Genomic DNA, 144,179 nt, shown 5'->3' with positions numbered 1-144,179 from the left:
ATGGCACCACTGGGGATGCACTGCAGTGACTCCAGAGAGTGCACTGGCACCACTGGGGATGCAGTGCAGTGACTCCAGAGAGTGCAATGGCACCACTGGGGATGCACTGCAGTGACTCCAGAGAGTGCACTGGCACCACTGGGGATGCACTGCAGTGACTCCAGAGAGTGCACTTTCACCACTGGGGATGCAGTGCAGTGAGTCCAGAGAGTGCACTGGCACCACTGGGGATGCAGTGCAGTGAGTCCAGAGAGTGCACTGGCACCACTGGGGATGCAGTGCAGTGAGTCCAGAGAGTGCACTGGCACCACTGGGGATGCACTGCAGTGAGTCCAGAGAGTGCAGTGGCACCACAGGGGATGCAGTGCAGTGACTCCAGAGAGTGCACTGGCACCAGTGGGGATGCAGTGCAGTGAGTCCAGAGAGTGCACTGGCACCACTGGGGATGCAGTGCAGTGAGTCCAGAGAGTGCACTGGCACCAGTGGGGATGCAGTGCAGTGACTCCAGAGAGTGCACTGGCACCACTGGGAATGCACTGCAGTGACTCCAGAGAGTGCACTGGCACCACTGGGGATGCAGTGCAGTGACTCCAGAGAGTGCAATGGCACCACTGGGGATGCACTGCAGTGACTCCAGAGAGTGCACTGGCACCACTGGGGATGCACTGCAGTGACTCCTGAGAGTGCACTTTCACCACTGGGGATGCAGTGCAGTGACTCAAGAGAGTGCACTGGCACCACTGGGGATGCAGTGCAGTGAGTCCAGAGAGTGCACTGGCACCACTGGGGATGCAGTGCAGTGAGTCCAGAGAGTGCACTGGCACCACTGGGGATGCACTGCAGTGAGTCCAGAGAGTGCACTGGCACCACTGGGGATGTAGTGCCGTGAGTCCAGAGAGCGCACTGGCACCACTGGGGATGCAGTGCAGTGAGTCCAGAGATTTCACTGGCACAACTGGGGATGCCCTGCAGTGACTCCAAAGAGTGAACTGGCACCACTGGGGATGCAGTGCAGTGAGTCCAGAGAGTGCACTGGTACCACTGGGGATGCACTGCAGTGAGTCCAGAGAGTACACTGGCACAACTGGCGATGCAGCGCAATGACTACAGAGAGTGCACTGGCACCACTGGGGATGCAATGCAGTAACTTCAGAGAGTGCACTGGCACCACTGGGGATGCAGTGCAGTGAGTCCAGAGAGTGCACTGGAACCACTGGGGATGCACCCCGGTGACTCCAGAGAGTGCACTGGCACCACTGGGGATGCAGTGCAGTGAGTCTAGAGAATGCACTGGCACCACTGGGGATGCAGTGCAGTGAGTCCAGAGAGTGCATTGGCACCACTGGGGATGCAGTGCAGTGAGTCCAGAGAGTGCACTGGCACCACTGGGGATGCAGTGCAGTGAGTCCAGAGAGTGCACTGGCACCACTGGGGATGCAGTGCAATGAGTCCAGAGAGTGCACTGGCACCACTGGGGATGCAGTGCAGTGAGTCCAGAGAGTGCAATGGCACCACTGGGGATGCAGTGCAGTGAGTCCAGAGAGTGCACTGGCACCACTGGGGATGAAGTGCAGTGACTCCAGAGAGTGCAGTGGCACTACTGGGGATGCAGTGCAGTGACTCCAGAGAGTTCACTGGCACCACTGGGTATGCACTGCAGTGAGTCCAGAGAGTGCACTGGCGCCACTGGGGATGCACTGCAGTGACTCCAGAGAGTGCACTGGCGCCACTGGGGATGCAGTGCAGTGACTCCAGAGAGTGCACTGGCGCCACTGGGGATGCAGTGCAGTGACTCCAGAGAGTGCACTGGCACCACGGGGGATGCACTGCAGTGACTCCAGAGAGTGCACTGGCACCACTAAGGATGTACTGTAGTGACTCCAGAGAGTGCACTGGCACCACTGGGGATGCAGTGCAGTGAGTCCAGAGAGTGAACTGGCACCACTGGGGATGCAGTGCAGTGAGTCCAGAGAGTGCACTGGCACCACTGGGGATGTACTGTAGTGACTCCAGAGAGTGCAGTGGCACCACTGGGGATGCAGTGCAGTGAGTCCACAGAGTGCACTGGCACCACTAAGGATGCACTGTAGTGACTCCAGAGAGTGCACTCGCACCACTGGGGATGCAGTGCAGTTACTCCAGAGAGTGCACTGGCACCACTGGGGATGCAGTGCCGTGAGTCCAGAGAGTGCACTGGCACCACTGGGGATGCACTGCAGTGAGTCCAGAGAGTGCACTGGCGCCACTGGGGATGCAGTGCAGTGAGTCCAGAGAGTGCACTGGCACCACTGGGGATGCAGTGCAGTGAGTCCAGAGAGTGCACTGGCACCACTGGGGATGCAGTGCAGTGAGTCCAGAGAGTGAACTGGCAGCACTGGGGATGCAGTGCAGTGAGTCCAGAGAGTTCACTGGCACCACTGGGGATGCACTGCAGTGAGTCCAGAGAGTGCACTGGCACCACTGGGGATGCACTGCAGTGAGTCCAGAGAGTGCACTGGCACCACTGGGGATGCAGTGCAGTGTGTCCAGAGAGTGCACTGGCACCACTGGGGATGCAGTGCAGTGAGTCCAGAGAGTGCACTGGCACCACTGGGGATGCACTGCTCTGAGTCCAGAGAGTGCACTGGCACCACTGTGGATGCAGTGCAGTGAGTCCACAGAGTGCACTGGCACCACTAAGGATGCACTGTAGTGACTCCAGAGAGTGCACTGGCACCACTGGGGATGCAGTGCAGTTACTCCAGAGAGTGCACTGGCACCACTGGGGATGCAGTGCCGTGAGTCCAGAGAGTGCACTGTCACCACTGGGGATGCAGTGCAGTGAGTCCAGAGAGTGCACTGGCGCCACTGGGGATGCACTGCAGTGACTCCAGAGAGTGCACTGGCACCACTGGGGATGCAGTGCAGTGACTACAGAGAGTGAACTGGCAGCACTGGGGATGCAGTGCAGTGAGTCCAGAGAGTGCACTGGCACCACTGGGGATGCAGTGCAGTGAGTCCACAGAGTTCACTGGCAGCACTGGGTATGCCCTGCAGTAACACCAAAGAGTGAACTGGCACCACTGGGGATGCAGTGCAGTGAGTCCAGAGAGTGTACTGGCACCACTGGGGATGCAGTGCAGTGAGTCCAGAGAGTGCACTGGCACCTCTGGGGATGCAGTGCAGTGACTCCAGAGAGTGCACTGGCACCAGTGGGGATGCAGTGCAGTGAGTCCAGAGAGTGCCCTGGCACCACTGGGGATGCAGTGCCGTGAGTCCAGAGAGTGCACTGGCACCACTGGGGATGCAGTGCAGTAAGTCCAGAGAGTGCACTGGCACCACTGGGGATACAGTGCCGTGAGTCCAGAGAGTGCACTGGCACCACTGGGGATGCAGTGCAGTGAGTCCAGAGATTTTACTGGCACAACTGGGGATGCACTGCAGTGACTCCAAAGAGTGAACTGGCACCACTGGGGATGCAGTGCAGTGAGTCCAGAGAGTGCACTGGCACCACTGGGGATGCAGTGCAGTGAGTCCAGAGAGTGCACTGGCACCACTGGGGATGCAGTGCGGTGAGTCCAGAGAGTGCACTGGCACCACTGGGGATGCAATGCAGCAACTTCAGAGAGTGCACTGGCACCACTGGGGATGCAGTGCAGTGAGTCCAGAGAGTGCACTGGCACCACTGGGGATGCACTGCAGTGACTCCAGAGAGTACACTGGCACCACTGGGGATGCAGTGCAGTGAGTCCAGAGAGCGCACTGGTACTACTGGGGATGCAGTGCAGTGAGTCCAGAGAGTGCACTGGCACCACTGGGGATCCAGTGCAGTGAGTCCAGAGGGTGCACTGGCACCACTGGGGATGCAGTGCAGTGAGTCCAGAGAGTGTACTGGCACCACTGGGGATGCAGTGCAGTGAGTCCAGAGAGTGCACTGACACCACTGGGTATGAAGTGCAGTGACTCCTGAGAGTGCACTGGCACCACTGGGGATGCAGTGCAGTGAGTCCAGAGAGTGCACTGGCACCACTGGGGATGCAGTGCAGTGAGTCCAGAGAATGCACTGGCACCACTAGGGATGCACTGCAGTGACTCCAGAGAGTGCACTGGCACCACTGGGGATGCAGTGCAATGAGTCCAGAGAGTGCACTGACACCACTGGGGATGCAGTGCAGTGAGTCCAGAGAGTGCACTGGCACCACTAAGGATGTACTGCAGTGACTCCAGAGAGTGCACTGGCACCACTGGGGATGCAGTGCAGTGAGTCCAGAGAGTGCACTGGCACCACTGGGGATGCACTGCAGTGACTCCAGAGAGTACACTGGCACCACTGGGGATGCAGTGCAGTGAGTCCAGAGAGCGCACTGGTACTACTGGGGATGCAGTGCAGTGAGTCCAGAGAGTGCACTGGCACCACTGGGGATGCAGTGCAGTGAGTCCAGAGAGTGAACTGGCACCACTGGGGATGCAGTGCAGTGAGTCCCGAGAGTGCACAGGCACCAATGGGGATGCACTGCAGTGATTCCAGAGAGTGCACTGGCACCACTGGGGATGCAGTGCGGTGAGTCCAGAGAGTGCACTGGCACCACTGGGGATGCAATGCAGTGAGTCCAGAGAGTGCACTGGCACCACTGGGGATGCAGTGCAGTGAGTCCAGAGAGTGCACTGGCACCACTGGGGATGCACTGCAGTGAGTCCAGAGAGTGCACTGACACCACTGGGGATGAAGTGCAGTGACTCCAGAGAGTGCACTGGCACCACTGGGGATGCAGTGCAGTGAGTCCAGAGAGTGCACTGGCACCACTGGGGATGCACCCCGGTGAGTCCAGAAAGTGCACTGGCACCACTGGGGATGTAGTGCAGTGAGTCCAGAGAGTGCACTGGCACCACTGGGGATGCACCCCGGTGAATCCAGAGAGTGCACTGGCACCAGTGGGGATGCAGTGCAGTGAGTCCAGAGAGTGCACTGGCACCACTGGGGATGCAGTGCAGTGAGTCCAGAGAGTGCACTGGCACCACTGGGGATGCAGTGCAGTGAGTCCAGAGAGTGCACTGGCACCACTGGGGATGCACCCCGGTGAGTCCAGAGAGTGCACTGGCACCACTGGGGATGCAGTGCAGTGAGTCCAGAGAGTGCACTGGCACCACTGGGGATGAAGTGCAGTGACTCCAGAGAGTGCACTGGCACTACTGGGGATGCAGTGCAGTGACTCCAGAGACTGCAGTGGCACCACTGGGGATGCACTGCAGTGACTCCAGAGAGTGCATTGGCACCACTGGGGATGCAGTGCAGTGAGTCCAGAGAGTGCACTGGCACCACTGGGGATGCAGTGCAGTGAGTCCAGAGCGTGCACTGGCACCACTGGGGATGCAGTGCAGAGACACCAGAGAGTGCACTGGCACCACTGGTGATGCAGTGCAGTGAGTCCAGAGAGTGCACTGGCACCACTGGGGGTGAACTGCACTGAGTCCAGAGAGTGCACTGGCACCACTGGGGATGCAGTGCAGTGAGTCCACAGAGTGCACTGGCACCACTGGGGATGCACTGTAGTGACTCCAGAGAGTGCACTGGCACCACTGGGGATGCAGTGCAGTGACTCCAGAGAGTGCACTGGCACCACTGGGGATGCAGTGCAGTGAGTCCAGAGAGTGCACTGCCACCAGTAAGGATGCACTGCAGTGAGTCCAGAGAGTGCACTGGCACCACTGGGGATGCAGTGCAGTGTGTCCAGAGAGTGCACTGGCACCACTGGGGATGCAGTGCAGTGACTCCAGAGAGTGCACTGGCACCACTGGGGATGCAGTGCAGTGAGTCCAGAGAGTGCAGTGGCACCACTAGGGATGCAGTGCAGTGAGTCCAGAGAGTGCACTGGCACCACTGAGGATGCACTGCAGTGAGTCCAGAGAGTACACTGGCACCACTGGGGATGCAGTTCAGTGAGTCCAGAGAGTGCACTGGCACCACTGGGGATGCAGTGCAGTGAGTCCAGAGAGTGCACTGGCACCACTGGGGATGCAGTGCAGTGAGTCCAGAGAGTGCACTGGCACCAATGGGGATGCAGTGCAGTGAGTCCACAGAGTGCACTGGCACCACTGGGGATGCAGTGCAGTGAGTCCAGAGAGTGCACTGGCAACACTGGGGATACAGTGCAGTGAGTCCAGAGAGTGCACTGGCACCACTGGGGATGCAGTGCAGTGAGTCCAGAGAGTGCACTGGCACCACTGGGGATGCAGTGTGGTGAGTCCAGAGAGTGCACTGGCACCACTGGGGATGCAATGCAGTAACTTCAGAGAGTGCACTGGCACCACTGGGGATGCAGTGCTGTGAGTCCAGAGAGTGCACTGGCACCACTAAGGATGTAATGTAGCGACTCCAGAGAGTGCACTGGCACCACTGGGGATGCACTGCAGTGAGTCCAGAGACTGCACAGGCTCCACTGGGGATGCAGTGCAGTGAGTCCAGAGAGTGCACTGGCACCACTGGGGATGCAGTGCAGTGAGTCCAGAGAGTGCACTGGCACCACTGGGGATGCACTGCAGTGAGTCCAGAGAGTGCACTGGAACCACTGCGGATGCAGTGCAGTGAGTCCAGAGAGTGCACTGGCACCACTGGAGATGCAGTGCAGTGAGTCCAGAGAGTGAACTGGCAGCACTGGGAATGCAGTGCAGTGAGTCCCGAGAGTGCACTGGCACCACTGGGGATGCAGTGCAGTGAGTCCAGAGAGTGCACTGGCACCACGGGGGATGCAGTGCAGTGAGTCCAGAGAGTGCACTGGCACCACTGGGGATGCAGTGCAGTGTGTCCAGAGAGTGCACTGGCACCACTGGGGATGCAGTGCAGTGAGTCCAGAGAGTGCACTGGCTCCACTGGGGATGCACTGCACTGAGTCCAGAGAGTGCACTGGCACCACTGGGGATGCAGTGCAGTGAGTCCAGAGAGTGCACTGGCACCACTGGGAATGCAGTGCAGTGAGTCGAGAGAGTGCACTGGCACCACTGGGGATGCAGTGCAGTTACTCCAGAGAGTGCACTGGCACCACTGGGGATGCAGTGCCGTGAGTCCAGAGAGTGCACTGTCACCATTGGGGATGCAGTGCAGTGAGTCCAGAGAGTGCACTGGCACCACTGGGGATGCACTGCAGTGACTCCAGAGAGTGCACTGGCACCAGTGGGGATGCAGTGCAGTGAGTCCAGAGAGTGAACTGGCAGCACTGTTAATGCAGTGCAGTGAGTCCCGAGAGTGCACTGTCAGCACTGGGGATGCAGTGCAGTGAGTCCAGAGAGTGCACTGGCACCACTGAGGATGCAGTGCAGTAAGTCCAGAGAGTGCACTGGCACCACTGGGGATGAAGTACAGTGAGTCCAGAGAATGCACTGGCACCACTGGGGATGCAGTGCAGTGAGTCCAGAGAGTGCACTGGCACCACTGGGGATGCAGTGCCGTGAGTCCAGAGAGTGCACTGGCACCACTGGGGATGCACTGCAGTGACTCCAGAGAGTGCAATGGCACCACTGGGGATGCAGTGCATTGAGTCCAGAGAGTGCACTGGCACCGCTGGGGATGCACTGCAGTGACTCCAGAGAGTGCAGTGGCACCACTGGGGATGCAGTGCAGTGAGTCCAGAGAGTGCACTGGCACCACTGGGGATGCAGTGCAGTGAGTCCAGAGAGCGCACTGGTACCACTGGGGATGCAGTGCAGTGAGTCCAGAGAGTGCACTGGCAGCACTGGGGATGCAGTGCAGTGAGTCCAGAGAGTGCACTGGCAGCACTAAGGATGCACTGTAGTGACTCCATAGAGTGCACTGGCACCACTGGGGATGCAGTGCAGTGAGTCCAGAGAGTGCACTGGCACCACTGGGGATGCAGTGCAGTGACTCCAGAGAGTGCACTGGCACCACTGGGGATGCAGTGAAGTGACTCCAGAGAGTGCACTGGCACCACTAAGGATGTACTGTAGTGACTCAAGAGAGTGCAGTGGCACCACTGGTGATGCAGTGCAGTGAGTCCAGAGAGTGCACTGGCACCACTGGGGATGCAGTGCAGTGAGTCCAGAGAGTGCACTGGCACCACTGGGGATGCAGTGCAGTGAGTCCAGAGAGTGCACTGGCACCACTGGGGATGCAGTGCAGTGAGTCCAGAGAGTGAACTGGCACCACTGGGGATGCAGTGCAGTGAGTCCCGAGAGTGCACAGGCACCAATGGGGATGCACTGCAGTGATTCCAGAGAGTGCACTGGCACCACTGGGGATGCAGTGCAGTGAGTCCAGAGAGTGCACTGGCACCACTGGGGATGCAGTGCAGTGACTCCAGAGAGTGCACTGGCACCACTAAGGATGTACTGTAGTGACTCAAGAGAGTGCAGTGGCACCACTGGGGATGCAGTGCAGTGAGTCCAGAGAGTGCACTGGCACCACTGGGGATGCAGTGCAGTGACTCAAGAGAGTGCACTGGCACCACTGGGGATGCAGTGCAGTGAGTCCAGAGAGTGCACTGGCACCACTGGGGATGCAGTGCAGTGAGTCCAGAGAGTGCACTGGCACCACTGGGGATGCAGTGCAGTGAGTCCCGAGAGTGCACAGGCACCAATGGGGATGCACTGCAGTGATTCCAGAGAGTGCACTGGCACCACTGGGGATGCAGTGCGGTGAGTCCAGAGAGTGCACTGGCACCACTGGGGATGCAATGCAGTGAGTCCAGAGAGTGCACTGGCACCACTGGGGATGCAGTGCAGTGAGTCCAGAGAGTGCACTGGCACCACTGGGGATGCACTGCAGTGAGTCCAGAGAGTGCACTGACACCACTGGGGATGAAGTGCAGTGACTCCAGAGAGTGCACTGGCACCATTGGGGATGCAGTGCAGTGAGTCCAGAGAGTGCACTGGCACCACTGGGGATGCAGTGCAGTGAGTCCAGAGAATGCACTGGCACCACTAGGGATGTACTGCAGTGACTCCAGAGAGTGCACTGGCACCACTGGGGATGCAGTGCAATGAGTCCAGAGAGTGCACTGGCACCACTGGGGATGCAGTGCAGTGAGTCCAGAGAGTGAACTGGCACCACTGGGGATGCAGTGCAGTGAGTCGAGAGAGTGCACAGGCACCAATGGGGATGCACTGCAGTGATTCCAGAGAGTGCACTGGCACCACTGGGGATGCAGTGCAGTGAGTCCAGAGAGTGCACTGGCACCACTGGGGATGAAGTGCGGTGAGTCCAGAGAGTGCACTGGCACCACTGGGGATGCAGTGCGGTGAGTCCAGAGAGTGCACTGGCACCACTGGGGATGCAGTGCAGTGAGTCCAGAGAGTGCACTGGCACCACTGGGGATGCAGTGCAGTGAGTCCAGAGAGTGCACTGACACCACTGGGTATGAAGTGCAGTGACTCCAGAGAGTGCACTGGCACCACTGTGGATGCAGTGCAGTGAGTCCAGAGAGTGCACTGGCAACACTGGGGATGCAGTGCAGTGAGTCCAGAGAATGCACTGGCACCACTAGGGATGTACTGCAGTGACTCCAGAGAGTGCACTGGCACCACTGGGGATGCAGTGCAATGAGTCCAGAGAGTGCACAGACACCACTGGGGATGCAGTGCAGTGAGTCCAGAGAGTGCACTGGCACCACTGGGGATGCACTGCAGTGAGTCCAGAGAGTGCATTGGCACCTCTGGGGATGCACTGCAGTGAGTCCAGAGAGTGCACTGTCAGCACTGGGGATGCAGTGCAGTGAGTCCAGAGAGTGCACTGGCACCACTGGGGATGCAGTGCAGTGAGTCCAGAGAGTGCACTGGCAGCACTGGGTATGCAGTGCAGTGACTCCAGAGAGTTCACAGGCACCACTGGGGATGCACCCCGGTGAGTCCAGAGAGTGCACTGGCACCACTGGGGATGCAGTGCAGTGAGTCCAGAGAGTGCACTGGCACCACTGGGGATGCAGTGCATTTAGTCCACATAGTGCACTGGCACCACTAAGGATGCACTGTAGTGACTCCAGAGAGTGCACTGGCACCACTGGGGATGCAGTGCCGTGAGTCCAGAGAGTGCACTGGCACCACTGGGGATGCAGTGCCGTGAGTCCAGAGAGTGCACTGGCACCACTGGGGATGCAGTGCAGTGAGTCCAGAGAGTGCACTGGCGCCACTGGGGATGCACTGCAGTGAGTTCAGAGAGTGCACTGGCACCGCTGGGGATGCAGTGCAGTGAGTCCAGAGAGTGAACTGGCAGCACTGGGAATGCAGTGCAGTGAGTCCCGAGAGTGCTCTGGCACCAATGGGGATGCAGTGCAGTGAGTCCAGAGAGTGCACTGGCACCACTGGGGATGCAGTGCAGTGACTCCAGAGAGTGCACTGGCACCACTGGGAATGCAGTGCAGTGACTCCAGAGAGTGCACTGGCACCACTGGGGATGCAGTGCAGTGTGTCCAGAGAGTGCACTGGCACCACTGGGATGCAGTGCAGTGAGTGCAGAGAGTGCACTGGCACCACTGGGGATGCACTGCAGTAAGTCCAGAGAGTGCAGGGGCACCACTGGGGATGCAGTGCAGTGAGTCCAGAGAGTGCACTGGCACCACTGGGGATGCACTGCAGTGAGTCCAGAGAGTGCACTGGCACCACTGGGGATGCAGTGCAGTGAGTCCAGAGAGTGAACTGGCAGCACTGGGAATGCAGTGCAGTGAGTCCAGAGAGTGCACTGGTACCACTGGGGATGCACTGCAGTGAGTCCAGAGAGTGCACTGGCACAACTGGCGATGCAGCGCAATGACTACAGAGAGTGCACTGGCACCACTGGGGATGCAATGCAGTAACTTCAGAGAGTGCACTGGCACCACTGGGTATGCAGTGCAGTGAGTCCAGAGAGTGCACTGGAACAACTGCGGATGCACCCCGGTGACTCCAGAGAGTGCACTGGCACCACTGGGGATGCAGTGCAGTGAGTCCAGAGAATGCACTGGCACCACTGGGGATGCAGTGCAGTGAGTCCAGAGAGTGCATTGGCACCACTGGGGATGCAGTGCAGTGAGTCCAGAGAGTGCACTGGCACCACTGGGGATGCAGTACAGTGAGTCCAGAGAGTGCACTGGCACCACTGGGGATGCAGTGCAGTGAGTCCAGAGAGTGCACTGGCACCACTGGGGATGCAGTGCAGTGACTCCAGAGAGTTCACTGGCACCACTGGGGATGCACCCCGGTGAGTCCAGAGAGTGCACTGGCACCACTGGGGATGCAGTACAGTGAGTCCAGAGAGTGCACTGGCACCACAGGGGATGAAGTGCAGTGACTCCAGAGAGTGCAGTGGCACTACTGGGGATGCAGTGCAGTGACTCCAGAGAGTGCACTGGCACCACTGGGGATGCACTGCAGTGAGTCCAGACAGTACACTGGCGCCACTGGGGATGCACTGCAGTGACTCCAGAGAGTGCACTGGCGCCACTGGGGATGCAGTGCAGTGACTCCAGAGAGTGCACTGGCGCCACTGGGGATGCAGTGCAGTGACTCCAGAGATTGCACTGGCGCCACTGGGGATGCAGTGCAGTGACTCCAGAGAGTGCACTGGCACCACTGGAGATGCAGTGCCGTGAGTCCAGAGAGTGCACTGGCACCACTGGGGATGCACTGCAGTGAGTCCAGAGAGTGCACTGGCGCCACTGGGGATGCACTGCAGTGAGTCCAGAGAGTGCACTGGCACCACTGGGGATGCACTGCAGTGAGTCCAGAGAGTGCACTGGCACCACTGGGGATGCAGTGCAGTGACTCCAGAGAGTGAACTGGCAGCACTGGGGATGCACTGCAGTGAGTCCCGAGAGTGCACTGGCACCACTGGGGATGCAGTGCAGTGAGTCCAGAGAGTGCACTGGCACCACGGGGGATGCAGTGCAGTGAGTCCAGAGAGTTCACTGGCACCACTGGGTATGCCCTACAGTAACACCAAAGAGTGAACTGGCACCACTGGGGATGCAGTGCCGTGAGTCCAGAGAGTGCACTGGCACCACTGGGGATGCAGTGCAGTGAGTCCAGAGAGTGCACTGGCGCCACTGGGGATGCACTGCAGTGAGTCCAGAGAGTGCACTGGCACCACTGGGGATGCAGTGCAGTGAGTCCAGAGAGTGAACTGGCAGCACTGGGAATGCAGTGCAGTGAGTCCCGAGAGTGCACTGGCACCAATGGGGATGCAGTGCAGTGAGTCCAGAGAGTGCACTGGCACTACTGGGGATGCAGTGCAGTGACTCCAGAGAGTGCACTGGCACCACTGGGGATGCAGTGCAGTGACTCCAGAGAGTGCACTGGCACCACTGGGGATGCAGTGCAGTGTGTCCAGAGAGTGCACTGGTACCACTGGGGATGCAGTGCAGTGAGTGCAGAGAGTGCACTGGCACCACTGGGGATGCACTGCAGTAAGTCCAGAGAGTGCAGGGGTACCACTGGGGATGCAGTGCAGTGAGTCCACAGAGTGCACTGGCACCACTGGGGATGCAGTGCAGTGACTCCAAAGAGTGAACTGGCACCACCGGGGATGCAGTGCAGTGAGTCGAGAGAGTGCACTGGCACCACTGGGGATGAAGTGCGGTGAGTCCAGAGAGTGCACTGGCACCACTGGGGATGCAGTGCGGTGAGTCCAGAGAGTGCAGTGGCACCACTGGGGATGCAGTGCAGTGAGTCCAGAGAGTGCACTGGCACCACTGGGGATGCAGTGCAGTGAGTCCAGAGAGTGCACTGGCACCACTGGGGATGCAGTGCAGTGACTCCAGAGAGTGCAATGGCACCACTGGGGATGCACTGCAGTGACTCCAGAGAGTGCACTGGCACCACTGGGGATGCAGTGCAGTGACTCCAGAGAGTGCAATGGCACCACTGGGGATGCACTGCAGTGACTCCAGAGAGTGCACTGGCACCACTGGGGATGCACTGCAGTGACTCCAGAGAGTGCACTTTCACCACTGGGGATGCAGTGCAGTGAGTCAAGAGAGTGCACTGGCACCACTGGGGATGCAGTGCAGTGAGTCCAGAGAGTGCACTGGCACCACTGGGGATGCAGTGCAGTGAGTCCAGAGAGTGCACTGGCACCACTGGGGATGCACTGCAGTGAGTCCAGAGAGTGCAGTGGCACCACAGGGGATGCAGTGCAGTGACTCCAGAGAGTGCACTGGCACCACTGGGGATGCAGTGCAGTGAGTCCAGAGAGTGCACTGGCACCACTGGGGATGCAGTGCAGTGAGTCCAGAGAGTGCACTGGCACCAGTGGGGATGCAGTGCAGTGACTCCAGAGAGTGCACTGGCACCACTGGGAATGCACTGCAGTGACTCCAGAGAGTGCACTGGCACCACTGGGGATGCAGTGCAGTGACTCCAGAGAGTGCAATGGCACCACTGGGGATGCACTGCAGTGACTCCAGAGAGTGCACTGGCACCACTGGGGATGCACTGCAGTGACTCCTGAGAGTGCACTTTCACCACTGGGGATGCAGTGCAGTGACTCAAGAGAGTGCACTGGCACCACTGGGGATGCAGTGCAGTGAGTCCAGAGAGTGCACTGGCACCACTGGGGATGCAGTGCAGTCAGTCCAGAGAGTGCACTGGCACCACTGGGGATGCACTGCAGTGAGTCCAGAGAGTGCACTGGCACCACTGGGGATGTAGTGCCGTGAGTCCAGAGAGCGCACTGGCACCACTGGGGATGCAGTGCAGTGAGTCCAGAGATTTCACTGGCACAACTGGGGATGCCCTGCAGTGACTCCAAAGAGTGAACTGGCACCACTGGGGATGCAGTGCAGTGAGTCCAGAGAGTGCACTGGTACCACTGGGGATGCACTGCAGTGAGTCCAGAGAGTACACTGGCACAACTGGCGATGCAGCGCAATGACTACAGAGAGTGCACTGGCACCACTGGGGATGCAATGCAGTAACTTCAGAGAGTGCACTGGCACCACTGGGGATGCAGTGCAGTGAGTCCAGAGAGTGCACTGGAACCACTGGGGATGCACCCCGGTGACTCCAGAGAGTGCACTGGCACCACTGGGGATGCAGTGCAGTGAGTCTAGAGAATGCACTGGCACCACTGGGGATGCAGTGCAGTGAGTCCAGAGAGTGCATTGGCACCACTGGGGATGCAGTGCAGTGAGTCCAGAGAGTGCACTGTCACCACTGGGGATGCAGTGCAGTGAGTCCAGAGAGTGCACTGGCACCACTGGGGATGCAGTGCAATGAGTCCAGAGAGTGCACTGGCACCACTGGGGATGCAGTGCAGTGAGTCCAGAGAGTGCAATGGCACCACTGGGGATGCAGTGCAGTGAGTCCAGAGAGTGCACTGGCACCACTGGGGATGAAGTGCAGTGACTCCAGAGAGTGCAGTGGCACTACTGGGGATGCAGTGCAGTGACTCCAGAGAGTTCACTGGCACCACTGGGTATGCACTGCAGTGAGTCCAGAGAGTGCACTGGCGCCACTGGGGATGCAGTGCAGTGACTCCAGAGAGTGCACTGGCGCCACTGGGGATGCAGTGCAGTGACTCCAGAGAGTGCACTGGCGCCACTGGGGATGCAGTGCAGTGACTCCAGAGAGTGCACTGGCACCACGGGGGATGCACTGCAGTGACTCCAGAGAGTGCACTGGCACCACTAAGGATGTACTGTAGTGACTCCAGAGAGTGCACTGGCACCACTGGGGATGCAGTGCAGTGAGTCCAGAGAGTGAACTGGCACCACTGGGGATGCAGTGCAGTGAGTCCAGAGAGTGTACTGGCACCACTGGGGATGTACTGTAGTGACTCCAGAGAGTGCAGTGGCACCACTGGGGATGCAGTGCAGTGAGTCCACAGAGTGCACTGGCACCACTAAGGATGCACTGTAGTGACTCCAGAGAGTGCACTCGCACCACTGGGGATGCAGTGCAGTTACTCCAGAGAGTGCACTGGCACCACTGGGGATGCAGTGCCGTGAGTCCAGAGAGTGCACTGGCACCACAGGGGATGAAGTGCAGTGACTCCAGAGAGTGCACTGGCGCCACTGGGGATGCAGTGCAGTGAGTCCAGAGAGTGCACTGGCACCACTGGGGATGCAGTGCAGTGAGTCCAGAGAGTGCACTGGCACCACTGGGGATGCAGTGCAGTGAGTCCAGAGAGTGAACTGGCAGCACTGGGGATGCAGTGCAGTGAGTCCAGAGAGTTCACTGGCACCACTGGGGATGCACTGCAGTGAGTCCAGAGAGTGCACTGGCACCACTGGGGATGCACTGCAGTGAGTCCAGAGAGTGCACTGGCACCACTGGGGATGCAGTGCAGTGTGTCCAGAGAGTGCACTGGCACCACTGGGGATGCAGTGCAGTGAGTCCAGAGAGTGCACTGGCACCACTGGGGATGCACTGCTCTGAGTCCAGAGAGTGCACTGGCACCACTGTGGATGCAGTGCAGTGAGTCCACAGAGTGCACTGGCACCACTAAGGATGCACTGTAGTGACTCCAGAGAGTGCACTGGCACCACTGGGGATGCAGTGCAGTTACTCCAGAGAGTGCACTGGCACCACTGGGGATGCAGTGCCGTGAGTCCAGAGAGTGCACTGGCGCCACTGGGGATGCACTGCAGTGACTCCAGAGAGTGCACTGGCACCACTGGGGATGCAGTGCAGTGACTACAGAGAGTGAACTGGCAGCACTGGGGATGCACTGCAGTGACTCCAGAGAGTGCACTGGCACCACTGGGGATGCAGTGCAGTGACTACAGAGAGTGAACTGGCAGCACTGGGGATGCAGTGCAGTGAGTCTAGAGAGTGCACTGGCACCACTGTGGATGCAGTGCAGTGAGTCCACAGAGTTCACTGGCAGCACTGGGTATGCCCTGCAGTAACACCAAAGAGTGAACTGGCACCACTGGGGATGCAGTGCAGTGAGTCCAGAGAGTGTACTGGCACCACTGGGGATGCAGTGCAGTGAGTCCAGAGAGTGCACTGGCACCTCTGGGGATGCAGTGCAGTGACTCCAGAGAGTGCACTGGCACCAGTGGGGATGCAGTGCAGTGAGTCCAGAGAGTGCCCTGGCACCACTGGGGATGCAGTGCCGTGAGTCCAGAGAGTGCACTGGCACCACTGGGGATGCAGTGCAGTGAGTCCAGAGAGTGCACTGGCACCACTGGGGATACAGTGCCGTGAGTCCAGAGAGTGCACTGGCACCACTGGGGATGCAGTGCAGTGAGTCCAGAGATTTTACTGGCACAACAGGGGATGCACTGCAGTGACTCCAAAGAGTGAACTGGCACCACTGGGGATGCAGTGCAGTGAGTCCAGAGAGTGCACTGGCACCACTGGGGATGCAGTGCAGTGAGTCCAGAGAGTGCACTGGCACCACAGGGGATGCAGTGCGGTGAGTCCAGAGAGTGCACTGGCACCACTGGGGATGCAATGCAGCAACTTCAGAGAGTGCACTGGCACCACTGGGGATGCAGTGCAGTGAGTCCAGAGAGTGCACTGGCACCACTGGGGATGCACTGCAGTGACTCCAGAGAGTACACTGGCACCACTGGGGATGCAGTGCAGTGAGTCCAGAGAGCGCACTGGTACTACTGGGGATGCAGTGCAGTGAGTCCAGAGAGTGCACTGGCACCACTGGGGATCCAGTGCAGTGAGTCCAGAGGGTGCACTGGCACCACTGGGGATGCAGTGCAGTGAGTCCAGAGAGTGCACTGGCACCACTGGGGATGCAGTGCAGTGAGTCCAGAGAGTGCACTGACACCACTGGTATGAAGTGCAGTGACTCCTGAGAGTGCACTGGCACCACTGGGGATGCAGTGCAGTGAGTCCAGAGAGTGCACTGGCACCACTGGGGATGCAGTGCAGTGAGTCCAGAGAATGCACTGGCACCACTAGGGATGCACTGCAGTGACTCCAGAGAGTGCACTGGCACCACTGGGGATGCAGTGCAATGAGTCCAGAGAGTGCACTGACACCACTGGGGATGCAGTGCAGTGAGTCCAGAGAGTGCACTGGCACCACTAAGGATGTACTGCAGTGACTCCAGAGAGTGCACTGGCACCACTGGGGATGCAGTGCAGGGACTCCAGAGAGTGCACTGGCAACACTGGGGATGAAGTGCCGTGAGTCCAGAGAGTGCACTGGCACCACTGGGGATGCAGTGCAGTGAGTCCAGAGAGTGCACTGGCGCCACTGGGGATGCAGTGCAGTGAGTCCAGAGAGTGCACTGGCACCACTGGGGATGCACTGCAGTGAGTCCAGAGAGTGCACTGGCACCACTGGGGATGCACTGCAGTGAGTCCAGAGAGTGCACTGGCACCACTGGAGATGTAGTGCCGTGAGTCCAGAGAGCGCACTGGAACCACTGGGGATGCACTGCAGTGAGTCCAGAGAGTGCACTGGCGCCACTGGGGATGCAGTGCAGTGAGTCCAGAGAGTGCACTGGCACCACTGGGGATGCAGTGCAGTGAGTCCAGAGAGTGCACTGGCACCACTGGGGATGCAGTGCAGTGAGTCCAGAGAGTGAACTGGCAGCACTGGGGATGCAGTGCAGTGAGTCCAGAGAGTTCACTGGCACCACTGGGTATGCCCTACAGTAACACCAAAGAGTGAACTGGCACCACTGGGGATGCAGTGCAGTGAGTCCAGAGAGTGCACTGGCACCACTGGGGATGCAGTGCAGTGAGTCCAGAGAGTGCACTGGCACCACTGGGGATGCAGTGCAGTGAGTCCACAGAGTTCACTGGCAGCACTGGGTATGCCCTGCAGTAACACCAAAGAGTGAACTGGCACCACTGGGGATGCAGTGCAGTGAGTCCAGAGAGTGCACTGGCACCTCGGGGGATGCAGTGCAGTGACTCCAGAGAGTGCACTGGCACCAGTGGGGATGCAGTGCAGTGAGTCCAGAGAGTGCCCTGGCACCACTGGGGATGCAGTGCCGTGAGTCCAGAGAGTGCACTGGCACCACTGGGGATGCAGTGCAGTGAGTCCAGAGAGTGCACTGGCACCACTGGGGATACAGTGCCGTGAGTCCAGAGAGTGCACTGGCACCACTGGGGATGCAGTGCAGTGAGTCCAGAGATTTTACTGGCACAACTGGGGATGCACTGCAGTGACTCCAAAGAGTGAACTGGCACCACTGGGGATGCAGTGCAGTGAGTCCAGAGAGTGCACTGGCACCACTGGGGATGCACTGCAGTGAGTCCAGAGAGTGCACTGGCACCACAGGGGATGCAGTGCGGTGAGTCCAGAGAGTGCACTGGCACCACTGGGGATGCAATGCAGCAACTTCAGAGAGTGCACTGGCACCACTGGGGATGCAGTGCAGTGAGTCCAGAGAGTGCACTGGCACCACTGGGGATGCACTGCAGTGACTCCAGAGAGTACACTGGCACCACTGGGGATGCAGTGCAGTGAGTCCAGAGAGCGCACTGGTACTACTGGGGATGCAGTGCAGTGAGTCCAGAGAGTGCACTGGCACCACTGGGGATCCAGTGCAGTGAGTCCAGAGGGTGCACTGGCACCACTGGGGATGCAGTGCAGTGAGTCCAGAGAGTGCACTGACACCACTGGGTATGAAGTGCAGTGACTCCAGAGAGTGCACTGGCACCACTGGGGATGCAGTGCAGTGAGTCCAGAGAGTGCACTGGCACCACTGGGGATGCAGTGCAGTGAGTCCAGAGAATGCACTGGCACCACTAGGGATGCACTGCAGTGACTCCAGAGAGTGCACTGGCACCACTGGGGATGCAGTGCAATGAGTCCAGAGAGTGCACTGACACCACTGGGGATGCAGTGCAGTGAGTCCAGAGAGTGCACTGGCACCACTAAGGATGTACTGCAGTGACTCCAGAGAGTGCACTGGCACCACTGGGGATGCAGTGCAGGGACTCCAGAGAGTGCACTGGCAACACTGGGGATGAAGTGCCGTGAGTCCAGAGAGTGCACTGGCACCACTGGGGATGCAGTGCAGTGAGTCCAGAGAGTGCACTGGCGCCACTGGGGATGCAGTGCAGTGAGTCCAGAGAGTGCACTGGCACCACTGGGGATGCAGTGCAGTGAGTCCAGAGAGTGCACTGGCGCCACTGGGGATGCAGTGCAGTGAGTCCAGAGAGTGCACTGGCACCACTGGGGATGCACTGCAGTGAGTCCAGAGAGTGCACTGGCACCACTGGGGATGCACTGCAGTGAGTCCAGAGAGTTCACTGGCACCACTGGGTATGCCCTGCAGTAACACCAAAGAGTGAACTGGCACCACTGGGGATGCAGTGCAATGAGTCCAGAGAATGCACTGGCACCACTTGGGATGCACTGTAGTGACTCCAGAGAGTGCACTGGCACCACTGGGGATTCAGTGCGGTGAGTCCAGAGAGTGCACTGGCACCACTGGTGATGCAGTGCAGTGAGTCCAGAGAGTGCACTGGCACCACTGGGCATGCAGTGCAGTGAGTCCAGAGAGTGCACTGGCACCACTGGGGATGCAGTGCAGTGAGTCCAGAGAGTGGACTGGCACCACTGGGGATGCAGTGCAGTGAGTCCAGAGAGTGCACAGGTACCACTGGGGATGCAGTGCAGTGAGTCCAGAGAGTGCACTGGCACCACTGGGGATGCACTGCAGTCAGTCCAGAGAGTGCACTGGCACCACTGGGGATGCACTGCACTGAGTCCAGAGAGTGCACTGGCACCCAGGGGATGCAGTGCAGTGAGTCCCGAGAGTGCACTGGCAGCACTAAGGATGCACTGTAGTGCCTCCAGAGAGTGCACTGGCACCACTGGGGATGCAGTGCAGTGAGTCCAGAGAGTGCACTGGCACCACTGGGGATGCAGTGCAGTGAGTCCAGAGAGTGCACTGGCACCACAGGGAATGCAGTGCAGTGACTCCAGAGAGTGCACTGACACCCCTGGGGATGTACTGTAGTGACTCCCGAGAGTGCACTGGCACCACTGGGGATGCAGTGCAGTTAGTCCAGAGAGTGCACTGGCACCACTGGGGATGCAGTGCAGTGACTCAAGAGATTTTACTGGCACAACTGGGGATGCAGTGCAGTGAGTCCAGAGAGTGCACTGGCACCACTGGGGATGCAGTGCAGTGATTCCAGAGAGTGCACTGGCACCACTGGGGATGCACTGCAGTGAGTCCAGAGAGTGCACTGGCACCACTGGGGATGCAGTGCAGTGATTCCAGAGAGTGCACTGGCACCACAGGGGATGCAGTGCAGTGAGTCCAGAGAGTTCACTGGCACAACTGGGGATGCAGTCCAGTGAGTCCAGAGAGTGCACTGGAACCACTGGGGATGTACCCCGGTGACTCCAGAGAGTGCACTGGCACCACTAAGGATGTACTGTAGTGACTCCAGAGAGTGCACTGGCACCACTGGGGATGCAGTGCAGTGAGTCCAGAGAGTGCACTGGCACCACTGGGGATGCAGTCCAGTGAGTCCAGAGAGTGTACTGGCACCACTGGGGATGCACTGCAGTGATTCCAGAGAGTGCACTGGCACCACTGGGGATGCAGTGCAGTGACTCCAGAGAGTGCACTGGAACCACTGGGGATGCACCCCGGTGACTCCAGAGAGTTCACTGGCACCACTGGGTATGCCCTGCAGTAACACCAAAGAGTGAACTGGCACCACTGGGGATGCAGTGCAATGAGTCCAGAGAATGCACTGGCACCACTTGGGATGCACTGTAGTGACTCCAGAGAGTGCACTGGCACCACTGGGGATTCAGTGCGGTGAGTCCAGAGAGTGCACTGGCACCACTGGTGATGCAGTGCAGTGAGTCCAGAGAGTGCACTGGCACCACTGGGGATGCAGTGCAGTGAGTCCAGAGAGTGGACTGGCACCACTGGGGATGCAGTGCAGTGAGTCCAGAGAGTGCACTGGCACCACTGGGGATGCAGTGCAGTGAGTCCAGAGAGTGCACTGGCACCACTGGGGATGCACTGCAGTGAGTCCAGAGAGTGCACTGGCACCACTGGGGATGCAGTGCAATGAGTCCAGAGAGTGCACTGGCACCACTGGGGATGCACTGCAGTGAGTACAGACAGTGCACTGGCACCACTGGGGATGCAGTGCCGCGAGTCCAGAGAGTGCACTGGTACCACTGGGGATGCACTGCAGTGACTCCAGAGATTTCACTGGCACAACTTGGGATGCAGTGCAGTGACTCCAAAGAGTGAACTGGCACCACTGGGGATGCAGTGCAGTGAGTCCACAGAGTGCACTGGCACCACTGGGGATGCACTGCATTGAGTCCAGAGAGTGCACTGGCACCACTGGGGATGCAGTGCAGTGACTCCAGAGAGTGCACTGGCACCACTGGGGATGCGATGCAGTAACTTCAGAGAGTGCACTGGCACCACTGGGGATGCAGTGCAGTGAGTCCAGAGAGTGCACTGGCACCACTGGGGATGCACTGCACTGAGTCCAGAGAGTGCACTGGCACCCAGGGGATGCAGTGCAGTGAGTCCCGAGAGTGCACTGGCAGCACTAAGGATGCACTGTAGTGCCTCCAGAGAGTGCACTGGCACCACTGGGGATGCAGTGCAGTGAGTCCAGAGAGTGCAATGGCACCACTGGGGATGCAGTGCAGTGAGTCCAGACAGTGCACTGGCACCACAGGGAATGCAGTGCAGTGACTCCAGAGAGTGCACTGACACCACTGGGGATGTACTGTAGTGACTCCCGAGAGTGCACTGGCACCACTGGGGATGCAGTGCAGTTAGTCCAGAGAGTGCACTGTCACCACTGGGGATGCAGTGCAGTGACTCAAGAGATTTTACTGGCACAACTGGGGATGCAGTGCAGTGAGTCCAGAGAGTGCACTGGCACCACTGGGGATGCACAGCAGTGATTCCAGAGAGTGCACTGGCACCATTGTGGATGCAGTGCAGTGACTCCAGAGAGTGCACTGGCACCACTGGGGATGCACTGCAGTGTGTCCAGAGAGTGCACTGGCACCACTGGGGATGCAGTGCCGTGAGTCCAGAGAGTGCACTGGCACCACTGGGGATGCAGTGCAGTGAGTCCAGAGATTTCACTGGCACCACTTGGATGCCCTGCAGTGACTCCAAAGAGTGAACTGGCACCACTGGGGATGCAGTGCAGTGAGTCCAGAGAGTGCACTGGCACCACTGGGGATGCAGTGCAGTGCGTCCAGAGAGTGCACTGGCACCACTGTGGATGCAGTGCAGTGAGTCCAGAGAGTGCACTGGCACCACTGGGGATGCAGTGCAGTGACTCCAGAGAGTGCACTGGAAACAGTGGGGATGGAGTGCAGTGAGTCCAGAGAGTGCACTGGCACCACTGGGGATGCAGTGCAGTGAGTCCAAAGAGTGAACTGGCACCACTGGGGATGCAGTGCAGTGAGTCCAGAGAGTGCACTGGCACCACTGGGGATGCACTACAGTGAGTCCCGAGAGTGCACTGGCACCACTGGGGATGCAGTGCGGTGAGTCCAGAGAGTGCACTGGCACCACTGGGGATGCAATGCAGTAACTTCGGAGAATGCACTGGCACCACTGGGGATGCACTGCAGTGAGTCCAGAGAGTGCACTGGCACCACTGGGGATGCAGTGCAGTGAGTCCAGAGAGTGCACTGGAACCACTGGGGATGTACCCCGGTGACTCCAGAGAGTGCACTGGCACCACTAAGGATGTACTGTAGTGACTCCAGAGAGTGCACTGGCACCACTGGGGATGCAGTGCAGTGAGTCCAGAGAGTGCACTGGCACCACTGGGGATGCAGTCCAGTGAGTCCAGAGAGTGTACTGGCACCACTGGGGATGCACTGCAGTGATTCCAGAGAGTGCACTGGCACCACTGGGGATGCAGTGCAGTGACTCCAGAGAGTGCACTGGCACCACTGGGGATGCAGTGCAGTGAGTCCACAGAGTGCACTGGCACCACTGGGGATGCAGTGCAGTGAGTCCAGAGAGTGCACTGGCACCACTGGTGATGCAATGCAGTAACTTCAGAGAGTGCACTGGCACCACTGGGGATGCAGTGCAGTGAGTCCAGAGAGTGCACTGGCACCACTGGGGATGCACTGCATTGAGTCCTGAGAGTGCACTGGCACCACTGGGGATGCAGTGCAGTGAGTCCAGAGAGTGCACTGGCACCACTGGGGATGCAGTGCAGTGAGTCCAGAGAGTGAACTGGCACCACTGGGGATGCAGTACAGTGAGTCCCGAGAGTGCACAGGCACCAATGGGGATGCACTGCAGTGATTCCAGAGAGTGCACTGGCACCACTGGGGATGCAGTGCAGTGAGTCCAGAGACTGCACTGGCACCACTGGGGATGAAGTGCGGTGAGTCCAGAGAGTGCACTGGCACCACTGGGGATGCAGTGCTGTGAGTCCAGAGAGTGCACTGGCACCACTGGGGATGCAGTGCGGTGAGTCCAGAGAGTGCACTGGCACCACTGGGGATGCAGTGCAGTGAGTCCAGAGAGTGCACTGGCACCACTGGGTATGAAGTGCAGTGAGTCCAGAGAGTGCACTGGCACCAGTGGGGATGCAGTGCAGTGAGTCCAGAGAGTGCACTGGCACCACTGGGGATGCAGTTCAGTGAGTCCAGAGAATGCACTGGCAGCACTGGGGATGCAGTGCAGTGAGTCCAGAGAGTGCACTGGCACCACTGGGGATGCAGTGCCGTGAGTCCAGAGAGTGCACTGGCACCACTGGGGATGCAGTGCAGTGAGTCCAGAGATTTCACTGGCACCACTGGAGATGCCGTGCATGAGTCCAAAGAGTGAACTGGCACCACTGGGTATGCAGTGCAGTGAGTCCAGAGAGTGCACTGGCACCACTGGGGATGCACTGCAGTGAGTCCGGAGAGTGCACTGGCACCACTGGGGATGCAGTGCGGTGAGTCCAGAGAGTGTATTGGCACCACTGGGGATGCAGTGCAGTGAGTCCAGAGAGTGCACTGGCACCACTGGGGATGCATGCAGTGAGTCCAGAGAGTGCACTGGCACCACTGGGGATGCAGTGCCGTGAGTCCAGAGAGTGCACTGGCACCACTGGGGATGCAGTGCAGTGAGTCCAGAGAGTTCACTGGCACAACTGGGGATGCAGTGCAGTGACTCCAGAGAGTGTACTGGCACCACAGGGGATGCAGAGCAGTGAGTCCAGAGAGTGCACTGGCACCATTGTGGATGCAGTGCAGTGACTCCAGAGAGTGCACTGGCACCACTGGGGATGCAGTGCAGTGAGTCCAGAGATTTCACTGGCACCACTTGGATGCCCTGCAGTGACTCCAAAGAGTGCACTGGCACCACTGGAGATGCAGTGCAGTGAGTCCAGAGAGTGCACTGGCACCACTGGGGATGCAGTGCAGTGAGTCCAGAGAGTGCACTGGCACCACTGGGGATGCAGTGCAGTGAGTCCAGAGAGTGCACTGGCGCCACTGGGGATGCAGTGCAGTGAGTCCAGAGAGTGCACTGGCACCACTGGGGATGCAGTGCAGTGAGTCCAAAGAGTGAACTGGCACCACTGGGGATGCAGTGCAGTGAGTCCAGAGAGTGCACTGGCACCACTGGGGATGCACTACAGTGAGTCCAGAGAGTGCACTGGCACCACTGGGGATGCACTGCAGTGACTCCAGAGAGTACACTGGCACCACTGGGGATGCAGTGCAGTGAGTCCAGAGAGTGAACTGGCACCACTGGGGATGCAGTACAGTGAGTCCCGAGAGTGCACAGGCACCAATGGAGATGCACTGCAGTGATTCCAGAGAGTGCACTGGCACCACTGGGGATGCAGTGCAGTGAGTCCAGAGACTGCACTGGCACCACTGGGGATGAAGTGCGGTGAGTCCAGAGAGTGCACTGGCACCACTGGGGATGCAGTGCTGTGAGTCCAGAGAGTGCACTGGCACCACTGGGGATGCAGTGCGGTGAGTCCAGAGAGTGCACTGGCACCACTGGGGATGCAGTGCAGTGAGTCCAGAGAGTGCACTGGCACCACTGGGTATGAAGTGCAGTGAGTCCAGAGAGTGCACTGGCACCAGTGGGGATGCAGTGCAGTGAGTCCAGAGAGTGCACTGGCACCACTGGGGATGCAGTTCAGTGAGTCCAGAGAATGCACTGGCAGCACTGGGGATGCAGTGCAGTGAGTCCAGAGAGTGCACTGGCACCACTGGGGATGCAGTGCCGTGAGTCCAGAGAGTGCACTGGCACCACTGGGGATGCAGTGCAGTGAGTCCAGAGATTTCACTGGCACCACTGGAGATGCCGTGCATGAGTCCAAAGAGTGAACTGGCACCACTGGGTATGCAGTGCAGTGAGTCCAGAGAGTGCACTGGCACCACTGGGGATGCACTGCAGTGAGTCCGGAGAGTGCACTGGCACCACTGGGGATGCAGTGCGGTGAGTCCAGAGAGTGTATTGGCACCACTGGGGATGCAGTGCAGTGAGTCCAGAGAGTGCACTGGCACCACTGGGGATGCACTGCAGTGAGTCCAGAGAGTGCACTGGCACCACTGGGGATGCAGTGCCGTGAGTCCAGAGAGTGCACTGGCACCACTGGGGATGCAGTGCAGTGAGTCCAGAGAGTTCACTGGCACAACTGGGGATGCAGTGCAGTGACTCCAGAGAGTGAACTGGCACCAGTGGGGATGCAGAGCAGTGAGTCCAGAGAGTGCACTGGCACCATTGTGGATGCAGTGCAGTGACTCCAGAGAGTGCACTGGCACCACTGGGGATGCAGTGCAGTGAGTCCAGAGATTTCACTGGCACCACTTGGATGCCCTGCAGTGACTCCAAAGAGTGCACTGGCACCACTGGAGATGCAGTGCAGTGAGTCCAGAGAGTGCACTGGCACCACTGGGGATGCAGTGCAGTGAGTCCAGAGAGTGCACTGGCACCACTGGGGATGCAGTGCAGTGAGTCCAGAGAGTGCACTGGCGCCACTGGGGATGCAGTGCAGTGAGTCCAGAGAGTGCACTGGCACCACTGGGGATGCAGTGCAGTGAGTCCAAAGAGTGAACTGGCACCACTGGGGATGCAGTGCAGTGAGTCCAGAGAGTGCACTGGCACCACTGGGGATGCACTACAGTGAGTCCAGAGAGTGCACTGGCACCACTGGGGATGCACTGCAGTGACTCCAGAGAGTACACTGGCACCACTGGGGATGCAGTGCAGTGAGTCCAGAGAGCGCACTGGTACTACTGGGGATGCAGTGCAGTGAGTCCAGAGAGTGCACTGGCACCACTGGGGATCCAGTGCAGTGAGTCCAGAGGGTGCACTGGCACCACTGGGGATGCAGTGCAGTGAGTCCAGAGAGTGCACTGGCACCACTGGGGATGCAGTGCAGTGAGTCCAGAGAGTGCACTGACACCACTGGGTATGAAGTGCAGTGACTCCAGAGAGTGCACTGGCACCACTGGGGATGCAGTGCAGTGAGTCCAGAGAGTGCACTGGCACCACTGGGGATGCAGTGCAGTGAGTCCAGAGAATGCACTGGCACCACTAGGGATGCACTGCAGTGACTCCAGAGAGTGCACTGGCACCACTGGGGATGCAGTGCAATGAGTCCAGAGAGTGCACTGACACCACTGGGGATGCAGTGCAGTGAGTCCAGAGAGTGCACTGGCACCACTAAGGATGTACTGCAGTGAGTCCAGAGAGTGCACTGGCACCACTGGGGATGTAGTGCAGGGACTCCAGAGAGTGCACTGGCACCACTGGGGATGCAGTGCAGTGACTCGAAAGAGTGCACTGGCACCACTGGGGATGCAGTGCAGTGACTCCAGAGAGTGCACTGGCACCACTAAGGATGTACTGTAGTGACTCCAGAGAGTGCACTGGCACCACTGGGGATGCGCTGCAGTGAGTCCAGAGAGTGCACTGGCACCACTGGGGATGCAGTGCAGTGAGTCCAGAGAGTGCACTGGCACCACTAAGGATGTACTGCAGTGACTCCAGAGAGTGCACTGGCACCACTGGGGATCCAGTGCAGTGAGTCCAGAGGGTGCACTGGCAACACTGGGGATGAAGTGCCGTGAGTCCAGAGAGTGCACTGGCACCACTGGGGATGCAGTGCAGTGAGTCCAGAGAGTGCACTGGCGCCACTGGGGATGCAGTGCAGTGAGTCCAGAGAGTGCACTGGCACCACTGGGGATGCACTGCAGTGAGTCCAGAGAGTGCACTGGCACCACTGGGGATGCACTGCAGTGAGTCCAGAGAGTGCACTGGCACCACTGGAGATGTAGTGCCGTGAGTCCAGAGAGCGCACTGGAACCACTGGGGATGCACTGCAGTGAGTCCAGAGAGTGCACTGGCGCCACTGGGGATGCAGTGCAGTGAGTCCAGAGAGTGCACTGGCACCACTGGGGATGCAGTGCAGTGAGTCCAGAGAGTGCACTGGCACCACTGGGGATGCAGTGCAGTGAGTCCAGAGAGTGAACTGGCAGCACTGGGGATGCAGTGCAGTGAGTCCAGAGAGTTCACTGGCACCACTGGGTATGCCCTACAGTAACACCAAAGAGTGAACTGGCACCACTGGGGATGCAGTGCAGTGAGTCCAGAGAGTGCACTGGCACCACTGGGGATGCACTGCAGTGACTCCAAAGAGTGAACTGGCACCACAGGGGATGCAGTGCGGTGAGTCCAGAGAGTGCAATGGCACCACTGGGGATGCACTGCAGTGACTCCAGAGAGTACACTGGCACCACTGGGGATGCAGTGCAGTGAGTCCAGAGAGCGCACTGGTACTACTGGGGATGCAGTGCAGTGAGTCCAGAGAGTGCACTGGCACCACTGGGGATCCAGTGCAGTGAGTCCAGAGGGTGCACTGGCACCACTGGGGATGCAGTGCAGTGAGTCCAGAGAGTGCACTGGCACCACTGGGGATGCAGTGCAGTGAGTCCAGAGAGTGCACTGACACCACTGGGTATGAAGTGCAGTGACTCCAGAGAGTGCACTGGCACCACTGGGGATGCAGTGCAGTGAGTCCAGAGAGTGCACTGGCACCACTGGGGATGCAGTGCAGTGAGTCCAGAGAATGCACTGGCACCACTAGGGATGCACTGCAGTGACTCCAGAGAGTGCACTGGCACCACTGGGGATGCAGTGCAATGAGTCCAGAGAGTGCACTGACACCACTGGGGATGCAGTGCAGTGAGTCCAGAGAGTGCACTGGCACCACTAAGGATGTACTGCAGTGACTCCAGAGAGTGCACTGGCACCACTGGGGATGCAGTGCAGGGACTCCAGAGAGTGCACTGGCAACACTGGGGATGCAGTGCCGTGAGTCCAGAGAGTGCACTGGCACCACTGGGGATGCAGTGCAGTGAGTCCAGAGAGTGCACTGGCGCCAATGAGGATGCAGTGCAGTGAGTCCAGAGAGTGCACTGGCGCCACTGGGGATGCACTGCAGTGACTCCAGAGAGTGCACTGGCACCACTGGGAATGCAGTGCAGTGAGTCCAGAGAGTGAACTGGCAGCACTGGGGATGCAGTGCAGTGAGTCCAGAGAGTGCACTGGCACCACTGTGGATGCAGTGCAGTGAGTCCACAGAGTTCACTGGCAGCACTGGGTATGCCCTGCAGTAACACCAAAGAGTGAACTGGCACCACTGGGGATGCAGTGCAGTGAGTCCAGAGAGTGTACTGGCACCACTGGGGATGCAGTGCTGTGAGTCCAGAGAGTGCACTGGCACCTCTGGGGATGCAGTGCAGTGACTCCAGAGAGTGCACTGGCACCAGTGGGGATGCAGTGCAGTGAGTCCAGAGAGTGCCCTGGCACCACTGGGGATGCAGTGCCGTGAGTCCAGAGAGTGCACTGGCACCACTGGGGATGCAGTGCAGTGAGTCCAGAGAGTGCACTGGCACCACTGGGGATACAGTGCCGTGAGTCCAGAGAGTGCACTGGCACCACTGGGGATGCAGTGCAGTGAGTCCAGAGATTTTACTGGCACAACTGGGGATGCACTGCAGTGACTCCAAAGAGTGAACTGGCACCACTGGGGATGCAGTGCAGTGAGTCCAGAGAGTGCACTGGCACCACTGGGGATGCACTGCAGTGAGTCCAGAGAGTGCACTGGCACCACAGGGGATGCAGTGCGGTGAGTCCAGAGAGTGCACTGGCACCACTGGGGATGCAATGCAGCAACTTCAGAGAGTGCACTGGCACCACTGGGGATGCACTGCAGTGAGTCCAGAGAGTGCACTGGCACCACTGGGGATGCACTGCAGTGACTCCAGAGAGTACACTGGCACCACTGGGGATGCAGTGCAGTGAGTCCAGAGAGCGCACTGGTACTACTGGGGATGCAGTGCAGTGAGTCCAGAGAGTGCACTGGCACCACTGGGGATCCAGTGCAGTGAGTCCAGAGGGTGCACTGGCACCACTGGGGATGCAGTGCAGTGAGTCCAGAGAGTGCACTGGCACCACTGGGGATGCAGTGCAGTGAGTCCAGAGAGTGCACTGACACCACTGGGTATGAAGTGCAGTGACTCCAGAGAGTGCACTGGCACCACTGGGGATGCAGTGCAGTGAGTCCAGAGAGTGCACTGGCACCACTGGGGATGCAGTGCAGTGAGTCCAGAGAATGCACTGGCACCACTAGGGATGCACTGCAGTGACTCCAGAGAGTGCACTGGCACCACTGGGGATGCAGTGCAATGAGTCCAGAGAGTGCACTGACACCACTGGGGATGCAGTGCAGTGAGTCCAGAGAGTGCACTGGCAACACTGGGGATGAAGTGCCGTGAGTCCAGAGAGTGCACTGGCGCCACTGGGGATGCAGTGCAGTGAGTCCAGAGAGTGCACTGGCACCACTGGGGATGCACTGCAGTGAGTCCAGAGAGTGCACTGGCACAACTGGGGATGCACTGCAGTGAGTCCAGAGAGTGCACTGGCACCACTGGAGATGTAGTGCCGTGAGTAGAGAGAGCGCACTGGAACCACTGGGGATGCAGTACAGTGAGTCCAGAGATTTCACTGGCACAACTGGGGATGCCCTGCAGTGACTCCAAAGAGTGAACTGGCACCACTGGGGATGCAGTGCAGTGAGTCCAGAGAGTGCACTGGTACCACTGGGGATGCACTGCAGTGAGTCCAGAGAGTGCACTGGCACAACTGGCGATGCAGCGCAATGACTACAGAGAGTGCACTGGCACCACTGGGGATGCAATGCAGTAACTTCAGAGAGTGCACTACCACCACTGGGGATGCAGTGCAGTGAGTCCAGAGAGTGCACTGGCACCACTGGGGATGCAGTGCAGTGAGTCCAGAGAGTGCACTGGCACCACTGGGGATGCAGTGCAGTGACTACAGAGAGTGAACTGGCACCACTGGGGATGCAGTGCAGTGACTACAGAGAGTGAACTGGCACCACTGGGGATGCAGTGCAGTGAGTCCAGAGAGTGCACTGGCACCACTGGGTATGAAATGCAGTGAGTCCAGAGAGTGCACTGGCACCACTGGGGATGAAGTGCAGTGAGTCCAGAGAGTGCACTGGCACCACTGGGGATGCAGTGCAGTGAGTCCAGAGAGTGCACTGGCACCACTGGGGATGCAGTGCAGTGAGTCCAGAGAGTGCACTGGAACCACTAAGGATGTACTGTAGTGACTCGAGAGAGTGCACTGGCACCACTGGGGATGCACTGCAGTGACTCCAGAGAGTGCACTGGCACCAGTGGGGATGCAGTGCAATGAGTCCAGAGAGTGCACTGGCACCACTGGGGATGCAGTGCAGTGAGTCCAGAGAGTGCACTGGCACCACTGGAGATGCAGTGCAGTGAGTCCAGAGAGTGCACTGGCACCACTGGGGATGCACTGCAGTAAGTCCAGAGAGTGCACTGGCACCACTGGGGATGCAGTGCAGTGAGTCCAGAGAGTGCACTGGCACCACTGGGGATGCAGTGCGGTGAGTCCAGAGATTTCACTGGCACCACTGGGGATGCCCTGCAGTGACTCCAAAGAGTGAACTGGCACCACTGGGGATGCAGTGCAGTGAGTCCAGAGAGTGCACTGGCACCACTGGGGATGCAATGCAGTAACTTCAGAGAATGCAATGGCACCACTGGGGATGCAGTGCAGTGAGTCCAGAGAGTGCACTGGCACCACTGGGGATGCAGTGCTGTGAGTCCAGAGAGTGCACTGGAACCACTGGGGATGCACCCCGGTGACTCCAGAGAGTGCACTGGCATCACTGGGGATGCAGTGCAGTGAGTCCAGAGAGTTCACTGGCACCACTGGGTATGCCCTGCAGTAACACCAAAGAGTGAACTGGCACCACTGGGGATGCAGTGCAGTGAGTCCAGAGAATGCACTGGCACCACTTGGGATGCAGTGCAGTGAGTCCAGAGAGTGCACTGGCACCACTGGGGATTCAGTGCGGTGAGTCCAGAGAGTGCACTGGCGCCACTGGGAATGCAGTGCAGTGAGTCCAGAGAGTGCAATGGCACCACTGGGGATGCAGTGCAGTGACTCCAGAGAGTGCACTGGCACCAGTGGGGATGCAGTGCAGTGACTCCAGAGAGTGGACTGGCACCACTGGGGATGCAGTGCAGTGAGTCCAGAGAGTGCACTGGCACCACTGGGGATGCAGTGCAGTGAGTCCTGAGAGTGCACTGGCACCACTGGGGATGCAGTGCAGTGAGTACAGAGAGTGCACTGGCACCACTGGGGATGCAGTGCAGTGAGTACAGAGAGTGCACTGGCACCACTGGGGATGCAGTGCGGTGAGTCCAGAGAGTGCACTGGCACCACTGGGGATGCACTGCAGTGACTCCCGAGATTTCACTGGCACAACTTGGGATGCACTGCAGTGACTCCAAAGAGTGAACTGGCACCACTTGGGGTGCAGTGCAGTGAGTCCAGAGAGTGCACTGGCACCACTGGGGATGCACTGCATTGAGTCCAGAGAGTGCACTGGCACCACTGGGGATGCAGTGCAGTGACTCCAGAGAGTGCACTGGCAGCACTAAGGATGCACTGTAGTGACTCCAGAGAGTGCACTGGCACCACTGGGGATGCAGTGCAGTGACTCCAGAGAGTGCACTGGCACCACTGGGGATGCACTGCATTGAGTCCAGAGAGTGCACTGGCACCACTGGGGATGCAGTGCAGTGAGTCCAGAGAGTGCAATGGCAGCACTAAGGATGCACTGTAGTGACTCCAGAGAGTGCACTGGCACCACTGGGGATGCAGTGCAGTGAGTCCAGAGAGTGCACTGGCACCACTGGGGATGCAGTGCAATAACTTCAGAGAGTGCACTGGCACCACTGGGGATGCAGTGCAGTGAGTCCAGAGAGTGCACTGGCACCACTGGGGATGCAGTGCAGTGACTCCAGAGAGTGCACTAGCACCACTGGGGATGCAGTGCAGTGACTACAGAGAGTGAACTGGCACCACTGGGAATGCAGTGCAGTGAGTCCAGAGAGTGCACTGACACCACTGGGGATGTACTGTAGTGACTCCCGAGAGTGCACTGGCACCACTGGGGATGCAGTGCAGTTAGTCCAGAGAGTGCACTGGCACCACTGGGGATGCAGTGCAGTGACTCAAGAGATTTTACTGGCACCACTGGGGATGCAGTGCAGTGAGTCCAGAGAGTGCACTGGCACCACTGGGGATGCAGTGCAGTGATTCCAGAGAGTGCACTGGCACCCCTGGGGATGCAGTGCAGTGAGTCCAGAGAGTGCACTGGCACCACTGGGGATGCAGTGCAGTGAGTCCAGAGAGTTCACTGGCACAACTGGGGATGCAGTGCAGTGACTCCAGAGAGTGAACTGGCACCAGTGGGGATGCACAGCAGTGAGTCCAGAGAGTGCACTGGCACCACTGTGGATGCAGTGCAGTGAATCCAGAGAGTGCACAGCCACAACTGGAGATGCACTGCAGTGAGTCCAGAGAGTGCACTGGCACCACAGGGGATGCAGTGCCGTGAGTCCAGAGAGTGCACTGGCACCACTGGGGATGCAGTGCAGTGAGTCCAGAGATTTCACTGGCACCACTTGGATGCCCTGCAGTGAGTCCAGATAGTGCACTGGCACCACTGGGGATGCAGTGCAGTGAGTCCAGAGAGTGCACTGGCACCACTGGGGATGCACAGCAGTGAGTCCAGAGAGTGCACTGGCACCACTGTGGATGCAGTGCAGTGAGTCCAGAGAGTGCACTGGCACCACTGGGGATGCAGTGCAGTGAGTCCAGAGAGTGCACTGGCACCACTGGGGATGCAGTGCCGTGAGTCCAGAGAGTGCACTGGCACCACTGGGGATGCAGTGCAGTGAGTCCAAAGAGTGCACTGGCACCACTGGGGATGCAGTGCAGTGAGTCCAGAGAGTGCACTGGCACCACTGGGGATGCACTGCAGTGAGTCCAGAGAATGCACTGGCACCACTGGGGATGCAGTGCAGTGAGTCCAGAGAGTGTACTGGCACCACTGGGGATGCACTGCAGTGAGTCCAGAGAGTGCAGTGGCACCACTGGTGATGCACCCCGGTGACTCCAGAGAGTGCACTGGCACCAATGGGGATGCAGTGCAGTGAGTCCAGAGAGTGCACTGGAACCACTGGGGATGCACCCCGGTGACTCCAGAGAGTTCACTGGCACCACTGGGTATGCCCTGCAGTAACACCAAAGAGTGAACTGGCACCACTGGGGATGCAGTGCAATGAGTCCAGAGAATGCACTGGCACCACTTGGGATGCACTGTAGTGACTCCAGAGAGTGCACTGGCACCACTGGGGATTCAGTGCGGTGAGTCCAGAGAGTGCACTGGCACCACTGGTGATGCAGTGCAGTGAGTCCAGAGAGTGCACTGGCACCACTGGGCATGCAGTGCAGTGAGTCCAGAGAGTGCACTGGCACCACTGGGGATGCAGTGCAGTGAGTCCAGAGAGTGGACTGGCACCACTGGGGATGCAGTGCAGTGAGTCCAGAGAGTGCACTGGCACCACTGGGGATGCAGTGCAGTGAGTCCAGAGAGTGCACTGGCACCACTGGGGATGCACTGCAGTCAGTACAGAGAGTGCACTGGCACCACTGCGGATGCAGTGCCGTGAGTCCAGAGAGTGCACTGGCACCACTGGGGATGCACTGCAGTGAGTACAGACAGTGCACTGGCACCACTGGGGATGCAGTGCCGTGAGTCCAGAGAGTGCACTGGTACCACTGGGGATGCACTGCAGTGACTCCAGAGATTTCACTGGCACAACTTGGGATGCACTGCAGTGACTCCAAAGAGTGAACTGGCACCACTGGGGATGCAGTGCAGTGAGTCCACAGAGTGCACTGGCACCACTGGGGATGCACTGCATTGAGTCCAGAGAGTGCACTGGCACCACTGGGGATGCAGTGCAGTGACTCCAGAGAGTGCACTGGCACCACTGGGGATGCGATGCAGTAACTTCAGAGAGTGCACTGGCACCACTGGGGATGCAGTGCAGTGAGTCCAGAGAGTGCACTGGCACCACTGGGGATGCACTGCACTGAGTCCAGAGAGTGCACTGGCACCCAGGGGATGCAGTGCAGTGAGTCCCGAGAGTGCACTGGCAGCACTAAGGATGCACTGTAGTGCCTCCAGAGAGTGCACTGGCACCACTGGGGATGCAGTGCAGTGAGTCCAGAGAGTGCACTGGCACCAGTGGGGATGCAGTGCAGTGAGTCCAGACAGTACACTGGCACCACAGGGAATGCAGTGCAGTGACTCCAGAGAGTGCACTGACACCACTGGGGATGTACTGTAGTGACTCCCGAGAGTGCACTGGCACCACTGGGGATGCAGTGCAGTTAGTCCAGAGAGTGCACTGGCACCACTGGGGATGCAGTGCAATGACTCAAGAGATTTTACTGGCACAACTGGGGATGCAGTGCAGTGAGTCCAGAGAGTGCACTGGCACCACTGGGGATGCAGTGCAGTGATTCCAGAGAGTGCACTGGCACCACTGGGGATGCAGTGCAGTGAGTCCAGAGAGTGCACTGGCACCACTGGGGATGCAGTGCAGTGATTCCAGAGAGTGCACTGGCACCACTGGGGATGCAGTGCAGTGAGTCCAGAGAGTTCACTGGCACAACTGGGGATGCAGTGCAGTGACTCCAGAGAGTGAACTGGCACCAGTGGGGATGCACAGCAGTGAGTCCAGAGAGTGCACTGGCACCATTGTGGATGCAGTGCAGTGACTCCAGAGAGTGCACTGGCACCACTGGGGATGCACTGCAGTGTGTCCAGAGAGTGCACTGGCACCAGTGGGGATGCAGTGCCGTGAGTCCAGAGAGTGCACTGGCACCACTGGGGATGCAGTGCAGTGAGTCCAGAGATTTCACTGGCACCACTTGAATGCCCTGCAGTGACTCCAAAGAGTGAACTGGCACCACTGGGGATGCAGTGCAGTGAGTCCAGAGAGTGCACTGGCACCACTGGGGATGCAGTGCAGTGCGTCCAGAGAGTGCACTGGCACCACTGTGGATGCAGTGCAGTGAGTCCAGAGAGTGCACTGGCACCACTGGGGATGCAGTGCAGTGAGTCCAGAGAGTGGACTGGAAACAGTGGGGATGGAGTGCAGTGAGTCCAGAGAGTGCACTGGCACCACTGGGGATGCAGTGCAGTGAGTCCAAAGAGTGAACTGGCACCACTGGGGATGCAGTGCAGTGAGTCCAGAGAGTGCACTGGCACCACTGGGGATGCACTACAGTGAGTCCAGAGAGTGCACTGGCACAACTGGGGATGCAGTGCGGTGAGTCCAGAGAGTGCACTGGCACCACTGGGGATGCAATGCAGTAACTTCGGAGAATGCACTGGCACCACTGGGGATGCACTGCAGTGAGTCCAGAGAGTGCACTGGCACCACTGGGGATGCAGTGCAGTGAGTCCAGAGAGTGCACTGGAACCACTGGGGATGTACCCCGGTGACTCCAGAGAGTGCACTGGCACCACTAAGGATGTACTGTAGTGACTCCAGAGAGTGCACTGGCACCACTGGGGATGCAGTGCAGTGAGTCCAGAGAGTGCACTGGCACCACTGGGGATGCAGTCCAGTGAGTCCAGAGAGTGTACTGGCACCACTGGGGATGCACTGCAGTGATTCCAGAGAGTGCACTGGCACCACTGGGGATGCAGTGCAGTGACTCCAGAGAGTGCACTGGCACCACTGGGGATGCAGTGCAGTGAGTCCACAGAGTGCACTGGCACCACTGGGGATGCAGTGCAGTGAGTCCAGAGAGTGCACTGGCACCACTGGGTATGAAGTGCAGTGAGTCCAGAGAGTGCACTGGCACCACTGGGGATGCAGTGCAGTGAGTCCAGAGAGTGCACTGGCACCACTGGGGATGCAGTTCAGTGAGTCCAGAGAATGCACTGGCACCACTGGGGATGCAGTGCAGTGAGTCCAGAGAGTGCACTGGCACCACTGGGGATGCAGTGCCGTGAGTCCAGAGAGTGCACTGGCACCACTGGGGATGCAGTGCAGTGAGTCCAGAGATTTCACTGGCACCACTGGAGATGCCCTGCAGTGACTCCAAAGAGTGAACTGGCACCACTGGGTATGCAGTGCAGTGAGTCCAGAGAGTGCACTGGCACCACTGGGGATGCACTGCAGTGAGTCCGGAGAGTGCACTGGCACCACTGGGGATGCACTGCATTGAGTCCAGAGAGTGCACTGGCACCACTGGGGATGCACTGCATTGAGTCCAGAGAGTGCACTGGCACCACTGGGGATGCAGTGCAGTGACTCCAGAGAGTGCACTGGCAGCACTAAGGATGCACTGTAGTGACTCCAGAGAGTGCACTGGCACCACTGGGGATGCAGTGCAGTGACTCCAGAGAGTGCACTGGCACCACTGGGGATGCACTGCATTGAGTCCAGAGAGTGCACTGGCACCACTGGGGATGCAGTGCAGTGAGTCCAGAGAGTGCACTGGCAGCACTAAGGATGCACTGTAGTGACTCCAGAGAGTGCACTGGCACCACTGGGGATGCAGTGCAGTGAGTCCAGAGAGTGCACTGGCACCACTGGGGGTGCAGTGCAGTGAGTCCAGAGAGTGCACTGGCACCACTGGGGATGCAGTGCAGTGAGTCCAGAGAGTGCACTGGCACCACTGGGGATGCAGTGCAGTGACTCCAGAGAGTGCACTGGCACCACTGGGGATGCAGTGCAGTGACTACAGAGAGTGAACTGGCACCACTGGGAATGCAGTGCAGTGAGTCCAGAGAGTGCACTGACGCCACTGGGGATGTACTGTAGTGACTCCCGAGAGTGCACTGGCACCACTGGGGATGCAGTGCAGTTAGTCCAGAGAGTGCACTGGCACCACTGGGGATGCAGTGCAGTGACTCAAGAGATTTTACTGGCACCACTGGGGATGCAGTGCAGTGAGTCCAGAGAGTGCACTGGCACCACTGGGGATGCAGTGCAGTGATTCCAGAGAGTGCACTGGCACCCCTGGGGATGCAGTGCAGTGAGTCCAGAGAGTGCACTGGCACCACTGGGGATGCAGTGCAGTGAGTCCAGAGAGTTCACTGGCACAACTGAGGATGCAGTGCAGTGACTCCAGAGAGTGAACTGGCACCAGTGGGGATGCACAGCAGTGAGTCCAGAGAGTGCACTGGCACCACTGTGGATGCAGTGCAGTGAATCCAGAGAGTGCACAGCCACAACTGGTGATGCACTGCAGTGAGTCCAGAGAGTGCACTGGCACCACTGGGGATGCAGTGCCGTGAGTCCAGAGAGTGCACTGGCACCACTGGGGATGCAGTGCAGTGAGTCCAGAGATTTCACTGGCACCACTTGGATGCCCTGCAGTGAGTCCAGATAGTGCACTGGCACCACTGGGGATGCAGTGCAGTGAGTCCAGAGAGTGCACTGGCACCACTGGGGATGCACAGCAGTGAGTCCAGAGAGTGCACTGGCACCACTGTGGATGCAGTGCAGTGAGTCCAGAGAGTGCACTGGCACCACTGGGGATGCAGTGCAGTGAGTCCAGAGAGTGCACTGGCACCACTGGGGATGCAGTGCCGTGAGTCCAGAGAGTGCACTGGCACCACTGGGGATGCAGTGCAGTGAGTCCAAAGAGTGCACTGGCACCACTGGGGATGCAGTGCAGTGAGTCCAGAGAGTGCACTGGCACCACTGGGGATGCACTGCAGTGAGTCCAGAGAATGCACTGGCACCACTGGGGATGCAGTGCAGTGAGTACAGAGAGTGCACTGGCACCACTGGGGATGCACTGCAGTGAGTCCAGAGAGTGCAGTGGCACCACTGGTGATGCACCCCGGTGACTCCAGAGAGTGCACTGGCACCAATGGGGATGCAGTGCAGTGAGTCCAGAGAGTGCACTGGAACCACTGGGGATGCACCCCGGTGACTCCAGAGAGTTCACTGGCACCACTGGGTATGCCCTGCAGTAACACCAAAGAGTGAACTGGCACCACTGGGGATGCAGTGCAATGAGTCCAGAGAATGCACTGGCACCACTTGGGATGCACTGTAGTGACTCCAGAGAGTGCACTGGCACCACTGGGGATTCAGTGCGGTGAGTCCAGAGAGTGCACTGGCACCACTGGTGATGCAGTGCAGTGAGTCCAGAGAGTGCACTGGCACCACTGGGCATGCAGTGCAGTGAGTCCAGAGAGTGCACTGGCACCACTGGGGATGCAGTGCAGTGAGTCCAGAGAGTGCACTGGCAGCACTGGGGATGCAGTGCAGTGACTCCAGAGAGTGCACTGGAACCACTGGGGATGAAGTGCAGTGAGTCCAGAGAGTGCACTGGCACCACTGGGGATGCACTGCAGTGAGTCCAGAGAGTGCACTTGCGCCACTGGGGATGCAGTGCAGTGACTCCAGAGAGTGCACTGGCGCCACTGGGGATGCACTGCAGTGACTCCAGAGAGTGCACTGGCACCACTAAGGATGCAGTGCAGTGACTCCAGAGAGTGCACTGGCACCACTGGGGATGCAGTGCAGGGACTCCAGAGAGTGCACTGGCACCACTGGGGATGCAGTGCAGTGACTCGAAAGAGTGCACTGGCACCACTGGGGATGCAGTGCAGTGACTCCAGAGAGTGCACTGGCACCACTAAGGATGTACTGTAGTGACTCCAGAGAGTGCACTGGCACCACTGGGGATGCAGTGCAGTGAGTCCAGAGAGTGCACTGGCACCACTGGGGATGCAGTGCAGTGAGTCCAGAGAGTGCACTGGCACCACTGGGGATGCACTGCAGTCAGTACAGAGAGTGCACTGTCACCACTGCGGATGCAGTGCCGTGAGTCCAGAGAGTGCACTGGCACCACTGGGGATGCACTGCAGTGAGTCCAGAGAGTGCACTGGTACCACTGGGGATGCACTGCAGTGACTCCAGAGATTTCACTGGCACAACTTGGGATGCACTGCAGTGACTCCAAAGAGTGAACTGGCACCACTGGGGATGCAGTGCAGTGAGTCCACAGAGTGCACTGGCACCACTGGGGATGCACTGCATTGAGTCCAGAGAGTGCACTGGCACCACTGGGGATGCAGTGCAGTGAGTCCAGAGAGTGCACTGGCACCACTGGGGATGCGATGCAGTAACTTCAGAGAGTGCACTGGCACCACTGGGGATGCAGTGCAGTGAGTCCAGAGAGTGCACTGGCACTACTGGGGATGCACTGCACAGAGTCCAGAGAGTGCACTGGCACCCAGGGGATGCAGTGCAGTGAGTCCCGAGAGTGCACTGGCAGCACTAAGGATGCACTGTAGTGCCTCCAGAGAGTGCACTGGCACCACTGGGGATGCAGTGCAGTGAGTCCAGAGAGTGCACTGGCACCACTGGGGATGCAGTGCAGTGAGTCCAGACAGTACACTGGCACCACAGGGAATGCAGTGCAGTGACTCCAGAGAGTGCACTGACACCACTGGGGATGTACTGTAGTGACTCCCGAGAGTGCACTGGCACCACTGGGGATGCAGTGCAGTTAGTCCAGAGAGTGCACTGGCACCACTGGGGATGCAGTGCAGTGACTCAAGAGATTTTACTGGCACAACTGGGGATGCAGTGCAGTGAGTCCAGAGAGTGCACTGGCACCACTGGGGATGCAGTGCAGTGATTCCAGAGAGTGCACTGGCACCACTGGGGATGCAGTGCAGTGAGTCCAGAGAGTGCACTGGCACCACTGGGGATGCACTGCAGTGAGTCCAGAGAGTGCACTGGCACCACTGGGGATGCACTGCAGTGAGTCCAGAGAGTGCACTGGCACCACTGGAGATGTAGTGCCGTGAGTAGAGAGAGCGCACTGGAACCACTGGGGATGCAGTACAGTGAGTCCAGAGATTTCACTGGCACAACTGGGGATGCCCTGCAGTGACTCCAAAGAGTGAACTGGCACCACTGGGGATGCAGTGCAGTGAGTCCAGAGAGTGCACTGGTACCACTGGGGATGCACTGCAGTGAGTCCAGAGAGTGCACTGGCACAACTGGCGATGCAGCGCAATGACTACAGAGAGTGCACTGGCACCACTGGGGATGCAATGCAGTAACTTCAGAGAGTGCACTACAACCACTGGGGATGCAGTGCAGTGAGTCCAGAGAGTGCACTGGCACCACTGGGGATGCAGTGCAGTGAGTCCAGAGAGTGCACTGGCACCACTGGGGATGCAGTGCAGTGACTACAGAGAGTGAACTGGCACCACTGGGGATGCAGTGCAGTGACTACAGAGAGTGAACTGGCACCACTGGGGATGCAGTGCAGTGAGTCCAGAGAGTGCACTGGCACCACTGGGTATGAAATGCAGTGAGTCCAGAGAGTGCACTGGCACCACTGGGGATGAAGTGCAGTGAGTCCAGAGAGTGCACTGGCACCACTGGGGATGCAGTGCAGTGAGTCCAGAGAGTGCACTGGCACCACTGGGGATGCAGTGCAGTGAGTCCAGAGAGTGCACTGGAACCACTAAGGATGTACTGTAGTGACTCGAGAGAGTGCACTGGCACCACTGGGGATGCACTGCAGTGACTCCAGAGAGTGCACTGGCACCAGTGGGGATGCAGTGCAATGAGTCCAGAGAGTGCACTGGCACCACTGGGGATGCAGTGCAGTGAGTCCAGAGAGTGCACTGGCACCACTGGAGATGCAGTGCAGTGAGTCCAGAGAGTGCACTGGCACCACTGGGGATGCACTGCAGTAAGTCCAGAGAGTGCACTGGCACCACTGGGGATGCAGTGCAGTGAGTCCAGAGAGTGCACTGGCACCACTGGGGATGCAGTGCGGTGAGTCCAGAGATTTCACTGGCACCACTGGGGATGCCCTGCAGTGACTCCAAAGAGTGAACTGGCACCACTGGGGATGCAGTGCAGTGAGTCCAGAGAGTGCACTGGCACCACTGGGGATGCAATGCAGTAACTTCAGAGAATGCACTGGCACCACTGGGGATGCAGTGCAGTGAGTCCAGAGAGTGCACTGGCACCACTGGGGATGCAGTGCTGTGAGTCCAGAGAGTGCACTGGAACCACTGGGGATGCACCCCGGTGACTCCAGAGAGTGCACTGGCATCACTGGGGATGCAGTGCAGTGAGTCCAGAGAGTTCACTGGCACCACTGGGTATGCCCTGCAGTAACACCAAAGAGTGAACTGGCACCACTGGGGATGCAGTGCAGTGAGTCCAGAGAATGCACTGGCACCACTGGGGATTCAGTGCGGTGAGTCCAGAGAGTGCACTGGCGCCACTGGGAATGCAGTGCAGTGAGTCCAGAGAGTGCAATGGCACCACTGGGGATGCAGTGCAGTGACTCCAGAGAGTGCACTGGCACCAGTGGGGATGCAGTGCAGTGACTCCAGAGAGTGGACTGGCACCACTGGGGATGCAGTGCAGTGAGTCCAGAGAGTGCACTGGCACCACTGGGGATGCAGTGCAGTGAGTCCTGAGAGTGCACTGGCACCACTGGGGATGCAGTGCAGTGAGTACAGAGAGTGCACTGGCACCACTGGGGATGCAGTGCAGTGAGTACAGAGAGTGCACTGGCACCACTGGGGATGCAGTGCGGTGAGTCCAGAGAGTGCACTGGCACCACTGGGGATGCACTGCAGTGACTCCCGAGATTTCACTGGCACAACTTGGGATGCACTGCAGTGACTCCAAAGAGTGAACTGGCACCACTTGTGGTGCAGTGCAGTGAGTCCAGAGAGTGCACTGGCACCACTGGGGATGCACTGCATTGAGTCCAGAGAGTGCACTGGCACCACTGGGGATGCAGTGCAGTGACTCCAGAGAGTGCACTGGCAGCACTAAGGATGCACTGTAGTGACTCCAGAGAGTGCACTGGCACCACTGGGGATGCAGTGCAGTGACTCCAGAGAGTGCACTGGCACCACTGGGGATGCACTGCATTGAGTCCAGAGAGTGCACTGGCACCACTGGGGATGCAGTGCAGTGAGTCCAGAGAGTGCAATGGCAGCACTAAGGATGCACTGTAGTGACTCCAGAGAGTGCACTGGCACCACTGGGGATGCAGTGCAGTGAGTCCAGAGAGTGCACTGGCACCACTGGGGATGCAGTGCAATAACTTCAGAGAGTGCACTGGCACCACTGGGGATGCAGTGCAGTGAGTCCAGAGAGTGCACTGGCACCACTGGGGATGCAGTGCAGTGACTCCAGAGAGTGCACTGGCACCACTGGGGATGCAGTGCAGTGACTACAGAGAGTGAACTGGCACCACTGGGAATGCAGTGCAGTGAGTCCAGAGAGTGCACTGACACCACTGGGGATGTACTGTAGTGACTCCCGAGAGTGCACTGGCACCACTGGGGATGCAGTGCAGTTAGTCCAGAGAGTGCACTGGCACCACTGGGGATGCAGTGCAGTGACTCAAGAGATTTTACTGGCACCACTGGGGATGCAGTGCAGTGAGTCCAGAGAGTGCACTGGCACCACTGGGGATGCAGTGCAGTGATTCCAGAGAGTGCACTGGCACCCCTGGGGATGCAGTGCAGTGAGTCCAGAGAGTGCACTGGCACCACTGGGGATGCAGTGCAGTGAGTCCAGAGAGTTCACTGGCACAACTGGGGATGCAGTGCAGTGACTCCAGAGAGTGAACTGGCACCAGTGGGGATGCACAGCAGTGAGTCCAGAGAGTGCACTGGCACCACTGTGGATGCAGTGCAGTGAATCCAGAGAGTGCACAGCCACAACTGGAGATGCACTGCAGTGAGTCCAGAGAGTGCACTGGCACCACAGGGGATGCAGTGCCGTGAGTCCAGAGAGTGCACTGGCACCACTGGGGATGCAGTGCAGTGAGTCCAGAGATTTCACTGGCACCACTTGGATGCCCTGCAGTGAGTCCAGATAGTGCACTGGCACCACTGGGGATGCAGTGCAGTGAGTCCAGAGAGTGCACTGGCACCACTGGGGATGCACAGCAGTGAGTCCAGAGAGTGCACTGGCACCACTGTGGATGCAGTGCAGTGAGTCCAGAGAGTGCACTGGCACCACTGGGGATGCAGTGCAGTGAGTCCAGAGAGTGCACTGGCACCACTGGGGATGCAGTGCCGTGAGTCCAGAGAGTGCACTGGCACCACTGGGGATGCAGTGCAGTGAGTCCAAAGAGTGCACTGGCACCACTGGGGATGCAGTGCAGTGAGTCCAGAGAGTGCACTGGCACCACTGGGGATGCACTGCAGTGAGTCCAGAGAATGCACTGGCACCACTGGGGATGCAGTGCAGTGAGTCCAGAGAGTGCACTGGCACCACTGGGGATGCACTGCAGTGAGTCCAGAGAGTGCAGTGGCACCACTGGTGATGCACCCCGGTGACTCCAGAGAGTGAACTGGCACCAATGGGGATGCAGTGCAGTGAGTCCAGAGAGTGCACTGGAACCACTGGGGATGCACCCCGGTGACTCCAGAGAGTTCACTGGCACCACTGGGTATGCCCTGCAGTAACACCAAAGAGTGAACTGGCACCACTGGGGATGCAGTGCAATGAGTCCAGAGAATGCACTGGCACCACTTGGGATGCACTGTAGTGACTCCAGAGAGTGCACTGGCACCACTGGGGATTCAGTGCGGTGAGTCCAGAGAGTGCACTGGCACCACTGGTGATGCAGTGCAGTGAGTCCAGAGAGTGCACTGGCACCACTGGGCATGCAGTGCAGTGAGTCCAGAGAGTGCACTGGCACCACTGGGGATGCAGTGCAGTGAGTCCAGAGAGTGGACTGGCACCACTGGGGATGCAGTGCAGTGAGTCCAGAGAGTGCACTGGCACCACTGGGGATGCAGTGCAGTGAGTCCAGAGAGTGCACTGGCACCACTGGGGATGCACTGCAGTCAGTACAGAGAGTGCACTGGCACCACTGCGGATGCAGTGCCGTGAGTCCAGAGAGTGCACTGGCACCACTGGGGATGCACTGCAGTGAGTACAGACAGTGCACTGGCACCACTGGGGATGCAGTGCCGTGAGTCCAGAGAGTGCACTGGTACCACTGGGGATGCACTGCAGTGACTCCAGAGATTTCACTGGCACAACTTGGGATGCACTGCAGTGACTCCAAAGAGTGAACTGGCACCACTGGGGATGCAGTGCAGTGAGTCCACAGAGTGCACTGGCACCACTGGGGATGCACTGCATTGAGTCCAGAGAGTGCACTGGCACCACTGGGGATGCAGTGCAGTGACTCCAGAGAGTGCACTGGCACCACTGGGGATGCGATGCAGTAACTTCAGAGAGTGCACTGGCACCACTGGGGATGCAGTGCAGTGAGTCCAGAGAGTGCACTGGCACCACTGGGGATGCACTGCACTGAGTCCAGAGAGTGCACTGGCACCCAGGGGATGCAGTGCAGTGAGTCCCGAGAGTGCACTGGCAGCACTAAGGATGCACTGTAGTGCCTCCAGAGAGTGCACTGGCACCACTGGGGATGCAGTGCAGTGAGTCCAGAGAGTGCACTGGCACCAGTGGGGATGCAGTGCAGTGAGTCCAGACAGTACACTGGCACCACAGGGAATGCAGTGCAGTGACTCCAGAGAGTGCACTGACACCACTGGGGATGTACTGTAGTGACTCCCGAGAGTGCACTGGCACCACTGGGGATGCAGTGCAGTTAGTCCAGAGAGTGCACTGGCACCACTGGGGATGCAGTGCAATGACTCAAGAGATTTTACTGGCACAACTGGGGATGCAGTGCAGTGAGTCCAGAGAGTGCACTGGCACCACTGGGGATGCAGTGCAGTGATTCCAGAGAGTGCACTGGCACCACTGGGGATGCAGTGCAGTGAGTCCAGAGAGTGCACTGGCACCACTGGGGATGCAGTGCAGTGATTCCAGAGAGTGCACTGGCACCACTGGGGATGCAGTGCAGTGAGTCCAGAGAGTTCACTGGCACAACTGGGGATGCAGTGCAGTGACTCCAGAGAGTGAACTGGCACCAGTGGGGATGCACAGCAGTGAGTCCAGAGAGTGCACTGGCACCATTGTGGATGCAGTGCAGTGACTCCAGAGAGTGCACTGGCACCACTGGGGATGCACTGCAGTGTGTCCAGAGAGTGCACTGGCACCAGTGGGGATGCAGTGCCTTGAGTCCAGAGAGTGCACTGGCACCACTGGGGATGCAGTGCAGTGAGTCCAGAGATTTCACTGGCACCACTTGAATGCCCTGCAGTGACTCCAAAGAGTGAACTGGCACCACTGGGGATGCAGTGCAGTGAGTCCAGAGAGTGCACTGGCACCACTGGGGATGCAGTGCAGTGCGTCCAGAGAGTGCACTGGCACCACTGTGGATGCAGTGCAGTGAGTCCAGAGAGTGCACTGGCACCACTGGGGATGCAGTGCAGTGAGTCCAGAGAGTGGACTGGAAACAGTGGGGATGGAGTGCAGTGAGTCCAGAGAGTGCACTGGCACCACTGGGGATGCAGTGCAGTGAGTCCAAAGAGTGAACTGGCACCACTGGGGATGCAGTGCAGTGAGTCCAGAGAGTGCACTGGCACCACTGGGGATGCACTACAGTGAGTCCAGAGAGTGCACTGGCACAACTGGGGATGCAGTGCGGTGAGTCCAGAGAGTGCACTGGCACCACTGGGGATGCAATGCAGTAACTTCGGAGAATGCACTGGCACCACTGGGGATGCACTGCAGTGAGTCCAGAGAGTGCACTGGCACCACTGGGGATGCAGTGCAGTGAGTCCAGAGAGTGCACTGGAACCACTGGGGATGTACCCCGGTGACTCCAGAGAGTGCACTGGCACCACTAAGGATGTACTGTAGTGACTCCAGAGAGTGCACTGGCACCACTGGGGATGCAGTGCAGTGAGTCCAGAGAGTGCACTGGCACCACTGGGGATGCAGTCCAGTGAGTCCAGAGAGTGTACTGGCACCACTGGGGATGCACTGCAGTGATTCGAGAGAGTGCACTGGCACCACTGGGGATGCAGTGCAGTGACTCCAGAGAGTGCACTGGCACCACTGGGGATGCAGTGCAGTGAGTCCACAGAGTGCACTGGCACCACTGGGGATGCAGTGCAGTGAGTCCAGAGAGTGCACTGGCACCACTGGGTATGAAGTGCAGTGAGTCCAGAGAGTGCACTGGCACCACTGGGGATGCAGTGCAGTGAGTCCAGAGAGTGCACTGGCACCACTGGGGATGCAGTTCAGTGAGTCCAGAGAATGCACTGGCACCACTGGGGATGCAGTGCAGTGAGTCCAGAGAGTGCACTGGCACCACTGGGGATGCAGTGCCGTGAGTCCAGAGAGTGCACTGGCACCACTGGGGATGCAGTGCAGTGAGTCCAGAGATTTCACTGGCACCACTGGAGATGCCCTGCAGTGACTCCAAAGAGTGAACTGGCACCACTGGGTATGCAGTGCAGTGAGTCCAGAGAGTGCACTGGCACCACTGGGGATGCACTGCAGTGAGTCCGGAGAGTGCACTGGCACCACTGGGGATGCACTGCATTGAGTCCAGAGAGTGCACTGGCACCACTGGGGATGCACTGCATTGAGTCCAGAGAGTGCACTGGCACCACTGGGGATGCAGTGCAGTGACTCCAGAGAGTGCACTGGCAGCACTAAGGATGCACTGTAGTGACTCCAGAGAGTGCACTGGCACCACTGGGGATGCAGTGCAGTGACTCCAGAGAGTGCACTGGCACCACTGGGGATGCACTGCATTGAGTCCAGAGAGTGCACTGGCACCACTGGGGATGCAGTGCAGTGACTCCAGAGAGTGCACTGGCACCACTGGGGATGCAGTGCAGTGACTACAGAGAGTGAACTGGCACCACTGGGAATGCAGTGCAGTGAGTCCAGAGAGTGCACTGACACCACTGGGGATGTACTGTAGTGACTCCCGAGAGTGCACTGGCACCACTGGGGATGCAGTGCAGTTAGTCCAGAGAGTGCACTGGCACCACTGGGGATGCAGTGCAGTGACTCAAGAGATTTTACTGGCACCACTGGGGATGCAGTGCAGTGAGTCCAGAGAGTGCACTGGCACCACTGGGGATGCAGTGCAGTGATTCCAGAGAGTGCACTGGCACCCCTGGGGATGCAGTGCAGTGAGTCCAGAGAGTGCACTGGCACCACTGGGGATGCAGTGCAGTGAGTCCAGAGAGTTCACTGGCACAACTGGGGATGCAGTGCAGTGACTCCAGAGAGTGAACTGGCACCAGTGGGGATGCACAGCAGTGAGTCCAGAGAGTGCACTGGCACCACTGTGGATGCAGTGCAGTGAATCCAGAGAGTGCACAGCCACAACTGGAGATGCACTGCAGTGAGTCCAGAGAGTGCACTGGCACCACAGGGGATGCAGTGCCGTGAGTCCAGAGAGTGCACTGGCACCACTGGGGATGTACTGTAGTGACTCCCGAGAGTGCACTGGCACCACTGGGGATGCAGTGCAGTTAGTCCAGAGAGTGCACTGGCACCACTGGGGATGCAGTGCAGTGACTCAAGAGATTTTACTGGCACCACTGGGGATGCAGTGCAGTGAGTCCAGAGAGTGCACTGGCACCACTGGGGATGCAGTGCAGTGATTCCAGAGAGTGCACTGGCACCCCTGGGGATGCAGTGCAGTGAGTCCAGAGAGTGCACTGGCACCACTGGGGATGCAGTGCAGTGAGTCCAGAGAGTTCACTGGCACAACTGGGGATGCAGTGCAGTGACTCCAGAGAGTGAACTGGCACCAGTGGGGATGCACAGCAGTGAGTCCAGAGAGTGCACTGGCACCACTGTGGATGCAGTGCAGTGAATCCAGAGAGTGCACAGCCACAACTGGAGATGCACTGCAGTGAGTCCAGAGAGTGCACTGGCACCACAGGGGATGCAGTGCCGTGAGTCCAGAGAGTGCACTGGCACCACTGGGGATGCAGTGCAGTTAGTCCAGAGAGTGCACTGTCACCACTGGGGATGCAGTGCAGTGACTCAAGAGATTTTACTGGCACCACTGGGGATGCAGTGCAGTGAGTCCAGAGAGTGCACTGGCACCACTGGGGATGCAGTGCAGTGATTCCAGAGAGTGCACTGGCACCCCTGGGGATGCAGTGCAGTGAGTCCAGAGAGTGCACTGGCACCACTGGGGATGCAGTGCAGTGAGTCCAGAGAGTTCACTGGCACCACTGGGGATGCAGTGCAGTGACTCCAGAGAGTGCACTGGCAGCACTAAGGATGCACTGTAGTGACTCCAGAGAGTGCACTGGCACCACTGGGGATGCAGTGCAGTGACTCCAGAGAGTGCACTGGCACCACTGGGGATGCAGTGCAGTGAGTCCAGAGAGTGCACTGGCAGCACTAAGGATGCACTGTAGTGACTCCAGAGAGTGCACTGGCACCACTGGGGATGCAGTGCAGTGAGTCCAGAGAGTGCACTGGCACCACTGGGGATGCAGTGCAATAACTTCAGAGAGTGCACTGGCACCACTGGGGATGCAGTGCAGTGAGTCCAGAGAGTGCACTGGCACCACTGGGGATGCAGTGCAGTGACTCCAGAGAGTGCACTGGCACCACTGGGGATGCAGTGCAGTGACTACAGAGAGTGAACTGGCACCACTGGGAATGCAGTGCAGTGAGTCCAGAGAGTGCACTGACACCACTGGGGATGTACTGTAGTGACTCCCGAGAGTGCACTGGCACCACTGGGGATGCAGTGCAGTTAGTCCAGAGAGTGCACTGGCACCACTGGGGATGCAGTGCAGTGACTCAAGAGATTTTACTGGCACCACTGGGGATGCAGTGCAGTGAGTCCAGAGAGTGCACTGGCACCACTGGGGATGCAGTGCAGTGATTCCAGAGAGTGCACTGGCACCCCTGGGGATGCAGTGCAGTGAGTCCAGAGAGTGCACTGGCACCACTGGGGATGCAGTGCAGTGAGTCCAGAGAGTTCACTGGCACAACTGGGGATGCAGTGCAGTGACTCCAGAGAGTGAACTGGCACCAGTGGGGATGCACAGCAGTGAGTCCAGAGAGTGCACTGGCACCACTGTGGATGCAGTGCAGTGAATCCAGAGAGTGCACAGCCACAACTGGAGATGCACTGCAGTGAGTCCAGAGAGTGCACTGGCACCACTGGGAATGCAGTGCAGTGAGTCCAGAGAGTGCACTGGCACCACTGGGGATGCAGTGCAGTGAGTCCAGAGATTTCACTGGCACCACTTGGATGCCCTGCAGTGAGTCCAGATAGTGCACTGGCACCACTGGGGATGCAGTGCAGTGAGTCCAGAGAGTGCACTGGCACCACTGGGGATGCACAGCAGTGAGTCCAGAGAGTGCACTGGCACCACTGTGGATGCAGTGCAGTGAGTCCAGAGAGTGCACTGGCACCACTGGGGATGCAGTGCAGTGAGTCCAGAGAGTGCACTGGCACCACTGGGGATGCAGTGCCGTGAGTCCAGAGAGTGCACTGGCACCACTGGGGATGCAGTGCAGTGAGTCCAAAGAGTGCACTGGCACCACTGGGGATGCAGTGCAGTGAGTCCAGAGAGTGCACTGGCACCACTGGGGATGCACTGCAGTGAGTCCAGAGAATGCACTGGCACCACTGGGGATGCAGTGCAGTGAGTCCAGAGAGTGCACTGGCACCACTGGGGATGCACTGCAGTGAGTCCAGAGAGTGCAGTGGCACCACTGGTGATGCACCCCGGTGACTCCAGAGAGTGCACTGGCACCAATGGGGATGCAGTGCAGTGAGTCCAGAGAGTGCACTGGAACCACTGGGGATGCACCCCGGTGACTCCAGAGAGTTCACTGGCACCACTGGGTATGCCCTGCAGTAACACCAAAGAGTGAACTGGCACCACTGGGGATGCAGTGCAATGAGTCCAGAGAATGCACTGGCACCACTTGGGATGCACTGTAGTGACTCCAGAGAGTGCACTGGCACCACTGGGGATTCAGTGCGGTGAGTCCAGAGAGTGCACTGGCACCACTGGTGATGCAGTGCAGTGAGTCCAGAGAGTGCACTGGCACCACTGGGCATGCAGTGCAGTGAGTCCAGAGAGTGCACTGGCACCACTGGGGATGCAGTGCAGTGAGTCCAGAGAGTGGACTGGCACCACTGGGGATGCAGTGCAGTGAGTCCAGAGAGTGCACTGGCACCACTGGGGATGCAGTGCAGTGAGTCCAGAGAGTGCACTGGCACCACTGGGGATGCACTGCAGTCAGTACAGAGAGTGCACTGGCACCACTGCGGATGCAGTGCCGTGAGTCCAGAGAGTGCACTGGCACCACTGGGGATGCACTGCAGTGAGTACAGACAGTGCACTGGCACCACTGGGGATGCAGTGCCGTGAGTCCAGAGAGTGCACTGGTACCACTGGGGATGCACTGCAGTGACTCCAGAGATTTCACTGGCACAACTTGGGATGCACTGCAGTGACTCCAAAGAGTGAACTGGCACCACTGGGGATGCAGTGCAGTGAGTCCACAGAGTGCACTGGCACCACTGGGGATGCACTGCATTGAGTCCAGAGAGTGCACTGGCACCACTGGGGATGCAGTGCAGTGACTCCAGAGAGTGCACTGGCACCACTGGGGATGCGATGCAGTAACTTCAGAGAGTGCACTGGCACCACTGGGGATGCAGTGCAGTGAGTCCAGAGAGTGCACTGGCACCACTGGGGATGCACTGCACTGAGTCCAGAGAGTGCACTGGCACCCAGGGGATGCAGTGCAGTGAGTCCCGAGAGTGCACTGGCAGCACTAAGGATGCACTGTAGTGCCTCCAGAGAGTGCACTGGCACCACTGGGGATGCAGTGCAGTGAGTCCAGAGAGTGCACTGGCACCAGTGGGGATGCAGTGCAGTGAGTCCAGACAGTACACTGGCACCACAGGGAATGCAGTGCAGTGACTCCAGAGAGTGCACTGACACCACTGGGGATGTACTGTAGTGACTCCCGAGAGTGCACTGGCACCACTGGGGATGCAGTGCAGTTAGTCCAGAGAGTGCACTGGCACCACTGGGGATGCAGTGCAATGACTCAAGAGATTTTACTGGCACAACTGGGGATGCAGTGCAGTGAGTCCAGAGAGTGCACTGGCACCACTGGGGATGCAGTGCAGTGATTCCAGAGAGTGCACTGGCACCACTGGGGATGCAGTGCAGTGAGTCCAGAGAGTGCACTGGCACCACTGGGGATGCAGTGCAGTGATTCCAGAGAGTGCACTGGCACCACTGGGGATGCAGTGCAGTGAGTCCAGAGAGTTCACTGGCACAACTGGGGATGCAGTGCAGTGACTCCAGAGAGTGAACTGGCACCAGTGGGGATGCACAGCAGTGAGTCCAGAGAGTGCACTGGCACCATTGTGGATGCAGTGCAGTGACTCCAGAGAGTGCACTGGCACCACTGGGGATGCACTGCAGTGTGTCCAGAGAGTGCACTGGCACCAGTGGGGATGCAGTGCCGTGAGTCCAGAGAGTGCACTGGCACCACTGGGGATGCAGTGCAGTGAGTCCAGAGATTTCACTGGCACCACTTGAATGCCCTGCAGTGACTCCAAAGAGTGAACTGGCACCACTGGGGATGCAGTGCAGTGAGTCCAGAGAGTGCACTGGCACCACTGGGGATGCAGTGCAGTGCGTCCAGAGAGTGCACTGGCACCACTGTGGATGCAGTGCAGTGAGTCCAGAGAGTGCACTGGCACCACTGGGGATGCAGTGCAGTGAGTCCAGAGAGTGGACTGGAAACAGTGGGGATGGAGTGCAGTGAGTCCAGAGAGTGCACTGGCACCACTGGGGATGCAGTGCAGTGAGTCCAAAGAGTGAACTGGCACCACTGGGGATGCAGTGCAGTGAGTCCAGAGAGTGCACTGGCACCACTGGGGATGCACTACAGTGAGTCCAGAGAGTGCACTGGCACAACTGGGGATGCAGTGCGGTGAGTCCAGAGAGTGCACTGGCACCACTGGGGATGCAATGCAGTAACTTCGGAGAATGCACTGGCACCACTGGGGATGCACTGCAGTGAGTCCAGAGAGTGCACTGGCACCACTGGGGATGCAGTGCAGTGAGTCCAGAGAGTGCACTGGAACCACTGGGGATGTACCCCGGTGACTCCAGAGAGTGCACTGGCACCACTAAGGATGTACTGTAGTGACTCCAGAGAGTGCACTGGCACCACTGGGGATGCAGTGCAGTGAGTCCAGAGAGTGCACTGGCACCACTGGGGATGCAGTCCAGTGAGTCCAGAGAGTGTACTGGCACCACTGGGGATGCACTGCAGTGATTCGAGAGAGTGCACTGGCACCACTGGGGATGCAGTGCAGTGACTCCAGAGAGTGCACTGGCACCACTGGGGATGCAGTGCAGTGAGTCCACAGAGTGCACTGGCACCACTGGGGATGCAGTGCAGTGAGTCCAGAGAGTGCACTGGCACCACTGGGTATGAAGTGCAGTGAGTCCAGAGAGTGCACTGGCACCACTGGGGATGCAGTGCAGTGAGTCCAGAGAGTGCACTGGCACCACTGGGGATGCAGTTCAGTGAGTCCAGAGAATGCACTGGCACCACTGGGGATGCAGTGCAGTGAGTCCAGAGAGTGCACTGGCACCACTGGGGATGCAGTGCCGTGAGTCCAGAGAGTGCACTGGCACCACTGGGGATGCAGTGCAGTGAGTCCAGAGATTTCACTGGCACCACTGGAGATGCCCTGCAGTGACTCCAAAGAGTGAACTGGCACCACTGGGTATGCAGTGCAGTGAGTCCAGAGAGTGCACTGGCACCACTGGGGATGCACTGCAGTGAGTCCGGAGAGTGCACTGGCACCACTGGGGATGCACTGCATTGAGTCCAGAGAGTGCACTGGCACCACTGGGGATGCACTGCATTGAGTCCAGAGAGTGCACTGGCACCACTGGGGATGCAGTGCAGTGACTCCAGAGAGTGCACTGGCAGCACTAAGGATGCACTGTAGTGACTCCAGAGAGTGCACTGGCACCACTGGGGATGCAGTGCAGTGACTCCAGAGAGTGCACCTGCACCACTGGGGATGCACTGCATTGAGTCCAGAGAGTGCACTGGCACCACTGGGGATGCAGTGCAGTGAGTCCAGAGAGTGCACTGGCAGCACTAAGGATGCACTGTAGTGACTCCAGAGAGTGCACTGGCACCACTGGGGATGCAGTGCAGTGAGTCCAGAGAGTGCACTGGCACCACTGGGGATGCAGTGCAATAACTTCAGAGAGTGCACTGGCACCACTGGGGATGCAGTGCAGTGAGTCCAGAGAGTGCACTGGCACCACTGGGGATGCAGTGCAGTGACTCCAGAGAGTGCACTGGCACCACTGGGGATGCAGTGCAGTGACTACAGAGAGTGAACTGGCACCACTGGGAATGCAGTGCAGTGAGTCCAGAGAGTGCACTGACACCACTGGGGATGTACTGTAGTGACTCCCGAGAGTGCACTGGCACCACTGGGGATGCAGTGCAGTTAGTCCAGAGAGTGCACTGGCACCACTGGGGATGCAGTGCAGTGACTCAAGAGATTTTACTGGCACCACTGGGGATGCAGTGCAGTGAGTCCAGAGAGTGCACTGGCACCACTGGGGATGCAGTGCAGTGAGTCCAGAGAGTGCACTGGCACCACTGGGGATGCAGTGCAGTGATTCCAGAGAGTGCACTGGCACCCCTGGGGATGCAGTGCAGTGAGTCCAGAGAGTGCACTGGCACCACTGGGGATGCAGTGCAGTGAGTCCAGAGAGTTCACTGGCACAACTGAGGATGCAGTGCAGTGACTCCAGAGAGTGAACTGGCACCAGTGGGGATGCACAGCAGTGAGTCCAGAGAGTGCACTGGCACCACTGTGGATGCAGTGCAGTGAATCCAGAGAGTGCACAGCCACAACTGGTGATGCACTGCAGTGAGTCCAGAGAGTGCACTGGCACCACTGGGGATGCAGTGCCGTGAGTCCAGAGAGTGCACTGGCACCACTGGGGATGCAGTGCAGTGAGTCCAGAGATTTCACTGGCACCACTTGGATGCCCTGCAGTGAGTCCAGATAGTGCACTGGCACCACTGGGGATGCAGTGCAGTGAGTCCAGAGAGTGCACTGGCACCACTGGGGATGCACAGCAGTGAGTCCAGAGAGTGCACTGGCACCACTGTGGATGCAGTGCAGTGAGTCCAGAGAGTGCACTGGCACCACTGGGGATGCAGTGCAGTGAGTCCAGAGAGTGCACTGGCACCACTGGGGATGCAGTGCCGTGAGTCCAGAGAGTGCACTGGCACCACTGGGGATGCAGTGCAGTGAGTCCAAAGAGTGCACTGGCACCACTGGGGATGCAGTGCAGTGAGTCCAGAGAGTGCACTGGCACCACTGGGGATGCACTGCAGTGAGTCCAGAGAATGCACTGGCACCACTGGGGATGCAGTGCAGTGAGTACAGAGAGTGCACTGGCACCACTGGGGATGCACTGCAGTGAGTCCAGAGAGTGCAGTGGCACCACTGGTGATGCACCCCGGTGACTCCAGAGAGTGCACTGGCACCAATGGGGATGCAGTGCAGTGAGTCCAGAGAGTGCACTGGAACCACTGGGGATGCACCCCGGTGACTCCAGAGAGTTCACTGGCACCACTGGGTATGCCCTGCAGTAACACCAAAGAGTGAACTGGCACCACTGGGGATGCAGTGCAATGAGTCCAGAGAATGCACTGGCACCACTTGGGATGCACTGTAGTGACTCCAGAGAGTGCACTGGCACCACTGGGGATTCAGTGCGGTGAGTCCAGAGAGTGCACTGGCACCACTGGTGATGCAGTGCAGTGAGTCCAGAGAGTGCACTGGCACCACTGGGCATGCAGTGCAGTGAGTCCAGAGAGTGCACTGGCACCACTGGGGATGCAGTGCAGTGAGTCCAGAGAGTGGACTGGCACCACTGGGGATGCAGTGCAGTGAGTCCAGAGAGTGCACTGGCACCACTGGGGATGCAGTGCAGTGAGTCCAGAGAGTGCACTGGCACCACTGGGGATGCACTGCAGTCAGTACAGAGAGTGCACTGGCACCACTGCGGATGCAGTGCCGTGAGTCCAGAGAGTGCACTGGCACCACTGGGGATGCACTGCAGTGAGTACAGACAGTGCACTGGCACCACTGGGGATGCAGTGCCGTGAGTCCAGAGAGTGCACTGGTACCACTGGGGATGCACTGCAGTGACTCCAGAGATTTCACTGGCACAACTTGGGATGCACTGCAGTGACTCCAAAGAGTGAACTGGCACCACTGGGGATGCAGTGCAGTGAGTCCACAGAGTGCACTGGCACCACTGGGGATGCACTGCATTGAGTCCAGAGAGTGCACTGGCACCACTGGGGATGCAGTGCAGTGACTCCAGAGAGTGCACTGGCACCACTGGGGATGCGATGCAGTAACTTCAGAGAGTGCACTGGCACCACTGGGGATGCAGTGCAGTGAGTCCAGAGAGTGCACTGGCACCACTGGGGATGCACTGCACTGAGTCCAGAGAGTGCACTGGCACCCAGGGGATGCAGTGCAGTGAGTCCCGAGAGTGCACTGGCAGCACTAAGGATGCACTGTAGTGCCTCCAGAGAGTGCACTGGCACCACTGGGGATGCAGTGCAGTGAGTCCAGAGAGTGCACTGGCACCAGTGGGGATGCAGTGCAGTGAGTCCAGACAGTACACTGGCACCACAGGGAATGCAGTGCAGTGACTCCAGAGAGTGCACTGACACCACTGGGGATGTACTGTAGTGACTCCCGAGAGTGCACTGGCACCACTGGGGATGCAGTGCAGTTAGTCCAGAGAGTGCACTGGCACCACTGGGGATGCAGTGCAATGACTCAAGAGATTTTACTGGCACAACTGGGGATGCAGTGCAGTGAGTCCAGAGAGTGCACTGGCACCACTGGGGATGCAGTGCAGTGATTCCAGAGAGTGCACTGGCACCACTGGGGATGCAGTGCAGTGAGTCCAGAGAGTGCACTGGCACCACTGGGGATGCAGTGCAGTGATTCCAGAGAGTGCACTGGCACCACTGGGGATGCAGTGCAGTGAGTCCAGAGAGTTCACTGGCACAACTGGGGATGCAGTGCAGTGACTCCAGAGAGTGAACTGGCACCAGTGGGGATGCACAGCAGTGAGTCCAGAGAGTGCACTGGCACCATTGTGGATGCAGTGCAGTGACTCCAGAGAGTGCACTGGCACCACTGGGGATGCACTGCAGTGTGTCCAGAGAGTGCACTGGCACCAGTGGGGATGCAGTGCCGTGAGTCCAGAGAGTGCACTGGCACCACTGGGGATGCAGTGCAGTGAGTCCAGAGATTTCACTGGCACCACTTGAATGCCCTGCAGTGACTCCAAAGAGTGAACTGGCACCACTGGGGATGCAGTGCAGTGAGTCCAGAGAGTGCACTGGCACCACTGGGGATGCAGTGCAGTGCGTCCAGAGAGTGCACTGGCACCACTGTGGATGCAGTGCAGTGAGTCCAGAGAGTGCACTGGCACCACTGGGGATGCAGTGCAGTGAGTCCAGAGAGTGGACTGGAAACAGTGGGGATGGAGTGCAGTGAGTCCAGAGAGTGCACTGGCACCACTGGGGATGCAGTGCAGTGAGTCCAAAGAGTGAACTGGCACCACTGGGGATGCAGTGCAGTGAGTCCAGAGAGTGCACTGGCACCACTGGGGATGCACTACAGTGAGTCCAGAGAGTGCACTGGCACAACTGGGGATGCAGTGCGGTGAGTCCAGAGAGTGCACTGGCACCACTGGGGATGCAATGCAGTAACTTCGGAGAATGCACTGGCACCACTGGGGATGCACTGCAGTGAGTCCAGAGAGTGCACTGGCACCACTGGGGATGCAGTGCAGTGAGTCCAGAGAGTGCACTGGAACCACTGGGGATGTACCCCGGTGACTCCAGAGAGTGCACTGGCACCACTAAGGATGTACTGTAGTGACTCCAGAGAGTGCACTGGCACCACTGGGGATGCAGTGCAGTGAGTCCAGAGAGTGCACTGGCACCACTGGGGATGCAGTCCAGTGAGTCCAGAGAGTGTACTGGCACCACTGGGGATGCACTGCAGTGATTCGAGAGAGTGCACTGGCACCACTGGGGATGCAGTGCAGTGACTCCAGAGAGTGCACTGGCACCACTGGGGATGCAGTGCAGTGAGTCCACAGAGTGCACTGGCACCACTGGGGATGCAGTGCAGTGAGTCCAGAGAGTGCACTGGCACCACTGGGTATGAAGTGCAGTGAGTCCAGAGAGTGCACTGGCACCACTGGGGATGCAGTGCAGTGAGTCCAGAGAGTGCACTGGCACCACTGGGGATGCAGTTCAGTGAGTCCAGAGAATGCACTGGCACCACTGGGGATGCAGTGCAGTGAGTCCAGAGAGTGCACTGGCACCACTGGGGATGCAGTGCCGTGAGTCCAGAGAGTGCACTGGCACCACTGGGGATGCAGTGCAGTGAGTCCAGAGATTTCACTGGCACCACTGGAGATGCCCTGCAGTGACTCCAAAGAGTGAACTGGCACCACTGGGTATGCAGTGCAGTGAGTCCAGAGAGTGCACTGGCACCACTGGGGATGCACTGCAGTGAGTCCGGAGAGTGCACTGGCACCACTGGGGATGCACTGCATTGAGTCCAGAGAGTGCACTGGCACCACTGGGGATGCACTGCATTGAGTCCAGAGAGTGCACTGGCACCACTGGGGATGCAGTGCAGTGACTCCAGAGAGTGCACTGGCAGCACTAAGGATGCACTGTAGTGACTCCAGAGAGTGCACTGGCACCACTGGGGATGCAGTGCAGTGACTCCAGAGAGTGCACTGGCACCACTGGGGATGCACTGCATTGAGTCCAGAGAGTGCACTGGCACCACTGGGGATGCAGTGCAGTGACTCCAGAGAGTGCACTGGCACCACTGGGGATGCAGTGCAGTGACTACAGAGAGTGAACTGGCACCACTGGGAATGCAGTGCAGTGAGTCCAGAGAGTGCACTGACACCACTGGGGATGTACTGTAGTGACTCCCGAGAGTGCACTGGCACCACTGGGGATGCAGTGCAGTGACTCAAGAGATTTTACTGGCACCACTGGGGATGCAGTGCAGTGAGTCCAGAGAGTGCACTGGCACCACTGGGGATGCAGTGCAGTGATTCCAGAGAGTGCACTGGCACCCCTGGGGATGCAGTGCAGTGAGTCCAGAGAGTGCACTGGCACCACTGGGGATGCAGTGCAGTGAGTCCAGAGAGTTCACTGGCACAACTGGGGATGCAGTGCAGTGACTCCAGAGAGTGAACTGGCACCAGTGGGGATGCACAGCAGTGAGTCCAGAGAGTGCACTGGCACCACTGTGGATGCAGTGCAGTGAATCCAGAGAGTGCACAGCCACAACTGGAGATGCACTGCAGTGAGTCCAGAGAGTGCACTGGCACCACAGGGGATGCAGTGCCGTGAGTCCAGAGAGTGCACTGGCACCACTGGGGATGTACTGTAGTGACTCCCGAGAGTGCACTGGCACCACTGGGGATGCAGTGCAGTTAGTCCAGAGAGTGCACTGGCACCACTGGGGATGCAGTGCAGTGACTCAAGAGATTTTACTGGCACCACTGGGGATGCAGTGCAGTGAGTCCAGAGAGTGCACTGGCACCACTGGGGATGCAGTGCAGTGATTCCAGAGAGTGCACTGGCACCCCTGGGGATGCAGTGCAGTGAGTCCAGAGAGTGCACTGGCACCACTGGGGATGCAGTGCAGTGAGTCCAGAGAGTTCACTGGCACAACTGGGGATGCAGTGCAGTGACTCCAGAGAGTGAACTGGCACCAGTGGGGATGCACAGCAGTGAGTCCAGAGAGTGCACTGGCACCACTGTGGATGCAGTGCAGTGAATCCAGAGAGTGCACAGCCACAACTGGAGATGCACTGCAGTGAGTCCAGAGAGTGCACTGGCACCACAGGGGATGCAGTGCCGTGAGTCCAGAGAGTGCACTGGCACCACTGGGGATGCAGTGCAGTTAGTCCAGAGAGTGCACTGTCACCACTGGGGATGCAGTGCAGTGACTCAAGAGATTTTACTGGCACCACTGGGGATGCAGTGCAGTGAGTCCAGAGAGTGCACTGGCACCACTGGGGATGCAGTGCAGTGATTCCAGAGAGTGCACTGGCACCCCTGGGGATGCAGTGCAGTGAGTCCAGAGAGTGCACTGGCACCACTGGGGATGCAGTGCAGTGAGTCCAGAGAGTTCACTGGCACCACTGGGGATGCAGTGCAGTGACTCCAGAGAGTGCACTGGCAGCACTAAGGATGCACTGTAGTGACTCCAGAGAGTGCACTGGCACCACTGGGGATGCAGTGCAGTGACTCCAGAGAGTGCACTGGCACCACTGGGGATGCAGTGCAGTGAGTCCAGAGAGTGCACTGGCAGCACTAAGGATGCACTGTAGTGACTCCAGAGAGTGCACTGGCACCACTGGGGATGCAGTGCAGTGAGTCCAGAGAGTGCACTGGCACCACTGGGGATGCAGTGCAATAACTTCAGAGAGTGCACTGGCACCACTGGGGATGCAGTGCAGTGAGTCCAGAGAGTGCACTGGCACCACTGGGGATGCAGTGCAGTGACTCCAGAGAGTGCACTGGCACCACTGGGGATGCAGTGCAGTGACTACAGAGAGTGAACTGGCACCACTGGGAATGCAGTGCAGTGAGTCCAGAGAGTGCACTGACACCACTGGGGATGTACTGTAGTGACTCCCGAGAGTGCACTGGCACCACTGGGGATGCAGTGCAGTTAGTCCAGAGAGTGCACTGGCACCACTGGGGATGCAGTGCAGTGACTCAAGAGATTTTACTGGCACCACTGGGGATGCAGTGCAGTGAGTCCAGAGAGTGCACTGGCACCACTGGGGATGCAGTGCAGTGATTCCAGAGAGTGCACTGGCACCCCTGGGGATGCAGTGCAGTGAGTCCAGAGAGTGCACTGGCACCACTGGGGATGCAGTGCAGTGAGTCCAGAGAGTTCACTGGCACAACTGGGGATGCAGTGCAGTGACTCCAGAGAGTGAACTGGCACCAGTGGGGATGCACAGCAGTGAGTCCAGAGAGTGCACTGGCACCACTGTGGATGCAGTGCAGTGAATCCAGAGAGTGCACAGCCACAACTGGAGATGCACTGCAGTGAGTCCAGAGAGTGCACTGGCACCACTGGGAATGCAGTGCAGTGAGTCCAGAGAGTGCACTGGCACCACTGGGGATGCAGTGCAGTGAGTCCAGAGATTTCACTGGCACCACTTGGATGCCCTGCAGTGAGTCCAGATAGTGCACTGGCACCACTGGGGATGCAGTGCAGTGAGTCCAGAGAGTGCACTGGCACCACTGGGGATGCACAGCAGTGAGTCCAGAGAGTGCACTGGCACCACTGTGGATGCAGTGCAGTGAGTCCAGAGAGTGCACTGGCACCACTGGGGATGCAGTGCAGTGAGTCCAGAGAGTGCACTGGCACCACTGGGGATGCAGTGCCGTGAGTCCAGAGAGTGCACTGGCACCACTGGGGATGCAGTGCAGTGAGTCCAAAGAGTGCACTGGCACCACTGGGGATGCAGTGCAGTGAGTCCAGAGAGTGCACTGGCACCACTGGGGATGCACTGCAGTGAGTCCAGAGAATGCACTGGCACCACTGGGGATGCAGTGCAGTGAGTCCAGAGAGTGCACTGGCACCACTGGGGATGCACTGCAGTGAGTCCAGAGAGTGCAGTGGCACCACTGGTGATGCACCCCGGTGACTCCAGAGAGTGCACTGGCACCAATGGGGATGCAGTGCAGTGAGTCCAGAGAGTGCACTGGAACCACTGGGGATGCACCCCGGTGACTCCAGAGAGTTCACTGGCACCACTGGGTATGCCCTGCAGTAACACCAAAGAGTGAACTGGCACCACTGGGGATGCAGTGCAATGAGTCCAGAGAATGCACTGGCACCACTTGGGATGCACTGTAGTGACTCCAGAGAGTGCACTGGCACCACTGGGGATTCAGTGCGGTGAGTCCAGAGAGTGCACTGGCACCACTGGTGATGCAGTGCAGTGAGTCCAGAGAGTGCACTGGCACCACTGGCCATGCAGTGCAGTGAGTCCAGAGAGTGCACTGGCACCACTGGGGATGCAGTGCAGTGAGTCCAGAGAGTGGACTGGCACCACTGGGGATGCAGTGCAGTGAGTCCAGAGAGTGCACTGGCACCACTGGGGATGCAGTGCAGTGAGTCCAGAGAGTGCACTGGCACCACTGGGGATGCACTGCAGTCAGTACAGAGAGTGCACTGGCACCACTGCGGATGCAGTGCCGTGAGTCCAGAGAGTGCACTGGCACCACTGGGGATGCACTGCAGTGAGTACAGACAGTGCACTGGCACCACTGGGGATGCAGTGCCGTGAGTCCAGAGAGTGCACTGGTACCACTGGGGATGCACTGCAGTGACTCCAGAGATTTCACTGGCACAACTTGGGATGCACTGCAGTGACTCCAAAGAGTGAACTGGCACCACTGGGGATGCAGTGCAGTGAGTCCACAGAGTGCACTGGCACCACTGGGGATGCACTGCATTGAGTCCAGAGAGTGCACTGGCACCACTGGGGATGCAGTGCAGTGACTCCAGAGAGTGCACTGGCACCACTGGGGATGCGATGCAGTAACTTCAGAGAGTGCACTGGCACCACTGGGGATGCAGTGCAGTGAGTCCAGAGAGTGCACTGGCACCACTGGGGATGCACTGCACTGAGTCCAGAGAGTGCACTGGCACCCAGGGGATGCAGTGCAGTGAGTCCCGAGAGTGCACTGGCAGCACTAAGGATGCACTGTAGTGCCTCCAGAGAGTGCACTGGCACCACTGGGGATGCAGTGCAGTGAGTCCAGAGAGTGCACTGGCACCAGTGGGGATGCAGTGCAGTGAGTCCAGACAGTACACTGGCACCACAGGGAATGCAGTGCAGTGACTCCAGAGAGTGCACTGACACCACTGGGGATGTACTGTAGTGACTCCCGAGAGTGCACTGGCACCACTGGGGATGCAGTGCAGTTAGTCCAGAGAGTGCACTGGCACCACTGGGGATGCAGTGCAATGACTCAAGAGATTTTACTGGCACAACTGGGGATGCAGTGCAGTGAGTCCAGAGAGTGCACTGGCACCACTGGGGATGCAGTGCAGTGATTCCAGAGAGTGCACTGGCACCACTGGGGATGCAGTGCAGTGAGTCCAGAGAGTGCACTGGCACCACTGGGGATGCAGTGCAGTGATTCCAGAGAGTGCACTGGCACCACTGGGGATGCAGTGCAGTGAGTCCAGAGAGTTCACTGGCACAACTGGGGATGCAGTGCAGTGACTCCAGAGAGTGAACTGGCACCAGTGGGGATGCACAGCAGTGAGTCCAGAGAGTGCACTGGCACCATTGTGGATGCAGTGCAGTGACTCCAGAGAGTGCACTGGCACCACTGGGGATGCACTGCAGTGTGTCCAGAGAGTGCACTGGCACCAGTGGGGATGCAGTGCCGTGAGTCCAGAGAGTGCACTGGCACCACTGGGGATGCAGTGCAGTGAGTCCAGAGATTTCACTGGCACCACTTGAATGCCCTGCAGTGACTCCAAAGAGTGAACTGGCACCACTGGGGATGCAGTGCAGTGAGTCCAGAGAGTGCACTGGCACCACTGGGGATGCAGTGCAGTGCGTCCAGAGAGTGCACTGGCACCACTGTGGATGCAGTGCAGTGAGTCCAGAGAGTGCACTGGCACCACTGGGGATGCAGTGCAGTGAGTCCAGAGAGTGGACTGGAAACAGTGGGGATGGAGTGCAGTGAGTCCAGAGAGTGCACTGGCACCACTGGGGATGCAGTGCAGTGAGTCCAAAGAGTGAACTGGCACCACTGGGGATGCAGTGCAGTGAGTCCAGAGAGTGCACTGGCACCACTGGGGATGCACTACAGTGAGTCCAGAGAGTGCACTGGCACAACTGGGGATGCAGTGCGGTGAGTCCAGAGAGTGCACTGGCACCACTGGGGATGCAATGCAGTAACTTCGGAGAATGCACTGGCACCACTGGGGATGCACTGCAGTGAGTCCAGAGAGTGCACTGGCACCACTGGGGATGCAGTGCAGTGAGTCCAGAGAGTGCACTGGAACCACTGGGGATGTACCCCGGTGACTCCAGAGAGTGCACTGGCACCACTAAGGATGTACTGTAGTGACTCCAGAGAGTGCACTGGCACCACTGGGGATGCAGTGCAGTGAGTCCAGAGAGTGCACTGGCACCACTGGGGATGCAGTCCAGTGAGTCCAGAGAGTGTACTGGCACCACTGGGGATGCACTGCAGTGATTCGAGAGAGTGCACTGGCACCACTGGGGATGCAGTGCAGTGACTCCAGAGAGTGCACTGGCACCACTGGGGATGCAGTGCAGTGAGTCCACAGAGTGCACTGGCACCACTGGGGATGCAGTGCAGTGAGTCCAGAGAGTGCACTGGCACCACTGGGTATGAAGTGCAGTGAGTCCAGAGAGTGCACTGGCACCACTGGGGATGCAGTGCAGTGAGTCCAGAGAGTGCACTGGCACCACTGGGGATGCAGTTCAGTGAGTCCAGAGAATGCACTGGCACCACTGGGGATGCAGTGCAGTGAGTCCAGAGAGTGCACTGGCACCACTGGGGATGCAGTGCCGTGAGTCCAGAGAGTGCACTGGCACCACTGGGGATGCAGTGCAGTGAGTCCAGAGATTTCACTGGCACCACTGGAGATGCCCTGCAGTGACTCCAAAGAGTGAACTGGCACCACTGGGTATGCAGTGCAGTGAGTCCAGAGAGTGCACTGGCACCACTGGGGATGCACTGCAGTGAGTCCGGAGAGTGCACTGGCACCACTGGGGATGCACTGCATTGAGTCCAGAGAGTGCACTGGCACCACTGGGGATGCACTGCATTGAGTCCAGAGAGTGCACTGGCACCACTGGGGATGCAGTGCAGTGACTCCAGAGAGTGCACTGGCAGCACTAAGGATGCACTGTAGTGACTCCAGAGAGTGCACTGGCACCACTGGGGATGCAGTGCAGTGACTCCAGAGAGTGCACCTGCACCACTGGGGATGCACTGCATTGAGTCCAGAGAGTGCACTGGCACCACTGGGGATGCAGTGCAGTGAGTCCAGAGAGTGCACTGGCAGCACTAAGGATGCACTGTAGTGACTCCAGAGAGTGCACTGGCACCACTGGGGATGCAGTGCAGTGAGTCCAGAGAGTGCACTGGCACCACTGGGGATGCAGTGCAATAACTTCAGAGAGTGCACTGGCACCACTGGGGATGCAGTGCAGTGAGTCCAGAGAGTGCACTGGCACCACTGGGGATGCAGTGCAGTGACTCCAGAGAGTGCACTGGCACCACTGGGGATGCAGTGCAGTGACTACAGAGAGTGAACTGGCACCACTGGGAATGCAGTGCAGTGAGTCCAGAGAGTGCACTGACACCACTGGGGATGTACTGTAGTGACTCCCGAGAGTGCACTGGCACCACTGGGGATGCAGTGCAGTTAGTCCAGAGAGTGCACTGGCACCACTGGGGATGCAGTGCAGTGACTCAAGAGATTTTACTGGCACCACTGGGGATGCAGTGCAGTGAGTCCAGAGAGTGCACTGGCACCACTGGGGATGCAGTGCAGTGAGTCCAGAGAGTGCACTGGCACCACTGGGGATGCAGTGCAGTGATTCCAGAGAGTGCACTGGCACCCCTGGGGATGCAGTGCAGTGAGTCCAGAGAGTGCACTGGCACCACTGGGGATGCAGTGCAGTGAGTCCAGAGAGTTCACTGGCACAACTGAGGATGCAGTGCAGTGACTCCAGAGAGTGAACTGGCACCAGTGGGGATGCACAGCAGTGAGTCCAGAGAGTGCACTGGCACCACTGTGGATGCAGTGCAGTGAATCCAGAGAGTGCACAGCCACAACTGGTGATGCACTGCAGTGAGTCCAGAGAGTGCACTGGCACCACTGGGGATGCAGTGCCGTGAGTCCAGAGAGTGCACTGGCACCACTGGGGATGCAGTGCAGTGAGTCCAGAGATTTCACTGGCACCACTTGGATGCCCTGCAGTGAGTCCAGATAGTGCACTGGCACCACTGGGGATGCAGTGCAGTGAGTCCAGAGAGTGCACTGGCACCACTGGGGATGCACAGCAGTGAGTCCAGAGAGTGCACTGGCACCACTGTGGATGCAGTGCAGTGAGTCCAGAGAGTGCACTGGCACCACTGGGGATGCAGTGCAGTGAGTCCAGAGAGTGCACTGGCACCACTGGGGATGCAGTGCCGTGAGTCCAGAGAGTGCACTGGCACCACTGGGGATGCAGTGCAGTGAGTCCAAAGAGTGCACTGGCACCACTGGGGATGCAGTGCAGTGAGTCCAGAGAGTGCACTGGCACCACTGGGGATGCACTGCAGTGAGTCCAGAGAATGCACTGGCACCACTGGGGATGCAGTGCAGTGAGTACAGAGAGTGCACTGGCACCACTGGGGATGCACTGCAGTGAGTCCAGAGAGTGCAGTGGCACCACTGGTGATGCACCCCGGTGACTCCAGAGAGTGCACTGGCACCAATGGGGATGCAGTGCAGTGAGTCCAGAGAGTGCACTGGAACCACTGGGGATGCACCCCGGTGACTCCAGAGAGTTCACTGGCACCACTGGGTATGCCCTGCAGTAACACCAAAGAGTGAACTGGCACCACTGGGGATGCAGTGCAATGAGTCCAGAGAATGCACTGGCACCACTTGGGATGCACTGTAGTGACTCCAGAGAGTGCACTGGCACCACTGGGGATTCAGTGCGGTGAGTCCAGAGAGTGCACTGGCACCACTGGTGATGCAGTGCAGTGAGTCCAGAGAGTGCACTGGCACCACTGGGCATGCAGTGCAGTGAGTCCAGAGAGTGCACTGGCACCACTGGGGATGCAGTGCAGTGAGTCCAGAGAGTGGACTGGCACCACTGGGGATGCAGTGCAGTGAGTCCAGAGAGTGCACTGGCACCACTGGGGATGCAGTGCAGTGAGTCCAGAGAGTGCACTGGCACCACTGGGGATGCACTGCAGTCAGTACAGAGAGTGCACTGGCACCACTGCGGATGCAGTGCCGTGAGTCCAGAGAGTGCACTGGCACCACTGGGGAAGCACTGCAGTGAGTCCAGAGAGTGCACTGGTACCACTGGGGATGCACTGCAGTGACTCCAGAGATTTCACTGGCACAACTTGGGATGCACTGCAGTGACTCCAAAGAGTGAACTGGCACCACTGGGGATGCAGTGCAGTGAGTCCACAGAGTGCACTGGCACCACTGGGGATGCACTGCATTGAGTCCAGAGAGTGCACTGGCACCACTGGGGATGCAGTGCAGTGAGTCCAGAGAGTGCACTGGCACCACTGGGGATGCGATGCAGTAACTTCAGAGAGTGCACTGGCACCACTGGGGATGCAGTGCAGTGAGTCCAGAGAGTGCACTGGCACCACTGGGGATGCACTGCACAGAGTCCAGAGAGTGCACTGGCACCCAGGGGATGCAGTGCAGTGAGTCCCGAGAGTGCACTGGCAGCACTAAGGATGCACTGTAGTGCCTCCAGAGAGTGCACTGGCACCACTGGGGATGCAGTGCAGTGAGTCCAGAGAGTGCACTGGCACCACTGGGGATGCAGTGCAGTGAGTCCAGACAGTACACTGGCACCACAGGGAATGCAGTGCAGTGACTCCAGAGAGTGCACTGACACCACTGGGGATGTACTGTAGTGACTCCCGAGAGTGCACTGGCACCACTGGGGATGCAGTGCAGTTAGTCCAGAGAGTGCACTGGCACCACTGGGGATGCAGTGCAGTGACTCAAGAGATTTTACTGGCACAACTGGGGATGCAGTGCAGTGAGTCCAGAGAGTGCACTGGCACCACTGGGGATGCAGTGCAGTGATTCCAGAGAGTGCACTGGCACCACTGGGGATGCAGTGCAGTGAGTCCAGAGAGTGCACTGGCACCACTGGGGATGCAGTGCAGTGATTCCAGAGAGTGCACTGGCACCACTGGGGATGCAGTGCAGTGAGTCCAGAGAGTTCACTGGCACAACTGGGGATGCAGTGCAGTGACTCCAGAGAGTGAACTGGCACCAGTGGGGATGCACAGCAGTGAGTCCAGAGAGTGCACTGGCACCATTGTGGATGCAGTGCAGTGACTCCAGAGAGTGCACTGGCACCACTGGGGATGCACTGCAGTGTGTCCAGAGAGTGCACTGGCACCACTGGGGATGCAGTGCCGTGAGTCCAGAGAGTGCACTGGCACCACTGGGGATGCAGTGCAGTGAGTCCAGAGATTTCACTGGCACCACTTGGATGCCCTGCAGTGACTCCAAAGAGTGAACTGGCACCACTGGGGATGCAGTGCAGTGAGTCCAGAGAGTGCACTGGCACCACTGGGGATGCAGTGCAGTGCGTCCAGAGAGTGCACTGGCACCACTGTGGATGCAGTGCAGTGAGTCCAGAGAGTGCACTGGCACCACTGGGGATGCAGTGCAGTGAGTCCAGAGAGTGGACTGGAAACAGTGGGGATGGAGTGCAGTGAGTCCAGAGAGTGCACTGGCACCACTGGGGATGCAGTGCAGTGAGTCCAAAGAGTGAACTGGCACCACTGGGGATGCAGTGCAGTGAGTCCAGAGAGTGCACTGGCACCACTGGGGATGCACTACAGTGAGTCCAGAGAGTGCACTGGCACCACTGGGGATGCAGTGCGGTGAGTCCAGAGAGTGCACTGGCACCACTGGGGATGCAATGCAGTAACTTCGGAGAATGCACTGGCACCACTGGGGATGCACTGCAGTGAGTCCAGAGAGTGCACTGGCACCACTGGGGATGCAGTGCAGTGAGTCCAGAGAGTGCACTGGAACCACTGGGGATGTACCCCGGTGACTCCAGAGAGTGCACTGGCACCACTAAGGATGTACTGTAGTGACTCCAGAGAGTGCACTGGCACCACTGGGGATGCAGTGCAGTGAGTCCAGAGAGTGCACTGGCACCACTGGGGATGCAGTCCAGTGAGTCCAGAGAGTGTACTGGCACCACTGGGGATGCACTGCAGTGATTCCAGAGAGTGCACTGGCACCACTGGGGATGCAGTGCAGTGACTCCAGAGAGTGCACTGGCACCACTGGGGATGCAGTGCAGTGAGTCCACAGAGTGCACTGGCACCACTGGGGATGCAGTGCAGTGAGTCCAGAGAGTGCACTGGCACCACTGGGTATGAAGTGCAGTGAGTCCAGAGAGTGCACTGGCACCACTGGGGATGCAGTGCAGTGAGTCCAGAGAGTGCACTGGCACCACTGGGGATGCAGTTCAGTGAGTCCAGAGAATGCACTGGCACCACTGGGGATGCAGTGCAGTGAGTCCAGAGAGTGCACTGGCACCACTGGGGATGCAGTGCCGTGAGTCCAGAGAGTGCACTGGCACCACTGGGGATGCAGTGCAGTGAGTCCAGAGATTTCACTGGCACCACTGGAGATGCCCTGCAGTGACTCCAAAGAGTGAACTGGCACCACTGAGTATGCAGTGCAGTGAGTCCAGAGAGTGCACTGGCACCACTGGGGATGCACTGCAGTGAGTCCGGAGAGTGCACTGGCACCACTGGGGATGCAGTGCGGTGAGTCCAGAGAGTGTATTGGCACCACTGGGGATGCAGTGCAGTGAGTCCAGAGAGTGCACTGGCACCACTGGGGATGCACTGCAGTGACTCCAGAGAGTGCACTGGCACCACTGGGTATGCAGTGCCGTGAGTCCAGAGAGTGCACTGGCACCACTGGGGATGCAGTGCAGTGAGTCCAGAGAGTTCACTGGCACAACTGGGGATGCAGTGCAGTGAGTCCAGAGAGTGCACTGGCACCACTGGGGATGCAGTGCAGTGAGTCCAGAGAGTGCACTGGCACCACTGGGGATGCAGTGCAGTGAGTCCAGAGAGTGCACTGGCACCACTGGGGATGCAGTGCAGTGAGTCCAGAGAGTGAACTGGCAGCACTGGGGATGCAGTGCAGTGAGTCCAGAGAGTTCACTGGCACCACTGGGTATGCCCTACAGTAACACCAAAGAGTGAACTGGCACCACTGGGGATGCAGTGCAGTGAGTCCAGAGAGTGCACTGGCACCACTGGGGATGCAGTGCAGTGAGTCCAGAGAGTGCACTGGCACCACTGGGGATGCACTGCAGTGAGTCCAGAGAGTGCACTGGCACCACTGGGGATGCAGTGCAGTGTGTCCAGAGAGTGCACTGGCACCACTGGGGATGCAGTGCAGTGAGTCCAGAGAGTGCACTGGCACCACTTGGGATGCACTGCTCTGAGTCCAGAGAGTGCACTGGCACCACTGTGGATGCAGTGCAGTGAGTCCACAGAGTGCACTGGCACCACTAAGGATGCACTGTAGTGACTCCAGAGAGTGCACTGGCACCACTGGGGATGCAGTGCAGTTACTCCAGAGAGTGCACTGGCACCACTGGGGATGCAGTGCCGTGAGTCCAGAGAGTGCACTGTCACCACTGGGGATGCAGTGCAGTGAGTCCAGAGAGTGCACTGGCGCCACTGGGGATGCACTGCAGTGACTCCAGAGAGTGCACTGGCACCACTGGGGATGCAGTGCAGTGAGTCCAGAGAGTGAACTGGCAGCACTGGGGATGCAGTGCAGTGAGTCCAGAGAGTGCACTGGCACCACTGTGGATGCAGTGCAGTGAGTCCACAGAGTTCACTGGCAGCACTGGGTATGCCCTGCAGTAACACCAAAGAGTGAACTGGCACCACTGGGGATGCAGTGCAGTGAGTCCAGAGAGTGTACTGGCACCACTGGGGATGCAGTGCAGTGAGTCTAGAGAGTGCACTGGCACCTCTGGGGATGCAGTGCAGTGACTCCAGAGAGTGCACTGGCACCACTGGGGATGCAGTGCAGTGAGTCCAGAGAGTGCCCTGGCACCACTGGGGATGCAGTGCCGTGAGTCCAGAGAGTGCACTGGCACCACTGGGGATGCAGTGCAGTGAGTCCAGAGAGTGCACTGGCACCACTGGGGATACAGTGCCGTGAGTCCAGAGAGTGCACTGGCACCACTGGGGATGCAGTGCAGTGAGTCCAGAGATTTTACTGGCACCTCTGGGATGCACTGCAGTGACTCCAAAGAGTGAACTGGCACCACTGGGGATGCAGTGCAGTGAGTCCAGAGAGTGCACTGGCACCACTGGGGATGCACTGCAGTGAGTCCAGAGAGTGCACTGGCACCACAGGGGATGCAGTGCGGTGAGTCCAGAGAGTGCACTGGCACCACTGGGGATGCAATGCAGCAACTTCAGAGAGTGCACTGGCACCACTGGGGATGCAGTGCAGTGAGTCCAGAGAGTGCACTGGCACCACTGGGGATGCACTGCAGTGACTCCAGAGAGTACACTGGCACCACTGGGGATGCAGTGCAGTGAGTCCAGAGAGCGCACTGGTACTACTGGGGATGCAGTGCAGTGAGTCCAGAGAGTGCACTGGCACCACTGGGGATCCAGTGCAGTGAGTCCAGAGGGTGCACTGGCACCACTGGGGATGCAGTGCAGTGAGTCCAGAGAGTGCACTGGCACCACTGGGGATGCAGTGCAGTGAGTCCAGAGAGTGCACTGACACCACTGGGTATGAAGTGCAGTGACTCCAGAGAGTGCACTGGCACCACTGGGGATGCAGTGCAGTGAGTCCAGAGAGTGCACTGGCACCACTGGGGATGCAGTGCAGTGAGTCCAGAGAATGCACTGGCACCACTAGGGATGCACTGCAGTGACTCCAGAGAGTGCAGTGGCACCACTGGGGATGCAGTGCAATGAGTCCAGAGAGTGCACTGACACCACTGGGGATGCAGTGCAGTGAGTCCAGAGAGTGCACTGGCACCACTAAGGATGTACTGCAGTGACTCCAGAGAGTGCACTGGCACCACTGGGGATGCAGTGCAGGGACTCCAGTGAGTGCACTGGCAACACTGGGGATGAAGTGCCGTGAGTCCAGAGAGTGCACTGGCACCACTGGGGATGCAGTGCAGTGAGTCCAGAGAGTGCACTGGCGCCACTGGGGATGCAGTGCAGTGAGTCCAGAGAGTGCACTGGCGCCACTGGGGATGCACTGCAGTGACTCCAGAGAGTGCACTGGCACCACTGGGGATGCAGTGCAGTGAGTCCAGAGAGTGAACTGGCAGCACTGGGGATGCAGTGCGGTGAGTCCAGAGAGTGCACTGGCACCACTGTGGATGCAGTGCAGTGAGTCCACAGAGTTCACTGGCAGCACTGGGTATGCCCTGCAGTAACACCAAAGAGTGAACTGGCACCACTGGGGATGCAGTGCAGTGAGTCCAGAGAGTGTACTGGCACCACTGCGGATGCAGTGCAGTGAGTCCAGAGAGTGCACTGGCACCTCTGGGGATGCAGTGCAGTGACTCCAGAGAGTGCACTGGCACCAGTGGGGATGCAGTGCAGTGAGTCCAGAGAGTGCCCTGGCACCACTGGGGATGCAGTGCCGTGAGTCCAGAGAGTGCACTGGCACCACTGGGGATGCAGTGCAGTGAGTCCAGAGAGTGCACTGGCACCACTGGGGATACAGTGCCGTGAGTCCAGAGAGTGCACTGGCACCACTGGGGATGCAGTGCAGTGAGTCCAGAGATTTTACTGGCACAACTGGGGATGCACTGCAGTGACTCCAAAGAGTGAACTGGCACCACTGGGGATGCAGTGCAGTGAGTCCAGAGAGTGCACTGGCACCACTGGGGATGCACTGCAGTGAGTCCAGAGAGTGCACTGGCACCACAGGGGATGCAGTGCGGTGAGTCCAGAGAGTGCACTGGCACCACTGGGGATGCAATGCAGCAACTTCAGAGAGTGCACTGGCACCACTGGGGATGCAGTGCAGTGAGTCCAGAGAGTGCACTGGCACCACTGGGGATGCACTGCAGTGACTCCAGAGAGTACACTGGCACCACTGGGGATGCAGTGCAGTGAGTCCAGAGAGCGCACTGGTACTACTGGGGATGCAGTGCAGTGAGTCCAGAGAGTGCACTGGCACCACTGGGGATCCAGTGCAGTGAGTCCAGAGGGTGCACTGGCACCACTGGGGATGCAGTGCAGTGAGTCCAGAGAGTGCACTGGCACCACTGGGGATGCAGTGCAGTGAGTCCAGAGAGTGCACTGACACCACTGGGTATGAAGTGCAGTGACTCCAGAGAGTGCACTGGCACCACTGGGGATGCAGTGCAGTGAGTCCAGAGAGTGCACTGGCACCACTGGGGATGCAGTGCAATGAGTCCAGAGAGCGCACTGACACCACTGGGGATGCAGTGCAGTGAGTCCAGAGAGTGCACTGGCAACACTGGGGATGAAGTGCCGTGAGTCCAGAGAGTGCACTGGCGCCACTGGGGATGCAGTGCAGTGAGTTCAGAGAGTGCACTGGCACCACTGGGGATGCACTGCAGTGAGTCCAGAGAGTGCACTGGCACCACTGGGGATGCACTGCAGTGAGTCCAGAGAGTGCACTGGCACCACTGGAGATGTAGTGCCGTGAGTCCAGAGAGCGCACTGGAACCACTGGGGATGCAGTACAGTGAGTCCAGAGATTTCACTGGCACAACTGGGGATGCCCTGCAGTGACTCCAAAGAGTGAACTGGCACCACTGGGGATGCAGTGCAGTGAGTCCAGAGAGTGCACTGGTACCACTGGGGATGCACTGCAGTGAGTCCAGAGAGTGCACTGGCACAACTGGCGGTGCAGCGCAATGACTACAGAGAGTGCACTGGCACCACTGGGGGTGCAATGCAGTAACTTCAGAGAGTGCACTACCACCACTGGGGATGCAGTGCAGTGAGTCCAGAGAGTGCACTGGCACCACTGGGGATGCAGTGCAGTGAGTCCAGAGAGTGCACTGGCACCACTGGGGATGCAGTGCAGTGACTACAGAGAGTGAACTGGCACCACTGGGGATGCAGTGCAGTGACTACAGAGAGTGAACTGGCACCACTGGGGATGCAGTGCAGTGAGTCCAGAGAGTGCACTGGCACCACTGGGTATGAAATGCAGTGAGTCCAGAGAGTGCACTGGCACCACTGGGGATGAAGTGCAGTGAGTCCAGAGAGTGCACTGGCACCACTGGGGATGCAGTGCAGTGAGTCCAGAGAGTGCACTGGCACCACTGGGTATGCAGTGCAGTGAGTCCAGAGAGTGCACTGGAACCACTAAGGATGTACTGTAGTGACTCGAGAGAGTGCACTGGCACCACTGGGGATGCACTGCAGTGACTCCAGAGAGTGCACTGGCACCAGTGGGGATGCAGTGCAATGAGTCCAGAGAGTGCACTGGCACCACTGGGGATGCAGTGCAGTGAGTCCAGAGAGTGCACTGGCACCACTGGAGATGCAGTGCAGTGAGTCCAGAGAGTGCACTGGCACCACTGGGGATGCACTGCAGTAAGTCCAGAGAGTGCACTGGCACCACTGGGGATGCAGTGCAGTGAGTCCAGAGAGTGCACTGGCACCACTGGGGATGCAGTGCGGTGAGTCCAGAGATTTCACTGGCACCACTGGGGATGCCCTGCAGTGACTCCAAAGAGTGAACTGGCACCACTGGGGATGCAGTGCAGTGAGTCCAGAGAGTGCACTGGCACCACTGGGGATGCAATGCAGTAACTTCAGAGAATGCACTGGCACCACTGGGGATGCAGTGCAGTGAGTCCAGAGAGTGCACTGGCACCACTGGGGATGCAGTGCTGTGAGTCCAGAGAGTGCACTGGAACCACTGGGGATGCACCCCGGTGACTCCAGAGAGTGCACTGGCATCACTGGGGATGCAGTGCAGTGAGTCCAGAGAGTTCACTGGCACCACTGGGTATGCCCTGCAGTAACACCAAAGAGTGAACTGGCACCACTGGGGATGCAGTGCAGTGAGTCCAGAGAATGCACTGGCACCACTTGGGATGCAGTGCAGTGAGTCCAGAGAGTGCACTGGCACCACTGGGGATTCAGTGCAGTGAGTCCAGAGAGTGCACTGGCGCCACTGGGAATGCAGTGCAGTGAGTCCAGAGAGTGCAATGGCACCACTGGGGATGCAGTGCAGTGACTCCAGAGAGTGCACTGGCACCAGTGGGGATGCAGTGCAGTGACTCCAGAGAGTGGACTGGCACCACTGGGGATGCAGTGCAGTGAGTCCAGAGAGTGCACTGGCACCACTGGGGATGCAGTGCAGTGAGTCCTGAGAGTGCACTGGCACCACTGGGGATGCAGTGCAGTGAGTCCAGAGAGTGCACTGGCACCACTGGGGATGCAGTGCAGTGAGTACAGAGAGTGCACTGGCACCACTGGGGATGCAGTGCGGTGAGTCCAGAGAATGCACTGGCACCACTGGGGATGCACTGCAGTGACTCCCGAGATTTCACTGGCACAACTTGGGATGCACTGCAGTGACTCCAAAGAGTGAACTGGCACCACTTGGGGTGCAGTGCAGTGAGTCCAGAGAGTGCACTGGCACCACTGGGGATGCACTGCATTGAGTCCAGAGAGTGCACTGGCACCACTGGGGATGCAGTGCAGTGACTCCAGAGAGTGCACTGGCAGCACTAAGGATGCACTGTAGTGACTCCAGAGAGTGCACTGGCACCACTGGGGATGCAGTGCAGTGACTCCAGAGAGTGCACTGGCACCACTGGGGATGCACTGCATTGAGTCCAGAGAGTGCACTGGCACCACTGGGGATGCAGTGCAGTGAGTCCAGAGAGTGCACTGGCAGCACTAAGGATGCACTGTAGTGACTCCAGAGAGTGCACTGGCACCACTGGGGATGCAGTGCAGTGAGTCCAGAGAGTGCACTGGCACCACTGGGGATGCAGTGCAGTGAGTCCAGAGAGTGCACTGGCACCACTGGGGATGCAGTGCAGTGAGTCCAGAGAGTGCACTGGCACCACTGGGGATGCAGTGCAGTGACTCCAGAGAGTGCACTGGCACCACTGGGGATGCAGTGCAGTGACTACAGAGAGTGAACTGGCACCAGTGGGGATGCACAGCAGTGAGTCCAGAGAGTGCACTGGCACCACTGTGGATGCAGTGCAGTGAATCCAGAGAGTGCACAGCCACAACTGGAGATGCACTGCAGTGAGTCCAGAGAGTGCACTGGCACCACTGGGGATGCAGTGCCGTGAGTCCAGAGAGTGCACTGGCACCACTGGGGATGCAGTGCAGTGAGTCCAGAGATTTCACTGGCACCACTTGGATGCCCTGCAGTGAGTCCAGATAGTGCACTGGCACCACTGGGGATGCAGTGCAGTGAGTCCAGAGAGTGCACTGGCACCACTGGGGATGCACAGCAGTGAGTCCAGAGAGTGCACTGGCACCACTGTGGATGCAGTGCAGTGAGTCCAGAGAGTGCACTGGCACCACTGGGGATGCAGTGCAGTGAGTCCAGAGAGTGCACTGGCACCACTGGGGATGCAGTGCCGTGAGTCCAGAGAGTGCACTGGCACCACTGGGGATGCAGTGCAGTGAGTCCAAAGAGTGCACTGGCACCACTGGGGATGCAGTGCAGTGAGTCCAGAGAGTGCACTGGCACCACTGGGGATGCACTGCAGTGAGTCCAGAGAATGCACTGGCACCACTGGGGATGCAGTGCAGTGAGTCCAGAGAGTGCACTGGCACCACTGGGGATGCAGTGCAGTGAGTCCAGAGAGTGCACTGGCACCACTGGGGATGCAGTACAGTGAGTCCAGAGAGTGCACTGGCACCACTGGGGATGCACTGCATTGAGTCCAGAGAGTGCACTGGCACCACTGCGGATGCAGTGCCGTGAGTCCAGAGAGTGCACTGGCACCACTGGGGATGCACTGCAGTGAGTACAGACAGTGCACTGGCACCACTGGGGATGCAGTGCAGTGAGTCCAGAGAGTGCACTGGTACCACTGGGGATGCACTGCAGTGACTCCAGAGATTTCACTGGCACAACTTGGGATGCACTGCAGTGACTCCAAAGAGTGAACTGGCACCACTGGGGATGCAGTGCAGTGAGTCCACAGAGTGCACTGGCACCACTGGGGATGCACTGCATTGAGTCCAGAGAGTGCACTGGCACCACTGGGGATGCAGTGCAGTGACTCCAGAGAGTGCACTGGCACCACTGGGGATGCGATGCAGTAACTTCAGAGAGTGCACTGGCACCACTGGGGATGCAGTGCAGTGAGTCCAGAGAGTGCACTGGCACCACTGGGGATGCACTGTAGTGCCTCCAGAGAGTGCACTGGCACCACTGGGGATGCAGTGCAGTGAGTCCAGAGAGTGCACTGGCACCACTGGGGATGCAGTGCAGTGAGTCCAGACAGTACACTGGCACCACAGGGAATGCAGTGCAGTGACTCCAGAGAGTGCACTGACACCACTGGGGATGTACTGTAGTGACTCCCGAGAGTGCACTGGCACCACTGGGGATGCAGTGCAGTTAGTCCAGAGAGTGCACTGGCACCACTGGGGATGCAGTGCTGTGACTCAAGAGATTTTACTGGCACAACTGGGGATGCAGTGCAGTGAGTCCAGAGAGTGCACTGGCACCACTGGGGATGCACTGCAGTGATTCCAGAGAGTGCACTGGCACCACTGGGGATGCAATGCAGCAACTTCAGAGAGTGCACTGGCACCACTGGGGATGCAGTGCAGTGAGTCCAGAGAGTGCACTGGCACCACTGGGGATGCACTGCAGTGAGTCCAGAGAGTTCACTGGCACAACTGGGGATGCAGTGCAGTGACTCCAGAGAGTGAACTGGCACCAGTGGGGATGCACAGCAGTGAGTCCAGAGAGTGCACTGGCACCATTGTGGATGCAGTGCAGTGACTCCAGAGAGTGCACTGGCACCACTGGGGATGCACTGCAGTGTGTCCAGAGAGTGCACTGGCACCACTGGGGATGCAGTGCCGTGAGTCCAGAGAGTGCACTGGCACCACTGGGGATGCAGTGCAGTGAGTCCAGAGATTTCACTGGCACCACTTGAATGCCCTGCAGTGACTCCAAAGAGTGAACTGGCACCACTGGGGATGCAGTGCAGTGAGTCCAGAGAGTGCACTGGCACCACTGGGGATGCAGTGCAGTGCGTCCAGAGAGTGCACTGGCACCACTGTGGATGCAGTGCAGTGAGTCCAGAGAGTGCACTGGCACCACTGGGGATGCAGTGCAGTGAGTCCAGAGAGTGGACTGGAAACAGTGGGGATGGAGTGCAGTGAGTCCAGAGAGTGCACTGGCACCACTGGGGATGCAGTGCAGTGAGTCCAAAGAGTGAACTGGCACCACTGGGGATGCAGTGCAGTGAGTCCAGAGAGTGCACTGGCACCACTGGGGATGCACTACAGTGAGTCCAGAGAGTGCACTGGCACAACTGGGGATGCAGTGCGGTGAGTCCAGAGAGTGCACTGGCACCACTGGGGATGCAATGCAGTAACTTCGGAGAATGCACTGGCACCACTGGGGATGCACTGCAGTGAGTCCAGAGAGTGCACTGGCACCACTGGGGATGCAGTGCAGTGAGTCCAGAGAGTGCACTGGAACCACTGGGGATGTACCCCGGTGACTCCAGAGAGTGCACTGGCACCACTAAGGATGTACTGTAGTGACTCCAGAGAGTGCACTGGCACCACTGGGGATGCAGTGCAGTGAGTCCAGAGAGTGCACTGGCACCACTGGGGATGCAGTCCAGTGAGTCCAGAGAGTGTACTGGCACCACTGGGGATGCACTGCAGTGATTCCAGAGAGTGCACTGGCACCACTGGGGATGCAGTGCAGTGACTCCAGAGAGTGCACTGGCACCACTGGGGATGCAGTGCAGTGAGTCCACAGAGTGCACTGGCACCACTGGGGATGCAGTGCAGTGAGTCCAGAGAGTGCACTGGCACCACTGGGGATGCAGTGCAGTGAGTCCACAGAGTGCACTGGCACCAGTGGGGATGCAGTGCAGTGAGTCCAGAGAGTGCACTGGCACCACTGGGGATGCAGTTCAGTGAGTCCAGAGAATGCACTGGCACCACTGGGGATGCAGTGCAGTGAGTCCAGAGAGTGCACTGGCACCACTGGGGATGCATGGCGTGAGTCCAGAGAGTGCACTGGCACCACTGGGGATGCAGTGCAGTGAGTCCAGAGATTTCACTGGCACCACTGGAGATGCCCTGCAGTGACTCCAAAGAGTGAACTGGCACCACTGGGTATGCAGTGCAGTGAGTCCAGAGAGTGCACTGGCACCACTGGGGATGCACTGCAGTGAGTCCGGAGAGTGCACTGGTACCACTGGTGATGCACTGCATTGAGTCCAGAGAGTGCACTGGCACCACTGGGGATGCAGTGCAGTGAGTACAGAGAGTGCACTGGCACCACTGGGGATGCAGTGCGGTGAGTCCAGAGAGTGCACTGGCACCACTGGGGATGCACTGCAGTGACTCCCGAGATTTCACTGGCACAACTTGGGATGCACTGCAGTGACTCCAAAGAGTGAACTGGCACCACTTGGGGTGCAGTGCAGTGAGTCCAGAGAGTGCACTGGCACCACTGGGGATGCACTGCATTGAGTCCAGAGAGTGCACTGGCACCACTGGGGATGCAGTGCAGTGACTCCAGAGAGTGCACTGGCAGCACTAAGGATGCACTGTAGTGACTCCAGAGAGTGCACTGGCACCACTGGGGATGCAGTGCAGTGACTCCAGAGAGTGCACTGGCACCACTGGGGATGCACTGCATTGAGTCCAGAGAGTGCACTGGCACCACTGGGGATGCAGTGCAGTGAGTCCAGAGAGTGCACTGGCAGCACTAAGGATGCACTGTAGTGACTCCAGAGAGTGCACTGGCACCACTGGGGATGCAGTGCAGTGAGTCCAGAGAGTGCACTGGCACCACTGGGGATGCAGTGCAATAACTTCAGAGAGTGCACTGGCACCACTGGGGATGCAGTGCAGTGAGTCCAGAGAGTGCACTGGCACCACTGGGGATGCAGTGCAGTGACTCCAGAGAGTGCACTGGCACCACTGGGGATGCAGTGCAGTGACTACAGAGAGTGAACTGGCACCACTGGGAATGCAGTGCAGTGAGTCCAGAGAGTGCACTGACACCACTGGGGATGTACTGTAGTGACTCCCGAGAGTGCACTGGCACCACTGGGGATGCAGTGCAGTTAGTCCAGAGAGTGCACTGGCACCACTGGGGATGCACTGCAATGAGTCCAGAGATTTTACTGGCACCACTGGGGATGCAGTGCAGTGAGTCCAGAGAGTGCACTGGCACCACTGGGGATGCAGTGCAGTGATTCCAGAGAGTGCACTGGCACCCCTGGGGATGCAGTGCAGTGAGTCCAGAGAGTGCACTGGCACCACTGGGGATGCAGTGCAGTGAGTCCAGAGAGTTCACTGGCACAACTGGGGATGCAGTGCAGTGACTCCAGAGAGTGAACTGGCACCAGTGGGGATGCACAGCAGTGAGTCCAGAGAGTGCACTGGCACCACTGTGGATGCAGTGCAGTGAATCCAGAGAGTGCACAGCCACAACTGGAGATGCACTGCAGTGAGTCCAGAGAGTGCACTGGCACCACTGGGGATGCAGTGCCGTGAGTCCAGAGAGTGCACTGGCACCACTGGGGATGCAGTGCAGTGAGTCCAGAGATTTCACTGGCACCACTTGGATGCCCTGCAGTGAGTCCAGATAGTGCACTGGCACCACTGGGGATGCAGTGCAGTGAGTCCAGAGAGTGCACTGGCACCACTGTGGATGCAGTGCAGTGAGTCCAGAGAGTGCACTGGCACCACTGGGGATGCAGTGCAGTGAGTCCAGAGAGTGCACTGGCACCACTGGGGATGCAGTGCCGTGAGTCCAGAGAGTGCACTGGCACCACTGGGGATGCAGTGCAGTGAGTCCAAAGAGTGCACTGGCACCACTGGGGATGCAGTGCAGTGAGTCCAGAGAGTGCACTGGCACCACTGGGGATGCACTGCAGTGAGTCCAGAGAATGCACTGGCACCACTGGGGATGCAGTGCAGTGAGTCCAGAGAGTGCACTGGCACCACTGGGGATGCAGTGCAGTGAGTCCAGAGAGTGCACTGGCACCACTGGGGATGCAGTGCAGTGAGTCCAGAGAGTGCACTGGCACCACTGGGGATGCACTGCATTGAGTCCAGAGAGTGCACTGGCACCACTGCGGATGCAGTGCCGTGAGTCCAGAGAGTGCACTGGCACCACTGGGGATGCACTGCAGTGAGTACAGACAGTGCACTGGCACCACTGGGGATGCAGTGCAGTGAGTCCAGAGAGTGCACTGGTACCACTGGGGATGCACTGCAGTGACTCCAGAGATTTCACTGGCACAACTTGGGATGCACTGCAGTGACTCCAAAGAGTGAACTGGCACCACTGGGGATGCAGTGCAGTGAGTCCACAGAGTGCACTGGCACCACTGGGGATGCACTGCATTGAGTCCAGAGAGTGCACTGGCACCACTGGGGATGCAGTGCAGTGACTCCAGAGAGTGCACTGGCACCACTGGGGATGCGATGCAGTAACTTCAGAGAGTGCACTGGCACCACTGGGGATGCAGTGCAGTGAGTCCAGAGAGTGCACTGGCACCACTGGGGATGCACTGTAGTGCCTCCAGAGAGTGCACTGGCACCACTGGGGATGCAGTGCAGTGAGTCCAGAGAGTGCACTGGCACCACTGGGGATGCAGTGCAGTGAGTCCAGACAGTACACTGGCACCACAGGGAATGCAGTGCAGTGACTCCAGAGAGTGCACTGACACCACTGGGGATGTACTGTAGTGACTCCCGAGAGTGCACTGGCACCACTGGGGATGCAGTGCAGTTAGTCCAGAGAGTGCACTGGCACCACTGGGGATGCAGTGCAGTGACTCAAGAGATTTTACTGGCACAACTGGGGATGCAGTGCAGTGAGTCCAGAGAGTGCACTGGCACCACTGGGGATGCACTGCAGTGATTCCAGAGAGTGCACTGGCACCACTGGGGATGCAGTGCAGTGAGTCCAGAGAGTGCACTGGCACCACTGGGGATGCAGTGCAGTGATTCCAGAGAGTGCACTGGCACCACTGGGGATGCAGTGCAGTGAGTCCAGAGAGTTCACTGGCACAACTGGGGATGCAGTGCAGTGACTCCAGAGAGTGAACTGGCACCAGTGGGGATGCACAGCAGTGAGTCCAGAGAGTGCACTGGCACCATTGTGGATGCAGTGCAGTGACTCCAGAGAGTGCACTGGCACCACTGGGGATGCACTGCAGTGTGTCCAGAGAGTGCACTGGCACCAGTGGGGATGCAGTGCCGTGAGTCCAGAGAGTGCACTGGCACCACTGGGGATGCAGTGCAGTGAGTCCAGAGATTTCACTGGCACCACTTGAATGCCCTGCAGTGACTCCAAAGAGTGAACTGGCACCACTGGGGATGCAGTGCAGTGAGTCCAGAGAGTGCACTGGCACCACTGGGGATGCAGTGCAGTGCGTCCAGAGAGTGCACTGGCACCACTGTGGATGCAGTGCAGTGAGTCCAGAGAGTGCACTGGCACCACTGGGGATGCAGTGCAGTGAGTCCAGAGAGTGGACTGGAAACAGTGGGGATGGAGTGCAGTGAGTCCAGAGAGTGCACTGGCACCACTGGGGATGCAGTGCAGTGAGTCCAAAGAGTGAACTGGCACCACTGGGGATGCAGTGCAGTGAGTCCAGAGAGTGCACTGGCACCACTGGGGATGCACTACAGTGAGTCCAGAGAGTGCACTGGCACAACTGGGGATGCAGTGCGGTGAGTCCAGAGAGTGCACTGGCACCACTGGGGATGCAATGCAGTAACTTCGGAGAATGCACTGGCACCACTGGGGATGCACTGCAGTGAGTCCAGAGAGTGCACTGGCACCACTGGGGATGCAGTGCAGTGAGTCCAGAGAGTGCACTGGAACCACTGGGGATGTACCCCGGTGACTCCAGAGAGTGCACTGGCACCACTAAGGATGTACTGTAGTGACTCCAGAGAGTGCACTGGCACCACTGGGGATGCAGTGCAGTGAGTCCAGAGAGTGCACTGGCACCACTGGGGATGCAGTCCAGTGAGTCCAGAGAGTGTACTGGCACCACTGGGGATGCACTGCAGTGATTCCAGAGAGTGCACTGGCACCACTGGGGATGCAGTGCAGTGACTCCAGAGAGTGCACTGGCACCACTGGGGATGCAGTGCAGTGAGTCCACAGAGTGCACTGGCACCACTGGGGATGCAGTGCAGTGAGTCCAGAGAGTGCACTGGCACCACTGGGTATGAAGTGCAGTGAGTCCAGAGAGTGCACTGGCACCAGTGGGGATGCAGTGCAGTGAGTCCAGAGAGTGCACTGGCACCACTGGGGATGCAGTTCAGTGAGTCCAGAGAATGCACTGGCACCACTGGGGATGCAGTGCAGTGAGTCCAGAGAGTGCACTGGCACCACTGGGGATGCATGGCGTGAGTCCAGAGAGTGCACTGGCACCACTGGGGATGCAGTGCAGTGAGTCCAGAGATTTCACTGGCACCACTGGAGATGCCCTGCAGTGACTCCAAAGAGTGAACTGGCACCACTGGGTATGCAGTGCAGTGAGTCCAGAGAGTGCACTGGCACCACTGGGGATGCACTGCAGTGAGTCCGGAGAGTGCACTGGCACCACTGGGGATGCACTGCATTGAGTCCAGAGAGTGCACTGGCACCACTGGGGATGCACTGCATTGAGTCCAGAGAGTGCACTGGCACCACTGGGGATGCAGTGCAGTGAGTCCAGAGAGTGCACTGGCAGCACTAAGGATGCACTGTAGTGACTCCAGAGAGTGCACTGGCACCACTGGGGATGCAGTGCAGTGACTCCAGAGAGTGCACTGGCACCACTGGGGATGCACTGCATTGAGTCCAGAGAGTGCACTGGCACCACTGGGGATGCAGTGCAGTGAGTCCAGAGAGTGCACTGGCAGCACTAAGGATGCACTGTAGTGACTCCAGAGAGTGCACTGGCACCACTGGGGATGCAGTGCAGTGAGTCCAGAGAGTGCACTGGCACCACTGGGGATGCAGTGCAATAACTTCAGAGAGTGCACTGGCACCACTGGGGATGCAGTGCAGTGAGTCCAGAGAGTGCACTGGCACCACTGGGGATGCAGTGCAGTGACTCCAGAGAGTGCACTGGCACCACTGGGGATGCAGTGCAGTGACTACAGAGAGTGAACTGGCACCACTGGGAATGCAGTGCAGTGAGTCCAGAGAGTGCACTGACACCACTGGGGATGTACTGTAGTGACTCCCGAGAGTGCACTGGCACCACTGGGGATGCAGTGCAGTTAGTCCAGAGAGTGCACTGGCACCACTGGGGATGCAGTGCAGTGACTCAAGAGATTTTACTGGCACCACTGGGGATGCAGTGCAGTGAGTCCAGAGAGTGCACTGGCACCACTGGGGATGCAGTGCAGTGAGTCCAGAGAGTGCACTGGCACCACTGGGGATGCAGTGCAGTGATTCCAGAGAGTGCACTGGCACCCCTGGGGATGCAGTGCAGTGAGTCCAGAGAGTGCACTGGCACCACTGGGGATGCAGTGCAGTGAGTCCAGAGAGTTCACTGGCACAACTGAGGATGCAGTGCAGTGACTCCAGAGAGTGAACTGGCACCAGTGGGGATGCACAGCAGTGAGTCCAGAGAGTGCACTGGCACCACTGTGGATGCAGTGCAGTGAATCCAGAGAGTGCACAGCCACAACTGGAGATGCACTGCAGTGAGTCCAGAGAGTGCACTGGCACCACTGGGGATGCAGTGCCGTGAGTCCAGAGAGTGCACTGGCACCACTGGGGATGCAGTGCAGTGAGTCCAGAGATTTCACTGGCACCACTTGGATGCCCTGCAGTGAGTCCAGATAGTGCACTGGCACCACTGGGGATGCAGTGCAGTGAGTCCAGAGAGTGCACTGGCACCACTGGGGATGCACAGCAGTGAGTCCAGAGAGTGCACTGGAACCACTGGGGATGCAGTGCAGTGAGTCCAGAGAGTGCACTGGCACCACTGGGGATGCAGTGCAGTGAGTCCAGAGAGTGCACTGGCACCACTGGGGATGCAGTGCCGTGAGTCCAGAGAGTGCACTGGCACCACTGGGGATGCAGTGCAGTGAGTCCAAAGAGTGCACTGGCACCACTGGGGATGCAGTGCAGTGAGTCCAGAGAGTGCACTGGCACCACTGGGGATGCACTGCAGTGAGTCCAGAGAATGCACTGGCACCACTGGGGATGCAGTGCAGTGAGTCCAGAGAGTGCACTGGCACCACTGGGGATGCACTGCAGTGAGTCCAGAGAGTGCAGTGGCACCACTGGTGATGCACCCCGGTGACTCCAGAGAGTGCACTGGCACCAATGGGGATGCAGTGCAGTGAGTCCAGAGAGTGCACTGGAACCACTGGGGATGCACCCCGGTGACTCCAGAGAGTTCACTGGCACCACTGGGTATGCCCTGCAGTAACACCAAAGAGTGAACTGGCACCACTGGGGATGCAGTGCAATGAGTCTAGAGAATGCACTGGCACCACTTATGATGCACTGTAGTGACTCCAGAGAGTGCACTGGCACCACTGGGGATTCAGTGCGGTGAGTCCAGAGAGTGCACTGGCACCACTGGTGATGCAGTGCAGTGAGTCCAGAGAGTGCACTGGCACCACTGGGCATGCAGTGCAGTGAGTCCAGAGAGTGCACTGGCACCACTGGGGATGCAGTGCAGTGAGTCCAGAGAGTGCACTGGCACCACTGGGGATGCGATGCAGTAACTTCAGAGAGTGCACTGGCACCACTGGGGATGCAGTGCAGTGAGTCCAGAGAGTGCACTGGCACCACTGGGGATGCACTGCACTGAGTCCAGAGAGTGCACTGGCACCCACGGGATGCAGTGCAGTGAGTCCCGAGAGTGCACTGGCAGCACTAAGGATGCACTGTAGTGCCTCCAGAGAGTGCACTGGCACCACTGGGGATGCAGTGCAGTGAGTCCAGAGAGTGCACTGGCACCACTGGGGATGCAGTGCAGTGAGTCCAGACAGTACACTGGCACCACAGGGAATGCAGTGCAGTGACTCCAGAGAGTGCACTGACACCACTGGGGATGTACTGTAGTGACTCCCGAGAGTGCACTGGCACCACTGGGGATGCAGTGCAGTGAGTCCAGAGAGTGCACTGGCACCACTGGGGATGCAGTGCAGTGCGTCCAGAGAGTGCACTGGCACCACTGTGGATGCAGTGCAGTGAGTCCAGAGAGTGCACTGGCACCACTGGGGATGCAGTGCAGTGAGTCCAGAGAGTGGACTGGAAACAGTGGGGATGGAGTGCAGTGAGTCCAGAGAGTGCACTGGCACCACTGGGGATGCAGTGCAGTGAGTCCAAAGAGTGAACTGGCACCACTGGGGATGCAGTGCAGTGAGTCCAGAGAGTGCACTGGCACCACTGGGGATGCACTACAGTGAGTCCAGAGAGTGCACTGGCACCACTGGGGATGCAGTGCGGTGAGTCCAGAGAGTGCACTGGCACCACTGGGGATGCAATGCAGTAACTTCGGAGAATGCACTGGCACCACTGGGGATGCACTGCAGTTCGTCCAGAGAGTGCACTGGCACCACTAAGGATGTACTGTAGTGACTCCAGAGAGTGCACTGGCACCACTGGGGATGCAGTGCAGTGAGTCCAGAGAGTGCACTGGCACCACTGGGGATGCAGTCCAGTGAGTCCAGAGAGTGTACTGGCACCACTGGTGATGCAGTGCAGTGACTCCAGAGAGTGCACTGGCACCACTGGGGATGCAGTGCAGTGAGTCCACAGAGTGCACTGGCACCACTGGGGATGCAGTGCAGTGAGTCCAGAGAGTGCACTGGCACCACTGGGTATGAAGTGCAGTGAGTCCAGAGAGTGCACTGGCACCAGTGGGGATGCAGTGCAGTGAGTCCAGAGAGTGCACTGGCAGCACTGGGGATGCAGTTCAGTGAGTCCAGAGAATGCACTGGCACCACTGGGGATGCAGTGCAGTGAGTCCAGAGAGTGCACTGGCACCACTGGGGATGCAGTGCCGTGAGTCCAGAGAGTGCACTGGCACCACTGGGGATGCAGTGCAGTGAGTCCAGAGATTTCACTGGCACCACTGGAGATGCCCTGCAGTGACTCCAAAGAGTGAACTGGCACCACTGGGTATGCAGTGCAGTGAGTCCAGAGAGTGCACTGGCACCACTGGGGATGCACTGCAGTGAGTCCGGAGAGTGCACTGGCACCACTGGGGATGCAGTGCGGTGAGTCCAGAGAGTGTATTGGCACCACTGGGGATGCAGTGCAGTGAGTCCAGAGAGTGCACTGGCACCACTGGGGATGCACTGCAGTGACTCCAGAGAGTGCACTGGCACCACTGGGTATGCAGTGCCGTGAGTCCAGAGAGTGCACTGGCACCACTGGGGATGCAGTGCAGTGAGTCCAGAGAGTTCACTGGCACAACTGGGGATGCAGTGCAGTGACTCCAGAGAGTGAACTGGCACCAGTGGGGATGCACAGCAGTGAGTCCAGAGAGTGCACTGGCACCATTGTGGATGCAGTGCAGTGACTCCAGAGAGTGCACTGGCACCACTGGGGATGCAGTGCAGTGAGTCCAGAGATTTCACTGGCACCACTTGGATGCCCTGCAGTGACTCCAAAGAGTGCACTGGCACCACTGGGGATGCAGTGCAGTGAGTCCAGAGAGTGCACTGGCACCACTGGGGATGCAGTGCAGTGAGTCCAGAGAGTGCACTGGCACCACTGTGGATGCAGTGCAGTGAGTCCAGAGAGTGCACTGGCACCACTGGGGATGCAGTGCAGTGAGTCCAGAGAGTGGACTGGAAACAGTAGGGATGGAGTGCAGTGAGTCCTGAGAGTGCACTGGCACCACTGGGGATGCAGTGCAGTGAGTCCAAAGAGTGAACTGGCACCACTGGGGATGCAGTGCAGTGAGTCCAGAGAGTGCACTGGCACCACTGGGGATGCACTGCAGTGACTCCAGAGAGTACACTGGCACCACTGGGGATGCAGTGCAGTGAGTCCAGAGAGCGCACTGGTACTACTGGGGATGCAGTGCAGTGAGTCCAGAGAGTGCACTGGCACCACTGGGGATCCAGTGCAGTGAGTCCAGAGGGTGCACTGGCACCACTGGGGATGCAGTGCAGTGAGTCCAGAGAGTGCACTGGCACCACTGGGGATGCAGTGCAGTGAGTCCAGAGAGTGCACTGACACCACTGGGTATGAAGTGCAGTGACTCCAGAGAGTGCACTGGCACCACTGGGGATGCAGTGCAGTGAGTCCAGAGAGTGCACTGGCACCACTGGGGATGCAGTGCAGTGAGTCCAGAGAATGCACTGGCACCACTAGGGATGCACTGCAGTGACTCCAGAGAGTGCACTGGCACCACTGGGGATGCAGTGCAATGAGTCCAGAGAGTGCACTGACACCACTGGGGATGCAGTGCAGTGAGTCCAGAGAGTGCACTGGCACCACTAAGGATGTACTGCAGTGACTCCAGAGAGTGCACTGGCACCACTGGGGATGCAGTGCAGGGACTCCAGAGAGTGCACAGGCACCACTGGGGATGCAGTGCAGTGACTCGAAAGAGTGCACTGGCACCACTGGGGATGCAGTGCAGTGACTCCAGAGAGTGCACTGGCACCACTAAGGATGTACTGTAGTGACTCCAGAGAGTGCACTGGCACCACTGGGGATGCACTGCAGTGAGTCCAGAGAGTGCACTGGCACCACTGGGGATGCAGTGCCGTGAGTCCAGAGAGTGCACTGGCACCACTGGGGATGCAGTGCAGTGAGTCCACAGAGTGCACTGGCACCACTAAGGATGCACTGTAGTGACTCCAGAGAGTGCACTGGCACCACTGGGGATGCAGTGCAGTTACTCCAGAGAGTGCACTGGCACCAGTGGGGATGCAGTGCAGTGAGTCCAGAGAGTGCACTGGCACCACTGGGGATGCAGTCCAGTGAGTCCAGAGAGTGTACTGGCACCACTGGGGATGCACTGCAGTGATTCCAGAGAGTGCACTGGCACCACTGGGGATGCAGTGCAGTGACTCCACAGAGTGCACTGGCACCACTGGGGATGCAGTGCAGTGAGTCCACAGAGTGCACTGGCACCACTGGGGATGCAGTGCAGTGAGTCCAGAGAGTGCACTGGCACCACTGGGTATGAAGTGCAGTGAGTCCAGAGAGTGCACTGGCACCATTGTGGATGCAGTGCAGTGAGTCCACAGAGTGCACTGGCACCACTGGGGATGCAGTTCAGTGAGTCCAGAGAATGCACTGGCACCACTGGGGATGCAGTGCAGTGAGTCCAGAGAGTGCACTGGCACCACTGGGGATGCAGTGCCGTGAGTCCAGAGAGTGCACTGGCACCACTGGGGATGCAGTGCAGTGAGTCCAGAGATTTCACTGGCACCACTGGAGATGCCCTGCAGTGACTCCAAAGAGTGAACTGGTACCACTGGGTATGCAGTGCAGTGAGTCCAGAGAGTGCACTGGCACCACTGGGGATGCACTGCAGTGAGTCCGGAGAGTGCACTGGCACCACTGGGGATGCAGTGCGGTGAGTCCAGAGAGTGTATTGGCACCACTGGGGATGCAGTGCAGTGAGTCCAGAGAGTGCACTGGCACCACTGGGGATGCACTGCAGTGACTCCAGAGAGTGCACTGGCACCACTGGGGATGCAGTGCCGTGAGTCCAGAGAGTGCACTGGCACCACTGGGGATGCAGTGCAGTGAGTCCAGAGAGTTCACTGGCACAACTGGGGATGCAGTGCAGTGACTCCAGAGAGTGAACTGGCACCAGTGGGGATGCACAGCAGTGAGTCCAGAGAGTGCACTGGCACCATTGTGGATGCAGTGCAGTGACTCCAGAGAGTGCACTGACACCACTGGGGATGCAGTGCAGTGAGTCCAGAGATTTCACTGGCACCACTTGGATGCCCTGCAGTGACTCCAAAGAGTGCACTGGCACCACTGGGGATGCAGTGCAGTGAGTCCAGAGAGTGCACTGGCACCACTGGGGATGGAGTGCAGTGACTCCAGAGAGTGCACTGGCACCACTGGGGATGCAGTGCAGTGAGTCCAGAGAGTGCACTGGCACCACTGGGGATGCAGTGCAGTGAGTCCAGAGAATGCACTGGCACCACTAGGGATGCACTGCAGTGACTCCAGAGAGTGCACTGGCACCACTGGGGATGCAGTGCAATGAGTCCAGAGAGTGCACTGACACCACTGGGGATGCAGTGCACTGAGTCCAGAGAGTGCACTGGCACCACTAAGGATGTACTGCAGTGACTCCAGAGAGTGCACTGGCACCACTGGGGATGCAGTGCAGGGACTCCAGAGAGTGCACTGGCACCACTGGGGATGCAGTGCAGTGACTCGAAAGAGTGCACTGGCACCACTGGGGATGCAGTGCAGTGACTCCAGAGAGTGCACTGGCACCACTAAGGATGTACTGTAGTGACTCCAGAGAGTGCACTGGCACCACTGGGGATGCACTGCAGTGAGTCCAGAGAGTGCACTGGCACCACTGGGGATGCAGTGCAGTGAGTCCAGAGAGTGCACTGGCACCACTGGGGATGCAGTGCCGTGAGTCCAGAGAGTGCACTGGCACCACTGGGGATGCAGTGCAGTGAGTCCAGAGATTTCACTGGCACAACTGGGGATGCCCTGCAGTGACTCCAAAGAGTGAACTGGCACCACTGGGGATGCAGTGCAGTGAGTCCAGAGAGTGCACTGGTACCACTGGGGATGCACTGCAGTGAGTCCAGAGAGTGCACTGGCACAACTGGCGATGCAGCGCAATGACTCCAGAGAGTGCACTGGCACCACTGGGGATGCAATGCAGTAACTTCAGAGAGTGCACTGCCACCACTGGGGATGCAGTGCAGTGAGTCCAGAGAGTGCACTGGCACCACTGGGGATGCAGTTCAGTGAGTCCAGAGAGTGCACTGGCACCACTGGGGATGCAGTGCAGTGACTACAGAGAGTGAACTGGCACCACTGGGGATGCAGTGCAGTGACTACAGAGAGTGAACTGGCACCACTGGGGATGCAGTGCAGTGAGTCCAGAGAGTGCACTGGCACCACTGGGTATGAAATGCAGTAAGTCCAGAGAGTGCACTGGCACCACTGGGTATGAAGTGCAGTGAGTCCAGAGAGTGCACTGGCACCACTGGGGATGCAGTGCAGTGAGTCCAGAGAGTGCACTGGCACCACTGGGGATGCAGTGCAGTGAGTCCAGAGAGTGCACTGGAACCACTAAGGATGTACTGTAGTGACTCGAGAGAGTGCACTGGCACCACTGGGGATGCACTGCAGTGACTCCAGAGAGTGCACTGGCACCAGTGGGGATGCAGTGCAATGAGTCCAGAGAGTGCACTGGCACCACTGGGGATGCAGTGCAGTGAGTCCAGAGAGTGCACTGGCACCACTGGAGATGCAGTGCAGTGAGTCCAGAGAGTGCACTGGCACCACTGGGGATGCACTGCAGTAAGTCCAGAGAGTGCACTGGCACCACTGGGGATGCAGTGCAGTGAGTCCAGAGAGTGCACTGGCACCACTGGGGATGCAGTGCGGTGAGTCCAGAGATTTCACTGGCACCACTGGGGATGCCCTGCAGTGACTCCAAAGAGTGCACTGGCACCACTGGGGATGCAGTGCAGTGAGTCCAGAGAGTGCACTGGCACCACTGGGGATGCAGTGCAGTGAGTCCAGAGAGTGCACTGGCACCACTGGGGATGCAATGCAGTAACTTCAGAGAATGCACTGGCACAACTGGGGATGCAGTGCAGTGAGTCCAGAGAGTGCACTGGCACCACTGGGGATGCAGTGCTGTGAGTCCAGAGAGTGCACTGGAACCACTGGGGATGCACCCCGGTGACTCCAGAGAGTGCACTGGCATCACTGGGGATGCAGTGCAGTGAGTCCAGAGAGTTCACTGGCACCACTGGGTATGCCCTGCAGTAACACCAAAGAGTGAACTGGCACCACTGGGGATGCAGTGCAGTGAGTCCAGAGAATGCACTGGCACCACTTGGGATGCAGTGCAGTGAGTCCAGAGAGTGCACTGGCACCACTGGGGATTCAGTGCGGTGAGTCCAGAGAGTGCACTGGCACCACTGGGAATGCAGTGCAGTGAGTCCAGAGTGTGCAATGGCACCACTGGGGATGCACTGCAGTGAGTCCGGAGAGTGCACTGGCACCACTGGGGATGCAGTGCGGTGAGTCCAGAGAGTGTATTGGCACCACTGGGGATGCAGTGCAGTGAGTCCAGAGAGTGCACTGGCACCACTGGGGATGCACTGCAGTGACTCCAGAGAGTGCACTGGCACCACTGGGGATGCAGTGCCGTGAGTCCAGAGAGTGCACTGGCACCACTGGGGATGCAGTGCAGTGAGTCCAGAGAGTTCACTGGCACAACTGGGGATGCAGTGCAGTGACTCCAGAGAGTGAACTGGCACCAGTGGGGATGCACAGCAGTGAGTCCAGAGAGTGCACTGGCACCATTGTGGATGCAGTGCAGTGACTCCAGAGAGTGCACTGACACCACTGGGGATGCAGTGCAGTGAGTCCAGAGATTTCACTGGCACCACTTGGATGCCCTGCAGTGACTCCAAAGAGTGCACTGGCACCACTGGGGATGCAGTGCAGTGAGTCCAGAGAGTGCACTGGCACCACTGGGGATGGAGTGCAGTGACTCAAGAGAGTGCACTGGCACCACTGGGGATGCAGTGCAGTGAGTCCAGAGAGTGCACTGGCACCACTGGGGATGCAGTGCAGTGAGTCCAGAGAATGCACTGGCACCACTAGGGATGCACTGCAGTGACTCCAGAGAGTGCACTGGCACCACTGGGGATGCAGTGCAATGAGTCCAGAGAGTGCACTGACACCACTGGGGATGCAGTGCACTGAGTCCAGAGAGTGCACTGGCACCACTAAGGATGTACTGTAGTGACTCCAGAGAGTGCACTGGCACCACTGGGGATGCAGTGCAGGGACTCCAGAGAGTGCACTGGCACCACTGGGGATGCAGTGCAGTGACTCGAAAGAGTGCACTGGCACCACTGGGGATGCAGTGCAGTGACTCCAGAGAGTGCACTGGCACCACTAAGGATGTACTGTAGTGACTCCAGAGAGTGCACTGGCACCACTGGGGATGCACTGCAGTGAGTCCAGAGAGTGCACTGGCACCACTGGGGATGCAGTGCAGTGAGTCCAGAGAGTGCACTGGCACCACTGGGGATGCAGTGCCGTGAGTCCAGAGAGTGCACTGGCACCACTGGGGATGCAGTGCAGTGAGTCCAGAGATTTCACTGGCACAACTGGGGATGCCCTGCAGTGACTCCAAAGAGTGAACTGGCACCACTGGGGATGCAGTGCAGTGAGTCCAGAGAGTGCACTGGTACCACTGGGGATGCACTGCAGTGAGTCCAGAGAGTGCACTGGCACAACTGGCGATGCAGCGCAATGACTCCAGAGAGTGCACTGGCACCACTGGGGATGCAATGCAGTAACTTCAGAGAGTGCACTGCCACCACTGGGGATGCAGTGCAGTGAGTCCAGAGAGTGCACTGGCACCACTGGGGATGCAGTTCAGTGAGTCCAGAGAGTGCACTGGCACCACTGGGGATGCAGTGCAGTGACTACAGAGAGTGAACTGGCACCACTGGGGATGCAGTGCAGTGACTACAGAGAGTGAACTGGCACCACTGGGGATGCAGTGCAGTGAGTCCAGAGAGTGCACTGGCACCACTGGGTATGAAATGCAGTAAGTCCAGAGAGTGCACTGGCACCACTGGGTATGAAGTGCAGTGAGTCCAGAGAGTGCACTGGCACCACTGGGGATGCAGTGCAGTGAGTCCAGAGAGTGCACTGGCACCACTGGGGATGCAGTGCAGTGAGTCCAGAGAGTGCACTGGAACCACTAAGGATGTACTGTAGTGACTCGAGAGAGTGCACTGGCACCACTGGGGATGCACTGCAGTGACTCCAGAGAGTGCACTGGCACCAGTGGGGATGCAGTGCAATGAGTCCAGAGAGTGCACTGGCACCACTGGGGATGCAGTGCAGTGAGTCCAGAGAGTGCACTGGCACCACTGGAGATGCAGTGCAGTGAGTCCAGAGAGTGCACTGGCACCACTGGGGATGCACTGCAGTAAGTCCAGAGAGTGCACTGGCACCACTGGGGATGCAGTGCAGTGAGTCCAGAGAGTGCACTGGCACCACTGGGGATGCAGTGCGGTGAGTCCAGAGATTTCACTGGCACCACTGGGGATGCCCTGCAGTGACTCCAAAGAGTGCACTGGCACCACTGGGGATGCAGTGCAGTGAGTCCAGAGAGTGCACTGGCACCACTGGGGATGCAGTGCAGTGAGTCCAGAGAGTGCACTGGCACCACTGGGGATGCAATGCAGTAACTTCAGAGAATGCACTGGCACAACTGGGGATGCAGTGCAGTGAGTCCAGAGAGTGCACTGGCACCACTGGGGATGCAGTGCTGTGAGTCCAGAGAGTGCACTGGAACCACTGGGGATGCACCCCGGTGACTCCAGAGAGTGCACTGGCATCACTGGGGATGCAGTGCAGTGAGTCCAGAGAGTTCACTGGCACCACTGGGTATGCCCTGCAGTAACACCAAAGAGTGAACTGGCACCACTGGGGATGCAGTGCAGTGAGTCCAGAGAATGCACTGGCACCACTTGGGATGCAGTGCAGTGAGTCCAGAGAGTGCACTGGCACCACTGGGGATTCAGTGCGGTGAGTCCAGAGAGTGCACTGGCACCACTGGGAATGCAGTGCAGTGAGTCCAGAGTGTGCAATGGCACCACTGGGCATGCAGTGCAGTGAGTCCAGAGAGTGCACTGGCACCACTGGGGATGCAGTGCAGTGACTCCAGAGAGTGCACTGGCACCAGTGGGGATGCAGTGCAGTGACTCCAGAGAGTGGACTGGCACCACTTGGGATGCAGTGCAGTGAGTCCAGAGAGTGCACTGGCACCACTGGGGATGCACTGCAGTGAGTCCTGAGAGTGCACTGGCACCACTGGGGATGCAGTGCAGTGAGTACAGAGAGTGCACTGGCACCACTGGGGATGCAGTGCAGTGAGTACAGAGAGTGCACTGGCACCACTGGGGATGCAGTGCCGTGAGTCCAGAGAGTGAACTGGTACCACTGGGGATGCACTGCAGTGACTCCCGAGATTTCACTGGCACAACTTGGGATGCACTGCAGTGACTCCAAAGAGTGAACTGGCACCACTGGGGATGCAGTGCAGTGAGTCCAGAGAGTGCACTGGCACCACTGGGGATGCACTGCATTGAGTCCAGAGAGTGCACTGGCACCACTGGGGATGCAGTGCAGTGAGTCCAGAGAGTGCACTGGCAGCACTAAGGATGCACTGTAGTGACTCCAGAGAGTGCACTGGCACCACTGGGGATGCAGTGCAGTGACTCCAGAGAGTGCACTGGCACCACTGCGGATGCACTGTAGTGACTCCAGAGAGTGCACTGGCACCACTGGGGATGCAGTGCAGTGAGTCCAGAGAGTGCACTGGCACCACTGGGGATGCAGTGCAATAACTTCAGAGAGTGCACTGGCACCACTGGGGATGCAGTGCAGTGACTCCAGAGAGTGCACTGGCACCACTGGGGATGCAGTGCAGTGACTACAGAGAGTGAACTGGCACCACTGGGAATGCAGTGCAGTGAGTCCAGAGAGTGCACTGACACCACTGGGGATGTACTGTAGTGACTCCCGAGAGTGCACTGGCACCACTGGGGATGCAGTGCCGTGAGTCCAGAGAGTGCACTGGCACCACTGGGGATGCAGTGCAGTGACTCAAGAGATTTTACTGGCACCACTGGGGATGCAGTGCAGTGAGTCCAGAGAGTGCACTGGCACCACTGGGGATGCAGTGCAGTGAGTCCAGAGAGTGCACTGGCACCACTGGGGATGCAGTGCAGTGAGTCCAGAGAGTTCACTGGCACAACTGGGGATGCAGTGCAGTGACTCCAGAGAGTGAACTGGCACCAGTGGGGATGCACAGCAGTGAGTCCAGAGAGTGCTCTGGCACCACTGTGGATGCAGTGCAGTGAATCCAGAGAGTGCACAGCCACAACTGGAGATGTACTGCAGTGAGTCCAGAGAGTGCACTGGCACCCCTGGGGATGCAGTGCCGTGAGTCCGGAGAGTGCACTGGTACCACTGGGGATGCAGTGCAGTGAGTCCAGAGATTTCACTGGCACCACTTGGATGCCCTGCAGTGAGTCCAGATAGTGCACTGGCACCACTGGGGATGCAGTGCAGTGAGTCCAGAGAGTGCACTGGCACCACTGGGGATGCACAGCAGTGAGTCCAGAGAGTGCACTGGCACCACTGTGGATGCAGTGCAGTGAGCCCAGAGAGTGCACTGGCACCACTGGGGATGCAGTGCAGTGAGTCCAGAGAGTGCACTGGCACCACTGGGGATGCAGTGCCGTGAGTCCAGAGAGTGCACTGGCACCACTGGGGATGCACTGCAGTGAGTCCAGAGAGTGCACTGGCACCACTGGGGATGCAGTGCAGTGAGTCCAGAGAGTGCACTGGCACCACTGGGGATGCACTGCAGTGAGTCCAGAGAGTGCACTGGCACCACTGGGGATGCACCCCGGTGACTCCAGAGAGTGCACTGGCACCAATTGGGATGCAGTGCAGTGAGTCCAGAGAGTGCACTGGAACCACTGGGGATGCACCCCGGTGACTCCAGAGAGTTCACTGGCACCACTGGGTATGCCCTGCAGTAACACCAAAGAGTGAACTGGCACCACTGGGGATGCAGTGCAATGAGTCCAGAGAATGCACTGGCACCACTTGGGATGCACTGTAGTGACTCCAGAGAGTGCACTGGCACCACTGGGGATTCAGTGCGGTGAGTCCAGAGAGTGCACTGGCACCACTGGGGATGCAGTGCAGTGAGTCCAGAGAGTGCACTGGCACCACTGGGCATGCAGTGCAGTGAGTCCAGAGAGTGCACTGGCACCACTGGGGATGCAGTGCAGTGAGTCCAGAGAGTGGACTGGCACCACTGGGGATGCAGTGCAGTGAGTCCAGAGAGTGCACTGGCACCACTGGGGATGCACTGCAGTGAGTACAGAGAGTGCACTGGCACCACTGGGGATGCAGTGCCGTGAGTCCAGAGAGTGCACTGGCACCACTGGGGATGCACTGCAGTGAGTACAGAGAGTGCACTGGCACCACTGGGGATGCAGTGCCGTGAGTCCAGAGAGTGCACTGGTACCACTGGGGATGCACTGCAGTGACTCCAGAGATTTCACTGGCACAACTTGGGATGCACTGCAGTGACTCCAAAGAGTGAAATGGCACCACTGGGGATGCAGTGCAGTGAGTCCACAGAGTGCACTGGCACCACTGGGGATGCACTGCATTGAGTCCAGAGAGTGCACTGGCACCACTGGGGATGCAGTGCAGTGACTCCAGAGAGTGCACTGGCACCACTGGGGATGCGATGCAGTAACTTCAGAGAGTGCACTGGCACCACTGGGGATGCAGTGCAGTGAGTCCAGAGAGTGCACTGGCACCACTGGGGATGCACTGCACTGAGTCCAGAGAGTGCACTGGCACCCAGGGGATGCAGTGCAGTGAGTCCCGAGAGTGCACTGGCAGCACTAAGGATGCACTGTAGTGCCTCCAGAGAGTGCACTGGCACCACTGGGGATGCAGTGCAGTGAGTCCAGAGAGTGCACTGGCACCACTGGGGATGCAGTGCAGTGAGTCCAGAGAGTGCACTGGCACCACAGGGAATGCAGTGCAGTGAGTCCAGAGAGTGCACTGGCACCACTGGGGATGCAGTGCAGTTAGTCCAGAGAGTGCACTGGCACCACTGGGGATGCAGTGCAGTGACTCAAGAGATTTTACTGGCCCCACTGGGGATGCAGTGCAGTGAGTCCAGAGAGTGCACTGGCACCACTGGGGATGCAGTGCAGTGATTCCAGAGAGTGCACTGGCACCACTGGGGATGCAGTGCAGTGAGTCCAGAGAGTGCACTGGCACCACTGGGGATGCAGTGCAGTGATTCCAGAGAGTGCACTGGCACCACTGGGGATGCAGTGCAGTGAGTCCAGAGAGTGCACTGGCGCCACTGGGGATGCAGTGCAGTGAGTCCAGAGAGTTCACTGGCACAACTGGGGATGCAGTGCAGTGACTCCAGAGAGTGAACTGGCACCAGTGGGGATGCACAGCAGTGAGTCCAGAGAGTGCACTGGCACCATTGTGGATGCAGTGCAGTGAGTCCAGAGAGTGCACTGGCACCACTGGGGATGCACTGCAGTGAGTCCAGAGAGTGCAGTGGCACCACTGGGGATGCAGTGCCGTGAGTCCAGAGAGTGCACTGGCACCACTGGGGATGCAGTGCAGTGAGTCCAGAGATTTCACTGGCACCACTTGGATGCCCTGCAGTGACTCCAAAGAGTGAACTGGCACCACTGGGGATGCAGTGCAGTGAGTCCAGAGAGTGCACTGGCACCACTGGGGATGCAGTGCAGTGCGTCCAGAGAGTGCACTGGCACCACTGTGGATGCAGTGCAGTGAGTCCAGAGAGTGCACTGGCACCACTGGGGATGCAGTGCAGTGAGTCCAGAGAGTGGACTGGAAACAGTGGGGATGGAGTGCAGTGAGTCCAGAGAGTGCACTGGCACCACTGGGGATGCAGTGCAGTGAGTCCAAAGAGTGAACTGGCACCACTGGGGATGCAGTGCAGTGAGTCCAGAGAGTGCACTGGCACCACTGGGGATGCACTACAGTGAGTCCAGAGAGTGCACTGGCACCACTGGGGATGCAGTGCGGTGAGTCCAGAGAGTGCACTGGCACCACTGGGGATGCAATGCAGTAACTTCGGAGAATGCACTGGCACCACTGGGGATGCACTGCAGTGAGTCCAGAGAGTGCACTGGCACCACTGGGGATGCAGTGCAGTGAGTCCAGAGAGTGCACTGGAACCACTGGGGATGTACCCCGGTGACTCCAGAGAGTGCACTGGCACCACTAAGGATGTACTGTAGTGACTCCAGAGAGTGCACTGGCACCACTGGGGATGCAGTGCAGTGAGTCCAGAGAGTGCACTGGCACCACTGGGGATGCAGTCCAGTGAGTCCAGAGAGTGTACTGGCACCACTGGGGATGCAGTGCAGTGATTCCAGAGAGTGCACTGGCACCACTGGGGATGCAGTGCAGTGACTCCAGAGAGTGCACTGGCACCACTGGGGATGCAGTGCAGTGAGTCCACAGAGTGCACTGGCACCACTGGGGATGCAGTGCAGTGAGTCCAGAGAGTGCACTGGCACCACTGGGGATGCGATGCAGTAACTTCAGAGAGTGCACTGGCACCACTGGGGATGCAGTGCAGTGAGTCCAGAGAGTGCACTGGCACCACTGGGGATGCAGTGCAGTGAGTCCAGAGAGTGCACTGGCACCACTGGGGATGCAGTGCAGTGAGTCCAGAGAGTGCACTGGCACCACTGGGGATGCAATGCAGTAACTTCAGAGAGTGCACTGGCACCACTGGGGATGCAGTGCAGTGAGTCCAGAGAGTGCACTGGCACCACTGGGGATGCACTGCATTGAGTCCTGAGAGTGCACTGGCACCACTGGGGATGCAGTGCAGTGAGTCCAGAGAGTGCACTGGCACCACTGGGGATGCAGTGCAGTGAGTCCAGAGAGTGAACTGGCACCACTGGGGATGCAGTACAGTGAGTCCCGAGAGTGCACAGGCACCAATGGGGATGCAGTGCAGTGATTCCAGAGAGTGCACTGGCACCACTGGGGATGCAGTGCAATGAGTCCAGAGACTGCACTGGCACCACTGGGGATGAAGTGCGGTGAGTCCAGAGAGTGCACTGGCACCACTGGGGATGCAGTGCTGTGAGTCCCGAGAGTGCACTGGCACCACTGGGGATGCAGTGCGGTGAGTCCAGAGAGTGCACTGGCACCACTGGGGATGCAGTGCAGTGAGTCCAGAGAGTGCACTGGCACCACTGGGTATGAAGTGCAGTGAGTCCAGAGAGTGCACTGGCACCAGTGGGGATGCAGTGCAGTGAGTCCAGAGAGTGCACTGGCACCACTGGGGATGCAGTTCAGTGAGTCCAGAGAATGCACTGGCACCACTGGGGATGCAGTGCAGTGAGTCCAGAGAGTGCACTGGCACCACTGGGGATGCAGTGCCGTGAGTCCAGAGAGTGCACTGGCACCACTGGGGATGCAGTGCAGTGAGTCCAGAGATTTCACTGGCACCACTGGAGATGCCCTGCAGTGACTCCAAAGAGTGAACTGGCACCACTGGGTATGCAGTGCAGTGAGTCCAGAGAGTGCACTGGCACCACTGGGGATGCACTGCAGTGAGTCCGGACAGTGCACTGGCACCACTGGGGATGCAGTGCGGTGAGTCCAGAGAGTGCATTGGCACCACTGGGGATGCAGTGCAGTGAGTCCAGAGAGTGCACTGGCACCGCTGGGGATGCACTGCAGTGACTCCAGAGAGTGCACTGGCACCACTGGGGATGCAGTGCCGTGAGTCCAGAGAGTGCACTGGCACCACTGGGGATGCAGTGCAGTGAGTCCAGAGAGTTCACTGGCACAACTGGGGATGCAGTGCAGTGACTCCAGAGAGTGAACTGGCACCAGTGGGGATGCACAGCAGTGAGTCCAGAGAGTGCACTGGCACCATTGTGGATGCAGTGCAGTGACTCCAGAGAGTGCACTGGCACCACTGGGGATGCAGTGCAGTGAGTCCAGAGAGTGCACTGGAAACAGTAGGGATGGAGTGCAGTGAGTCCTGAGAGTGCACTGGCACCACTGGGGATGCAGTGCAGTGAGTCCAAAGAGTGAACTGGCACCACTGGGGATGCAGTGCAGTGAGTCCAGAGAGTGCACTGGCACCACTGGGGATGCACTACAGTGAGTCCAGAGAGTGCACTGGCACCACTGGGGATGCAGTGCGGTGAGTCCAGAGAGTGCACTGGCACCACTGGGGATGCAATGCAGTAACTTCGGAGAATGCACTGGCACCACTGGGGATGCACTGCAGTGAGTCCAGAGAGTGCACTGGCACCACTGGGGATGTACCCCGGTGACTCCAGAGAGTGCACTGGCACCACTTAGGATGTACTGTAGTGACTCCAGAGAGTGCACTGTCACCACTGGGGATGCAGTGCAGTGAGTCCAGAGAGTGCACTGGCACCACTGGGGATGCAGTCCAGTGAGTCCAGAGAGTGTACTGGCACCACTGGGGATGCACTGCAGTGATTCCAGAGAGTGCACTGGCACCACTGGGGATGCAGTGCAGTGACTCCAGAGAGTGCACTGGCACCACTGGGGATGCAGTGCAGTGAGTCCAGAGAGTGCACTGGCACCACTGGGGATGCAGTGCAGTGAGTCCAGAGAGTGCACTGGCACCACTGGGGATGCGATGCAGTAACTTCAGAGAGTGCACTGGCATCACTGGGGATGCAGTGCAGTGAGTCCAGAGAGTGCACTGGCACCACTGGGGATGCAGTGCAGTGACTCCAGAGAGTGCACTGGCACCACTGGGGATGCAGTGCAGTGAGTCCAGAGAGTGCACTGGCACCACTGGGGATGCAATGCAGTAACTTCAGAGAGTGCACTGGCACCACTGGGGATGCAGTGCAGTGACTCCAGAGAGTGCACTGGCACCACTGGGGATGCACTGCATTGAGTCCTGAGAGTGCACTGGCACCACTGGGGATGCAGTGCAGTGAGTCCAGAGAGTGCAGTGGCACCACTGGTGATGCAGTGCAGTGAGTCCAGAGAGTGAACTGGCACCACAGGGGATGCAAAGCAGTGAGTCCCGAGAGTGCACAGGCACCAATGGGGATGCACTGCAGTGATTCCAGAGAGTGCACTGGCACCACTGGGGATGCAGTGCAGTGAGTCCAGAGAGTGCACTGGCACCACTGGGGATGCAGTGCGGTGAGTCCAGAGAGTGCACTGGCACCACTGGGGATGCAGTGCTGTGAGTCCAGAGAGTGCACTGGCACCACTGGGGATGCAGTGCGGTGAGTCCAGAGAGTGCACTGGCACCACTGGGGATGCAGTGCAGTGAGTCCAGAGAGTGCACTGGCACCACTGGGTATGAAGTGCAGTGAGTCCAGAGAGTGCACAGGCACCAGTGGGGATGCAGTGCAGTGAGTCCAGAGAGTGCACTGGCACCACTGGGGATGCAGTTCAGTGAGTCCAGAGAATGCACTGGCACCACTGGGGATGCAGTGCAGTGAGTCCAGAGAGTGCACTGGCACCACTGGGGATGCAGTGCCGTGAGTCCAGAGAGTGCACTGGCACCACTGGGGATGCAGTGCAGTGAGTCCAGAGATTTCACTGGCACCACTGGGGATGCCCTGCAGTGACTCCAAAGAGTGAACTGGCACCACTGGGTATGCAGTGCAGTGAGTCCAGAGAGTGCACTGGCACCACTGGGGATGCACTGCAGTGAGTCCAGAGAGTGCACTGGCACCACTGGGGATGCAGTGCGGTGAGTCCAGAGAGTGCATTGGCACCACTGGGGATGCAGTGCAGTGAGTCCAGAGAGTGCACTGGCACCACTGGGGATGCAGTGCCGTGAGTCCAGAGAGTGCACTGGCACCACTGGGGATGCAGTGCAGTGAGTCCAGAGAGTGCACTGGCACCACTGGGGATGCCCTGCAGTGACTCCAAAGAGTGAACTGGCACCACTGGGGATGCAGTGCAGTGAGTCCAGAGAGTGCACTGGCACCAGTGGGGATGCACTGCAGTGAGTCCTGAGAGTGCACTGGCACCACTGGGGATGCAGTGCGGTGAGTCCACAGAGTGCACTGGCACCACTGGGGATGCAATGCAGTAACTTCAGAGAGTGCACTGGCACCACTGTGGATGCAGTGCAGTGAGTCCAGAGAGTGCACTGGCACCACTGGGGATGCAATGCAGTGAGTCCAGAGAGTTCACTGGAACCACTAAGGATGTACTGTAGTGACTCCAGAGAGTGCACTGGCACCACTGGGGATGCACTGCAGTGAGTCCAGAGAGTGCACTGGCACCACTGGGGATGCAGTGCAATGTGTCCAGAGAGTGCACTGGCACCACTGGGGATGCAGTACAGTGAGTCCAGAGAGTGCACTGGCACCACTGGGGATGCAGTGCAGTGAGTCCAGAGAGTGCACTGACACCACTGGGGATGCAGTTCAGTGAGTCGAGAGAGTGCACTGGCGCCACTGGGGATGCAGTGCAGTGAGTCCAGAGAGTGCACTGGCACCACTGGGGATGCACTGCAGTGATTCCAGAGAGTGCACTGGCACCACTGGGGATGCAGTGCAGTGAGTCCAGAGAGTTCACTGGCACCACTAAGGATGTACTGTAGTGAGTCCAGAGAGTGCACTGGCACCACTGGGGATGCAGTGCAGTGAGTCCAGAGAGTGCACTGGCACCACTGGGGATGCAGTGCAGTGAGTCCAGAGAGTGCACTGGCACCACTGGGGATGCAGTGCAGTGACTACAGAGAGTGAACTGGCACCACTGGGGATGCAGTGCAGTGACTACAGAGAGTGCACTGGCACCACTGGGGATGCAGTGCAGTGAGTCCAGAGAGTGCACTGGCACCACTGGGTATGAAGTGCAGTGAGTCCAGAGAGTGCACTGGCACCACTGGGGATGCAGTGCAGTGAGTCCAGAGAGTGCACTGGCACCACTGGGGATGCAATGCAGTAACTTCAGAGAGTGCACTGGCACCACTGGGGATGCAGTGCAGTGAGTCCAGAGAGTGCACTGGCACCACTGGGGATGCACTGCATTGAGTCCTGAGAGTGCACTGGCACCACTGGGGATGCAGTGCAGTGAGTCCAGAGAGTGCAGTGGCACCACTGGTGATGCAGTGCAGTGAGTCCAGAGAGTGAACTGGCACCACAGGGGATGCAAAGCAGTGAGTCCCGAGAGTGCACAGGCACCAATGGGGATGCACTGCAGTGATTCCAGAGAGTGCACTGGCACCACTGGGGATGCAGTGCAGTGAGTCCAGAGAGTGCACTGGCACCACTGGGGATGCAGTGCGGTGAGTCCAGAGAGTGCACTGGCACCACTGGGGATGCAGTGCTGTGAGTCCAGAGAGTGCACTGGCACCACTGGGGATGCAGTGCGGTGAGTCCAGAGAGTGCACTGGCACCACTGGGGATGCAGTGCAGTGAGTCCAGAGAGTGCACTGGCACCACTGGGTATGAAGTGCAGTGAGTCCAGAGAGTGCACAGGCACCAGTGGAGATGCAGTGCAGTGAGTCCAGAGAGTGCACTGGCACCACTGGGGATGCAGTTCAGTGAGTCCAGAGAATGCACTGGCACCACTGGGGATGCAGTGCAGTGAGTCCAGAGAGTGCACTGGCACCACTGGGGATGCAGTGCCGTGAGTCCAGAGAGTGCACTGGCACCACTGGGGATGCAGTGCAGTGAGTCCAGAGATTTCACTGGCACCACTGGGGATGCCCTGCAGTGACTCCAAAGAGTGAACTGGCACCACTGGGTATGCAGTGCAGTGAGTCCAGAGAGTGCACTGGCACCACTGGGGATGCACTGCAGTGAGTCCAGAGAGTGCACTGGCACCACTGGGGATGCAGTGCGGTGAGTCCAGAGAGTGCATTGGCACCACTGGGGATGCAGTGCAGTGAGTCCAGAGAGTGCACTGGCACCACTGGGGATGCAGTGCCGTGAGTCCAGAGAGTGCACTGGCACCACTGGGGATGCAGTGCAGTGAGTCCAGAGAGTGCACTGGCACCACTGGGGATGCCCTGCAGTGACTCCAAAGAGTGAACTGGCACCACTGGGGATGCAGTGCAGTGAGTCCAGAGAGTGCACTGGCACCAGTGGGGATGCACTGCAGTGAGTCCCGAGAGTGCACTGGCACCACTGGGGATGCAGTGCGGTGAGTCCACAGAGTGCACTGGCACCACTGGGGATGCAATGCAGTAACTTCAGAGAGTGCACTGGCACCACTGTGGATGCAGTGCAGTGAGTCCAGAGAGTGCACTGGCACCACTGGGGATGCAATGCAGTGAGTCCAGAGAGTTCACTGGAACCACTAAGGATGTACTGTAGTGACTCCAGAGAGTGCACTGGCACCACTGGGGATGCACTGCAGTGAGTCCAGAGAGTGCACTGGCACCACTGGGGATGCAGTGCAATGTGTCCAGAGAGTGCACTGGCACCACTGGGGATGCAGTACAGTGAGTCCAGAGAGTGCACTGGCACCACTGGGGATGCAGTGCAGTGAGTCCAGAGAGTGCACTGACACCACTGGGGATGCAGTTCAGTGAGTCGAGAGAGTGCACTGGCGCCACTGGGGATGCAGTGCAGTGAGTCCAGAGAGTGCACTGGCACCACTGGGGATGCACTGCAGTGATTCCAGAGAGTGCACTGGCACCACTGGGGATGCAGTGCAGTGAGTCCAGAGAGTTCACTGGCACCACTAAGGATGTACTGTAGTGAGTCCAGAGAGTGCACTGGCACCACTGGGGATGCAGTGCAGTGAGTCCAGAGAGTGCACTGGCACCACTGGGGATGCAGTGCAGTGAGTCCAGAGAGTGCACTGGCACCACTGGGGATGCAGTGCAGTGACTACAGAGAGTGAACTGGCACCACTGGGGATGCAGTGCAGTGACTACAGAGAGTGCACTGGCACCACTGGGGATGCAGTGCAGTGAGTCCAGAGAGTGCACTGGCACCACTGGGTATGAAGTGCAGTGAGTCCAGAGAGTGCACTGGCACCACTGGGTATGAAGTGCAGTGAGTCCAGAGAGTGCACTGGCACCACTGGGGATGCAGTGCAGTGAGTCCCGAGAGTGCACTGGCACCACTGGGGATGCAGTGCAGTGAGTCCAGAGAGTGCACTGGAACCACTAAGGATGTACTGTAGTGACTCGAGAGAGTGCACTGGCACCACTGGGGATGCAGTGCAGTGACTCCAGAGAGTGCACTGGCACCAGTGGGGATGCAGTGCAATGAGTCCAGAGAGTGCACTGGCACCACTGGGGATGCAGTGCAGTGAGTCCAGAGAGTGCACTGGCACCACTGGAGATGCAGTGCAGTGAGTCCAGAGAGTGCACTGGCACCACTGGGGATGCACTGCACTGAGTCCAGAGAGTGCACTGGCACCACTGGGGATGCAGTGCAGTGAGTCCAGAGAGTGGACTGGAAACAGTGGGGATGGAGTGCAGTGAGTCCAGAGAGTGCACTGGCACCACTGGGGATGCAGTGCAGTGAGTCCAAAGAGTGAACTGGCACCACTGGGGATGCAGTGCAGTGAGTCCAGAGAGTGCACTGGCACCACTGGGGATGCAGTGCAGTGAGTCCAGAGAGTGCACTGGCACCACTGGGGATGCAGTGCAGTGAGTCCAGAGAGTGCACTGGCACCACTGGGGATGCAATGCAGTAACTTCGGAGAATGCACTGGCACCACTGGGGATGCACTGCAGTGAGTCCAGAGAGTGCACTGGCACCACTGGGGATGCAGTGCAGTGAGTCCAGAGAGTGCACTGGAACCACTGGGGATGTACCCCGGTGACTCCAGAGAGTGCACTGGCACCACTAAGGATGTACTGTAGTGACTCCAGAGAGTGCACTGGCACCACTGGGGATGCAGTGCAGTGAGTCCAGAGAGTGCACTGGCACCACTGGGGATGCAGTCCAGTGAGTCCAGAGAGTGTACTGGCACCACTGGGGATGCACTGCAGTGATTCCAGAGAGTGCACTGGCACCACTGGGGATGCAGTGCAGTGACTCCAGAGAGTGCACTGGCACCACTGGGGATGCAGTGCAGTGAGTCCACAGAGTGCACTGGCACCACTGGGGATGCAGTGCAGTGAGTCCAGAGAGTGCACTGGCACCACTGGGGATGCGATGCAGTAACTTCAAAGAGTGCACTGGCACCACTGGGGATGCAGTGCAGTGAGTCCAGAGAGTGCACTGGCACCACTGGGGATGCAGTGCAGTGACTCCAGAGAGTGCACTGGCACCACTGGGGATGCAATGCATTAACTTCAGAGAGTGCACTGGCACCACTGGGGATGCAGTGCAGTGAGTCCAGAGAGTGCACTGGCACCACTGGGGATGCACTGCATTGAGTCCTGAGAGTGCACTGGCACCACTGGGGATGCAGTGCAGTGAGTCCAGAGAGTGCACTGGCACCACTGGGGATGCAGTGCAGTGAGTCCAGAGAGTGAACTGGCACCACTGGGGATGCAGTACAGTGAGTCCCGAGAGTGCACAGGCACCAATGGGGATGCACTGCAGTGATTCCAGAGAGTGCACTGGCACCACTGGGGATGCAGTGCAGTGAGTCCAGAGACTGCACTGGCACCACTGGGGATGAAGTGCGGTGAGTCCAGAGAGTGCACTGGCACCACTGGGGATGCAGTGCTGTGAGTCCCGAGAGTGCAATGGCACCACTGGGGATGCAGTGCGGTGAGTCCAGAGAGTGCACTGGCACCACTGGGGATGCAGTGCAGTGAGTCCAGAGAGTGCACTGGCACCACTGGGTATGAAGTGCAGTGAGTCCAGAGAGTGCACTGGCACCAGTGGGGATGCAGTGCAGTGTGTCCAGAGAGTGCACTGGCACCACTGGGGATGCAGTTCAGTGAGTCCAGAGAATGCACTGGCACCACTGGAGATGCCCTGCAGTGACTCCAAAGAGTGCACTGGCACCACTGGGGATGCAGTGCAGTGAGTCCAGAGAGTGCACTGGCACCACTGGGGATGCACTGCAGTGAGTCCGGACAGTGCACTGGCACCACTGGGGATGCAGTGCGGTGAGTCCAGAGAGTGCATTGGCACCACTGGGGATGCAGTGCAGTGAGTCCAGAGAGTGCACTGGCACCACTGGGGATGCACTGCAGTGACTCCAGAGAGTGCACTGGCACCACTGAGGATGCAGTGCGGTGAGTCCAGAGAGTGCACTGGCACCACTGGGGATGCAGTGCAGTAACTTCGGAGAATGCACTGGCACCACTGGGGATGCACTGCAGTGAGTCCAGAGAGTGCACTGGCACCACTGGGGATGTACCCCGGTGACTCCAGAGAGTGCACTGGCACCACTTAGGATGTACTGTAGTGACTCCAGAGAGTGCACTGGCACCACTGGGGATGCAGTGCAGTGAGTCCAGAGAGTGCACTGGCACCACTGGGGATGCAGTCCAGTGAGTCCAGAGAGTGTACTGGCACCACTGGGGATGCACTGCAGTGATTCCAGAGAGTGCACTGGCACCACTGGGGATGCAGTGCAGTGAGTCCAGAGAGTGCACTGGCACCACTGGGGATGCAGTGCAGTGAGTCCAGAGAGTGCACTGGCACCACTGGGGATGCGATGCAGTAACTTCAGAGAGTGCACTGGCATCACTGGGGATGCAGTGCAGTGAGTCCAGAGAGTGCACTGGCACCACTGGGGATGCAGTGCAGTGACTCCAGAGAGTGCACTGGCACCACTGGGGATGCAGTGCAGTGAGTCCAGAGAGTGCACTGGCACCACTGGGGATGCAATGCAGTAACTTCAGAGAGTGCACTGGCACCACTGGGGATGCAGTGCAGTGAGTCCAGAGAGTGCACTGGCACCACTGGGGATGCACTGCATTGAGTCCTGAGAGTGCACTGGCACCACTGGGGATGCAGTGCAGTGAGTCCAGAGAGTGCACTGGCACCACTGGTGATGCAGTGCAGTGAGTCCAGAGAGTGAACTGGCACCACAGGGGATGCAGAGCAGTGAGTCCCGAGAGTGCACAGGCACCAATGGGGATGCACTGCAGTGATTCCAGAGAGTGCACTGGCACCACTGGGGATGCAGTGCAGTGAGTCCAGAGAGTGCACTGGCACCACTGGGGATGCAGTGCGGTGAGTCCAGAGAGTGCACTGGCACCACTGGGGATGCAGTGCTGTGAGTCCAGAGAGTGCACTGGCACCACTGGGGATGCAGTGCGGTGAGTCCAGAGAGTGCACTGGCACCACTGGGGATGCAGTGCAGTGAGTCCAGAGAGTGCACTGGCACCACTGGGTATGAAGTGCAGTGAGTCCAGAGAGTGCACTGGCACCAGTGGGGATGCAGTGCAGTGAGTCCAGAGAGTGCACTGGCACCACTGGGGATGCAGTGCAGTGAGTCCAGAGAGTGCACTGGCACCACTGGGGATGCAGTTCAGTGAGTCGAGAGAGTGCACTGGCGCCACTGGGGATGCAGTGCAGTGAGTCCAGAGAGTGCACTGGCACCACTGGGGATGCACTGCAGTGATTCCAGAGAGTGCACTGGCACCACTGGGGATGCAGTGCAGTGAGTCCAGAGAGTTCACTGGCACCACTAAGGATGTACTGTAGTGAGTCCAGAGAGTGCACTGGCACCACTGGGGATGCAGTGCAGTGAGTCCAGAGAGTGCACTGGCACCACTGGGGATGCAGTGCAGTGAGTCCAGAGAGTGCACTGGCACCACTGGGGATGCAGTGCAGTGAGTCCAGAGAGTGCACTGGCACCACTGGGGATGCACTGCAGTGACTCCAGAGAGTGCACTGGCACCACTGGGGATGCAGTGCCGTGAGTCCAGAGAGTGCACTGGCACCACTGGGGATGCAGTGCAGTGAGTCCAGAGAGTGCACTGGCACCACTGGGGATGCTCTGCAGTGACTCCAAAGAGTGAACTGGCACCACTGGGGATGCAGTGCAGTGAGTCCAGAGAGTGCACTGGCACCACTGGGGATGCACTGCAGTGAGTCCCGAGAGTGCACTGGCACCACTGGGGATGCAGTGCGGTGAGTCCAGAGAGTGCACTGGCACCACTGGGGATGCAATGCAGTAACTTCAGAGAGTGCACTGGCACCACTGTGGATGCAGTGCAGTGAGTCCAGAGAGTGCACTGGCACCACTGGGGATGCAATGCAGTGAGTCCAGAGAGTTCACTGGAACCACTAAGGATGTACTGTAGTGACTCCAGAGAGTGCACTGGCACCACTGGGGATGCACTGCAGTGAGTCCAGAGAGTGCACTGGCACCACTGGGGATGCAGTGCAATGTGTCCAGAGAGTGCACTGGCACCACTGGGGATGCAGTACAGTGAGTCCAGAGAGTGCACTGGCACCACTGGGGATGCAGTGCAGTGAGTCCAGAGAGTGCACTGGCACCACTGGGGATGCAGTTCAGTGAGTCGAGAGAGTGCACTGGCGCCACTGGGGATGCAGTGCAGTGAGTCCAGAGAGTGCACTGGCACCACTGGGGATGCACTGCAGTGATTCCAGAGAGTGCACTGGCACCACTGGGGATGCAGTGCAGTGAGTCCAGAGAGTTCACTGGCACCACTAAGGATGTACTGTAGTGACTCCAGAGAGTGCACTGGCACCACTGGGGATGCAGTGCAGTGAGTCCAGAGAGTGCACTGGCACCACTGGGGATGCAGTGCAGTGAGTCCAGAGAGTGCACTGGCACCACTGGGGATGCAGTGCAGTGACTACAGAGAGTGAACTGGCACCACTGGGGATGCAGTGCAGTGACTACAGAGAGTGCACTGGCACCACTGGGGATGCAGTGCAGTGAGTCCAGAGAGTGCACTGGCACCACTGGGTATGAAGTGCAGTGAGTCCAGAGAGTGCACTGGCACCACTGGGTATGAAGTGCAGTGAGTCCAGAGAGTGCACTGGCACCACTGGGGATGCAGTGCAGTGAGTCCCGAGAGTGCACTGGCACCACTGGGGATGCAGTGCAGTGAGTCCAGAGAGTGCACTGGAACCACTAAGGATGTACTGTAGTGACTCGAGAGAGTGCACTGGCACCACTGGGGATGCAGTGCAGTGACTCCAGAGAGTGCACTGGCACCAGTGGGGATGCAGTGCAATGAGTCCAGAGAGTGCACTGGCACCACTGGGGATGCAGTGCAGTGAGTCCAGAGAGTGCACTGGCACCACTGGAGATGCAGTGCAGTGAGTCCAGAGAGTGCACTGGCACCACTGGGGATGCACTGCAGTAAGTCCAGAGAGTGCACTGGCACCACTGGGGATGCAGTGCAGTGAGTCCAGAGAGTGCACTGGCACCACTGGGGATGCAGTGCGGTGAGTCCAGAGAGTGAACTGGCACCACTGGGGATGCAGTGCAGTGAGTCCAGAGAGTGCACTGGCACCACTGGGGATGCAGTGCAGTGAGTCCAGAGAGTGCACTGGCACCACTAAGGATGTACTGTAGTGACTCCAGAGAGTGCACTGGCACAACTGGGGATGCAGTGCAGTGAGTCCAGAGAGTGCACTGGCACCACTGGGGATGCAGTCCAGTGAGTCCACAGAGTGCACTGGCACCACTGGGGATGCACTGCAGTGAGTCCAGAGAGTGCACTGGCACCACTGGGGATGCAGTGCAGTGACTCCAGAGAGTGCACTGGCACCACTGGGGATGCAGTGCAGTGAGTCCAGAGAGTGCACTGGCACCACTGGGGATGCAGTGCAGTGAGTCCAGAGAGTGCACTGGCACCACTGCGGATGCAGTGCAGTGAGTCCAGAGAGTGCACTGGCACCACTGGGGATGCAGTGCAGTGACTACAGAGAGTGAACTGGCACCACTGGGGATGCAGTGCAGTGACTACAGAGAGTGCACTGGCACCACTGGGGATGCAGTGCAGTGAGTCCAGAGAGTGCACTGGCACCACTGGGTGTGAAGTGCAGTGAGTCCAGAGAGTGCACTGGCACCACTGGGTATGAAGTGCAGTGAGTCCAGAGAGTGCACTGGCACCACTGGGGATGCAGTGCAGTGAGTCCCGAGAGTGCACTGGCACCACTGGGGATGCAGTGCAGTCAGTCCAGAGAGTGCACTGGAACCACTAAGGATGTACTGTAGTGACTCGAGAGAGTGCACTGGCACCACTGGGGATGCAGTGCAGTGACTCCAGAGAGTGCACTGGCACCAGTGGGGATGCAGTGCAATGAGTCCACAGAGTGCACTGGCACCACTGGGGATGCAGTGCAGTGAGTCCAGAGAGTGCACTGGCACCACTGGAGATGCAGTGCAGTGAGTCCAGAGAGTGCACTGGCACCACTGGGGATGCACTGCAGTGAGTCCAGAGAGTGCACTGGCACCACTGGTGATGCAGTGCGGTGAGTCCAGAGAGTGGACTGGAAACAGTGGGGATGGAGTGCAGTGAGTCCAGAGAGTGCACTGGCACCACTGGGGATGCAGTGCAGTGAGTCCAAAGAGTGAACTGGCACCACTGGGGATGCAGTGCAGTGAGTCCAGAGAGTGCACTGGCACCACTGGGGATGCAGTGCAGTGAGTCCAGAGAGTGCTCTGGCACCACTGGGGATGCAGTGCAGTGAGTCCAGAGAGTGCACTGGCACCACTGGGGATGCAATGCAGTAACTTCGGAGAATGCACTGGCACCACTGGGGATGCACTGCAGTGAGTCCAGAGAGTGCACTGGCACCACTGGGGATGCAGTGCAGTGAGTCCAGAGAGTGCACTGGAACCACTGGGGATGTACCCCGGTGACTCCAGAGAGTGCACTGGCACCACTAAGGATGTACTGTAGTGACTCCAGAGAGTGCACTGGCACCACTGGGGATGCACTGCAGTGAGTCCAGAGAGTGCACTGGCACCACTGGGGATGCAGTCCAGTGAGTCCAGAGAGTGTACTGGCACCACTGGGGATGCACTGCAGTGATTCCAGAGAGTGCACTGGCACCACTGGGGATGCAGTGCAGTGACTCCAGAGAGTGCACTGGCACCACTGGGGATGCAGTGCAGTGAGTCCACAGAGTGCACTGGCACCACTGGGGATGCAGTGCAGTGAGTCCAGAGAGTGCACTGGCACCACTGGGGATGCGATGCAGTAACTTCAGAGAGTGCACTGGCACCACTGGGGATGCAGTGCAGTTAGTCCAGAGAGTGCACTGGCACCACTGGGGATGCAGTGCAGTGACTCCAGAGAGTGCACTGGCACCACTGGGGATGCAATGCAGTAACTTCAGAGAGTGCACTGGCACCACTGGGGATGCAGTGCAGTGAGTCCAGAGAGTGCACTGGCACCACTGGGGATGCACTGCATTGAGTCCTGAGAGTGCACTGGCACCACTGGGGATGCAGTGCAGTGAGTCCAGAGAGTGCACTGGCACCACTGGGGATGCAGTGCAGTGAGTCCAGAGAGTGAACTGGCACCACTGGGGATGCAGTACAGTGAGTCCCGAGAGTGCACAGGCACCAATGGGGATGCACTGCAGTGATTCCAGAGAGTGCACTGGCACCACTGGGGATGGAGTGCAGTGAGTCCAGAGACTGCACTGGCACCACTGGGGATGAAGTGCGGTGAGTCCAGAGAGTGCACTGGCACCACTGGGGATGCAGTGCTGTGAGTCCCGAGAGTGCAATGGCACCACTGGGGATGCAGTGCGGTGAGTCCAGAGAGTGCACTGGCACCACTGGGGATGCAGTGCAGTGAGTCCAGAGAGTGCACTGGCACCACTGGGTATGAAGTGCAGTGAGTACAGAGAGTGCACTGGCACCAGTGGGGATGCAGTGCAGTGAGTCCAGAGAGTGCACTGGCACCACTGGGGATGCAGTTCAGTGAGTCCAGAGAATGCACTGGCACCACTGGGGATGCAGTGCCGTGAGTCCAGAGAGTGCACTGGCACCACTGGGGATGCAGTGCCGTGAGTCCAGAGAGTGCACTGGCACCACTGGGGATGCAGTGCAGTGAGTCCAGAGAGTTCACTGGCACAACTGGGGATGCAGTGCAGTGACTCCAGAGAGTGAACTGGCACCAGTGGGGATGCACAGCAGTGAGTCCAGAGAGTGCACTGGCACCATTGTGGATGCAGTGCAGTGACTCCAGAGAGTGCACTGGCACCACTGGGGATGCAGTGCAGTGAGTCCAGAGATTTCACTAGCACCACTTGGATGCCCTGCAGTGACTCCAAAGAGTGAACAGGCACCACTGGGGATGCAGTGCAGTGAGTCCAGAGAGTGCACTGGCACCACTGGGGATGCAGTGCAGTGAGTCCAGAGAGTGCACTGGCACCACTGTGGATGCAGTGCAGTGAGTCCAGAGAGTGCACTGGCACCACTGGGGTGCAGTGCAGTGAGTCCAGAGAGTGGACTGGAAACAGTAGGGATGGAGTGCAGTGAGTCCTGAGAGTGCACTGGCACCACTGGGGATGCAGTGCAGTGAGTCCAAAGAGTGAACTGGCACCACTGGGGATGCAGTGCAGTGAGTCCAGAGAGTGCACTGGCACCACTGGGGATGCACTACAGTGAGTCCAGAGAGTGCACTGGCACCACTGGGGATGCAGTGCGGTGAGTCCAGAGAGTGCACTGGAACCACTGGGGATGCAATGCAGTAACTTCGGAGAATGCACTGGCACCACTGGGGATGCACTGCAGTGAGTCCAGAGAGTGCACTGGCACCACTGGGGATGTACCCCGGTGACTCCAGAGAGTGCACTGGCACCACTTAGGATGTACTGTAGTGACTCCAGAGAGTGCACTGGCACCACTGGGGATGCAGTGCAGTGAGTCCAGAGAGTGCACTGGCACCACTGGGGATGCAGTCCAGTGAGTCCAGAGAGTGTACTGGCACCACTGGGGATGCACTGCAGTGATTCCAGAGAGTGCACTGGCACCACTGGGGATGCAGTGCAGTGACTCCAGAGAGTGCACTGGCACCACTGGGGATGCAGTGCAGTGAGTCCAGAGAGTGCACTGGCACCACTGGGGATGCAGTGCAGTCAGTCCAGAGAGTGCACTGGCACCACTGGGGATGCGATGCAGTAACTTCAGAGAGTGCACTGGCATCACTGGGGATGCAGTGCAGTGAGTCCAGAGAGTGCACTGGCACCACTGGGGATGCAGTGCAGTGACTCCAGAGAGTGCACTGGCACCACTGGGGATGCAGTGCAGTGAGTCCAGAGAGTGCACTGGCACCACTGGGGATGCAATGCAGTAACTTCAGAGAGTGCACTGGCACCACTGGGGATGCAGTGCAGTGAGTCTAGAGAGTGCACTGGCACCACTGGGGATGCACTGCATTGAGTCCTGAGAGTGCACTGGCACCACTGGGGATGCAGTGCAGTGAGTCCAGAGAGTGCACTGGCACCACTGGTGATGCAGTGCAGTGAGTCCAGAGAGTGAACTGGCACCACAGGGGATGCAAAGCAGTGAGTCCCGAGAGTGCACAGGCACCAATGGGGATGCACTGCAGTGATTCCAGAGAGTGCACTGGCACCACTGGGGATGCAGTGCAGTGAGTCCAGAGAGTGCACTGGCACCACTGGGGATGCAGTGCGGTGAGTCCAGAGAGTGCACTGGCACCACTAAGGATGCAGTGCTGTGAGTCCAGAGAGTGCACTGGCACCACTGGGGATGCAGTGCGGTGAGTCCAGAGAGTGCACTGGCACCACTGGGGATGCAGTGCGGTGAGTCCAGAGAGTGCACTGGCACCACTGGGGATGCAGTGCAGTGAGTCCAGAGAGTGCACTGGCACCACTGGGTATGAAGTGCAGTGAGTCCAGAGAGTGCACTGGCACCAGTGGGGATGCAGTGCAGTGAGTCCAGAGAGTGCACTGGCACCACCGGGGATGCAGTTCAGTGAGTCCAGAGAGTGCACTGGCACCACTGGGGATGCAGTGCAGTGAGTCCAGAGAGTGCACTGGCACCACTGGGGATGCAGTGCCGTGAGTCCAGAGAGTGCACTGGCACCACTGGGGATGCAGTGCAGTGAGTCCAGAGATTTCACTGGCACCACTGGGGATGCCCTGCAGTGACTCCAAAGAGTGAACTGGCACCACTGGGTATGCAGTGCAGTGAGTCCAGAGAGTGCACTGGCACCACTGGGGATGCACTGCAGTGAGTCCAGAGAGTGCACTGGCACCACTGGGGATGCAGTGCGGTGAGTCCAGAGAGTGCATTGGCACCACTGGGGATGCAGTGCAGTGAGTCCAGAGAGTGCACTGGCACCACTGGGGATGCACTGCAGTGACTCCAGAGAGTGCACTGGCACCACTGGGGATGCAGTGCCGTGAGTCCAGAGAGTGCACTGGCACCACTGGGGATGCAGTGCAGTGAGTCCAGAGAGTGCACTGGCACCACTGGGGATGCTCTGCAGTGACTCCAAAGAGTGAACTGGCACCACTGGGGATGCAGTGCAGTGAGTCCAGAGAGTGCACTGGCACCACTGGGGATGCACTGCAGTGAGTCCCGAGAGTGCACTGGCACCACTGGGGATGCAGTGCGGTGAGTCCACAGAGTGCACTGGCACCACTGGGGATGCAATGCAGTAACTTCAGAGAGTGCACTGGCACCACTGTGGATGCAGTGCAGTGAGTCCAGAGAGTGCACTGGCACCACTGGGGATGCAATGCAGTGAGTCCAGAGAGTTCACTGGAACCACTAAGGATGTACTGTAGTGACTCCAGAGAGTGCACTGGCACCACTGGGGATGCACTGCAGTGAGTCCAGAGAGTGCACTGGCACCACTGGGGATGCAGTGCAATGTGTCCAGAGAGTGCACTGGCACCACTGGGGATGCAGTACAGTGAGTCCAGAGAGTGCACTGGCACCACTGGGGATGCAGTGCAGTGAGTCCAGAGAGTGCACTGGCACCACTGGGGATGCAGTTCAGTGAGTCGAGAGAGTGCACTGGCGCCACTGGGGATGCAGTGCAGTGAGTCCAGAGAGTGCACTGGCACCACTGGGGATGCACTGCAGTGATTCCAGAGAGTGCACTGGCACCACTGGGGATGCAGTGCAGTGAGTCCAGAGAGTTCACTGGCACCACTAAGGATGTACTGTAGTGACTCCAGAGAGTGCACTGGCACCACTGGGGATGCAGTGCAGTGAGTCCAGAGAGTGCACTGGCACCACTGGGGATGCAGTGCAGTGAGTCCAGAGAGTGCACTGGCACCAGTGGGGATGCAGTGCAGTGACTACAGAGAGTGAACTGGCACCACTGGGGATGCAGTGCAGTGACTACAGAGAGTGCACTGGCACCACTGGGGATGCAGTGCAGTGAGTCCAGAGAGTGCACTGGCACCACTGGGTATGAAGTGCAGTGAGTCCAGAGAGTGCACTGGCACCACTGGGTATGAAGTGCAGTGAGTCCAGAGAGTGCACTGGCACCACTGGGGATGCAGTGCAGTGAGTCCCGAGAGTGCACTGGCACCACTGGGGATGCAGTGCAGTGAGTCCAGAGAGTGCACTGGAACCACTAAGGATGTACTGTAGTGACTCGAGAGAGTGCACTGGCACCACTGGGGATGCAGTGCAGTGACTCCAGAGAGTGCACTGGCACCAGTGGGGATGCAGTGCAATGAGTCCAGAGAGTGCACTGGCACCACTGGGGATGCAGTGCAGTGAGTCCAGAGAGTGCACTGGCACCACTGGAGATGCAGTGCAGTGAGTCCAGAGAGTGCACTGGCACCACTGGGGATGCACTGCAGTAAGTCCAGAGAGTGCACTGGCACCACTGGGGATGCAGTGCAGTGAGTCCAGAGAGTGCACTGGCACCACTGGGGATGCAGTGCGGTGAGTCCAGAGAGTGAACTGGCACCACTGGGGATGCAGTGCAGTGAGTCCAGAGAGTGCACTGGCACCACTGGGGATGCAGTGCAGTGAGTCCAGAGAGTGCACTGGCACCACTAAGGATGTACTGTAGTGACTCCAGAGAGTGCACTGGCACCACTGGGGATGCAGTGCAGTGAGTCCAGAGAGTGCACTGGCACCACTGGGGATGCAGTCCAGTGAGTCCAGAGAGTGCACTGGCACCACTGGGGATGCACTGCAGTGATTCCAGAGAGTGCACTGGCACCACTGGGGATGCAGTGCAGTGACTCCAGAGAGTGCACTGGCACCACTGGGGATGCAGTGCAGTGAGTCCAGAGAGTGCACTGGCACCACTGGGGATGCAGTGCAGTGAGTCCAGAGAGTGCACTGGCACCACTGCGGATGCAGTGCAGTGAGTCCAGAGAGTGCACTGGCACCACTGGGGATGCAGTGCAGTGACTACAGAGAGTGAACTGGCACCACTGGGGATGCAGTGCAGTGACTACAGAGAGTGCACTGGCACCACTGGGGATGCAGTGCAGTGAGTCCAGAGAGTGCACTGGCACCACTGGGTGTGAAGTGCAGTGAGTCCAGAGAGTGCACTGGCACCACTGGGTATGAAGTGCAGTGAGTCCAGAGAGTGCACTGGCACCACTGGGGATGCAGTGCAGTGAGTCCCGAGAGTGCACTGGCACCACTGGGGATGCAGTGCAGTCAGTCCAGAGAGTGCACTGGAACCACTAAGGATGTACTGTAGTGACTCGAGAGAGTGCACTGGCACCACTGGGGATGCAGTGCAGTGACTCCAGAGAGTGCACTGGCAACAGTGGGGATGCAGTGCAATGAGTCCACAGAGTGCACTGGCACCACTGGGGATGCAGTGCAGTGAGTCCAGAGAGTGCACTGGCACCACTGGAGATGCAGTGCAGTGAGTCCAGAGAGTGCACTGGCACCACTGGGGATGCACTGCAGTGAGTCCAGAGAGTGCACTGGCACCACTGGTGATGCAGTGCGGTGAGTCCAGAGAGTGGACTGGAAACAGTGGGGATGGAGTGCAGTGAGTCCAGAGAGTGCACTGGCACCACTGGGGATGCAGTGCAGTGAGTCCAAAGAGTGAACTGGCACCACTGGGGATGCAGTGCAGTGAGTCCAGAGAGTGCACTGGCACCACTGGGGATGCAGTGCAGTGAGTCCAGAGAGTGCACTGGCACCACTGGCGATGCAGTGCAGTGAGTCCAGAGAGTGCACTGGCACCACTGGGGATGCAATGCAGTAACTTCGGAGAATGCACTGGCACCACTGGGGATGCACTGCAGTGAGTCCAGAGAGTGCACTGGCACCACTGGGGATGCAGTGCAGTGAGTCCAGAGAGTGCACTGGAACCACTGGGGATGTACCCCGGTGACTCCAGAGAGTGCACTGGCACCACTAAGGATGTACTGTAGTGACTCCAGAGAGTGCACTGGCACCACTGGGGATGCACTGCAGTGAGTCCAGAGAGTGCACTGGCACCACTGGGGATGCAGTCCAGTGAGTCCAGAGAGTGTACTGGCACCACTGGGGATGCACTGCAGTGATTCCAGAGAGTGCACTGGCACCACTGGGGATGCAGTGCAGTGACTCCAGAGAGTGCACTGGCACCACTGGGGATGCAGTGCAGTGAGTCCACAGAGTGCACTGGCACCACTGGGGATGCAGTGCAGTGAGTCCAGAGAGTGCACTGGCACCACTGGGGATGCGATGCAGTAACTTCAGAGAGTGCACTGGCACCACTGGGGATGCAGTGCAGTTAGTCCAGAGAGTGCACTGGCACCACTGGGGATGCACTGCATTGAGTCCTGAGAGTGCACTGGCACCACTGGGGATGCAGTGCAGTGAGTCCAGAGAGTGCACTGGCACCACTGGGGATGCAGTGCAGTGAGTCCAGAGAGTGAACTGGCACCACTGGGGATGCAGTACAGTGAGTCCCGAGAGTGCACAGGCACCAATGGGGATGCACTGCAGTGATTCCAGAGAGTGCACTGGCACCACTGGGGATGGAGTGCAGTGAGTCCAGAGACTGCACTGGCACCACTGGGGATGAAGTGCGGTGAGTCCAGAGAGTGCACTGGCACCACTGGGGATGCAGTGCTGTGAGTCCCGAGAGTGCAATGGCACCACTGGGGATGCAGTGCGGTGAGTCCAGAGAGTGCACTGGCACCACTGGGGATGCAGTGCAGTGAGTCCAGAGAGTGCACTGGCACCACTGGGTATGAAGTGCAGTGAGTACAGAGAGTGCACTGGCACCAGTGGGGATGCAGTGCAGTGAGTCCAGAGAGTGCACTGGCACCACTGGGGATGCAGTTCAGTGAGTCCAGAGAATGCACTGGCACCACTGGGGATGCAGTGCCGTGAGTCCAGAGAGTGCACTGGCACCACTGGGGATGCAGTGCCGTGAGTCCAGAGAGTGCACTGGCACCACTGGGGATGCAGTGCAGTGAGTCCAGAGAGTTCACTGGCACAACTGGGGATGCAGTGCAGTGACTCCAGAGAGTGAACTGGCACCAGTGGGGATGCACAGCAGTGAGTCCAGAGAGTGCACTGGCACCATTGTGGATGCAGTGCAGTGACTCCAGAGAGTGCACTGGCACCACTGGGGATGCAGTGCAGTGAGTCCAGAGATTTCACTAGCACCACTTGGATGCCCTGCAGTGACTCCAAAGAGTGAACAGGCACCACTGGGGATGCAGTGCAGTGAGTCCAGAGAGTGCACTGGCACCACTGGGGATGCAGTGCAGTGAGTCCAGAGAGTGCACTGGCACCACTGTGGATGCAGTGCAGTGAGTCCAGAGAGTGCACTGGCACCACTGGGGATGCAGTGCAGTGAGTCCAGAGAGTGGACTGGAAACAGTAGGGATGGAGTGCAGTGAGTCCTGAGAGTGCACTGGCACCACTGGGGATGCAGTGCAGTGAGTCCAAAGAGTGAACTGGCACCACTGGGGATGCAGTGCAGTGAGTCCAGAGAGTGCACTGGCACCACTGGGGATGCACTACAGTGAGTCCAGAGAGTGCACTGGCACCACTGGGGATGCAGTGCGGTGAGTCCAGAGAGTGCACTGGCACCACTGGGGATGCAATGCAGTAACTTCGGAGAATGCACTGGCACCACTGGGGATGCACTGCAGTGAGTCCAGAGAGTGCACTGGCACCACTGGGGATGTACCCCGGTGACTCCAGAGAGTGCACTGGCACCACTTAGGATGTACTGTAGTGACTCCAGAGAGTGCACTGGCACCACTGGGGATGCAGTGCAGTGAGTCCAGAGAGTGCACTGGCACCACTGGGGATGCAGTCCAGTGAGTCCAGAGAGTGTACTGGCACCACTGGGGATGCAGTGCCGTGATTCCAGAGAGTGCACTGGCACCACTGGGGATGCAGTGCAGTGACTCCAGAGAGTGCACTGGCACCACTGGGGATGCAGTGCAGTGAGTCCAGAGAGTGCACTGGCACCACTGGGGATGCAGTGCAGTGAGTCCAGAGAGTGCACTGGCACCACTGGGGATGCGATGCAGTAACTTCAGAGAGTGCACTGGCATCACTGGGGATGCAGTGCAGTGAGTCCAGAGAGTGCACTGGCACCACTGGGGATGCAGTGCAGTGACTCCAGAGAGTGCACTGGCACCACTGGGGATGCAGTGCAGTGAGTCCAGAGAGTGCACTGGCACCACTGGGGATGCAATGCAGTAACTTCAGAGAGTGCACTGGCACCACTGGGGATGCAGTGCAGTGAGTCCAGAGAGTGCACTGGCACCACTGGGGATGCACTGCATTGAGTCCTGAGAGTGCACTGGCACCACTGGGGATGCAGTGCAGTGAGTCCAGAGAGTGCACTGGCACCACTGGTGATGCAGTGCAGTGAGTCCAGAGAGTGAACTGGCACCACAGGGGATGCAAAGCAGTGAGTCCCGAGAGTGCACACACACCAATGGGGATGCACTGCAGTGATTCCAGAGAGTGCACTGGCACCACTGGGGATGCAGTGCAGTGAGTCCAGAGAGTGCACTGGCACCACTGGGGATGCAGTGCGGTGAGTCCAGAGAGTGCACTGGCACCACTAAGGATGCAGTGCTGTGAGTCCAGAGAGTGCACTGGCACCACTGGGGATGCAGTGCGGTGAGTCCAGAGAGTGCACTGGCACCACTGGGGATGCAGTGCAGTGAGTCCAGAGAGTGCACTGGCACCACTGGGTATGAAGTGCAGTGAGTCCAGAGAGTGCACTGGCACCAGTGGGGATGCAGTGCAGTGAGTCCAGAGAGTGCACTGGCACCACCGGGGATGCAGTTCAGTGAGTCCAGAGAATGCACTGGCACCACTGGGGATGCAGTGCAGTGAGTCCAGAGAGTGCACTGGCACCACTGGGGATGCAGTGCCGTGAGTCCAGAGAGTGCACTGGCACCACTGGGGATGCAGTGCAGTGAGTCCAGAGATTTCACTGGCACCACTGGGGATGCCCTGCAGTGACTCCAAAGAGTGAACTGGCACCACTGGGTATGCAGTGCAGTGAGTCCAGAGAGTGCACTGGCACCACTGGGGATGCACTGCAGTGAGTCCAGAGAGTGCACTGGCACCACTGGGGATGCAGTGCGGTGAGTCCAGAGAGTGCATTGGCACCACTGGGGATGCAGTGCAGTGAGTCCAGAGAGTGCACTGGCACCACTGGGGATGCACTGCAGTGACTCCAGAGAGTGCACTGGCACCACTGGGGATGCAGTGCCGTGAGTCCAGAGAGTGCACTGGCACCACTGTGGATGCAGTGCAGTGAGTCCAGAGAGTGCACTGGCACCACTGGGGATGCCCTGCAGTGACTCCAAAGAGTGAACTGGCACCACTGGGGATGCAGTGCAGTGAGTCCAGAGAGTGCACTGGCACCACTGGGGATGCACTGCAGTGAGTCCCGAGAGTGCACTGGCACCACTGGGGATGCAGTGCGGTGAGTCCAGAGAGTGCACTGGCACCACTGGGGATGCACTGCATTGAGTCCTGAGAGTGCACTGGCACCACTGGGGATGCAGTGCAGTGAGTCCAGAGAGTGCACTGGCACCACTGGTGATGCAGTGCAGTGAGTCCAGAGAGTGAACTGGCACCACAGGGGATGCAAAGCAGTGAGTCCCGAGAGTGCACTGGCACCACTGGGGATGCAGTGCGGTGAGTCCACAGAGTGCACTGGCACCACTGGGGATGCAATGCAGTAACTTCAGAGAGTGCACTGGCACCACTGTGGATGCAGTGCAGTGAGTCCAGAGAGTGCACTGGCACCACTGGGGATGCAATGCAGTGAGTCCAGAGAGTTCACTGGAACCACTAAGGATGTACTGTAGTGACTCCAGAGAGTGCACTGGCACCACTGGGGATGCACTGCAGTGAGTCCAGAGAGTGCACTGGCACCACTGGGGATGCAGTGCAATGTGTCCAGAGAGTGCACTGGCACCACTGGGGATGCAGTCCAGTGAGTCCAGAGAGTGCACTGGCACCACTGGGGATGCAGTGCAGTGAGTCCAGAGAGTGCACTGGCACCACTGGGGATGCAGTTCAGTGAGTCGAGAGAGTGCACTGGCGCCACTGGGGATGCAGTGCAGTGAGTCCAGAGAGTGCACTGGCACCACTGGGGATGCACTGCAGTGATTCCAGAGAGTGCACTGGCACCACTGGGGATGCAGTGCAGTGAGTCCAGAGAGTTCACTGGCACCACTAAGGATGTACTGTAGTGACTCCAGAGAGTGCACTGGCACCACTGGGGATGCAGTGCAGTGAGTCCAGAGAGTGCACTGGCACCACTGGGGATGCAGTGCAGTGAGTCCAGAGAGTGCACTGGCACCACTGGGGATGCAGTGCAGTGACTACAGAGAGTGAACTGGCACCACTGGGGATGCAGTGCAGTGACTACAGAGAGTGCACTGGCACCACTGGGGATGCAGTGCAGTGAGTCCAGAGAGTGCACTGGCACCACTGGGTATGAAGTGCAGTGAGTCCAGAGAGTGCACTGGCACCACTGGGTATGAAGTGCAGTGAGTCCAGAGAGTGCACTGGCACCACTGGGGATGCAGTGCAGTGAGTCCCGAGAGTGCACTGGCACCACTGGGGATGCAGTGCAGTGAGTCCAGAGAGTGCACTGGCACCACTGGAGATGCAGTGCAGTGAGTCCAGAGAGTGCACTGGCACCACTGGGGATGCACTGCAGTAAGTCCAGAGAGTGCACTGGCACCACTGGGGATGCAGTGCAGTGAGTCCAGACAGTGCACTGGCACCACTGGGGATGCAGTGCGGTGAGTCCAGAGAGTGAACTGGCACCACTGGGGATGCAGTGCAGTGAGTCCAGAGAGTGCACTGGCACCACTGGGGATGCAGTGCAGTGAGTCCAGAGAGTGCACTGGCACCACTAAGGATGTACTGTAGTGACTCCAGAGAGTGCACTGGCACCACTGGGGATGCAGTGCAGTGAGTCCAGAGAGTGCACTGGCACCACTGGGAATGCAGTCCAGTGAGTCCAGAGAGTGCACTGGCACCACTGGGGATGCACTGCAGTGATTCCAGAGAGTGCACTGGCACCACTGGGGATGCACCCCGGTGAGTCCAGAGAGTGCACTGGCACCACTGGGGATGCAGTGCAGTGAGTCCAGAGAGTGCACTGGCACCACTGGGGATGAAGTGCAGTGACTCCAGAGAGTGCACTGGCACTACTGGGGATGCAGTGCAGTGACACCAAAGAGTGCCCTGGCACCACTGGGGATGCACTGCAATGAGTCCAGAGAGTGCACTGGCACAACTGTGGATGCACTGCAGTGACTCCAGAGAGTGCACTGGCGCCACTGGGGATGCAGTGCAGTGAGTCTAGAGAGTGCACTGGAACCACTAGGGATGCAGTGCAGTGACTCCAGAGAGTGCACTGGCACCACTAAGGATGCACTGCAGTGAGTCCAGAGAGTGCACTGGCACCACTGGGGATGCAGTGCAGTGAGTCCAGAGAGTGCACTGACACCACTGGGGATGTACTGTAGTGACTCCAGAGAGTGCACTGGCACCACTGGGGATGCAGTGCAGTGAGTCCAGAGAGTGCACTGGCACCACTGGGGATGCAGTGCAGTGACTCCAGAGAGTGCACTGGCACCACTGGGGATGCAGTGCAGTGATTCCAGAGAGTGCACTGGCACCACTGGGGATGCAGTGCAGTGAGTCCAGAGAGTGCACTGGCACCACTGGGGATGCAGTGCAGTGACTACAGAGAGTGAACTGGCACCACTGGGGATGCAGTGCAGTGAGTCCCGAGAGTGCACAGGCACCAATGGGGATGCACTGCAGTGATTCCAGAGAGTGCACTGGCACCACTGGGGATGCAGTGCAGTGAGTCCAGAGAGTGCACTGGCACCACTGGGGATGCAGTGCAGTGAGTCCAGAGAGTGCACTGGCACCACTAAGGATGTACTGTAGTGACTCCAGAGAGTGCCCTGGCACCACTGGGGATGCACTGCAATGAGTCCAGAGAGTGCACTGGCACAACTGTGGATGCACTGCAGTGACTCCAGAGAGTGCACTGGCGCCACTGGGGATGCAGTGCAGTGAGTCTAGAGAGTGCACTGGCACCACTGGGGATGCACTGCAGTGACTCCAGAGAGTGCACTGGCAAAACTAAGGATGCACTGCAGTGACTCCAGAGAGTGCACTGGCACCACTGGGGATGCAGTGCAGTGAGTCCAGAGAGTGCACTGACACCACTGGGGATGTACTGTAGTGACTCCAGAGAGTGCACTGGCACCACTGGGGATGCAGTGCATTGAGTCCAGAGAGTGCACTGGCACCACTGGGGATGCAGTGCAGTGACTCCAGAGAGTGTACTGGCACCACTGGGGATGCAGTGCAGTGAGTCCAGAGAGTGCACTGGCACCACTGGGGATGCAGTGCAGTGAGTCCAGAGAGTGCACTGGCACCACTGGGGATGCAGTGCAGTGACTACAGAGAGTGAACTGGCACCACTGGGGATGCAGTGCAGTGAGTCCCGAGAGTGCACAGGCACCAATGGGGATGCACTGCAGTGATTCCAGAGAGTGCACTGGCACCACTGGGGATGCAGTGCAGTGAGTCCAGAGAGTGCACTGGCACCACTGGGGATGAAGTGCGGTGAGTCCAGAGAGTGCACTGGCACCACTGGGGATGCAGTGCGGTGAGTCCAGAGAGTGCACTGGCACCACTGGGGATGCAGTGCACTGAGTCCAGAGAGTGCACTGGAACCACTGGGGATGCAGTGCAGTGAGTGCAGAGAGTGCACTGGCACCACTAGGGATGCAGTGCAGTGAGTCCAGAGAGTGCACTGGCACCACTGGGGATGCACTGCAGTGACTCCAGAGAGTGCACTGGCACCACTGGGGATGCAGTGCCGTGAGTCCAGAGACTGCACTGGCACCACTGGGGATGCAGTGCAGTGAGTGCAGAGAGTGCACTGGCACCACTGGCGATGCAGTGCAGTGAGTCCAGAGAATGCACTGGCACCACTGGGGATGCACTGCAGTGACTCCAGAGAGTGCACTGGCACCACTCGGGATGCAGTGCCGTGAGTCCAGAGACTGCACTGGCACCACTGGGGATGCAGTGCAGTGAGTCCAGAGAGTGCACTGGCACCACTGGGGATGCCCTGCAGTGACTCCAAAAGTGAACTGGCACCACTGGGGATGCAGTGCAGTGAGTCCAGAGAGTGCACTGGCACCACTGGGGATGCACTGCAGTGAGTCCCGAGAGTGCACTGGCACCACTGGGGATGCAGTGCGGTGAGTCCACAGAGTGCACTGGCACCACTGGGGATGCAATGCAGTAACTTCAGAGAGTGCACTGGCACCACTGGGGATGCAGTGCAGTGAGTCCAGAGAGTGCACTGGCACCACTGGGGATGCAATGCAGTGAGTCCAGAGAGTTCACTGGAACCACTAAGGATGTACTGTAGTGACTCCAGAGAGTGCACTGGCACCACTGGGGATGCACTGCAGTGAGTCCAGAGAATGCACTGGCACCACTGGGGATGCAGTGCAATGAGTCCAGAGAGTGCACTGGCACCACTGGGGATGCAGTGCAGTGAGTCCAGAGAGTGCACTGGCACCACGGGGGATGCAGTGCAGTGAGTCCAGATAGTGCACTGGCACCACTGGGGATGCAGTTCAGTGAGTCGAGAGAGTGCACTGGCGCCACTGGGGATGCAGTGCAGTGAGTCCAGAGAGTGCACTGGCACCACTGGGGATGCACTGCAGTGATTCCAGAGAGTGCACTGGCACCACTGGGGATGCAGTGCAGTGAGTCCAGAGAGTGCACTGGCACCACTGGGGATGCAGTGCAGTGAGTCCAGAGAGTGCACTGGCACCACTAAGGATGTACTGTAGTGACTCCAGAGAGTGCCCTGGCACCACTGGGGATGCACTGCAATGAGTCCAGAGAGTGCACTGGCACAACTGTGGATGCACTGCAGTGACTCCAGAGAGTGCACTGGCGCCACTGGGGATGCAGTGCAGTGAGTCTAGAGAGTGCACTGGCACCACTGGGGATGCAGTGCAGTGACTCCAGAGAGTGCACTGGCAAAACTAAGGATGCACTGCAGTGACTCCAGAGAGTGCACTGGCACCACTGGGGATGCAGTGCAGTGAGTCCAGAGAGTGCACTGACACCACTGGGGATGTACTGTAGTGACTCCAGAGAGTGCACTGGCACCACTGGGGATGCAGTGCATTGAGTCCAGAGAGTGCACTGGCACCACTGGGGATGCAGTGCAGTGACTCCAGAGAGTGTACTGGCACCACTGGGGATGCAGTGCAGTGAGTCCAGAGAGTGCACTGGCACCACTGGGGATGCAGTGCAGTGAGTCCAGAGAGTGCACTGGCACCACTGGGGATGCAGTGCAGTGACTACAGAGAGTGAACTGGCACCACTGGGGATGCAGTGCAGTGAGTCCCGAGAGTGCACAGGCACCAATGGGGATGCACTGCAGTGATTCCAGAGAGTGCACTGGCACCACTGGGGATGCAGTGCAGTGAGTCCAGAGAGTGCACTGGCACCACTGGGGATGAAGTGCGGTGAGTCCAGAGAGTGCACTGGCACCACTGGGGATGCAGTGCGGTGAGTCCAGAGAGTGCACTGGCACCACTGGGGATGCAGTGCAGTGAGTCCAGAGAGTGCACTGGAACCACTGGGGATGCAGTGCAGTGAGTGCAGAGAGTGCACTGGCACCACTGGGGATGCAGTGCAGTGAGTCCAGAGAGTGCACTGGCACCACTGGGGATGCACTGCAGTGACTCCAGAGAGTGCACTGGCACCACTGGGGATGCAGTGCCGTGAGTCCAGAGACTGCACTGGCACCACTGGGGATGCAGTGCAGTGAGTGCAGAGAGTGCACTGGCACCACTGGCGATGCAGTGCAGTGAGTCCAGAGAATGCACTGGCACCACTGGGGATGCACTGCAGTGACTCCAGAGAGTGCACTGGCACCACTGGGGATGCAGTGCCGTGAGTCCAGAGACTGCAATGGCACCACTGGGGATGCAGTGCAGTGAGTCCAGAGAGTGCACTGGCACCACTGGGGATGGCCTGCAGTGACTCCAAAAGTGAACTGGCACCACTGGGGATGCAGTGCAGTGAGTCCAGAGAGTGCACTGGCACCACTGGGGATGCACTGCAGTGAGTCCCGAGAGTGCACTGGCACCACTGGGGATGCAGTGCGGTGAGTCCACAGAGTGCACTGGCACCACTGGGGATGCAATGCAGTAACTTCAGAGAGTGCACTGGCACCACTGGGGATGCAGTGCAGTGAGTCCAGAGAGTGCACTGGCACCACTGGGGATGCAATGCAGTGAGTCCAGAGAGTTCACTGGAACCACTAAGGATGTACTGTAGTGACTCCAGAGAGTGCACTGGCACCACTGGGGATGCACTGCAGTGAGTCCAGAGAGTGCACTGGCAGCACTGGGGATGCAGTGCAATGAGTCCAGAGAGTGCACTGGCACCTCTGGGGATGCAGTGCAGTGAGTCCAGAGAGTGCACTGGCACCACTGGGGATGCAGTGCAGTGAGTCCAGAGAGTGCACTGGCACCACTGAGGATGCAGTTCAGTGAGTCGAGAGAGTGCACTGGCGCCACTGGGGATGCAGTGCAGTGAGTCCAGAGAGTGCACTGGCACCACTGGGGATGCACTGCAGTGATTCCAGAGAGTGCACTGGCACCACTGGGGATGCAGTGCAGTGAGTCCAGAGAGTGCACTGGCACCACTGGGGATGCAGTGCAGTGACTACAGAGAGTGAACTGGCACCACTGGGGATGCAGTGCAGTGACTACAGAGAGTGAACTGGCACCACTGGGGATGCAGTGCAGTGAGTCCAGAGAGTGCACTGGCACCACTGGGTATGAAGTGCAGTGAGTCCAGAGAGTGCACTGGCACCCCTGGGTATGAAGTGCAGTGAGTCCAGAGAGTGCACTGGCAGCACTGGGGATGCAGTGCAGTGAGTCCAGAGAGTGCACTGGCACCACTGGGGATGCAGTGCAGTGAGTCCAGAGAGTGCACTGGAACCACGAAGGATGTACTGTAGTGACTCGAGAGAGTGCACTGGCACCACTGGGGATGCACTGCAGTGACTCCAGAGAGTGCACTGGCACCACTGGGGATGCAGTGCAATGAGTCCAGAGAGTGCACTGGCACCACTGGGGATGCAGTGCAGTGAGTCCAGAGAGTGCACTGGCACCACTGGAGATGCAGTGCAGTGAGTCCAGAGAGTGCACTGGCACCGCTGGGGATGCACTGCAGTGAGTCCAGAGAGTGCACTGGAACCACTGGGGATGCAGTGCAGTGAGTGCAGAGAGTGCACTGGCACCACTGGGGATGCAGTGCAGTGAGTCCAGAGAGTGCACTGGCACCACTGGGGATGCAGTGCAGTGAGTCCAGAGAGTGCACTGGCACCACTGGGGATGCAGTGCAGTGAGTCCAGAGAGTGCACTGGCACCACTGGCGATGCAGTGCAGTGAGTCCAGAGAATGCACTGGCACCACTGGGGATGCACTGCAGTGACTCCAGAGAGTGCACTGGCACCACTGGGGATGCAGTGCCGTGAGTCCAGAGACTGCACTGGCACCACTGGGGATGCAGTGCAGTGAGTCCAGAGAGTGCACTGGCACCACTGGGGATGCCCTGCAGTGACTCCAAAGAGTGAACTGGCACCACTGGGGATGCAGTGCAGTGAGTCCAGAGAGTGCACTGGCACCACTGGGGATGCACTGCAGTGAGTCCCGAGAGTGCACTGGCACCACTGGGGATGCAGTGCGGTGAGTCCACAGAGTGCACTGGCACCACTGGGGATGCAATGCAGTAACTTCAGAGAGTGCACTGGCACCACTGGGGATGCAGTGCAGTGAGTCCAGAGAGTGCACTGGCACCACTGGGGATGCAATGCAGTGAGTCCAGAGAGTTCACTGGAACCACTAAGGATGTACTGTAGTGACTCCAGAGAGTGCACTGGCACCACTGGGGATGCACTGCAGTGAGTCCAGAGAATGCACTGGCACCACTGGGGATGCAGTGGAATGAGTCCAGAGAGTGCACTGGAACCACTGGGGATGCAGTGCAGTGAGTCCAGAGAGTGCACTGGCACCACGTGGGATGCAGTGCAGTGAGTCCAGATAGTGCACTGGCACCACTGGGGATGCAGTTCAGTGAGTCGAGAGAGTGCACTGGCGCCACTGGGGATGCAGAGCAGTGAGTCCAGAGAGTGCACTGGCACCACTGGGGATGCACTGCAGTGATTCCAGAGAGTGCACTGGCACCACTGGGGATGCAGTGCAGTGAGTCCAGAGAGTGCACTGGCACCACTGGGGATGCAGTGCAGTGAGTCCAGAGAGTGCACTGGCACCACTAAGGATGTACTGTAGTGACTCCAGAGAGTGCCCTGGCACCACTGGGGATGCACTGCAATGAGTCCAGAGAGTGCACTGGCACAACTGTGGATGCACTGCAGTGACTCCAGAGAGTGCACTGGCGCCACTGGGGATGCAGTGCAGTGAGTCTAGAGAGTGCACTGGCACCACTGGGGATGCAGTGCAGTGACTCCAGAGAGTGCACTGGCACCACTAAGGATGCACTGCAGTGACTCCAGAGAGTGCACTGGCACCACTGGGGATGCAGTGCAGTGAGTCCAGAGAGTGCACTGACACCACTGGGGATGTACTGTAGTGACTCCAGAGAGTGCACTGGCACCACTGGGGATGCAGTGCATTGAGTCCAGAGAGTGCACTGGCACCACTGGGGATGCAGTGCAGTGACTCCAGAGAGTGTACTGGTACCACTGGGGATGCAGTGCAGTGAGTCCAGAGAGTGCACTGGCACCACTGGGGATGCAGTGCAGTGAGTCCAGAGAGTGCACTGGCACCACTGGGGATGCAGTGCAGTGACTACAGAGAGTGAACTGGCACCACTGGGGATGCAGTGCAGTGAGTCCCGAGAGTGCACAGGCACCAATGGGGATGCACTGCAGTGATTCCAGAGAGTGCACTGGCACCACTGGGGATGCAGTGCAGTGAGTCCAGAGAGTGCACTGGCACCACTGGGGATGAAGTGCGGTGAGTCCAGAGAGTGCACTGGCACCACTGGGGATGCAGTGCGGTGAGTCCAGAGAGTGCACTGGCACCACTGGGGATGCAGTGCAGTGAGTCCAGAGAGTGCACTGGAACCACTGGGGATGCAGTGCAGTGAGTGCAGAGAGTGCACTGGCACCACTGGGGATGCAGTGCAGTGAGTCCAGAGAGTGCACTGGCACCACTGGGTATGAAGTGCATTGAGTCCAGAGAGTGCACTGGCACCACTGGGGATGCAGTGCAGTGAGTCCAGAGAGTGCACTGGCACCACTGGCGATGCAGTGCAGTGAGTCCAGAGAATGCACTGGCACCACTGGGGATGCACTGCAGTGACTCCAGAGAGTGCACTGGCACCACTGGGGATGCAGTGCCGTGAGTCCAGAGACTGCACTGGCACCACTGGGGATGCAGTGCAGTGAGTCCAGAGAGTGCACTGGCACCACTGGGGATGCCCTGCAGTGACTCCAAAAAGTGAACTGGCACCACTGGGGATGCAGTGCAGTGAGTCCAGAGAGTGCACTGGCACCACTGGGGATGCACTGCAGTGAGTCCCGAGAGTGCACTGGCACCACTGGGGATGCAGTGCGGTGAGTCCAGAGAGTGCACTGGCACCACTGGGGATGCACTGCTTTGAGTCCTGAGAGTGCACTGGCACCACTGGGGATGCAGTGCAGTGAGTCCAGAGAGTGCACTGGCACCACTGGGGATGCAATGCAGTGAGTCCAGAGAGTTCACTGGAACCACTAAGGATGTACTGTAGTGACTCCAGAGAGTGCACTGGCACCACTGGGGATGCACTGCAGTGAGTCCAGAGAGTGCACTGGCAGCACTGGGGATGCAGTGCAATGAGTCCAGAGAGTGCACTGGCACCTCTGGGGATGCAGTGCAGTGAGTCCAGAGAGTGCACTGGCACCACTGGGGATGCACTGCAGTGAGTCCAGAGAGTGCACTGGCACCACTGGTGATGCAGTTCAGTGAGTCGAGAGAGTGCACTGGCGCCACTGGGGATGCAGTGCAGTGAGTCCAGAGAGTGCACTGGCACCACTGGGGATGCACTGCAGTGATTCCAGAGAGTGCACTGGCACCACTGGGGATGCAGTGCAGTGAGTCCAGAGAGTGCACTGGCACCACTGGGGATGCAGTGCAGTGAGTCCAGAGAGTGCACTGGCACCACTAAGGATGTACTGTAGTGACTCCAGAGAGTGCACTGGCACCACTGGGGATGCAGTGCAGTGAGTCCAGAGAGTGCACTGGCACCACTGGGGATGCAGTGCAGTGAGTCCAGAGAGTGCACTGGCACCACTGGGGATGCAGTGCAGTGACTACAGAGAGTGAACTGGCACCACTGGGGATGCAGTGCAGTGAGTCCAGAGAGTGCACTGGCACCACTGGGTATGAAGTGCAGTGAGTCCAGAGAGTGCACTGGCACCACTGGGGATGCAGTGCAGTGAGTCCAGAGAGTGCACTGGCACCACTGGGGATGCAGTGCAGTGAGTTCAGAGAGTGCACTGGAACCACTAAGGATGTACTGTAGTGACTCGAGAGAGTGCACTGGCACCACTGGAGATGCACTGCAGTGACTCCAGAGAGTGCACCGGCACCAGTGGGGATGCAGTGCAATGAGTCCAGAGAGTGCACTGGCACCACTGGGGATGCAGTGCAGTGAGTCCAGAGAGTGCACTGGCACCACTGGGGATGCGATACAGTAACTTCAGAGAGTGCACTGGCACCACTGGGGATGCAGTGCAGTGACTCCAGAGAGTGCACTGGCACCACTGGGGATGCACTGCATTGAGTCCAGAGAGTGCACTGGCACCACTGGGGATGCAGTGCAGTGAGTCCAGAGAGTGCACTGGCAGCACTAAGGATGCACTGTAGTGACTCCAGAGAGTGCACTGGCACCACTGGGGATGCAGTGCAGTATGTCCAGAGAGTGCACTGGCACCACTGGGGATGCAGTGCAGTGACTCCAGAGAGTGCACTGGCACCACTGGGGATGCAGTGCAGTGAGTCCAGAGAGTGCACTGGCACCACTGGGAATGCAGTGCAGTGAGTCCAGAGAGTGCACTGACACCACTGGGGATGTACTGTAGTGACTCCCGAGAGTGCACTGGCACAACTGGGGATGCAGTGCAGTGAGTCCAGAGAGTGCACTGGCACCACTGGGGATGCAGTGCAGTGAGTCCAGAGAGTGCACTGGCACCACTGGGGATGCAGTGCAGTGAGTCCAGAGAGTGCACTGGCACCACTGGGGATGCAGTGCAGTGAGTCCAGAGAGTTCACTGGCACAACTGGGGATGCAGTGCAGTGACTCCAAAGAGTGCACTGGCACCACTGGGGATGCAGTGCAGTGAGTCCAGAGAGTGCACTGGCACCACTGTGGATGCAGTGCAGTGACTCCAGAGAGTGCACAGCCACAACTGGGGATGCAGTGCAGTGAGTCCAGAGAGTGCACTGGCACCACTGGGGATGCAGTGCCGTGAGTCCAGAGAGTGCACTGGCACCACTGGGGATGCAGTGCAGTGAGTCCAGAGAGTGCACTGGCACCACTTGGATGCCCTGCAGTGACTCCAAAGAGTGAACTGGCACCACTGGGGATGCAGTGCAGTGAGTCCAGATAGTGCACTGGCACCACTGGGGATGCAGTGCAGTGAGTCCAGAGAGTGCACTGGCACCACTGGGGATGCACAGCAGTGAGTCCAGAGAGTGAACTGGCACCACTGTGGATGCAGTGCAGTGAGTCCAGAGAGTGCACTGGCACCACTGGGGATGCAGTGCCGTGAGTCCAGAGAGTGCACTGGCACCACTGGGGATGCAGTGCAGTGAGTCCAAAGAGTGCACTGGCACCACTGGGGATGCAGTGCAGTGAGTCCAGAGAGTGCACTGGCACCACTGGGGATGCACTGCAGTGAGTCCAGAGAGTGCACTGGCACCACTGGGGATGCAGTGCAGTGAGTCCAGAGAGTGCACTGGCACCACTGGGGATGCAGTGCAGTGAGTCCAGAGAGTGCAGTGGCACCACTGGGGATGCACCCCGGTGACTCCAGAGAGTGCACTGGCACCAATGGGGATGCAGTGCAGTGAGTCCAGAGAGTGCACTGGCACCACTGGGGATGCACCCCGGTGACTCCAGAGAGTTCACTGCCACCACTGGGTATGCCCTGCAGTAACACCAAAGAGTGAACTGGCACCACTGGGGATGCAGTGCAGTGAGTCCAGAGAATGCACTGGCACCACTTGGGATGCACTGTAGTGACTCCAGAGAGTGCACTGGCACCACTGGGGATTCAGTGCGGTGAGTCCAGAGAGTGCACTGGCACCACTGGGGATGCAGTGCAGTGAGTCCAGAGAGTGCACTGGCACCACTGGGGATGTAGTGCAGTGAGTCCAGAGAGTGCACTGGCACCACTGGGGATGCAGTGCAGTGACTACAGAGAGTGAACTGGCACCACTGGGGATGCAGTGCAGTGACTACAGAGAGTGAACTGGCACCACTGGGGATGCAGTGCAGTGAGTCCAGAGAGTGCACTGGCACCACTGGGTATGAAATGCAGTGAGTCCAGAGAGTGCACTGGCACCACTGGGTATGAAGTGCAGTGAGTCCAGAGAGTGCACTGGCACCACTGGGGATGCAGTGCAGTGAGTCCAGAGAGTGCACTGGCACCACTGGGGATGCAGTGCAGTGAGTCCAGAGAGTGCACTGGAACCACTAATGATGTACTGTAGTGACTCGAGAGAGTGCACTGGCACCACTGGGGATGCACTGCAGTGACTCCAGAGAGTGCACTGGCACCAGTGGGGATGCAGTGCAATGAGTCCAGAGAGTGCACTGGCACAACTGGGGATGCAGTGCAGTGAGTCCAGAGAGTGCACTGGCACCACTGGGGATGCACTGCAGTAAGTCCAGAGAGTGCACTGGCACCACTGGGGATGCAGTGCAGTGAGTCCAGAGAGTGCACTGGCACCACTGGGGATGCAGTGCGGTGAGTCCAGAGAGTGCACTGGAACCACTGGGGATGCCCTGCAGTGACTCCAAAGAGTGAACTGGCACCACTGTGGATGCAGTGCGGTGAGTCCAGAGAGTGCACTGGCACCACTGGGGATGCAGTGCAGTGAGTCCAGAGAGTGCACTGGCACCACTGGGGATGCAATGCAGTAACTTCAGAGAATGCACTGGCACCACTGGGGATGCAGTGCAGTGAGTCCAGAGAGTGCACTGGCACCACTGGGGATGCAGTGCTGTGAGTCCAGAGAGTGCACTGGAACCACTGGGGATGCACCCCGGTGACTCCAGAGAGTGCACTGGCATCACTGGGGATGCAGTGCAGTGAGTCCAGAGAGTTCACTGGCACCACTGGGTATGCCCTGCAGTAACACCAAAGAGTGAACTGGCACCACTGGGGATGCAGTGCAGTGAGTCCAGAGAGTGCACTGGCACCACTGGGGATGCACTGCATTGAGTCCAGAGAGTGCACTGGCACCACTGGGGATGCAGTGCAGTGAGTCCAGAGAGTGCACTGGCACCACTGGGGATGCAGTGCAATAACTTCAGAGAGTGCACTGGCACCACTGGGGATGCAGTGCAGTGACTCCAGAGAGTGCACTGGCACCACTGGGGATGCACTGCATTGAGTCCAGAGAGTGCACTGGCACCACTGGGGATGCAGTGCAGTGAGTCCAGAGAGTGCACTGGCAGCACTAAGGATGCACTGTAGTGACTCCAGAGAGTGCACAGGCACCACAGGGGATGCAGTGCAGTGAGTCCAGAGAGTGCACTGGCACCACTGGGGATGCAGTGCAGTGACTCCAGAGAGTGCACTGGCACCACTGGGGATGCAGTGCAGTGAGTCCAGAGAGTGCACTGGCACCACTGGGAATGCAGTGCAGTGAGTCCAGAGAGTGCACTGACACCACTGGGGATGTACTGTAGTGACTCCCGAGAGTGCACTGGCACAACTGGGGATGCAGTGCAGTGAGTCCAGAGAGTGCACTGGCACCACTGGGGATGCAGTGCAGTGAGTCCAGAGAGTGCACTGGCACCACTGGGGATGCAGTGCAGTGAGTCCAGAGAGTGCACTGGCACCACTGGGGATGCAGTGCAGTGAGTCCAGAGAGTTCACTGGCACAACTGGGGATGCAGTGCAGTGACTCCAAAGAGTGCACTGGCACCACTGGGGATGCAGTGCAGTGAGTCCAGAGAGTGCACTGGCACCACTGTGGATGCAGTGCAGTGACTCCAGAGAGTGCACAGCCACAACTGGGGATGCAGTGCAGTGAGTCCAGAGAGTGCACTGGCACCACTGGGGATGCAGTGCCGTGAGTCCAGAGAGTGCACTGGCACCACTGGGGATGCAGTGCAGTGAGTCCAGAGAGTGCACTGGCACCACTTGGATGCCCTGCAGTGACTCCAAAGAGTGAACTGGCACCACTGGGGATGCAGTGCAGTGAGTCCAGATAGTGCACTGGCACCACTGGGGATGCAGTGCAGTGAGTCCAGAGAGTGCACTGGCACCACTGGGGATGCACAGCAGTGAGTCCAGAGAGTGAACTGGCACCACTGTGGATGCAGTGCAGTGAGTCCAGAGAGTGCACTGGCACCACTGGGGATGCAGTGCCGTGAGTCCAGAGAGTGCACTGGCACCACTGGGGATGCAGTGCAGTGAGTCCAAAGAGTGCACTGGCACCACTGGGGATGCAGTGCAGTGAGTCCAGAGAGTGCACTGGCACCACTGGGGATGCACTGCAGTGAGTCCAGAGAGTGCACTGGCACCACTGGGGATGCAGTGCAGTGAGTCCAGAGAGTGCACTGGCACCACTGGGGATGCAGTGCAGTGAGTCCAGAGAGTGCAGTGGCACCACTGGGGATGCACCCCGGTGACTCCAGAGAGTGCACTGGCACCAATGGGGATGCAGTGCAGTGAGTCCAGAGAGTGCACTGGCACCACTGGGGATGCACCCCGGTGACTCCAGAGAGTTCACTGCCACCACTGGGTATGCCCTGCAGTAACACCAAAGAGTGAACTGGCACCACTGGGGATGCAGTGCAGTGAGTCCAGAGAATGCACTGGCACCACTTGGGATGCACTGTAGTGACTCCAGAGAGTGCACTGGCACCACTGGGGATTCAGTGCGGTGAGTCCAGAGAGTGCACTGGCACCACTGGGGATGCAGTGCAGTGAGTCCAGAGAGTGCACTGGCACCACTGGGGATGTAGTGCAGTGAGTCCAGAGAGTGCACTGGCACCACTGGGGATGCAGTGCAGTGACTACAGAGAGTGAACTGGCACCACTGGGGATGCAGTGCAGTGACTACAGAGAGTGAACTGGCACCACTGGGGATGCAGTGCAGTGAGTCCAGAGAGTGCACTGGCACCACTGGGTATGAAATGCAGTGAGTCCAGAGAGTGCACTGGCACCACTGGGTATGAAGTGCAGTGAGTCCAGAGAGTGCACTGGCACCACTGGGGATGCAGTGCAGTGAGTCCAGAGAGTGCACTGGCACCACTGGGGATGCAGTGCAGTGAGTCCAGAGAGTGCACTGGAACCACTAATGATGTACTGTAGTGACTCGAGAGAGTGCACTGGCACCACTGGGGATGCACTGCAGTGACTCCAGAGAGTGCACTGGCACCAGTGGGGATGCAGTGCAATGAGTCCAGAGAGTGCACTGGCACAACTGGGGATGCAGTGCAGTGAGTCCAGAGAGTGCACTGGCACCACTGGGGATGCACTGCAGTAAGTCCAGAGAGTGCACTGGCACCACTGGGGATGCAGTGCAGTGAGTCCAGAGAGTGCACTGGCACCACTGGGGATGCAGTGCGGTGAGTCCAGAGAGTGCACTGGAACCACTGGGGATGCCCTGCAGTGACTCCAAAGAGTGAACTGGCACCACTGTGGATGCAGTGCGGTGAGTCCAGAGAGTGCACTGGCACCACTGGGGATGCAGTGCAGTGAGTCCAGAGAGTGCACTGGCACCACTGGGGATGCAATGCAGTAACTTCAGAGAATGCACTGGCACCACTGGGGATGCAGTGCAGTGAGTCCAGAGAGTGCACTGGCACCACTGGGGATGCAGTGCTGTGAGTCCAGAGAGTGCACTGGAACCACTGGGGATGCACCCCGGTGACTCCAGAGAGTGCACTGGCATCACTGGGGATGCAGTGCAGTGAGTCCAGAGAGTTCACTGGCACCACTGGGTATGCCCTGCAGTAACACCAAAGAGTGAACTGGCACCACTGGGGATGCAGTGCAGTGAGTCCAGAGAGTGCACTGGCACCACTGGGGATGCACTGCATTGAGTCCAGAGAGTGCACTGGCACCACTGGGGATGCAGTGCAGTGAGTCCAGAGAGTGCACTGGCACCACTGGGGATGCAGTGCAATAACTTCAGAGAGTGCACTGGCACCACTGGGGATGCAGTGCAGTGACTCCAGAGAGTGCACTGGCACCACTGGGGATGCACTGCATTGAGTCCAGAGAGTGCACTGGCACCACTGGGGATGCAGTGCAGTGAGTCCAGAGAGTGCACTGGCAGCACTAAGGATGCACTGTAGTGACTCCAGAGAGTGCACAGGCACCACAGGGGATGCAGTGCAGTGAGTCCAGAGAGTGCACTGGCACCACTGGGGATGCAGTGCAGTGACTCCAGAGAGTGCACTGGCACCACTGGGGATGCAGTGCAGTGAGTCCAGAGAGTGCACTGGCACCACTGGGGATGCAGTGCAGTGAGTCCAGAGAGTGAACTGGCAGCACTGGGGATGCAGTGCAGTGAGTCCCGAGAGTGCACTGGCACCACTGGGGATGCAGTGCAGTGAGTCCAGAGAGTGCACTGGCACCACAGGGGATGCAGTGCAGTGAGTCCAGAGAGTTCACTGGAACCACTGGGTATGCCCTACAGTAACACCAAAGAGTGAACTGGCACCACTGGGGATGCAGTGCAGTGAGTCCAGAGAGTGCACTGGCACCAGTGGGGAAGCAGTGCAGTGACTCCAGAGAGTGCACTGGCACCACTGGGGATGCAGTGCAGTGAGTCCAGAGAGTGCACTGGCACCACTGGGGATGCAGTGCAGTGTGTCCAGAGAGTGCACTGGCACCACTGGGGATGCAGTGCAGTGAGTCCAGAGAGTGCACTGGCACCACTGGGGATGCACTGCACTGAGGCCAGAGAGTGCACTGGCACCACTGGGGATGCAGTGCAGTGAGTCCAGAGAGTACACTGGCACCTCAGGGGCTGCACTGTAGTGACTCCAGAGAGTGCACTGGCACCACTGGGGATGCAGTGCAGTGAGTCCAGAGAGTGCAGTGGCACCACTGGGGATGCAGTGCAGTGAGTCCAGAGAGTGCACTGGCACCACTGGGGATGCAGTGCAGTGAGTCCAGAGAGTTCACTGGCAGCACTGGGTATGCCCTGCAGTAACACCAAAGAGTGAACTGGCACCACTGGGGATGTAATGCAGTAACTTCAGAGAGTGCACTGGCACCGCTGGGGATGCAGTGCAGTGAGTCCAGAGAGTGAACTGGCAGCACTGGGGATGCACTGCAGTGACTCCAGAGAGTACACTGGCACCACTGGGGATGCAGTGCAGTGAGTCCAGAGAGTGCACTGGTACCACTGGGGATGCAGTGCAGTGAGTCCAGAGAGTGCACTGGCACCACTGGGGATGCACTGCAGTGAGTCCAGAGGGTGCACTGGCACCACTGGGGATGCAGTGCAGTGAGTCCAGAGAGTGCACTGGCACCACTGGGGATGCAGTGCAGTGAGTCCAGAGAGTGCACTGGCAGCACTAAGGATGCACTGTAGTGACTCCAGAGAGTGCAGTGGCACCACTGGGGATGTAGTGCAGTGACTCCAGAGAGTGCACTGGCACCACTGGGGATGCAGTGCAGTGACTCCAGAGAGTGCACTGGCACCACTGAGGATGCAGTGCAGCGAGTCCAGAGAGTGCACTGGCACCACTGGGGATGCAGTGCAGTGAGTCCAGAGAGTGCACTGGCACCACTGGGGATGCAGTGCAGTGAGTCCCGAGAGTGCACAGGCACCACTGGGGATGCACTGCAGTGATTCCAGAGAGTGCACTGGCACCACTGGGGATGCAGTGCAGTGAGTCCAGAGAATGCACTGGCACCACTAGGGATGCACTGCAGTGACTCCAGAGAGTGCACTGGCACCACTGGGGATGCAGTGCAATGAGTCCAGAGAGTGCATTGACACCACTGGGGATGCAGTGCAGTGAGTCCAGAGAGTGCACTGTCACCACTGGGGATGCAGTGCAGTGAGTACAGAGAGTGCACTGGCACCACTGGGGATGCAGTGCAGTGAGTCCAGAGAGTGCACTGGCACCACTGTGGATGCACTGCAGTGAGTCCACAGAGTGCACTGGCACCACTGGGGATGCAGTGCAGTGAGTCCAGAGAGTGCACTGGCAGCACTGGGTATGCCCTGCAGTAACACCAAAGAGTGAACTGGCACCACTGGGGATGTAATGCAGTAACTTCAGAGAGTGCACTGGCACCGCTGGGGATGCAGTGCAGTGAGTCCAGAGAGTGAACTGGCAGCACTGGGGATGCACTGCAGTGACTCCAGAGAGTACACTGGCACCACTGGGGATGCAGTGCAGTGAGTCCAGAGAGTGCACTGGTACCACTGGGGATGCAGTGCAGTGAGTCCAGAGAGTGCACTGGCACCACTGGGGATGCACTGCAGTGAGTCCAGAGGGTGCACTGGCACCACTGGGGATGCAGTGCAGTGAGTCCAGAGAGTGAACTGGCAGCACTGGGGATGCACTGCAGTGACTCCAGAGAGTACACTGGCACCACTGGGGATGCAGTGCAGTGAGTCCAGAGAGTGCACTGGTACCACTGGGGATGCAGTGCAGTGAGTCCAGAGAGTGCACTGGCACCACTGGGGATGCACTGCAGTGAGTCCAGAGGGTGCACTGGCACCACTGGGGATGCAGTGCAGTGAGTCCAGAGAGTGCACTGGCACCACTGGGGATGCAGTGCAGTGAGTCCAGAGAGTGCACTGGCAGCACTAAGGATGCACTGTAGTGACTCCAGAGAGTGCAGTGGCACCACTGGGGATGTAGTGCAGTGACTCCAGAGAGTGCACTGGCACCACTGGGGATGCAGTGCAGTGACTCCAGAGAGTGCACTGGCACCACTGAGGATGCAGTGCAGCGAGTCCAGAGAGTGCACTGGCACCACTGGGGATGCAGTGCAGTGAGTCCAGAGAGTGCACTGGCACCACTGGGGATGCAGTGCAGTGAGTCCCGAGAGTGCACAGGCACCACTGGGGATGCACTGCAGTGATTCCAGAGAGTGCACTGGCACCACTGGGGATGCAGTGCAGTGAGTCCAGAGAATGCACTGGCACCACTAGGGATGCACTGCAGTGACTCCAGAGAGTGCACTGGCACCACTGGGGATGCAGTGCAATGAGTCCAGAGAGTGCATTGACACCACTGGGGATGCAGTGCAGTGAGTCCAGAGAGTGCACTGTCACCACTGGGGATGCAGTGCAGTGAGTACAGAGAGTGCACTGGCACCACTGGGGATGCAGTGCAGTGAGTCCAGAGAGTGCACTGGCACCACTGTGGATGCACTGCAGTGAGTCCACAGAGTGCACTGGCACCACTGGGGATGCAGTGCAGTGAGTCCAGAGAGTGCACTGGCACCACTGGGGATGCAGTGCAGTGAGTCCAGAGAGTGCACTGGCACCACTGGGGATGCAGTGCAGTGAGTCCAGAGAGTGCACTGGCACCACTGGGGATGCAGTGCAGTGAGTCCAGAGAGTGCACTGGCAGCACTGGGGATGCAGTGCAGTGACTCCAGAGAGTGCACTGGAACCACTGGGGATGAAGTGCAGTGAGTCCAGAGAGTGCACTGGCACCACTGGGGATGCACTGCAGTGAGTCCAGAGAGTGCACTTGCGCCACTGGGGATGCAGTGCAGTGACTCCAGAGAGTGCACTGGCGCCACTGGGGATGCACTGCAGTGACTCCAGAGAGTGCACTGGCACCACTAAGGATGCAGTGCAGTGACTCCAGAGAGTGCACTGGCACCACTGGGGATGCAGTGCAGGGACTCCAGAGAGTGCACTGGCACCACTGGGGATGCAGTGCAGTGACTCGAAAGAGTGCACTGGCACCACTGGGGATGCAGTGCAGTGACTCCAGAGAGTGCACTGGCACCACTAAGGATGTACTGTAGTGACTCCAGAGAGTGCACTGGCACCACTGGGGATGCAGTGCAGTGAGTCCAGAGAGTGCACTGGCACCACTGGGGATGCAGTGCAGTGAGTCCAGAGAGTGCACTGGCACCACTGGGGATGCAGTGCAGTGAGTCCACAGAGTGCACTGGCACCACTAAGGATGCATTGTAGTGAGTCCAGAGAGTGCACTGGCACCACTGGGGATGCAGTGCAGTGAGTCCAGAGAGTGCACTGGCAACACTAAGGATGCACTGTAGTGACTCCAGAGAGTGCAGTGGCACCACTGGGGATGTAGTGCAGTGACTCCAGAGAGTGCACTGGCACCACTGGGGATGCAGTGCAGTGACTCCAGAGAGTGCACTGGCACCACTGAGGATGCAGTGCAGCGAGTCCAGAGAGTGCACTGGCACCACTGGGGATGCAGTGCAGTGAGTCCAGAGAGTGCACTGGCACCACTGGGGATGCAGTGCAGTGAGTCCCGAGAGTGCACAGGCACCACTGGGGATGCACTGCAGTGATTCCAGAGAGTGCACTGGCACCACTGGGGATGCAGTGCAGTGAGTCCAGAGAATGCACTGGCACCACTAGGGATGCACTGCAGTGACTCCAGAGAGTGCACTGGCACCACTGGGGATGCAGTGCAATGAGTCCAGAGAGTGCATTGACACCACTGGGGATGCAGTGCAGTGAGTCCAGAGAGTGCACTGTCACCACTGGGGATGCAGTGCAGTGAGTACAGAGAGTGCACTGGCACCACTGGGGATGCAGTGCAGTGAGTCCAGAGAGTGCACTGGCACCACTGTGGATGCACTGCAGTGAGTCCACAGAGTGCACTGGCACCACTGGGGATGCAGTGCAGTGAGTCCAGAGAGTGCACTGGCACCACTGGGGATGCAGTGCAGTGAGTCCAGAGAGTGCACTGGCACCACTGGGGATGCAGTGCAGTGAGTCCAGAGAGTGCACTGGCACCACTGGGGATGCAGTGCAGTGAGTCCAGAGAGTGCACTGGCAGCACTGGGGATGCAGTGCAGTGACTCCAGAGAGTGCACTGGAACCACTGGGGATGAAGTGCAGTGAGTCCAGAGAGTGCACTGGCACCACTGGGGATGCACTGCAGTGAGTCCAGAGAGTGCACTTGCGCCACTGGGGATGCAGTGCAGTGACTCCAGAGAGTGCACTGGCGCCACTGGGGATGCACTGCAGTGACTCCAGAGAGTGCACTGGCACCACTAAGGATGCAGTGCAGTGACTCCAGAGAGTGCACTGGCACCACTGGGGATGCAGTGCAGGGACTCCAGAGAGTGCACTGGCACCACTGGGGATGCAGTGCAGTGACTCGAAAGAGTGCACTGGCACCACTGGGGATGCAGTGCAGTGACTCCAGAGAGTGCACTGGCACCACTAAGGATGTACTGTAGTGACTCCAGAGAGTGCACTGGCACCACTGGGGATGCAGTGCAGTGAGTCCAGAGAGTGCACTGGCACCACTGGGGATGCAGTGCAGTGAGTCCAGAGAGTGCACTGGCACCACTGGGGATGCAGTGCAGTGAGTCCACAGAGTGCACTGGCACCACTAAGGATGCATTGTAGTGACTCCAGAGAGTGCACTGGCACCACTGGGGATGCAGTGCAGTGAGTCCAGAGAGTGCACTGGCAACACTGGGGATGAAGTGCCGTGAGTCCAGAGAGTGCACTGGCACCACTGGGGATGCAGTGCAGTGAGGCCAGAGAGTGCACTGGCGCCACTGGGGATGCAGTGCAGTGAGTCCAGAGAGTGCACTGGCACCAGTGGGGATGCACTGCAGTGACTCCAGAGAGTGCACTGGCACCACTGGGGATACAGTGCCGTGAGTCCAGAGAGTGCACTGGCACCACTGGGGATGCAGTGCACTGAGTCCAGAGATTTTACTGGAACAACTGGGGATGCACTGCAGTGACTCCAAAGAGTGAACTGGCACCACTGGGGATGCAGTGCAGTGAGTCCAGAGAGTGCACTGGCACCACAGGGGATGCAGTGCGGTGAGTCCAGAGAGTGCACTGGCACCACTGGGGATGCAATGTAGTAACTTCAGAGAGTGCACTGGCACCACTGGGGATGCAGTGCAGTGAGTCCAGAGAGTGCACTGGCACCACTGGCGATGCACTGCAGTGACTCCAGAGAGTGCACTGGAACCACTGGAGATGCACCCCGGTGACTCCAGAGTACACTGACACCACTGGGGATGCAGTGCAGTGAGTCCAGAGAGCGCACTGGTACCACTGGGGATGCAGTGCAGTGAGTCCAGAGAGTGCACTGGCACCACTGGGGATGCAGTGCAGTGAGTCCAGAGGGTGCACTGGCACCACTGGGGATGCAGTGCAGTGAGTCCAGAGAGTGCACTGGCACCACT

Source organism: Anser anser (genome assembly GCF_964211835.1).
Source record: "Anser anser genome assembly, chromosome: 22".
Classification (NCBI taxonomy): Eukaryota; Metazoa; Chordata; class Aves; order Anseriformes; family Anatidae; genus Anser; species Anser anser.
Note: the sequence above shows the minus strand (reverse complement) of the source record.